General features: G+C 34.1%; 2 pseudogenes; both read left to right on the top strand.

Moving 5' to 3' along the window:
* The first annotated feature begins 37,807 nt into the window (after positions 1–37,807).
* On the top strand, positions 37,808–114,559 carry LOC149551805 (beta-fructofuranosidase, insoluble isoenzyme 1 pseudogene; annotated as a pseudogene).
* A 21-nt stretch (positions 114,560–114,580) lies between these two features.
* On the top strand, positions 114,581–115,097 carry LOC149551804 (uncharacterized; annotated as a pseudogene).
* Positions 115,098–144,179: the final 29,082 nt, after the last annotated feature.

The following is a 144,179-nucleotide window of genomic DNA, read 5'->3' as shown; positions in this document are numbered from 1 at the left end:
TTTATACTGAGGATGTCTCACTCTAATGGGTATTTGGGCCTAGATCTTCTGGGTACAAGATCTGGTTGATGTGCCTATCATGAACAAATCTAGGAAGGAATATAATATTGTTTAGGATATTAATAGAGTTCCCTTCATAAGTAGTTTGAGAACGATATAACAAAGAATAACAGGCTAATGTTCTATGCAGAACTTGGGATGGATTTTATTCATTTTTGGATGTTTGAAGCTATCATTCGTGTATGGGAATAGTGAGTTAATTTTATTGTGTAGTTAATTTTTGTCATTTGAAGCTCCTATACCTAGTACCATTTTTCAAATGATTTTGACAAGTGTTCACTACAAAACTAGAAGCAAGATTAAGTCATTTTCAATATTGTACCAACTTGGTGAATGACACCTTCGATGGATGACATATATGACTGAAAGCTTATTATTTATAGATGGTCAAAAATCCATATGTTCTCTTAGGCATCTCATTTTTTCAAGCATAGAATTGATGCACTTATACACCTATCCAAGGGTAGGTGCATCCCCATCCCCAAATCCGATGACCTAGAAAATTGGACATGATAATATAGATTAATTATTTTGCATCTCTCTTCACTATTTCCTCATCCTCCTCCTCTACTTTTTCTTGGCCTCATCCCACCAATTTAGTCTTGTGCCATATCCATGTGTTATAGTGGCTTTTTTCAACTCAAGCATTCTCTCCAAGAGAATGCAATAGAATGCATATATGGTTTTAACTAGTTTCTATGATTCCTTTGTGAAGCTCTTGACTATTGTATCTGAAGGTTGGTGGTTGCAAATAAACATTTTCACATCTCTTGCATTGTTGACCACTCATTAATCCAAGAATCTATAATCAGGAGTCTATGATATACCAACTAAAGGATGGTAAATATAGATGTGAAAAACCATTCCATTCATACTTCAGACTTAATGAAAACAATAGAATTTTTTCTATTTTCCTACTAATTCTTCACACACTTTTGTAAATATCATAGACTACTCCCCTAATCTATTTGATTCTAGTTATAATTTTCCTACATAATACATTTTATCTAGTTACATGTAGCAACATGATTTATCTACCTAAAGAAGAAATATTTTTTCACATCCCTTGGTACTAGTGGTGTGATGGACTAAAGAGTTGACAAAATGAATATTTTAGTAAAAAAAAGAAAAAGAAAAAATATGACATAATTTTCCATAGCTGCAACCTTAAAATAAAGTATATGCTAATAATAATAAAAAAGAAAGCATTGAACCTCAAACTTACAAATGCCATATAAGTGAGATCCATCCCAAGTGGCATTCACCAATAATAAAAATTCTAACACTAGCTTAGATTCTAGCTCCTTCCCTTGACCATGCTTGACCTTATTTAGATAGGGCCTGATCTCAGAAGCTCAACCTCCTCTACCTTGTACTCCCTCACCTCTCACTCCCTAACCTTAATGTGGATTGGATATGTAGTGTGTTCCTATGTTAGGTACATCATTTCCTTTGCATAGAGCATTGTGAAGATTTTGAGTGATAGCAAAGAGCAATTTAGAATGACACAAGATGTAGGAGAGTAATTTTAGGGGAAAACATTTCCCGTGAGAATGTCAAAATATATATTTTAAATTTTTGTGACTACAATACCATTTCTTTTTCTTATTTAAAACTTGGTCCTTTTCTATGAAAGTAAGTGTGGATTAAAATTGAAGTAAATAATTTTGTACATTAATGCTGAATTCTAGTGTTTATATAGAATAAGTAGTTAGATTATATTACTATTTCTAATTTTTTATTAAATTTAATTATTTTTAAATTAAAAAATAAGTAAAATAATCTAGATTGTGAGTCAAGTTAATAAGACTAGAGATCAAATAATATTGTTAAGCTCATGCAAGGAGAAAGTAGAAGAGATGAACATGTCCTTTATAGTAGTCACATATTGATTTATTGTTTTGAGTAGATACTTCATTTCTTGGCAATAAATGGTTCATACTTGATAGCTTATATCTATGATTTTTTGAACTAGTTTTTGGTTTGTCTAAGTGTCAATGTAATGTCTTCATTCAAGATTATCATGCAAAACATAGCTAATTTGTGAAACAAGATTGAAATAACAAGAATCCACTAAAATTACACTAAATGTTAAGAATAATTAGTTAAATTGGCTAATATATATCATTTTTCTACATCTTGGTACACCCAAGTTGAATTCATTATTAATTTCTCTAACAAGGTGAAAGTTTCAAAATATCTATCTACTCAAGGATTGTGCTTCATATTCCTGACATACTTTAATTTTCCCTTGTGATTTCATCTTGTAAACCCACTGTCTTGATTATTTGAATCCACATACACAAGAGTAGGCATAATATAGAAAAAATCGAAAGAAGCAAATTAACAAAAGTGAAAGCAACCAAAAATGATCAAAATCCAACTAACACTTTAAAAAGGCTAGATGATACATCTTCCATTAGCAAAATTGGTCCATCTTTGGAAATAGGGACTGGATTAAAAAATGAATTAAGGAGGATTAAACTTGCACTGGTATTTTTCATTAAATAATTGTAGGCAGCCACTAAAAAATATGAGCATGTTGGTCATTAGGCTAGAGGGATAGCAATCGATGGTGTTGATGTTGTTCTTACATTTTTTAAAGGGTATAATGATAAGATTTCCAATGATGCCCTAGACACCCTAAATCATCTAGCACAAATCCATCTAATTAGTATGCTCTCACCAATCCCACCAAATTGGTAGAAAATATGTGATTAAAATTAATAATCCACAAATTCCTTTTCTATTACATGAGGATCCATTATCCCTTATTATTCTTTTCTCTCATCGAACTCACCCTTCTTCCTTTCATAACAAAGAAAAATATCAAATAAGGATAAACCATTCTCTTCAAAATAGGATTTCACAAAGAAAACCTACACTTAACCAGAGGAAAAATGATTTAAACTTCTCCAACCTTTTTTATGCCAAAAATAAATTTCCTAAAACTCCCTCCAAATGAAAATACATGCATGCCTTCTTGAATTTTATAAAAAATATAATTTACACGTTATATATTAAATATATTTGTACCTAGTAATAAATTATCAATAATTTTTATAAATTAATAATTTATTTAATTAAGAATATTAAAATAAAAAATTGAGAATATAGTGAGTAATATAAATAGAAGAAAACAAAATTAAGTAAAAAATTATTAATCCACTCATTTATTGATATACCTCTTATAGGAAAACTAAATCAATTTGCAATATTGATCAAATAGTCCAAAATAATGAATAAAATCTCCTAAGCCATTTAACAAAGTGTCTTATATCCAAGAAGATGTAAAGTGAAACTATGATTACTATGTGAAAGATAACGTCCAAGAGGCATGAATGAATTATGGAAAATAAAATTAACCTATTCCATTAATAAAAAATCTTAGAGAAAGTGAAGAGAAAAATTACAAATGACTAATTATCCAATCACTTATTTAGCAATTTACTTGGTAGTTTATTTAGTCATTTTATTTGATTGATTTTCTGATTTTATCTAGTGATCAAATTAGTCACTTATTTAGTCACCTATACCTATAAATTACAAAGAAATATTAGAATGTGATCAATTTTAGTCACGTGACTAAAATTTTTAGTGGTATGCCTGAAAGTTTTAATCTCATAGTCACATATTTCCTAAAATGTACTAGTGGGAGGATCTACCTATAGAAGACAACCTTTCCCACGAGGACACCAAAATGGTTAATTTGAACCATATGAAGATACTTACAACATTAGTTCGGTTTGGAGGAACCATCACCTTAGTTAGGATTTCAAGTTGTATGATATTTTGTATGGGGAACCCTCCAAGGAGAAAGGGTCATGGTGATGCTCGATAGTGGAGCCACTCTAAACTTCATAAATTCATCTTTGGTGAAAAAAAGAGGTCTACCTATTGAGACATGATTTTAGGTCAAGGTTTCCGAGGTGACAATTTTTCCCTATATGCACCTTGTTCCCCAACTGAGTATCACCATGGCTAACCACACTACAATAGAAGATTTCTTTATAGTGGACTTGGATGATTTGGAAGTTATTCTAGGCATATAGTAGATGAACACGCTTGATGAATATATCTAGAGCTTCAAATAGATGGACTTCATTGTTATTGTCAATGGGAAGAAGGTTGTTCTTCATGGAATGGCCAATGATGGACCAAAGGAAGTTTTAGCACAATGGATGGAAGCTTTCTAGCATGATGACATTGCATGGGTTACACATTCTATCATTTTGATGGAACCTATACAAGTACAACAAACCCCTCACTGGGACGTTAACCTTCAAAATATTTTGAGGACCCATGATAATTTTTTTATTATAGAAATTCCTCCTAGCATACCCCCCCATCATGGGTTTAAACATACCATTGATTTGGAAGCCAATGCCAAACCATTAATTACCACACCTTATTGTCATCCCAAGAAATTTAAAGATGAGATTGAGAAGACAATTCAAGAACTTCTTGAGAAAGGATGGATTTGTCTTAACTCTAGCCCTTTTTCATCATCAGTGGTTTTGGTAAAAAAGAAGGATGGGATGATGCCCATGTGTGTGGACTATCATGCACTAATAAGAAGACAAAAAAAAAAGATACCCTATTCCTAGGATCAATAAATTTTTGGATGAGATGCATGCGGTGATTTATTTTTCTAAAATAGATCACTATTTTGGATACCATCAAATCTGCATGTAGGAAGATGTGGAGAAGATGAATTTCCATTGTCACTATGGGCATTATGATTTCCTAGTCATGTCATTTGGATTAATGAATGCATCATCTAATTTTTAGTCTTGCATGAATCATATCTTGAACAAATAATTGTGTAAGTACTTGTTGGTATTCTTTGATGATATCCTTATTTATTGTAAAACTTGGGAGAACACCTGAAACCCTTAAATGAAGTCTTAGGGATCATGAAGGCTCATTCCTTGTTTTCCAAGAAATCCAAGTGTGAATTCAAAATGATAGAAATATTATACCTAGGGCATGTTGTCAGAAAATATGGAGTGCAAGTCCAACAAGAGAAGATTCTAGCTATCCTAGATTGGTACCCACCAAAATTGCTTTCTAATTTGTGAGGGTTCTTAGGTATGTGTAGTTACTACTAGAGGTTTGTAAGTAGTTTCTCTAAGCTCAGCTCACTATTAGTTGAGCTAACTAAGAAAGGCTCCTTCCAATAGAATGAAAGAGTGCAATGCATCTTCGATAAGTTAAAAGAAGAAATGAGAACTTGTCTAGTTCTCACCTTACCTGATTTCACACAACCATTCATTCTAGAGAGTGATGCATCTGAAGAGGGAATTGGTGCTATGTTAATGCAAGATAGACACCCTATAGCCCATGAGAGTTGAAATATTACAAAAATGGAGTATCAATATTCCACTTATGACAAAGAGATGTTGGACATTGTGCATGCACTAACCAAATTTTGCTAGTATCTGGTAGGTGCCAAGTATATTGTTTATACCAATCATAATAGTTTGAGATATTTTCTAGAGAAATGGGATCTAAATGAAAGGAAACAAAAATGGGTAAGTAAGATTTAGTTTTTTCATTTTGATATTGAATATGTAAAGGGGAAGAATAATGTGGTTGTAGATGCTTTGTCAAGAAAACTTGCCATCTATTTACTATCTCAGATCTTAGCTAACTGAAAAACACACTTATTGGTGGAATATACCAAAAAAACATTGGAATGTAAGCTAATGGATGATGACACTCAGGATGTCCAATAAAAAGTAGTGTATGACATCAATTACTATAAGGATTAGATATACTTGGTGCTTAAATCCAAACTAAGGCAAAAAATCCTGAAGGAAATATAGGACTCACCCTTGGTTGGGCAACCATGATTTCTCAAAACCTATAGACATCTCATGAGAGTTTTTCATGGAAGGGACTTAAAGGAGATGTATTGTAGTATGTATGGGAATGTGGAGTCTACTAACAAAACAAATTTGAACACACCTTACCTGTCTAGTTACTATAGCCCTTACCTGTACTAGAATGGAAGTATGAAAGAATCTCTATGGACTTCATCATAGGACTTCCTAAAGTAAATGGGAAGAATTGTATCTTTATGGTTGTGGATAGGCTAATGAACTATTGCAACACTTTTTCACTATCCCCTTAGTCTTTCTTGCTATGAAGGTAGTAGACTTATTTTTAGAAAAGTTTTTCATCTACACTGATTACCACAAAACATTGTTAGTGATAGAGATGGGTGATTTATCAATATATTCTGGACATAATTGTTTTAGTTAGTAGGAAAAAAATTGTCACCAAGTATGAGCTACCACCCTCAAATAGATAGATAGATGAATATTTTGAATAAGTGTCTAGAATGTTATCTCCACAATTATGTTTCAGCACAACAATGGCATGGGTCAAATGGATGCATCTAGGGGAATACTATTACAATACCACTTATCACATGTCTGTCAGGATGACACCCTTTAAAGAACTATACAAGTATGAACCCCTTTCATTTATTAACATGGTGTTGGGTGATAGTTGCACACCAAGGGTCAGGGAATGACTTTAGAAAGGGAAAGACATCCTAAAATACTTTAAAGAGAACTTACAAAGGGCACAAAATCAACAAAAGATGTATGGAAACATACACTAGATCAAGAGAAGTTTCAAAGTGGGAGACTTGGTCTATCTCAAAATCCAACCATACATGTAGTCCTTGTTGAAGGAAAAATGGAAAGAAAAATTGAAGCCATGATTTTATGACCCTTATCGTATAGCTCACCAAATTGGTGAAGTTGCCTATGAGCTGGAACTTCTAGAAGGAAGCCACATTCATAACATTTTTCATGTCGCCTACCTAAAGAAAGATGTGGGATAGAACATCAATGTAACTGCATATGTAACACCCCACTGAGGAACCCAAAAGAAATTAACCTAAAGTTTAACTAAGTTTGTGTTTTCACAAAAGCTTGCAACCTTGCCTAAAGTTTTTACCTAAATGCAACCTTGTGAAACATGGAAACAATCTCCAAGCTATGGGACTTGAATTGTGAGATTGAGTCTTTGGAGAAGGTTGACTTCCTAACTATTAGGGTGAGCCTAACTACTCTTTGAGAGGAAAAGGGACAAGGAATGCATGGAAGAAAAACAAACTAATCTAATCTAAAGGGGGTGATACACCAAAATCGTTTGTTCAGTCATATCTCTACCTAACAATGCACTATTAATCAATATAACCTTAGAATACACTGATTCAACCTTTTTCTTAATCCAAAAATTACATACAGATCATAAGCCAAAATGAAATGCCACAATGAAGGAAATTTCACTCTATAACATTCAAAGGCAAGGATAGATATTGTTATGCAGATTGAAGAATGAAAACAAAACACCATTAGAGGCAAGAATGTTTTGCACTAGTATTAATGGGTGAATGAGGTAAAAAAGAGGGTTATATTCACTCACAGACAAAAGGAAATTACAATTTTAGAGTAGAATACTACTGCTATAGAATTAGAGAATAAATGACTAACCCTAAGAAGGGTTACAAAATCTACTTTTATAGTGCAAGCATAACTCAGATAGCTTCTACCCTAAGGCAAATCACAAAAACTACATTTAAGGTTACAAAGAACAATCACTAAAAATTTGGGAAAAGATTTGGTCATGGTACACATCCAAATGTAGGCAAACCATATTATTTACCAATTAGGACCTTGAGAAGACAAAAACAATGGCCATTATTGTTCTGACAGGGCATATGGATAACTAGGTAGTGATGGAGTATCCCTTACATTAAAGTGGCATGGGGAATGTTGAAGAGTGGTTGCAAGTGATCTAAAGATTGATCTACCATTAATGAGTTTCTTACTTCATGTTATCAACATGCCAAATTAAATAAATCAACAAGTCAATTAGATTTGACCACCTAACCTTGTCATGTGGCCCAATGTTGTTTGAATATTCTGCCACCTTTCCTAGTTTTATAACTCTATGCTGACTTGTTGATTTCCTATATGGCATGATCTCACCACCTTTTATCTTAATAAATTATTTACCTTGAAAAATCATGAACTTAACCACTACTACTTACTCACCACCTAGGCCCACTAAGATACGTGTCGACCTGTCTCTTTTTCATTATGATTAAAGTTCATGCATCTCTATAAAATGACATAGTGACGTCCCTCGATTACTCTTCAATCTGATAGTAGAGAAGAAACCATGTTATGATCTACAACAAGCCCACTAAGACACTATCCAATTGTCGGTATCTTACTATGACTATCGTTCATACAAATTTTTTTAGTGACAAAGTGACAACCACATATCCTTGAAATATCTGACGGTGCAAAAACATGCAATCACTTTACTATCTGTGTTAGCACTTTGACCAATTAGGACTTTTCCTTGAACTAGCTAAGCCTAACTCTAGACTACCACATCACCAAACTCATCCACATGGTGGCTTGTTGTAAATTCATACTCTTAACTCATGGTTTCACTTTAATCCTTGCAAACATGCAATGAGCCAGAAACCTAGTTGCTGATTGAACTTGGTCACTTGGTCATCACATAAAATGTTACATGCTAGAAGAAGTAGTGAACATGCAACAAGGTTAAAACTTAACTGCCACTGTCAATCACAACCTTGCCACTTAAAATGGGATGTTACATAAAATACTACAAAGCTGCACTAACTATGGAGGTAGTTGTTTTGCACCCTTGCAGTCAAATTGATGATTAAGTGCTAACTGCCTATGACCGAGCAATGAAAGGTAGTCACGTGGTTGCAACTTGAAATCTTAAATAATGAAACATTAAAAATGAGGTGCTAAAGACTTAGGAATATAATGGATAACCCAAGGTTTTAAACATATCCTTATAACATTGGACCATTTGAATATTTGAAAAGATGACTGTTGGACATGTTTGATAGAAAAAACTCAAGTTTTGGTGGGAGGGCGAATATGACTAATAATTCTACTAACTTAGATGGGATACTAGCCTATTAAGTATATGATCAGTGACTTTAAGCATCCATTGGGCTATGGAGTCATAAAGTGAAACCCTTCTTTGTGAAACCCTAACTCTGTCTTTGTCTTCTTTACAACCTCAAAAATTATGAAGTTGTGTTTCCTCTACAACCTCAAAATTTCAAAACCTGACTAGCTTACAGAGAGATAATCTATGCTCAAAACTTCTTGGAAAATTATATATATATATATATATATATATATATTTACATATATGAAAAGTTAAACAAACCCATTGAATGGTTTGTTAAAGTAGCTTCCCTTCCTCACCAGATTATTTCTTCTCCCATACATGAGGGTAGCTAAAAATGATAGAAAACATGACAAACCCACTGCTACATGAAATACCCCATTCCTAATGTTGAAAATAATGAAAATTCTCTCCAACGCTGGGAAACCTTGGCCTTGAGAAAAACATGCTTTCTCTTCCTTGTAGAATTCTCCCTCATACTCTAGAATGAGAATGACTAAGGGTAACTTGCATTGTTGTAGAGCTAGGTACTTTATAGGGCATCCTCTTGATGGTGCAGGGCCAAAGGAATCACCCTTGACCATATTGTGCTCTGCAATGAGGGTATCCAACTAGTTTGGAAGTGGCTCCTCCTCTTCTCATGAAGAAATAATCTCCACATCTTTCCCATGATACTCATGAGCCACCTCCTTGGGAGCTATTGATATGGTGTGGCTTTCCACTTGTTTCTACTACAACTCATGCTCTTCATATATGAGATGATGATTCAACATCTATGGAAGAGTAGAAAGCATCAAACTCATCCAAGATGTCATCTTTATCATTGATCACCTCCATTATAGTTATAATGAAATGCATAGATTGAGGGGCAACCTAATGCATGTTAGCATATTCCTCCTCAAGGATAGAGCCATCCTTGGGATTCTCTTCTCCATCCTCCACATTATAGAGGATAGTCTACTACAATGAATGATCTTCTTCCTCCTTAGCTTGCAGTGTATCCTCTTCTTTTGGTAAAGGCTCAAAAGCCATGAGAACGAAATTTTCTTCTTTTTTTCCTCACCAAAGGAGGGAAGCTCTTTAGATAACAAGATTGAATCATCTTCCTTCTTCTCAACTGCTACCTCTTTTGCGTCCTCAATAGGCTACAACTCCTCCGATGGTAGCTTTGTGGGCTTGTTTTCACTCTCCCAAAACTCCATATTTGGACCATCAAAAGTCCATATAATTGGTCCACCCTTAAAGAGTGAAAAGGTGACAAGTGTGGAAGGCTCATGACCCTATCATTTTTCTCACCAGGGAGTGGAGGGGTTACAAAAATAGGCTCTTGTAATGCAGGGGACTTCTTGAAGGTTGGGATGACATATTTTGTAGAAGAGGCTACCTTTGCTTCCTAGTTTAAAAATGATCTGATCGGAGCCTCATTTCCTCCTCTCTTACTATAGTAACTTTCCTTGTAAGATTATCCTCAAAATTTTTCTATCTGTCCCTCTCTTCTTCTTGTTCTTGGACATAGGCCTAGTATGCCATCTCCTGCTATTGTCTCTCTATCTCTTATTGCCTGGAAACCTCCTCAATCTACCTATCCTAGTCGAAAAACTTCTTATCTTGTTCATGAAACTTCAAATCCATATTCCTATGGAATTCAAATGTCATATCTTAAAGCTCCTTATATGAGGATGTTGGGACTAGGAGAGCAGGGGTAGGGGGGAAGTAATGATTTTAAGTAGGTTGACTATAAAAAACTTGGGGTGGAGATTAAAATTGGAAATTGAGGGTTGAGGAATAGTATTTTTGTGATATGGGGGGAAATAATATCTATTTATATGAAATGGGTCCATGGTTAGAGCTTCATAAAAGGTGCAATCTCATAGAAAACTTTAAAAGATCACACAAGATCAAAGTTGATCTTTACATACCAGCACTATTTCTATTTGAAACCAGTAGATTTACGCTTAGAGTTGCCATGGTGTTTGATGAAATGTCTCCAAAGGCTGATTTGATTGAGAATAACACCCAAATTCTTGATTAATGGACTTTACAATGACTTCTAATAGACTTGAGTAATTGAAATGTATGTCCCACTGGGTGTGCCAAAAATTGTTGTCACAAAATCTTGCACCCTTCTCTAATACATTTGACCTCATTTTTTGACCAAAATTTTTGACCATCTATTCATTTTTTTTAGATTGGTCGGAATATGGAAGGAAAAATATCTTTATTTTAAATCAACATGAGCTTAACATGTTAAAATAAAAAAGGGTTTCTAGTTATGTTTCACGAAGCACACGTGAGAGCTGCACTACAAGCATTCAATTTGGTTTTCATGGAGCACGGGATCATTTGTGAAAAATGACAAAAAACATTCTCAAAAAGGGGGAAAACATTCCTGTGAGAGCAGAGTGTTAGAGCCCAATTGTGAGGTTGATTGAGGAGATTTTGTAGATTTGTGGGTCTGATCATTGCTAACTAGTCTCTATAATGCTATTTATTCATCTTCAGGGACATTGCAGAGGTTTATAATTGGTTTGTGACACCATTTCTCGTGCTCCAGTCATCCATTTTAGAGTTCTTGGTGTAGATGGTTAGAGCTTTAAAACCCATTTTCTAGTTTTATTATTGCATGTATGTTAATTTATTTTTTAGTAACTAGGGATGTCAGGTAGATGATTTTAATTGGTTTTCACTGAGTATTTATAGTTTGATCCATGCATTGTATTTCCAAGTTTATTGTATATTATAAACATTCTCAAAGTAGCGACCAACACCCGCTCAATTAGATAGTTGCATGCTTAGTCCCTATTTCATGTTATTGTACTAAATGAGTTGGAGCAGACATCCTTCACTCATCAAGTTGTTTATCTTTAGGACTCAGGAGCATTGTATTTGTGAGTTTCATATTATTGCATTGATTGAGTTGGAGCAGATATTCCCCACTCAACCAGTTTTTTATCTTTTAAAATATTTGCATATGTGAGTTTAATTAGTGTGCATGAAATCTAAAGCTAACAATTAGTAGTAGATATATCTTGTTTCATTTATCATAAAGGCCAAAAATCAGGAGTGTTCATTACAATCATGGTAGTATAGAGTTGAATACAACTAGGAAATTGAAAGAAGAAACATTAATAGTGCAAAGCCTTCATTTCACAAGTTATATATGAGTAATGTAATGAAAGCTAACTAGAAGGAGGAACTAAGGTTTATTACACAAAAAAATCCTACATTTCCATATATAAAAATATTCAGTTATGCGTAACAAAACTAAAAACTACCAGATTTTGTGCCTAGCAATATACCAAAGGAAATAGAGACATTGACATATCTACTCTATTGTGGTGTACCCATTATTAGACTAATAACATCCAGATAATAAAGTACTTTTGTGGACAAGGAGTGCTAGTCCTTGACACCAATAGCACATTGATAGTTAAAATTAGATGTGTATATGTATTAGTAGAAGAATAAGATGTTTGGAAAATTGTGAAGTCTTATGAATGAGATGGTTTTACTAGTTTCATTGGAGAAATAATGATTAGCTCATAGTTGCATTAGAGGAATAAGGATTAGTCAAAGATTTTGATGACTTTTCCAAGAAAGTGGGCAACATTTCATTCATATCAAGTATGTATCTTCATTTTCATTGACATGTTCAAGACATCATCATGAATTTTATAGACTACAATTATGTAGATCAATTGATCAAAAATTGCAAAGGATAGTCAAAAGCAATGCATACTGATGATTCATCTGAATCCTACTAAGATTGATCATATAATTAATATTGTGAGGAAGCTAACCAATAGAGAAGGTCATTGAGCATAAAAAATAAGACACTAATAAGATTACAATGATCAATATCAATTAAAGATATCAATCAGATACCTATTGGAAACAAATACATTGTAGATTAGTGAGAAATATTGAAACCTCAGTTGCGACAAGTGTCAGAAATCACAAACAAGATTAAGGGAGTTGATAGAAGCATCAATCGTTGATGAGGAACAACAAACAATATCAAGGGTTGAAGAGTGAATGAAAATATCAATATATCTATTTAATTCCATAATAAATAAAAAATAAAAGAGAAAGAGAAAGATTAATAGATCGACTAAGAGGAGGATCCATGTTCACCATCAAAGAACATAATTAACAGAGATCATTTTCAAGAATCAATGATGGCCATTGGCAACTAGTATTGGCTAAGGCATGAACCAATCACATTAGAGGCTAATTTTTTTGAACATTAATGATTGAGTAACATCCATAATCAATATCATAAACAGTGATCGATAAAGTTAAAAAAGACTACCTTATCCATAATATGATAGTTTATGTTAATGTTAGCATTGAGTTGTTAACAAACTAATGTCATTATGCAAAGACAAAATGTTAATCCATTCTTGGAAATTACTAATCATGAATAGGTACCTTGACGATGGTAATCAAGCCCAATCTAGATTAAGATAGTGAATTATGAAATGTTTTGATAAGTAAAATTAATAATAGAAGCAGACGATTACAAGGTTGTGTTACAATTAGCTGTTATGAAAAGTGAGATTACAAAGAGACAAAGAGCATTCTTTATCCTACGTGACTTCTCACACAAAGTGCATGGTATAAAGGGACATTTGTTATCATTTATTTCAACATCAATTTGAAATAAAAATGTTATGTTGAATGACTACCTTTGGCATTATTGGTTGTACACATTTAAAGAAAGATCAAACATAGCACCCCTGTTGCAAGAATTATTCAATCATATCAGAAATAGTAGCATTTCCATAATTTCATAAGCCTATCAGCAAATCGAAAACATCAAATCTCACTTTCAACAATAATTATATTTGATTGAAAGCATTGAAGGATTACATTAGAAATAACATTAATACAATTGTATCACCATTAGCAATAAATAAGGATTAGATATTACATGCTATGAAAGTCATACTAGTGACAAAAATTTGCATTGGTAGAAGCAATGCCATTACATCTCCATTGCATATAGTTAATATTGACATAATTGACATAGCAAGGATCATTCCACTAAGTACAAGAAGTATCAATTCTTTTTAGCATATATATAATTGTATACATCAGAGATAGCAAGTGGAATTGTTCATTGTTATTTTCCACACAATTATATTCATAGCATCCATTACATAGTTTAATTGTGAACTCAAATATTCTAAGTTTAGGGATTGTAGTAATTATCCTATAATGAAATTAAATAGGGATTGCAATAATTATCTTATAATGAAATTAAATCTGCCAATTAATTATCATTGACATAAAAAAAATTAAATTGTTGAAATCACTTATAGAATATACTATGGTAAATGTTGTCTAATGACCCATAGCCATTTCTATCTTGGCCTTGATATTTCTTATCTGGACCACCTTCGTACCAGATACTAATCTTAGTTTGGGCATGGCCATGGTATACCTGGGGTACATCCCTGAGCCTGTGAATATGTCCTAAATGTCTCAATTCTTATTAAGAGTGCAAAGGGATGGTAGAAATAAATAATTATGATTAAATTAACATATTTTTAATTAAAAATTATTAAAAAGTGGAGACACAAGCTGATATATAGGCTTAATCTTAAGTGAAATCATAGTATTTGAAAACATTTGATAAAATAGTAAGATAAGTATACAAGAATATCGGAAACAAACATATACCAAAAAATAATAGTCATTTCAGCCTCAATGGTTTAATAATTTAATGAATACATTGTTCCTAATATATGTTTATTTTTTAATAGTAACATGAACCCAAAGCAGAAGTCCCTAACTACCATCAATCCTTTTACATAATACGACCCAAGGTGCTAACATGCATAACCAGTATCTTCACTTTTATAGGCCAATCAATTGCCCTAGAAATCCCTTAAAGACCATATCAAACCATAGTCATAAATCAAGCTAATAAATTATATGAATGAAATCACAACCATAGTAACCAAAAGGAAATAAAATGATATCTTCACCATATAGTGTACATGGTTTTTAGCATGTAGGATATTGCCATAAATGCCGAATGAATCATATAATCTAGATTCACAGTGAGCCTCTTTAGTGGTTGTTCCTATACCATGGTTGATGGGAATGATCCACAATGAAAAATTCTTGTTGTTGCCCAGATGTCAATGTTGCTGCATAATCATTCACACCAAGATCTAGATTTCTTCCTTAAGAAGTTGGAAAAGAGGGTCGATGTTGCTCAGACATTGATACTGCTGCATATCCATTGAAAACACAAATTTCAGGATTTCCTCCTTGTGAAGTTGGAAAATAGGGTTACTATTGCTCAAATGATGGTACTATTGCAAATCCATTCACATGAAGATCTAGATTTCTTCCTTGTGAAGTTGGAAAAGAAAGTTGTTGTTGTTCAGATGTTGATACTACTACATACTCATTCACATGAAGATTTGGATTTCCTCCTTATGTTTTTGGAAAAGAGGATTTCTATTGCTCATATGCATATCAGTTCACAATAGGATCTTAATTTCCTCCTTGAGGAGTTGGAAAACTTCCTTGTGTTGTTAGAAAAGAGGATTGTTGTTGCTCATATGCATACACATTCACAATAGGATCTTGATTTCCTATTTGAGTAGTTGGAAAAGTTCCTTGTGATATTAGAAAAGAGGATTTTTGTTGTTCATATGCATATCTATTCACAACAGGATCTTGATTTCCTCTTTGAGTAGTTGGAAAAGTGGACTCTCTTATTTGTGAATGGCTATTCCAAGAATCGTTACAAAGAGATGATCCTATCTATAGATTGTTGTTCCCATGGTAAGGAAGGGATGGATATGTCTCAATCTTTTGATAATTAGCATGAGATAGATATTCTTTCTGTTGTTGGTTCAAAAATAATGTAGGTCCTCCATTTTGGTTTGAATTTGATGTGGGTCCAACACCACCCACATTTTGGTTTGAATAAGTTAACAATGAAGATGGTCCACTAGCTTGAGCCAATGTTTGGACCTGTGATGGACTAGATAGGTCAGCATATGCCTGCACTCATCCTGGGATGGATAAATAATTCTGAGGTGCTACATATTGATTGCTACAAAGTGAAAAGAAAAAATCCAATTAGATTCTTAATTATACAAATTGAAAAGGAACACTCCATTAGTTTCTTATATAAAGAAATTGTGAGCTTTCATTTGAGTAACTAAAAAATTACATTATTGTGATATTATTTTTATGGTTCAATTGTGTTGTCCTTCAAGTCAAAATTCAAAAACCCATGTTTCATGAGCAGTAGTCTCAAAAATTTATTTGTCATGAAAATGAATGGATTCTTGAGAGATGAGTTCTTAAAATGAAAAAAATGAATGGATTCTTGAAATGGAAAGAATGAATAGATTCTAAAGAGACATGTTCTCTAAATGAGATGGGTTCTTGAAATAGGAACCTATTTCAAGAACCCATCTTTCAAGAATCTATTTATTTTTATGAGAAATTGGTAAAACCATAGACAATGAAATGTTTGATTACACTTAGTCTGTAGTCCTTAGGATAATGATAACTATCTCTTACTCTAGTCTCAAACTGTACAAACTTCTTAATAAATTGATGAAAATATGATGCCCCTATTGAATGATTTTCAAAAGGTAATGTCCATCTTCTACAAGCACACATAGATCACATCTAATTCATATTTCCTTTTATATCTTACTGAAGAGCATATATTTCCTTGAGAAAAACATTGCTATACATTAATATGTTTCAATCTTTTAGTCATATTCATTAGTTGATGTATTAATCACATTAGTCATTGCTATTAGGATTAGTCAAGGCATGTTGCTGATAGCACCTAAGTAACTTTCACCTTGTGACATCTCTTTGAGGTATTTTGCAAATAATCAAGATACTTTGTCTATAACTCCACATTTTGCAAACATCTAGGCCTTTTAGAAATTATAGGATCATTTTAGTTACATTTGAAAATATTAATCAATAATTTCCATATGTGTAGATATAAACATTAACTACAACATGTCCAATTTATTTGCAGATATATTTTCCTATGAAGAAAGACCATGCCTGATAATATGAACCTAGAACAAAATAATGAGATAATGGATGAATTCTAGTCTTAGTTCCAAAGAAAACCTGATAAATGTTATTGTCCTTGGAAAAAGTGTAAGGGCTTAAAGAATTGAAGAATTCTAATCACAATAGCCTAGAGTCATTGTAGGTAACTTGGTCATGTTGAAGGGGGCCATGATTTTCATCCATTACTGAATTGTATTTCCTATTGGAGGAACATGGAGGTGTGAATATCCAAGCTGAGGATAACACTCCCATTGAAGAAGATGATAATGTGCCAGAGGACATGATTGAAGAAGATGGTATTGGAGTAGTTTATTAAGAGGCTCACAATGATGGTACTAGTGAATCTGATAATGATGATAAGATGGTCTTGATATACCTTTACTTGAGAAGGCACATGAGCCCTTATACAAAGGCTCCCAAACAACTCTACTCTCAGCTATAGTGTTGTTGGTGAACTTAAAGGTTATGAATAGTTTATCCAATGTAGCAATGTCATGTATGCTAAGGTATGACATTTTTGTCATCTTCAATGTTAGCATACAATTACTATTCATTATATTAACAATGCATATTTATTGTTGTAGGTTAATAGGTGAGTTTTTGTTACCACCATCAAACATTTTGCCTCATTTGTATTGAGAATTATCTACCATTATGAATCAGATTGGAATGAAGTATTAGACAATACATGCATGTCCCAATGATCACATTCTATATCATAAATAACTTGAATTTGAAATAGAATGCCTTGATTGTCATATTAGTAGATATCAGTTAGATAAAATAACAAGAAAGGTACCTCACAAGGTTTTTTGGTACATTCCCATTATTCCATGCCTTCAACAATTATTTAGGTGCACTAGCTTGGCATAATTTATGGATTACCATGCATGCAATAGAAGTCAAGATGACATTTCACAAATTCCTACTGATGGTTCTACATTTAAAGAGATAGAAGAAACATGGTCACACTTTAAAGAAGAACCTCATAATTTGAAGCTCTCATTAGCAGTAGACGTGTCAATCCATATGGAGATATGAGATCTGTTTACTTAGTGTGGCCTATTTTTGTTATTAACAATAAAATTCCTCCTTGGATGTCCATAAAGAGGAGGCACATAATGTTGTCAATGATTGTGTTAGGTATTTTTTCATTTTATAGTTATCTAAATTAATTTATAAACAATGCATGAAAATGGTCATAATGATTATGTAATGTTTATGTTCATTCAATTACTAGGTAAGTACCAAGTTAAAGATATGAATGTGTATATTGAGCCCCTAATTGACAAGTTGTTGAAATTATGAAATGACATCACTATGTATGACATCTCTAGACCAATAGGACACTGACAATTTCAATTCCATGCAATGCTTATATGGACAATACATGATGCCCCTGGGCTAACTCAGTTTTGTGGTATGTTATATTGTTAAGATCACATATTTTTAGTCTGTTATAGTGCTTACACATTGCTATTGTATGCTTAAGTTGTGCATGATAATTGTAAATTATCCAATTGTACATGATCTTTTAGGTCTTCAAACAAAGGGAAAATTTTCATATCTAGTTTGTGGTCTGAAGATGAAATTTTGTCATTCGAGAAGTTTATGAAAGTAGGTGTTTGATGAGTTTAGGCACTTTCTCCACAATAATTATAGGTATTAAATTGCTGAAAAATATTTTTTCAATGGGAAAGAAGAGACATCATCAAGGCCACAAAGAATGACACCTCATCTATGAAAGTTGGAATACAATCGACTAAATCATTGAGGTAATGTCTAATTTATCGTCTGAAGTTTAAAATTTGTATTTTGACATTATCTTATATTTACTAATGCTATAATTGATGCTCGTGAAGATTGTCAAGGCATCAATGACCAAATTCCTAGAGGAATGAAAAATTATGCTACTCAATTTAGTAGGTTTCCATACTACAAGGATCTCTCAATCATGCATTTGTTTGATGCTATACATATTGGAAAGAATGTAATAGAGACACTATGGAAAATATTGGATGGAAGGTGTGATAGAGAACAAATTGTCAAAATTTGTACTGATATTCATGAATCCAATCATGCACTAAAAGATTTCATTGAATCAAATAGAAATGGAGACATCATAAATACAAGTGCCCTTCCTTGGTTATTAATGAAGCAACAAAGTGACACATTAAAAGAAGTCATAAAAAAAGAAAAATTTCCAATAGGATTTTCTGCAAATATAAGCACTCTTCTATCGAAGAAAGGTGATTTTGGGCCAGGGTTGAAAACACGTGATTGACATACCTTTGTCAAGGTAAGTCATATTCTCTATTTACAGTATATTTGTAAAATTGAATGTACTACGTATTGCATTATTTAATAATATATTGAAATGATCATCATTTTTTAATGATTTTAGTACATCCTACCTCTATCCCTTCCACACTAGTTTGACAAAAGTATTAAACAAGTTATATATGATCTTGGAAAATACATGAGGTTATAAGTGTTTTTTCTTAGAGTTGTAGCTTTTTTTCTAAAATCTATTGTATAATTTATTTGAAATCTTATTTATGTGTTTTTGCATGTTGAATCTCTTTTAGGTGGTTATCATCTAAAGAAATTGATAAAAAAAAATATAAAATATTGGAAGAGAAAATTTCCATAGCTTATGTGTGAAATGCAAAAGTGTTTACTTCCAACATTTTTTAATTCTCAAGAACACTACCTCATACATCAAGTTTAGGAGATTGAATTGTGTGGACCTATACAAACTAAGTCAATGTGGATGGTTGAGAGGCACTTGAAATTTATGAAGGGCTTGGTTCAAAAAAGAGCATGTCTAGAGGGTTCTATGGTAGAGAGATATATGGTATACCAGACCATGGTGTACATTAGTGAATATCTTCCAAAGTTTGCAGCAAATATCCATGTAGATCGCATTTGGGATCCCAACTCTAATGACAAATTTGAAGGGGTGTATTTGATGGGGAGAGGTAGATTGAGGAGAGTGAGAGGTAATTATAGTTTTTTTTTTATAGTCTAATAATTCTTATCCATCATCAATATATATATATATATATATATATATATATATATAAGTCATTTCTAACTAGTGTAATTGTATTAATTATAGTTGGTTGTGAGTGTGATGCACTACATTTGTATATTGCAAACAATATTGATTGGATGATGGTATGGATTGAATAGTCTTAAGAAAATGGTCGCTCATTAACATGGGATGGTGTTGCATCGTTGGTTAAAGAAGCTCATTGTAATGAAGATCCCAATGTTATGCCAATGGTACTTGATCTAGTATATGGCTTAAGAGATACAAAGGTACACATAAGATTACTAATCATGAGACATAAGTTTAATATCAACTCATAGATTGATGTAGATAATCTTGACATGTTTGAATAATTATAGGTCAAACACCACAAAGTTATGTACTACCATGGCTATACATTTTGCACAAAAAAGTTAGATGAAACAAAAAAAATGTGTGATTCTAGGATAAGTGTTGTCTTTGCAGTCACCAATATTTCATCTAGAATTGACATACATCCTCAAGAATCTAAAAATTAATACTATGGCATTTTGGATGATATACTTGAGTGCAACTTTAATTCATTCAAAATAGTTCTACTTGTCATCAAATGGTACAGGCTATGGCTGAATCAAAATGATCCTGATAGGACTGTTATTGAACATGATACTGGATTTACTATGATTAATATAAGGTCATTTGAGCCAATTAGAGATGAGCCCTATGTTCTTCCAAGCCAATGCAAGCAAGTGTTTTACTTTGGTGTTCTACACAAACTAGGTTGGTCATTTGTTGTTAGACATGACCCAAAAGGAAGGTCGGTAAAGTATAATATGATAGAAGAAGGAGATATTGAAGAAGCATAAGATGAAGTAAATGATTATTAGGAACGACAGTTACCTAGTGATGAAGAAGAAGAAGATGGTGATGATTTTGGTCATGCTGACGATAATGGTGATAATGATGATGATGATGCTAATGATGATGATGATCATGGTGATGAAGATGGTGATGATCATGGCAATGATGGTCATGATGATGATGGTGATGAAGATGATGATGATGGCAATGAAGATGATGGTGGTGATGATGATGATCAAAGTGAAAAGTACGATGATGGTGATGATGATGATGATGATGATGATGATGATGATGATGACATGGATGAAGATCATGATGATCAATGAAATGTCCATGTATGATCAATGTCAACTATGATGGGGTCATGTATGACCAAATTTTTCTTTCCAAACCATATGTGCAGATATAAACATTGAGTAGAATATGTCAAATATTTTTTTAGATATACACATTAGTTACACCAAATTTTTGGCTAACTTAAATGATTTACATATATAATCTACTTTATTATTAATATATTTTTTGGTAAGTCTATTACTTTAATTTTTTTGCTGATTTCTAAGGCTTACTAATCTTTTTCATAGAGCGACATGGATGCACCATCTCACACACCTTTGATGGAGGTAAACATTAATTATTGTAATTGTTAATGTTAATATAGAAATAAATGTCATATTATTATGTTCTTTTCTTAATGGCTTTGGAGTGATTTTGATGAAATTTTAATGATATTTGATGTCACAAATGATAGGAAAAATCTAAAATGATAGCTAATCAAATGTGATATAAAATATAGGAATCACTTCTACATGACATCACCCTTAGTGCTGACCCTATGTTCATGGCCTAGCCACTCAAACAAAGATACATTGATGAAATTTTTAACATTATCATCAAGGGTGACACAAGCGAGCATAAAGAGGCACTGAGAAAAGAATCAGACCGTAGGGTCCAATCTTTGAAGGTAAGCAGTAATTCAACTAAAGTAATAATAGAAATTCAATAGATGTTAATATTGTATAGTATCTTATGGATAATGATCTCTAATTTTATGTGTTCTTGTATAGAAATATGTGACAGTTGTGACATCACATGGTGAACATGGTGAGGGTTGTGGTGCACAACCTTCATGTAAGTAACTCTTTGTTTGTTTGCTTTCATCAACATTATAACACTTACCTTTTTTTTGTGGATGCTTCTAGCTAGTATCCCATTTGATCTTTATCCATTGCAAATGTCTTTTCTAAAAATATTGTATTCTTTAGCTCATGATGAAGTGTGGACACCTCCTTTGGTTGGCGGTCCAATATTGCCTTGTGCATTATCCAGAACAAGGTCCATGCAAACATCATCGTCTATGCTCACTACAACTAGTAAAACCTTATTTTTCTATATTTTTTAATATGCTAATCATGCATTTTTTTGGTAAAGTGTATGCCTAATGAGGTCAATTAACATTACAAGTATTTAACCCCATAATAAGTGGCTCATGTCCAATGATCTATCACAAACCTCTACTAAAAAAACAATCACAGAATCAGTTTGCCTTTACTTATGACAAAAACTATTATCACACACATAAAACAAAAGTTAAAAACAAAACGATTATATGTTACTATATGTGTAAACTAGACTATGTCAATATCAGATCTAGAATTGTTATACTGCATACATCCATCAATGTCAATCTATGATCAATAACAATTTTTATCAACTCTAGCTCTACCTATATCACTGTTCTGACCACTCATGCTAAAATATTCAATTCTATTGTAATGTTGCAAATAAAAACACAACTTAACTAATTGCTCCAAAGTTCAACTACCAACTAACATAAAAGCTCTTGACCAAGGGCTTTCCAAAGGAATTTACATGCTATGCTACCACAATGTGCAACTCAATGCTGACCACTCTAATAAAATAATAAAATTCAGTGAAGCCACATATTACATCATAAATAATCATAATTGCGTATTAATATGGAAAAAGTTAGTTTGTAAAAACCACAAAGCAGTGATTTTTGAATCATTGCCACCATAAAAATGAATTTGCAAACAACATACTCATTGGATAGCCCATGTCCAGCCTACATCCATATTTAGCTAGTCTTTTAACTTCCACTCACCTAGACTGTTAATAAAACATAGAGTTAAGCTAATTCATCAAGTTTCTCTGATCTCCTCATAGATTATATTATTCCACTATTGTAACTTTTTTTAATTCACAATACCAGTAATAAAAACTTTCTTTAATTCATAATACTATTAATGAACAGATAACTTGAGACTTGGATAAATTTTTAATTTCAAACTTAATTCACAAATTGGTCAATGATTTGTTTGTCTTGAAGGTTACTTGGCATTTGAAACTTACATTTGCTGGTCACATGTCATATTCCTTGCTGAACAACAATGTGAGGTAACTTTCCACTCAATGGAACATATTTTCAACATAATGAGGTTTGCTCCACTTCTACTCAAGAAATTTTTCTTTTCCATAATATATGTGTTGAGAATTAATAGCATTATTGTGTGTCAACACAAGGAGAATGAGTAGTGACAGGAAATATTAATCACCCTACAAATTTTACTTAACTAATTGGAGAAATTAAATGTCAAAACATAATAGAAGACTCATTAAACATTCCAACCTTTTGTTCATTTGGTTTGAGTAGCCTAGAAGGGGTGTTACATCAATATTAACACTTATTCACCACTACTGCTAAATAAGTTCACCAATGTTTATCTAAAATTCTAAGATGAGAGGATGTAGTGATACAACTTGCAAAAAGTTTCCCAAATTCTAATGAGCTAACTGGCAAGAGCAGCTATTAAATTACTGTAAAAAAAATTTAAAAGCTAGGGGCAAAAATGTCAATGCAGGTAAAATGTTGGTTAGAATGTGTTTTTCACATGTTGTTCTAGCTACAAAGCCATGCATTTTATCTTTTAAGATGTCATTTTAGCTACAAAACCATGTCATTCAATTCCACTTTAAGGGTCATTATATGTCAATGAAGTAAAATATTTTAAATTTTCAAACTTCTCATGAGGAATGGTAGTAAAAGAATAGTATTGTCTATAAATGTTTGTCCTAATTCATCAACGAATGTAACTAGTGATAAAAGTTATGTCAGATAGATCTTACTGTAGTCCTATTTTGTGCACTAATAGGTAGACCTTTAGTTGATAGAGCAATGGAGAGTAGTACTACTAAAGCTAATCCATTTCCTGGAGCAGTCCATGTGATTAATACTAGTTCATATGCAAGGACATTATTTGTGAACAAGAAAACTATGTTTTTATTAAAATTACAAAAGCTTCCAGGTGCCTTAAAATTGTTATTATTTAAAGTGTAAATTTAGTTTACTTTTACATTACTCATTTTGGATTGATAATCCCTTTATATTTTTGTAGGTAATAATGTTTTCTTTGATCATATTTTTGATATGACATTGAGACTATTTGGACCCACCATATATAAAAGGTATGTAGTTTCATATCATTGCTACATAAATTTTCTTTTCTTCTATTTATTGTACTATATTAAAGTTATTGATCTAACAATCTTTTTTTTTTTTAAAGGTGGAATTTACAAGCTATGGAATTAAAAAATCAGCTAATTACATCTTTTGAGGAGAAATTCGAAAAAAAACATTTTTGACACTGGCCTACTTTTGAAAAGAGCAACAAAGCATATAAAGACTGTGAGGGATCAATATAGAAGGGGTCTTAAGGAGAACCCAGAATATAACCATCCTCTATGATTCCATCGATGGAGTGGAATGAAATAATAAAAGATGCAAAGGAGAAAAGGCTATGTGAAAATAGAGTAAATGAAGTAGCACAAGGCATAAAAAGGTATGTCATGATAGTATTAAGTACATTGTAATCATGCACTAATTAGTGATATTTGTAAATATATAATCTAAGATGTTTGAAATTGTTCATAGATTGCAAGACACATCCGTGGCTACAAAAGAGAGACTACAAAAGGTTGGCCAACACAAACTTGGCTCTGGTGGCTATATGAATCTCTAGTCTCAACTTGTAAGTAAGAGCAATGAAATTTGATCTTTATTTTTTTATATAATGTTGCAAAAAAATTTGTTTAATGAAACCATACATGGAAAACTGACGATATTAAGAAAAAAATATAGGGCATAAAATTCAATGTGGAGCTCATAGATGAAGATAGAAAAATTGCTTTGAAGGAAGTCTATAAAGTCATGGTTGCACCTCTACAAGAAGAATTTGAAAGATTTTCCTAAGAATCCAGTGCACTAAATGATATCTCACAGGTAAATTAGTCAGATGAAAAGTAAATGAAATTAAATAGTCGAGAAGATTCTTTTTTGGTGTTAATTTTGAATGTAAATTGACTGCATAACATTTTACTACAGCCTTCATATCCTATCACAAAACCTACTCATGACGAAGGCCATGATGTGCATTATAGTGGTGGAGGAATTAATTTGCTATTGCAAATTAATTATGTAATTATGAATACAATTTAACATCTTCAATTACAATTTGATGTGTATCCTTCTTTTGAATATTTCAAAGCATGTTGAACATTATGGTGAAGGAGTGGAGCATGTTCCAAGTGTTCAACATGTTGACATGGTAGCGGATCAGAATGTTAATGTACATGATGTGGCATTTTCAGGTAAGAAAAATGGATGTTATGTTGTACTAGTACTTAATTACAAACTTGTAATAGTTAAAAAAAGAAAAAGACTATGCTAATTTATCCCATTTACTTGTTCTTGCAACAGAGCCCCCTTTAGTGCAGTAGCCTCCTACTCCTCCAAAGAGGAGCCATTGTAATTTGACATTACACATGCCAGAAGAGGAGGAGAATGAGGAAGATATGAATGCTCCTATGAGCATTTTTCTTAAGAGAGCTAAGAAAAACAAAAAGAAGAAATGATGTTTTAAAAATGCTCTTTGATAAACCTTGTTGGATAATGAAAGAACTTTGTTTTAAGTAATTATCTATGAATGATGCGTATTAATATTGATTTTTATTTCATGTTAATGAATATTTTTATGTGTTAAAGAAGTCTTGATTAGTATTGTGTATTAATGAATTTTATCTCATATTAATGAATGTTATGTGTTTGTATTGATTGAATGTTATAATTCATAAATGGATGAATGAATGAATGATGTAATTAGATGATAATGGGTAATTTAGATTGATTTTGGGGGTAGGGGGGTGAGGCCAGATGAGCTTCTACCTTCATGTGGTTGGCCTTGTTAAGTAGAGAATATTATAGTATTCTTGAAACCAAGTGAAGCTCAAACTAACATACCAAAGAATCGAAAAACCCAAATCCATCTACCTCTCATCTTCTCATCATAGTAAGTCATCTATTTTGCCACTTTTATTTGGAAGGGTCTAAAGCCTAATCAATTCATCATCTGCATATCCAGAAATCATAACACTCCAAAGAAAAGAATGATGTGCTTGAATAATGCACACTATTTCTTTCACCCACTTTATTTGGATGCCAATTTCTTCCATCACCAAGTTAAGGTAGTGTAACTTGTAAGGTGCCCAAAATATGTGCTCATATCTCATCTCAACTGATGCAAAGTCTATAGCCTTAATCTATTGAAATCTTCTTAAGTGCCTAGGAGCACCCAACCCACTGCAACATGCCAAGCAAGGTTACCAGCCTTTACCTAATGCTGACCTCTATCTCTCCAAGAGGACTCCACTTCTCTAAGGTCTTACCCTCTCTTTAGGGATCTTAGCAAGCTTGGGTAAAATTAAGGCTTTAGGGATGCTAGCCCTCAACTAGGCCAAATATAGAAAATTAGGCAAAATGCTTTCAAGGCTTCAAACAAAGACTAATTTTTTCATTCCTAGTCCTATATACCTTATTGAATACAAATACAAGAACTCCACAACTTAATCTTTGATTCAAACATGACCCCATTTTCCAAAAAGATTATTTAATATGAATCCTAAAATCTCTTCCCACGATAGTGGTTGGATTTGACATATTTTTGCTAAGTTCATTTTTGTGTATATAGGTTGGAATGGAGCATTGGGCTCACTGGGTTCATCAAAAATTCTGGCATGGTGCTCTCTAGAATATCCACAAGGTATGAAATTAATGCTATTGTAGTTTGAGCTAATGTGGATGAAAAAATAATCTTCAACCCTAAAATTCCACTATAAAAAAATTAAAGGTTTACTTAATCTATTCTAATCAAACATTCACTTGATTTTGTAGTCTCATCATAGGCCTAGCGATGGATCTTTTGAAATGAAAGATATATTTACCATCCTCAATTCCATCCCTGCCAATTTCTTACTAACATACACACTCTACTACAAAGGCATTGTGCCAAGTCTTTGTTTTGGTGCTGTATGGACTACCCCTTACCTTGCCTTCTATATTTTTATAAATTCAATCTTGGAAAATGGTACAATAATGTTAAGGATCCTAAGCTGATACAACATATGATCATATAGGCCAAGGATTACTAGCCACTTACTAGAAAGGCCTTTCAGCTTGCGTTCAGGAAAAGTAGTTTATTTGCCTCTTCCTTTGCACAGGTTACCTTAACTATTTACTAATTTATTTATAACCAATACATGAACTTGTCCTCATAGAAATTTCTTGAATGTTTTTCATATTCAAATTTGATCTACAATTTTCTTCTTGAATTTTGTTCCTAGTGAATTTGAAGAATACTTGGCTAGGGAGAACTCATATGCATATGAATATGTTTATAGTTTTAGAATCACTTTATAGCATAAGCTGTAGTAATTGCTTGTGATATTGTTTTTTTAAACCTTACCTTTTAGGAAGGACTTGTAGTTCCAAGTTTTGGGTACTGCCTTTTATTTTTGATATTATAATAGTTTAATCACTAGATATAATCAGTTCACCTAGATATATTGAGTAGAAAAGTATCAAAATTCTAGAAGTTGCTTCAGGAACTAGATACAATAAAGGAATACATCTTATTATATATCAAGAACTTATCCCATGGAAACAAATAGGAAGTGTTGGAAACGTAGATGGAGTAATTGAGAGGGGGGATGAATTAGTTACCACAAAAAAAATCCATAGATCCCTTAGATGTCTGATAAAACTAGTTACTGTTGTCACTCAGTAAACATACATAATTTGTTATAACTTGGTAAATGTAGTTTATGTTTTACTTATTACTTATCCTTAAATATTCATAGTGATTAACATGCAAGCATAAAAGAAACAAAATGAACACATGAGACACCAAAATCAATGTGGAAACCCAATATGGGAAAAACCACCAGGTAACTAGTCACTGATTTTCACTCTTCTAAAGTGAGTCATATTAAGAGCCAACTTGGTTAAAGGTTACAAAACACACTATTAGGTGTGACCTTGTTAGAGGATTTAATCACCCTGCTAGGAGTGGCCTTGCAAGAGGTCTTTAGAATAATTCAATAGAATTGTCACCTTGTTAGAGGATTTACAACTGGCTATTAAACCAACTCTACTAAGAGATTTTGGAATCACTGCTACAATGGTAAGAAAGTAACAATGAAATGACTTGAATGAGATGCAACTGAATTTTTTGATTATAGATCTCTATTTTGCTTCACACTAGATCCTTTTTGATCAAATATAACTTTGCTGCTCCTCAAGATTATTTGACCATCCTTCAAATTCACTCACACTTTCCTCCTTTAAATAATCAATACACTTACATACTTGCTTGTACACATTAGAATCTCAACTTGACCTTTCATATATACCATACAAATTATCAAGTCAGCCCAATTACAAGTTATAATTACCAATAATCATTACCTTAGCTAGCTAGAATCAATACATGAAATAATTAAACTCCATTCCTCAAATCAACAAAATCCTTCATTGGCTGACCTTGCTCGATAAACACTAATCTTGAAAAGATTTCTTGAGACAACCAACAAAAGCTTGGTTAACACTGCAAACCTACAAAAATCCTTTAGAAACTGAGTGAACTTAGTAAGTACTAACTTCTGACTAACGTTCCTTTGTTAACCATGAGAGCTCAATTAACATTGCTTTCTACCTCAATTTCCTTCGATGCCTAAGTTAGTTCGGTAGACACTGTCTACACAGAGTAATTTCCAGGAATGCTCAGTAGACACAAAAAAATTTCTTGCTAACCAACAGAGCTTGGTAAGCATTGTTTGCCAACTAATATGACATTTGTGTAACATCAAAGACAACACACAATTAGACAATTGTATCCAACAATATCCCTCTTTGACATTGATGGCAACACAACATGTCATGGCACAATGAAATTTGAAAACAAGTCTTTCTTTGACAAAATTTTTCTCCCTCTTAGATTTTATGTCACAAACTTCTCTAATGTAGTAATCTTCCTCTGTGAAGGAATTACATAGCTTCTTCTCCAAATAGTAAACTTTCCCTCAAACAAATTTTAGAAAGATATGGCAGTAAACTCTCCCTCTTTGACAACACATTCCAAAGACAACACATAACAAATGAGTATTAATGTACCTTGAGTACTGATTCATATGCAATATTCCATTTACTATGCTACATCAATTCATAGATCTTCAACTTGGTTCCTATTGATGCATCACTAAAAATTTATTTTAGTGAGCTTCAGATAGGGGAATGACCCCTAACTTACCTCTTAGATACAAGAATGCATCCTTAGGTAATGGCTTGGTGAATATATCCACAATCTATTCTTTTGTATGGACATATTCCAATCTAATTTCCTTTCCCTGCACCAATTCTCTGACAAAGTGGTATTTTATAGCAATGTGCTTGGTTTTGGAATGCATCACTGAATACTTTGATATGTTAATTACACTTGTATTATCACAAAACATGTCAACTAGTTCTTTGATCTCAACCTTCATGCCTTCCACCAACTTTTTAAACCAAAAAATATTAGAATAGTTCCCTACTACTGCAACATACTCTACTTCTACTGTAGATTGGGATGTGCAATTTTGATTTTTGCTTGTCCAAGATACCAACCTTTTTCCAAGAAAGAATGCTCAACCACTTGTACTCTTTCTATCATCAATGTTTCTTGCCCAATCATCATTAGTAAACACTTTTAAGTCTAGATTTCCTCCAAGTTTATACCATAAGCCATAATCTTTAGTACCTTTCAAGTATCTCAAGATTCTTTTGATTGCTATCATATGATTTTCTCTGGGTTTTTTCAAGAATCTTGCCACTATACCAAATACAAGAGCAATATCAAGCCTTGTATGAACTACATACTATAATTTTCCAATCATTGATCTATATAAAATCTTATCTACCTCTTTTGAGTCATCGTCTTGGTGAGTTTTAGTCCAGTACACATGGGTCTTCCAACTAGTTTTGAATCTTCCATACCAAACTTCTTGAGTATCTCCTTGATATACTTAGATTGAGTGATGTAGATACCATTCTTGCTCTGCTAAATTTGAAGACCAACAAAGAACTTAATCTCACCAAACATAGACATTTCAAATTCTTTGTTGATTTTCTCTGAAAATTCTTTGCATTGATCATCATTCCCTGTAAAAAAAGTATCATCCAAAAATATTTTTACCAAGACAATATTGTTATCTAGTCCTTTGATGTACAAACTACTATTATCATTAGTTCTCTGGAAACCAATCTGAATAAGGTAGTTATTGAATCTCTCATACCATACTCTAGGGGCTTTTTTAAGACCATACAATGCTTTGTGTAATTTGTAGACCATGTCTTTTTTGTCTAGATCAACAAAATCTTTAGGTTGTTCAATGTAGACTTCTTCATCAAGAATACCAGTGAGAAATGTAGATGTAACATCCATCTGATATACCTCAAATTCTTTATGTGTTGCATATGCAAGGTCCTGACACCTTCCAATCTTATAACAGGAGCAAAAGTCTCACTATAATCTATGGCTTCTTCTTGAGAATATCCTTACACACCAATATAGTTTTTTTCTTGATACCTTACCATCTTCATTCAACTAATTCCTAAATACCCATTTTGTTCCGATCACATTTTTATCTTTAGGTCTAGGTAGAAGAGTCTAGGTTTTGTTCTTCTTAATTTTCTCTATCACTTTATTCATAGCCTCAATCCAAATTTCATTTTCTAATGCATCTTTGACATTTCTAGGTTCAAATTTAGCAAGTAAACATGTACCTTTTGACTTACTTCTTGTCATAGTACCTTTTGATTTATCTCCAATAATCTGATCTGGTGCATGATGCCTTCTGAAATACTTGGCCAATACAAGTTCCTTGCCTTATGAATGAATTGAATTGTCATCCTCTTGAATTTCAACTTCAAGTTTTGGTTGCTCAAACTCAGTTGGCATTGGCTCGCTAGCTTTAAAATGTGACTTAGGTCCTTGTGACTCGGTTTGAACTTTTTGCACCTTGGTAACTGAGGAAGACTTGAGAGTAGAAATCTCTTGATTGATAGAAGTATCTGGAAATGTATCAGGTTCAATGTAAATAAATCTCCTATAATCTTCTAGTTCCTTTTTGCTTTCTTCTTCAGTCCTTTCTGCAAACTCATCAACTTTCACATGTGCATTTTCTATGATTTTGTGAGTAGACAAATTCAAACATCTATATGCCTTACTCTTGCAAAAATATCCTAAAAATATACCTTCATCACCTTTCACATCAAAATTTCCTTTTTTAGACTCTTTCAAGATGTAACATTTACTTCCAAATACTTTCAGGTAACTTACATTGGGTTTATAGCCATACTATAACTAATAGCGGGTTATGAATGAGTCCTTCTTCAACTGTACTCTATTTAAGGTATGAACTATAGTGCTAATAGCTTCCTTCTAGTATTTGATAGCAATGTTTTTTTCAATAATTAGAGGCCTTGCACAATCCATGATAGATCTATTCCTTCTTTCAGCAATTCCATTCTGCTTGGGAGTTATAGGGGTTGATACTTGTCTTTTGATTCCTCTTTCACTGTAAAAGTTATTGAATTCATTGGAGATGAATTCACCACCTCTATCTAACCTTAAGAATTTCAATCTTTTCCCTATTCCCTTCTCCACTCTTTCCAAATACCATTTGAATTTCTCAAATTCTTTTGACTTCTCTCTTAGATACATAATAGTCATCATTCTAGAGTAGTCATCAACAAAAAGAATAAAGAACTTTTATCTAGTATAGCTCTCAATTCCAATAGGTCAACAAAAATTAGTATGCACAATTTCCAAAATATCTTTAGACTGATAGTTTTTACTTTTAAAGCTATTCTTTCTCATTTTACCAATCTGACAATTCTTGCATAGACTAACATTAGGTTTCTTCAAACTAGGAATGCCTCTTACTTTCCTAAATTTTCTTATTTTCACCATGTTATCAAAATTCACATGACATAACCTTCAATGCCATAACCAAATTTCTTCAACTTGAGCAATAAAACATGAGCACTCTCCAAGATAAAGATAAAACAAGTTACCTTTTGTTTGTTTGCCTGATCCAATCAATTTTCCTTTGTCATCCAGTAGCCTTTCCTTGCCATGCATGAATTCCACCTTGAATCCAATGTTGATTAGTTGTGCCACACTCAATAAATTATGTTTTAGTCCTTCAACCCAATAGACATTATCACATAAAAGTTCTTTGGTTAATGAGATTCAACCTCTTCCTTTTATGCAACAAGGTTCATTGTTTCCAAACCTTACACTGCCACCATCATAGTCTTCAAAGTGTTCAAACTTTGTTTTGTCACCAGTCATATGATGAGAACATCCACTATCTATGATCCATGTATCATACTCACATGAGAGATAAGTGCCATCTTATCTTCTTCATCATTATCAGATTCATCTTTCATAGCAATGTAAACTATTTCATCTTCACTATTATCAGAATCCTTAGAGTCTTTAGCAATAAAATATGTCTTCTTACCTTTGTCCTTGAATAATTTGAAGTCCTTCTTTCCATTTTACTTGTGACATTTCTTCTCATCCTTTCTTAGTTTTTTTGGGCACCTACTTGCAATATGACCAATTTCTTCACATGAAAAATAGATTAGGGCAACTTTACCTTTGTATTTTCCTCTACCTCTAGAATATTTCCTTGCAAGTAGAGCTTCAACAACCTCAAGATTACCGTTAAAACTTTCCTTTGATTCTTCTTCACTTTCTGACTAAGTGTCCTTTATTTTATTGCCTTTTTCCTTAAGTAAAAGCTTGGCCTCAAATGCTGATTCAATGTTCTTGGAAGCTAGAACATAATTGTCATAGTTATCTAGCTCAAAGGCTATCAATCTTCCTACTAGGGTACCCAAAGTTATCTTATGATTTGTCTCACATCTTCTTTCTTGAATTTTAGATACTCTAATTGCATAAATGGGAAGCAATGTTCTAAGAACTTTACTTACAACTATTTCCTCCTTGATCTCTCCTCTAGAAGCTTTGATTAGACTAACACTTGCTTTGATCCTTTCAACATATTTGGCAATGTTTTCATCCTCTCTTATTCTCATCTAATCAAACTATTCTCTAAGACTTTTTTCTTTGGCTCTCCTCACATTGTCATCACCACCATAGATATCCTTCAGCTTGTTCCAAATAGAAAAGACAATTTTGTAGTCCTTGATATCATCAAAATCCTTATAGCTTAGATAAGATGCAATATCTATCATCATGGTGTTATGAGGCTTCTTCTCAACAATGTCATTAACAAATAGTGTACTAGAAGGAGTTTTGTATTCTTCGTCAAGGTATTTCAATCTTGAATCACCAATTGAAGCCAGATGAAGTCTCATGAGACCCTGCCATGTTGAAAAGTTATCTTTGTTAAGCCTTGGAATTTCTCTCTTGTAAAACATCCTAATCTTTAGCTTAAGTCCTTGACACCTTTCCTACAAGCACCAAAAGTCTGATGCCAATTGTTGGAAATATAGATGGAGTAACTGAGAGGGGGGGTGAATCAATTACCACAAAAACAAATCAACAGATCCCTTAGATGTCTGATAAAACTTGTTACTGCTGTCACTCAGTAAACATACCAAATTTGTTGTAACTTAGTAAATGCAATGTATGTTATACTTATTAATGATCCTTAAATATTCACACTGATTAACATGCAGACATAAAAGAAACAAAATGAACACATGAGACACCAAAATTAACATGGAAACCCAATATGGGAAAAACCACCAAGTAACTAGCTACTGATTTTCACTCTTCTGAAGTGAGCCCTATTAGGAGCCAACCTAGTTAAAGGTTACAAAACACATTGTTAGGTGTGACCTTGTTAAAGGATTTGATCACCTTGTTAGGAGTGGCCTTGCAAGAGGTCTTTAAAAAAATTCAATAGAAGTGTCACCTTATTAGAGGATTTACAACTAGCTGTTAAACCAACTTTGCTAAGAGGTTTTGGAATCACTGCTACAATGGTAAGAAAGTAACAATGAAATGACCTAAATGAGATGCAACTAAATTTGCTGATTATAGATGTCTATTCTGCTTCACATTAGATCCTTCATGATCAAATATAACTTTTTTGCTCCTCAAGGATATTTGACCATCCTTCAAAGTCACTCACACTTTCTTCTTCAAAAAATCAATACACTTGCATACTTGCTCATACACATTAGAATCTCAACATGACCTTTCATATATACCATACAAATTATCAAGTTGGCCCAATTACAAGTTACAATTACTAATAATCATTACCTCAGTCTGCTAGAATCAATATATGAAATAATTAAACTTCATTCCTCAAATCAACAAAATCCTTCATTGGCTGACCCTACTTGGTAAACACTGATTCTAAAAAAATTTCTTGTGTTAACCAACAGAAGCTCAGTTAACACTATGAACTTGCAAAAATCCTTTGGAAATTGAGTGAACTCAGTAAGCACTAACTTTTAACTAACTTTCCTTTGTTAACCATGAGAGCTTGGTTAACACTGCTTTATGCCTCAATTTCCTTTGACGCCTGAGTTAGCTCGATAGACACTGTCTATACAGAGTAATTTATGGGAATGCTCAGTAGAAACAAAAAATTGCATTGCTAACTAACTAAGCTCAATAAGCATTTCCTACCAACTGATATGAAATTTGTGTAACATCAAAGACAACACAAATTGTATCCAATAGGAAGTATATATAGCATTAGGAGTTAGGAAAAATAGTATAATTATCAGAGCACATCAAAACTTGATAGTACCAAACTTGATAAAGAAGTAACTAACATCCTTCATGAGGGCCCCAACCATCATTACTTTCTAGAGACTCTAGAAAGTCTATAGCAAATAGTTCATCATTCTAGCCTACCGGGACATATTCCTTTGGTGCATTATAATCAAGGCCCATGAAATTTTAATGTGCATTCTTATCAGGGGTAGAGTTCTAGGTGTCATTGGAAATATTTAGATCTTTGATAATCTTATCTAGTTGATTTAGTTCAGTAGGATCCACCATATCTTTGTATTGATTTAGATGGTGGATAGCTTTGACATCTTCCTTGTGAATGAGAAGCATTCCATCTTGAACTAGCATCATAAACTAAGCCATAGAAATCTCCAAAAATGTATGAGTTTACTTGTAAGCCTAGTATGTCTTCTAGAGTACTTGGCCCAGGAGAACTCATATGCATGTGTGCATGCTTATAATTTTAGAAAGGCTTTATAGCATAAGCTATAGCAACTATTTGTGATATTGTTGTTTTAAACCTTACCTTTTAGGAAGGAATTTTAGTTCCATGCTTTGTTGACTGCCTTTTATTTTTGCACTATATACCATATATTAAATATCTGCTCCACTTACAATGTTTTAATAATTTGTTTTTCTCATAGATGAAGGATTGATAGCTTCACTGATATTTCTTTCCAGTTATGTCAGCTATGCAATCTAAAATATGAAATAGTAATGGATTGAATAACATTGACAAGGTGATAAAGCAACAAGACCTTCAGTGTATCAATACAACCTTGCTATTTTCATGGCATTGAAGCATTGGATGAATAAGGCTAGGTTTCAATTGCAAATTCTGATTTGCTTGGCAACATTTAATTAAACCCTATTAAGATGAAGACAACAACTTTCATTTCAGCTAGAGAAATCACAAGTATTAACCAAATGAATAGGGCATAATTTGTCACCATCAAGCATGGTTAAAGGCTCCAATAATATTAAAACACTTTAAAACAAATTCTTTTCTCTAGACGTCCAATGTCTAGTGTTGAAAATGTCCAAGTTTCAAGAAATCCAGTTTAAGGTATTCAAGGTTCAAGACCTTAAAGATCAATGCTCAAATAAAAATGTAGGAGGAATAATGTAATTTGAAAATCCAAGAGTCAGGTAGTTCTTGTCAAGAAATTCCAAAACAACAAATCATTAACTAGGGAGTCCAATCACTAAGTGGAGGTGATGATGACTCTTCAAGCTATCGAAATGGCAAAGAACATGGGTATTTCTAATCTTTGACTAGAAGGTGACTCAAAAAATATTATAAATTTCTTAAAGGGGATATCAAAACCTTCACCAACTACTAATTATATAATTCAAGAAACTAAATGCATCCTTAGGACTATGGAGAATTATTTTTTATCTCATGTCTACTGTGAGTCCAACAAGACTACTGACTGTATTGCTAACATGTTAGTGAAACTCAATCAAAAGATGAGTTGGCAAGGTGATATGTTGCTCCCTAATCATTATTGCTAACATGTTAGTGAAACTCAATCAAATTAATTATATTTTTCAGAGCATCTTTTGAATAAACATATCGCCTTTGTCATTCTTGAATTTAATTTTTTGAGAAAATATTTAACCCCTTTTAGTCAAATAGAGGAGTAGGGTTCCTATAATTCTATCATGGTATACTTCAATTTTGTTTGCCCTTGATTGTAGTTTTTTCTTGTTTACTAAACCTATTTTTACTTATTGCTAATATAAATGTTTTGTGTTTTGTTTGTATAGATCTCTACTTTGGTGGTGATTTGCTTTAGCAGGAGCAGTTTTGGGTGGAGCTTTGTATGCTCTTAGTGGCTTTGATGGTCGGCAGTACTTGAAGTAAGTTTACATTTTCAATTTTTAAGTTGCGTGTATGTGCATCCAAATAAGGTGATTTTGTAATCAATTCACATATCTTTGATGTGTTAATGTTATTATATTTAGTCTAGCTATTTACTTTAGCTATTAAATTGGAGGGAAACAATAATAAATTGTACATAATAAATGAAAGATTATTGGGCTTCAAATATACACCCCATAGGAAGTACATTTGTGTTTCATAGTAGACTAGTAGTGTAGGGAAAATGTAGGGTACTTGTCGAGGTGCAAATCTTCAGTTGTTTAGCCAGTGCCCTCAGCTGGTGCCAAAACATCAAATTTGGACCATGGCATGGATTTAGACAAGAGTATAAAATAAAATGGATATATATCTAATATTTTAGTTGCAAGTGCCTTGATGGACTTGTACGCAAAGTGTGGAAGTATACAATAGGCACAAGAATTATTTGATAAATCACCCAACCAAGATGTGGTTTCATTCACTACCATGATCACACAATATGTACAAAATGGTTTTGTTGATGAGCTTTTAGGGCTTTTTAAAGAGATGCCTAAATTGAATTTGATATCATGAAATGTAATCATTGCTAGACATACTCAAAATGGTCTTCTGGAAGAGGCTCTAATGTTATTTAACAGAATGCCTCAACCAAACATGGTTTCATGGAATGCAATTATTCTGGATACACACAATGTAGTGTTGTTGGGAATTCTTTTGAGATTTTTTTGGAAAATTCTATGTGCAGGTGTTCAATCGAATTGGATCACATTTTCTAGTATTCTCCCAGCATGTTCTAGAATGGGAGATTTGAAACATGACATCTATATCCATTAGACCACAATTAAAAAGGATTTTTTTCCAAATGTTATAATCAAGAGTGCCCTAGTGGATATGTATGAAAAATGCAGAAGGTTGCAGAGGGCACACAAATTATTTGATAGTAAGCTTGAATGAGAAGTGGTTCCATGGAATTTAGTGATTGTGGGATATGCACAAAATGGTAGTTTTGGTGATGCTTTACTTATTTTTAGAGATATACCTCAACCAAATGTGGGATCATGGAATGCAATCATTTTTTGATGTCATCAAAATGTGGTTGTGGAAAAATTCTTGGATGCTTTTAGTTAAATGCAACAAATTGGTAACAAACCAAATCAATTCACTACTTCTATCATCCTCTCAACTTGTGATAAAATTGAAGATTTAAAAAAGGGCATGAATATCAATCTAAACATAATAAAAAATGGAATTTTTTCTAATATCATTGTTGGGAATTCCTTGATTAACATGAATGCAAAATATGGAAGTATAGGGAAGGCATGTGCATTGTTTGATAGAATGCCTCAGTGTAACATGGTCTCCAACAATGAAAATATTGTAGGGTATGGACAAAATGGTGATCTCACTAAGGTATTAAGACTTTTCAAATAATGGCCTCAACCAAAAGTGATCTCATGGAATGCAATAATATCTAGATATGCACAATATGGACTTATTGAAAAATCTATGGAGCTTTTTGAACAAGTAAAATAAACTAATATCTAACTCAATTAGTTAAACCTCATTAGCATCCCCCCAATTTGTGCTAAAATGAGAGCTTTGAAAAAGGACATGGACATCCATGAAAGCATAGTTGAATGTAGATTTTCATCAAATACTGGAATTGGGAATAGGATAATAGCAATGTATGTGAAATGTGGTAAAATACAAAAAGCACATAAAATGTTTGACAAAATGTGTCAACCTAACATGGTCACATAGATTACAATCATTGTAGGATATGCACACAGTGAGTTTTTTTGAAAGGGATTTGGAGCTTCTTAAAAAAGTACAACTGTAAGGTACAAAGTGCAATTCTGTAACCTTTTCTAGCATCATCCCTATCTTAATGCTGCATCCAAATAATGGAGCACATTATGTCTTTGTGCAAAAATGGAGAGATCTAGTAATTTTCAAAAGGTAAGAGGATTGATAAAAGATAGAGGCATAAAAGAGCTACCTAGATGTAGCTAGATTGAAATCTGTAAAATGGTCCATTATTTTGATATAGGATTAAGATTGCCCAAAAAAATATGAGAGTATGCAAAGTTGGAAATTTGTCTTACAACATGAAGACAATGGATATATTAATCTTTTAGCTATTCATTAATTTTTTGGTTGGTTAAAAAAATTAGAAATATTTTACTTTTCTTTTAGTTCCTCAAATTATTTTGCTAATGAGCTAAATAACTCTGAAGTTCAATCTTTTATATATTTAGTGTTTTAGGTGTTTTAATCTAATTGTTTTTCTCTGCTTGATCTTTTCAATGTTGGTCATTGGATTGTAAACTACAAACAGATCCAAATGGTGAGTTCATTTGTTCATCTTCATTGGTTTGGTAATTTCATTTTGAAGTTTTGATTTGTGTAAATGGCTCATATGAAATTGAAAAGAGAATGATTATAACATCCAATGTGTTTTATAGGGCCCATGTTCTACAAAGGTTTGTACCATTGTTTTAACTAGTACAATCCTTAGGGGGCAGTATGGGGCAACATTTTGTGGGGGCATGGTGTGTCAGAGGATCTAATTAGTTGGAAGCCATTATACTTCCCAATCATTCCAAGTGAATGCTATGACATAAAAGGTTATTGGTCTAGCTCTACTACACTTTTTCCTAGAGAAAATCCAATGATTCTTTACATAGGATGGGACAACTCCTTTAGATAGGTTCAAAACATCATTGTTCCTAAAGACCCATCTAATCCCTACTTAAAAGAATGGGTGAAGATCCCTGAAAATACCATCATTGTTCTAGAGAAAGGATTCAATGGGAGCTCTTTCAAAGATCCAACCAATGGATGGCTTGGAAAATATGGAAGGTGGAAAATTGTTGTGGGAACCAAGGAAGATCGACATCTTACTAGAAAGGCCCTTCTTTATGCAAGCAAAGATTTTTTTCACTAGACCAAAAAGAAGTGCCCTCTCCATTCCTCTAAGAAGATAGGAATGTGGGAGTGCCCTAATTTTTATCCTATTTCTCCATTGGGAAAACATGGCCTTGATACTCCTATTATTAGGCCTAAGATCAAACATTTCTTGAAGGCATCCCTCGATGAAACAAGATTTGAGTATTATACAATTGGGACTTACTTCACAGATATTGATAGGTATGTTCTAGACAATAAAAGTGCTGACAAAAAATATGGACTGAGATATGACTATGGAAAATTATATGCATAGAATTTTTTTTGATAGTCATAAGAATAGATAGGTCTTGTGGGGATGGAATAATGAGTCGGATAACATTTAGGATGATATTGCAAAGGGGTGGTCTATTGTTCAGGTAAGGTTTGACCTAAACTTTCACTTCTATATATTTATGTAGTCCTATTACCTAGAAACTAATTCTATTGAATGTGTTTTGATGACTTTTAGTCTTTTAGCTATTCATTGTTATTTGGTTGGAATATACTATGTACATGTAAATTTGTTTAGTTGTCATTTGGTTGATTCTCTATTTTTTTGTGTTGGTTCATTTTTATTTAAAACTAATGAAAGATTATAGTAATGCAAAAATGAATACTATTCCTCATCTTATAATATTTTCACATTAATAACATGTGGAGATTATATTTTTTTGGACTATACAAGGTTCTCATAAGTGACCCAATATTTGATTATTTTGCAAGAAGAAGTGACAGTGATTCAGAAGAATTTCTGAAGATGAAAGTGACAAGGATGTGAATCAAAAGACACTCATGGTATGATGATGGATTGGAAGGTTTCCATTTGGGAAGGTTTTATTCTATTTTTTTATTCTAGCTTATAGCTCATTTAAGACCTTCTTGATGAAAGGTTGAGACTGCTAGCAAGAAGAGGACTTTGTTGGAGTCATCTACAAAACCTAAAATTATTGTTGATAAAAAGGAAAAGAAAATAGTAGTTGGTGAAGCACAAAATTCAAGTCAGTGCTTAAATACTTTCTCATTAACAATTTTTTGATATTTTGAAAATTAATTTGATATTCAAAACGTGTCTTAAATTATGAAATTGGTAACATGACTAGAGGGAAGTTTCAATTATTTGAAAGAAAATGGCTTACACTCAATTAGTAATAAATCTAAGTGAAGATGAAGTTATTTTAGACTAAATTCTAGTTGATATGGGTGATCAACCTTATTTTTGTGTACTTGGTTACCTTCTACATCACTATTCTCTAGTAGATTTCATTTTCATGGAGCATTTAAGAAATTTTTTAGGTTTCTCCAATGTTAATGATTAAGTAAGTAGTTATAATTCTAGTTGAATTATATTATAGGTTTTAGCATTTGTAAAAAATCTTATGTATTCCATGTGGGTGATGACTTTTCCTTTGTGCTTGGTTAAAACATGGGGAATAAACTAGTGGCTTTTCTGTCTATAATTGATATGAAATAGAAAAACAACAAGGATTTGTGTGTTTATTGTTGTTCCTATTATGTTTAGTTTTTATGATGACAAAGAATTTCAAACAAGGAGGGACCCATAGTGGATACATTTACATCTTTGTCTGCCTTAGTCACTAATTAATTATTTTTAAACATATATGCACTTGAAGTACACATATTTTCAACCAAGAAAGAGAAATATGGAAGAAAATAATAAAGCTTTAACACTACCACATTGTTAAGTAATTAAAATTCATGAAGGCATCTACTAAGCTTGCTTCTATTCACAAATTTGTCTCCAAAGATTCAAGGGAATGATGGGATGTCATATCTTTTTTGGTCTAAACTAGTTGCAACACAAGACAAATGGCAATCTATCTAAGGATTTCACTTTGGCTTTATTAAATCATTTTGCTAAGCTTACTACACTAAACTAAGGATATTCAAATGAACTCAAAATCTTTTTTGTTGTCATATGTCCGAATGTAATGTATTATATATATATAGTTTTCTTCTGGTGCTTGAGATTGTCTCCACTAATACATACATTTGGTAAACAATTATTTTCTACATTTGTACGCTAATTAGTTGAAATTGTAGAAGCTACTATAAACTTGGGAATATTTGGTTGAGCTTAGTCTTTATTGTAGTCATATCCTTCTAGGCCAGAAGAATTAGCCAACAACCTATCTTCTCCTAGGGTTGTACATGTAATAGTTAAAGAGGATTCAATGCTACCCCTAATTGCCAGATATTGAAGAATTACCCAGTCCATAGCCCTTAAATAAGCAATGTTGACCAAGTTGAGATTAGAAACATTATTCAACATGCTTTCACTTATTTTTTCAGCTTTAGCTTCTACATTAGCACTGACATAGGGGATAGGAGCCCACAACAAAGATGATGATTATCAGTCTATGGTGCAAGTTAATTAGTGAGGAGGAGTTCTTAAACCATATTGTGCGATCAACAAATATGAAGTGCTTCACACCCTTGTAAGTATTTCAATATTCTTAGCTTCTTTGAGGCATTTTATAAAATAGTTCACATACCTTACCTATGATTTGACATTTTGTATGCATCCTACACTCTCTCATCTGGCTGATGATGGATTATAGAGAGTGATTTGAAAGGATGATGCTAAAGAACACACACAATCAAATCCAAAATGAACTTGCATTACAATTGGGTTGTGGAAATCCAATATTGTTAATTTTGCATTCATGTCTACCAGGACAATCACAACTTAAACATATTATAATAAGTTTAACTTGTGATTGTCCTAGTAGACATGCATGAAAAATTAACAATATCAAATTTCCACAACCCAATTGTAATGCAAGTTCATTTTGGATTTGATTGTGTGTGTTTTTTAGCATCATCTTTTCATATCACTCTTTGTAATCCATCATCAGGATGAGAGAGTGCAGGATGCATGCAAAATGTCAAAACATAGGTAAGGCATGTGAACTATTTTATAGAATGCCTCAAAAAATAATTTGACCAATGCTTGGGTGTTTTTACAAACATTGGTCAAAATTTTGACCAATGTTTGGTAGAAAACTGTCAAGCATTGGTCAAAATTTTGACCAATACTTGGTAGAAACCACACCAAGAATTCTGAAAGTTTCAATCAATATATTGGTTGAAAGTTTGACCAATGCCTAATATTTTTCTACCAAGCATTGGTCAAAACCTCAACCAACACTTGGTAGAAATCACACCAAGAATTTTGAAAGTTTTGATCAATGCCTGGCAGTTTTCTACCAAGCATTGGTTGAAATTTTGACCACTACTTGGTAGAAATTATAGCAAGAATATTAAAAGTTTTTGACCAACATATTGGTCAAAATTTCTATGAGAATTTTTTTAACCAACTAGTTGGTCAAAACTTTGACCAATATTCATCGAAAAATAAGGTCAAATGTGCTAGTGCTTGCCTAAAGTTTTTACCTAAATGCAACCTTGTGAAACATGAAAACAATCTCGAAGCTGTGGGACTTGAATTATAAGATTGAGTCTTTGGAGAAGGTCAACTTCCTTACTATCAGGGTACACCTAAATACTCTTTGAGAGTAAAAGGGAGAAGGAATGCATGAAAGAAAAATAACCTAATCTAATCTAAAAGGGGTGACACACAAAAATAGTTTGTCCAGTCATATCTCTACCTAGCAATGCATGTTCATCAATATGAACTCAGAATACATTGATTCAACCTTTGTCTTAATCCAACAATTACATATAGATCATAAACCAAAATGAAATGCCACAAGGAAGGAAACTTCACTCTATAAGATTGAAAGGTAAGGGTAGATACTGTTATGTAGATTGAAGAATGAAAACAAAACACCAATAGAGTTAAGAAGGTTTTTCATTAATATTGATGGGAGAGAGAGAGGTAAAGCAGAGGGTTACATTCACTCATATAAAAAAGGAAATTATAGTAATAGAGTAGAATAATACTACTATAAAATCAAAAAAGAAATGACTGACCCTAAGAAGGGTTAGAAAATCTACTTTGATAGTGCAAGCATAACTCAGATAGCTTCTACCCTAAGGCAAAGCATGAAAATTGCATTTAAGGTTACAACAAACAATCACTACAAATATAGGAAAAGATCTAGTCATGGTACACATCTAGATGTAAGAAAACCATATTATTTACCAAATAGGACCTTAAGAAGATAGAAACAATGGCTATTATCATTCTGATTTCCTAGATGGATAACCAGGTGCTGATGGAGTGTCCCTTACATTAAAGTGGCATGGGGAACATTGAAGATTGGTTATAAGTGATATAAAGATTGATTCACCAAGAGATGCTTACTCTATTTTATCAATGTGCTAAATTAAATAAATTAGCAAGTCAATTAGATTTAACTGCCTAACCCTGCCATGTGGCCCAATGCAGTTTGAATATTTTGCCACCTTTCCTAGCTTTATAACTCTACACTAACTTGTTGACTACTTACATGGCATGACCTCACCACCTTTTATCTTAACTAACTATTTACCTTGCATAACCGCAAACTTAACTACCTCTACTTACTCACCACCTAGGCTCACTGAGACACATGTTGACCTATCACTTTGTCATTATGATTAAAGTTCATGCATTTCTATAAAATGACATAGAAATGACCTTCAATTATTCTTCAATATGATGGCAAAGAAGAAACAATGTTATGAACTACAATGGGCCCACTAGGACATATGTCCAATTGTCAGTATCGTGCTATTGTTGATCACATATTGGTATTGACAAGTGAATGTCAACACACCTAATCCAATTACTCAATTCATGCCGAACTAGTAATACATGCCAAGCATAATATGTAAATATTAGACTATGCCAAGTTGCAATGAGTGTCGAGTCACTCAAGTGCTGAGAAGATAGACCATGCCAAGTGATTAAAGAGATGAGTAAACAATGGATGCCAATCAATGTAGGTGCTAAGCCATAGTACAAAGATTAGTGCATATCAAGTATCAGAGACTTCATATGCCAAGTGACATAGTCTTGACATATTTTTTTGTAATGGCACAAACAACTATTAAATTATTTTTGAGCCAACTTAAGATTATATTTTGATATTTTGGAGATAAAGATGAATCTCTATTTAGGTTCCCTATGTAATTAGATATAGTCAATCATAAAATGGGAAGGATTAAGTGGAAAAATGGATGAATCTTAGCCATAGATTCATACCTAACCCTAAGCCACCAAAGTCTTCTTAAGGAGGATGAAGCCCTAAACTCTTTAAGGATAGTGGAGAGAATGGTATGTAATGTTTAAATAATTAAAGGAGAAAACAAGATAGTTTTCATGTAGAGCATTCAAGATGATTTAGAAGTTAAGAAGAAAGAGTGAATTGCAGAATCAGTTAGAGAAGAATAGAGGATAGAGAAAAGGATACAACATTGAGACATCTAATCATGAAGGATCAAGAAGACATTGTTTAAAGGTGATCTATTATCAAGTAAGAAAGTGCCAACCATAGGATCTATGCTGAGACATTTTAAAAGGTGATTTCAATCAAATCTCTTAATAAAGTAGTCCCAACAAGCTGTATGAAATCCTTTAATAGGGTGCTTACTTAGTTGTAAGTTGAAGTCCTCTAAAAAGGAACACTTCTAATAGTGTTGAAATCCTCTAACAAGGTGAGACCTAACAGTCTTTGTAAGCCTTTAATAGGGCATACCTTTTTGAGGGTAGATCATGTTTCATGGTCAAAACATTGTAACCTTCATTGGATAAACTTTATTACTATAGTAGTGAATATTTTTGGGTCTCATCCCCCCCCGCCCCCCAATTTTTACCTTCTCAATTGGAGGATTTTTGGCTAATCATATCTAGTGTTATGTGTGTGAATGCTTACATGGTGATATGATTTAGATGTATATGCTTTACATGTTAATCTAGTTTACTTATTGAATGCATGTGATGAATGTATGGTGAAAATTTTATGGGTCCAAGTTTAAACTACTAATTCACTCCCCCCCCCCCCCCCCCAAATCTTACTTTTCCTCTTGTAATTTCAACAATTGGTATCAGAGCTTTGTTCTCTAAAAGAGAAGCTTTCCAGCTTTGAGGAAAGATCTTGAAATAGAAGTCTACAAGTTGGGAAAGACTATTGAAAACTAGGAGATTGAAATACATCTTGTACTACATCAATTGAATGAAGTATGAGAGGAAATAAATAAATCCTTGAAGAGAAGGAAAGAGACTACTATTGAAAAGAATGACACCCTACACAAAGATTTAGACACTATAAAGCTATTTGTAGATGGACACTCCAATGAATTTGATGCAATAGTTGCAAATCTAATGGAAAATAATAGAGTCCAAGCTGAGGAAATTAAAAATCTCAAGATAGAAAAAGAATCACAAACTATACTACTATGTGAGGTGATTGAACAAAAGAAGAAAACTATGGAATATAAAGCCATGATTGAAGAAGACAAAAAAATTCTTGCCAATAGATTGGAAGAGAAGTCAATAGAGCTAACCAAGATTTCCAACATGCAATTAGATACTTTAAGTCATAGGATGAATGCTAACTATGAATTAAATGTCAAAGATATTGAGATACCTACATCAAAGTTGTAGAATGAAAAATTGAAGAGTGACCTAACGAGAGAAAAGGAATTTTCTAAAAGTTTCAACAAGCCAAATGAAGTCATCAAATACTTTGAGCAATTATTGAGATCTCCTAGATCCAAAAATGATACATTAGGACTAGGCTACACAAGCACTGAAGAAGGAGAATTGTCCAAAGATGTAGAAGAAAGGAACACCAAAGGTAAGAACTCCAAACCTACTTGTCACAATTGTGGTAAGAAAGGATATACTACTAATGTGTGCAAAAGCAAGTTTACAAATCAGAATGTCAAGCCTAAGAACGTGACTCGTTGTCATAAGTGCAACAAGCAAGGTCATTAGGCACATGAATGTAGAACCAGGACCATGCATAAACAAATAATTGAAGGACATTGCTACAATTGTTAGAAGTATGAACATAGAGCTTTTGAATGCAAATCCAAATCCATGTGGTCATCAAACAAGCTAACAAAGGTAAGAAACAATGACAACTCTTATAATTGGGATTATAATACAAGATATAGCTATCATTATTGTCAAGAATATGGACAGGTTCCTGAGAATTGTATTAGGACACACTTCAGTGGTAATTATAAAAGGTGGTTAAGTTAAACTACATGTATTAGGTCACATCAATAAATATTGTCCAACTAGGTCAAAGGCACCAAGTTGTGAATTTGATAAAGGTAAAGGTAAGGCAGATGTTGAACACATCAGAGATGAGATGAACAAGATATAAACAAAGAAATATGTTTGTAGCATATCAAATGGAGAAGGGATCACTTCACCCAATGGGTCAGGTGATCACACCTCATCAAACTAAGAAAACAAGAGGTATGTGGGATTGATATTTAAAGGTTATATCATGCATCATTTCCAACAAGAGATAGTACTAAAAAGAATACATTAGCATGAATAAAGATGCAAGATTTTATTAGAAATTCAAGAAAAATCTTAAGTTTTTCATGTTATTGCCAAGTATGAAAAGTTTCCTATATGTGCCAAGTGAAATATTAGTTGATGCCGAGTTGTCAGACTAGGTAGTTGATGTTGAGCTTGTAGTAGCTACCAAGTGATGGAAATATTAATAGATGTTGAGTGAACTTGAAATTGGTTATTGCCAAGCTTACAATTGTGTAAGCATTTAGCATTAAATGCAAGGTTTTCAAAGGGTATATGATCAATTTGAGCTCATTTTTCATCATTTCAAAATTGAGAAAGAGCAAGAAGAGCTAGAAGCAACCTAGAAATTCCTCAAAAGTGATTGCAAAAGATTTTTGTAGTGATTTATTACCAATTCGTTAGATTTTCTAAGGTATTTAATAAGAGCCGAGCTACACAATTTAAATTTTCATAAACCCTAGCATGACAAAAATGGCATCTAGTTTGAAAAATATTGAAGGAAAGGATGTTTTAGATGTTTATCTAGTTCCTAATGAATTTAAGCATCCTATATTTAAAGTCATTATTGACATTGCTTATAAACAAGATGCTTATGCACATTGTCTATGATCCTGCCAAATGTGATAATGGTGCAAGATGTGAGGAAATGCTACAATCGCAAGATAGGAAGAATTGGTGATATGGAAATAAGAGGTGCAAACAATAGGTTGTGTGAAAATGGTGTTTTGAAAAAAGAATTTAAAATTGTTGAGAAAAAGGGTTTAACACGAGCCCTACATTTTCCTTATGTATTTAAAAGGGAGTGGATAAAAATTGTGCTAAGCTGAATTCATAATGGTTCCTTGTGGCTGGAAGGAGGACCAATTAAAATAACTAAGAGAATAATTCATGGGGTTAATAGCTACCCAACCCTAGATTGGCCCAAGACACTCAAGAGTGACTCCAAGGAAATAATTGAGAAGAATATTGGAGTAGTCTAGAATAAGAGAGGTATGACTATAGATACACTCACAAATCCTCTTATCAATTTTTTTGTAAGGGTAGTCTCACATAAACTCTATCAATCTAGTAGATTGAATAGTGTACCCTCCATAGTTGTGGATGTTGGTTATAATTTTTTAAAGAAAGGTCATACATATGATCTAGCAAAACTTCAATTACAACAATTACTAGAGAACCTTGGAGCAATAAGGAAAACCAAGAGTGCACAATGAAAGTTTGGTTCTATATTGGTTTGTATATTCTTTTATGTACAGAACACAGTTCCCTCATTTGGAATAGTAGGATGGAAGATTAATAGATCAGTTGTAGTACAGATAGGTGAATTTTTCTTATTGATGCTAACTATAGATTTGTGCAAGCTGACACACCAAGGGTAAGATGGTTGAGACCCTTAGGGTATGAGGTCAATGTGGATGAAGCCTCAGCAACCATAACAACTATACTTGTAGAAGAAGTAGATAAGACTACAATTTTTTTTGGAAACTATGAGATGGTAGAATCCAAAATTACCATGGATTTGAAGACTACCTTTTCCATGAAGAAAAAGGAAAAGATAATACAGAAATTGAAAGAAAAACTTGGAGAGGGTGCTAAGAAGGAAGAGGAAGAAGAAGAGGAGGATGAAGAGGAAGAACAAAAGAACCTCTAGAATTAACATAAGGCATGGGAGAAGATAAGGAAGAGGAGGAGATTGAAGGTTCTAAGGGAGAAGAAGTCAAGGAAGCACCTACTCCCACTAAGAAAAAGAAAAGAAAGGCAAAGGCACAGCTAGTGGAAAGGAGAAAGAAACTTGTCAAACTAAGTTAGCCAAAGCCCACTACACCTACAACTAGAGCCAACACATGTACTACATTACAAAAGTTTAAACTAGATAGAGCAAGGAGGTCATGAATAGAAAAGGTAGAGAAGGAAGTATGTGGCTCAACTAGATTTAGATGAAGAGAAGACAAAATTAGATGACAACAGCCAATTCAAGGTGGTGAGTCACAATCCTCTCTCAACTCTTGAGAATCTATGTGAAAATGTTAAAAAAATTGTAGATTTATTAGGTTTTAGTCATGTTGATTTTGATAAATTGGGTAAAGAAGAGAAAATTCAAGTGGAAGAGGCATTATATGCCATGATGTCAAAGTTCAGGAACACACCACTAGAATTTGCCAACTAAGTACCAAAAAGTCTATATGACATAGTTGAGCAAAAATGACATTATTATCTAAATTTGGAAAGACAAATCAAGAAAACAACACTAGCCCAAGTAATGCCTAAGTTGAAAAAGGCACAAATTTCTAAGGCAGTCAAGAAATATGTAGTTAGGTTCACACCTAAATATATAGCCTTTAGCATTCTCCAAAATAATATTGAAGATGTTGTTAAGAAATAAACACAAATATGGAAACTCATTTATGGGTTAACCACTATGAATAAAGGAGAAGCTAACTCTTCAAAGGGTAAATATGATGACAAGGAAGATGATGATAAGGAATATGATGAAAAAGATAACATAGTTGGAGGAGAGACAGAAAAGCAAGAAGATGGTAAGGCAACAGTTGAGCAGCAACAAGAAGAACAAAGTGTGCATGACACACAATTTCCAAGTATTAGTCCTCCCCATGGCACAACCAAAACTACTAAAATTATAATTTTCAAGGATGTCTCTAATCCATTAGCTCAAAACATCAATCCTAGATCAATCTACATTACAAGCCAAACTATGTGGCAATCTAGTTTTGGTTAGTATAGAAGAACTACAAAAGGTAGTAACTAATGTCACAAGGGAAAAGGTGAATCCACAAGAACCACCTTCCATCATCCCTTTATTTACTCACGTAAATGAAAGTAGATACATCTACCAAAGTTGATACAATTGAGAAGTAAATAGTAGAAGAGAAAGACACCACTGTGGGACAATAGAAGGAAACAAGATAGATAGATTCATCTATACCTACAACACAAGAACAAGGTGCAAGCCAATTCATAGTGATAGACCGGGGAAAACTTGAAGAGATAGAACCAAAGGTGAAGGAACAAGTGGCCATCCAAGCATTGGTAGCTTTATCAACATTTGTCACTCCTCCTACACAAACTCTTCAGAAGCTAAGCAGAGATGCTACTCCATTACAGATCTTAGTGCCAAGCCCAAGCTTGTCAAAGGATGAAAAGGTAATAAACTATGGAGATATAAGCCTTGATGAATAAATTTGTATTCCAAAGTATGATTATGATACTATGACATTGGAACAAACAAGCATTTTACAACAAGCCTTAGAAAGGAAAAAGCATCAAGAAATGATTAGGAGAGAACATAGGTAGAAACAAGCACTTGAAGATATTAAGGACATATTTCTAGATGCATTTAGTCTTCCAAATCCTAAAGATACCAAGCCAATAATAGAACAATTGATAGATATAGTGGAGAAGGTTAGTAATGAAGATCTTGATACAAATGAAAAACTCATAGAATGGTCAAAAAAGAAGTTTCAAAGCAAGGTAAATGAGAAAATATCTAGTGAGATAACACTACAAAAAGTTGCATTGATAACTAAGGTTGAGTATGTGAAGAAGGTACTTGAGAATATATTCTCATTATACACAAAACTATGCAATCCTACACTCTTCACCAAAGAGACCATAAGTCACATTCTAAGTTTGGAAAGTCAAATATCTATATTAGGTGCAAGATTGCCAATAAATCTAGCTCAGAATGATAAGAATTTTAGGACATTGCTTTAGACATAGAGTTAGTTAGTTGTCTTAATAGTAGATGAGGCTAACATTAGAGCCAAATTGACAAACATACAAGCTACCCTCACCCCACATATGAAGATGTTTCACAATGAGCTAGGCTATGTTAAAACTCTATTGAATAAAGACCCCAATATTTCTACTTTAGATGGTCTAGTACACCTTTTTTTCAAGCTTGTAATCCAAATTAAGTCATTGGATGTTGCATGGGATGCAACCCTTAAGATAATAATGGATTTTGATAAATCTTTTCTGGGCAAACACACCATAGGTGTATAGCCCATTTGACATAAGTGTCAAAAGTGGGGAGAAAGATAAGATAGGGGGAGCATAGTAGTAGGGACAATAAAACAAAGGGGGAAATATATGATTGGGGAAATATTCATTTTAGGGGAGAAAGTAGCAAAACATGAGAAATATCAACTAAGGGAGAGCATATCAGATGAAAGAGTATCAGTAAAATAGTGTATTGAAGTCAAAAGTGTACCAGTAGAGACACATTTACTCAAAGGAAGCATATAATTTTGGATACAACAGAGACATATTAACTCAGGGGGAGTTATCAAATTTTGAGGTAGACAAGTTATTGCAAAATTTTGAGATTTTGAAATTTTGTATATAACTTGAGTCATGGATATGTTATGCTCAAGAGATTAAGGATAATATTGTATATTCAACTTTTTTTGACACTCATGTCAAATGGGGAGATTTTTTTATATCTTAGATTGGTTTTGACAAGTGAGTGCCAACACACTTAAGCCATTTACTTAGTTCATCATACATGTCGAGAACATGTAAATATTAGACTATGCGGAGTTGCAATGAGCATCGAGTCTCTCATTACTGAGTCACTCAAGTGCCAAGTAGATAGACCATGTCAAGTGATTCAAGAGCCGAGTAAGTATTGGATGTCAAGCAATGCAGGTGTCAAGTCATAATATAAAGATCAGTGCATGTCGAGCATTAAAGACTTCATATGCCAACTAACACAGTTTTGACATATTTTTTTGAAATGGCACAAACAAAAATGTAAACCATTTTTCAGCTGAGTTAAGATTATATTTTAATATTTTGGAGATAAGGATGAATCTCTATTTGGATTCCCTATGTAGTTACATGCAGCCAATCAGAAAATGGGAAGGATTAAGTAGAAAAATGGATGAATTTTAGCCATAGATTCATACCTAACCTTGAGCCCCCAAAGTCTTCTTAAGGAGGATGAAGCTCTAAACTCTTTATAGATAAAGGAGAGAATGGTATGAAATGTTTAAAGAATTGGAGCGAACAAGATAGTTTTCATGCAAAGCATTCAAGGTGATTTAGAAGTTAAGAAGAAAGAGTAAATTATAGAATCAGATAGAGAATAATAGAGGATAGAGAAAAGGATACAACATTGAGACATCTGATCATGAAGGATCAAGAAGGCATTATTTAGAGGTGATTTTTTATTAGGAAACCAAGTGCCAACCACATGATCTATGCTAAGGCATTTTAATAGGTTATTTCAGTCAAATCTCTTAATAGAGTAGTTCTAATAGGCTATATGAAATCCTTTAATAGGGTGCTTACTTAATTGTAAGTTGAAGTCCTCTAACAAGGCACACTTCTAACAAGGTGTTGAAATCATCTAAGAAGGTGAGACCTAACAGTCTTTGTAAGGCTTTTACAAGGAAGACCTTTCATAGGGTAGATCATGTTTCATGGTCAAAACATTGTAACCTTCATTGGATACATTTTATTACTACGGTAGTGAAGATTTGTGGGTGTCATCCCCACCCCAATTTTACCTTCCCATTTGCAAGATTTTTTGATAATCATATCTGGTGTTATGTGTATGAATTCTTACATGGTTATATGATTTAGATGTATATGCTTTACATGTTAATTCAATTTACTTATTGAATGCATGTGATGAATGTATGGTGAAATTTTTATGGGTCCAAGTTTAAACTACTGATTCACCCCTCCCCTCTCAAAAGTTTATTTTTCCTCTTGTAATTCTAATATCTATGACTATCCTTCATGCAACTTGTGACAATTCAACAACCACTGATCCTTGAAAGATCTAATGGCCTAGAAACATGTAATCACTTTACTATCTATGTCAGCACTTTGACCAATCAAGACTTATCATTGAACTAGCTCACCTTGACACTAGACTGCCACATCACTAAGCTCATCCACATGGAGGATCTTCGCACATCCATACTCTTAACTCATGGTTTCACTTTAATCCTTGTAAACATGAGATGAGATAGAAATCTAACTATTGATTAACCTTGATCACCTGGTTGTGACATAAAATGTTACATCCCAGAAGAAGTAGCGACCATGTGAGAAGATTAAAACCTAACTGCACCATCAATCACAACCTCACCACTTAGAATGGGATGTTACATAAAATACTACAAAGTTGCACCAATTTTGGAGACAATTATTTTGCACCCTCATAGTCAAATTGATGATTAAGTGCTAACTATCTGTGATCAAGTGATGAAAGGTAGCCGCATGGTCGCTACTTGAAATATTAAAGCATGAATCATTAAACATGAGGGGCTGAAGACTTAGGAATATAATGGATAACCCAAGGTTTTAAACATATTCTCATAACATTGGACCATTTGAATATTTGAAAAGATGACCATTGGACATGTTTGACAGACAAAACTCAAATTTTGGTAGGAGGGAAAATATGACTAACCATTTGTGAAACATTTTTTTTTAAAGATAATAAATAACAATAGATAATACAATGGAAGTAATAATAACAAGAGATAAAATAACAAAAGCAATAACTCACATACATACAACCATCATAAAGATATTAACTCTCTTAGGATTTTGTGATGTTGAATCAAATTTAAGTTTAATTATATTATATCTAACACATAACCAAAATACACATCATAGAATTATTACAAGTATGAATCCATTTAAACAATATATGATTATATAAGATGCCACTTGGAAATAATTAGAAATGCTTAATTATTTTTTGTACAAGTCATAGAGTATGATAAGATCAAATAATATACATCATCAATAATATACATCTCATAAGATCTCTAATAATCAAAATACATATAACAATATATAACCATCCAACAAGATTAGATAGAAATGAAAAACTACACAAAGACATCTAGCAATGACATCTAACAGTCAAATCTCAATGGTATAAGAAAAATGCACTACCACCCAACCTCATGGAACCTAAATGGTCCACTTCCACCATAATTAAGAGATAAAATCAAGTCCCATATGAATATCAAAACACAAGTCATAACCAACATCTAGGTCAAGGAAGCACCTAAAAGAAAACTATCTCAAAGGGTACCAAGACACAAGTATCAACTAATCCCAGAGGCAACACAAAAATGTAGGAAATGGGCAAGTATCATCAAATGAGCCAACTCTAATGTTACCTTGGCAACCTTGCTGGACTCTAGCCCCCTAGTGTCTCTATGCGGCATCAATATCCTTTCATACAAATAAGGCATACTAATGAGTCAACTCTAAGGTTACCTTGGTAGTCTCTCACAACTCTAGCCCCCTAGTAATTTTATGTGGCACAAATATCTTATTAATTCATTTTAAACCCATTTAATGAAATGTTATCACTTATTAAAACAACCTACAATGGGTTACCCAAGCGGCCTCTATAGGGATCCAAGCTCCATTGCAAGCCACTTCCCAACATGACATACATATAACCTACCCTAAGTTACACAAAATCAGAAGATCTCCTCAAATCATAAAATACATATCAATTCTTAAACAAGCAACTAGAAAGCACTGAAATATCATTGATCAAAATCATGGATTTCACCAGTATAATCATCCTAAAAAGACTAATCCAAAATCAAGTACACATATACCAATCCATGACATCACATGAAATCACATAAAATAAATCACATAATCAAATCAGTACTAAACAAGCAACTAGAAAGAAGTTCAAAGATAACTAATTAAAGACTCAAATGTTACACTAGAAAAGTCACAGCATTCACTTCAGTTCTACACAAGAGAAACTGGAAAGCAATAACAACCAAATGATCAAACTCATCAAAGAAGACATGTGACTACATCATAATGATCAAGTATAAAAGATCAAATACATAACATCATCACATAACATAACTCCCAAGCCTCTGGTAATGCAACCTAATTGGTCAAACACTAAGTGAACCCAAACCCAACATCAATAAACCACTCATCACATACAATACATACAAAGGTAACTTTCATAAATCATTAGGTTTTGAAAACATAAAAGTTTAATCTTTACTATTGGTTTTCAAGGTTTCATTTTTCAAAAATTAATTAGAATTGATAAAGGTTTCATATGTTGCATTGATCAATTACGAGTCTTACATTCATACTTACAAATTTACTATACTTCTCAAATAGATATATCTTAAATTTAGTGATCCAGTGCAAGGCAGGAGAGTCCCCAAAGGAGATGTACTAGCCCCTTGCTATAAAACCATGCAGTGGAAACAAACCAACAAGAAGCAACAATGCAAGATCTGATACCAAATAATAATAATATATTCATAAAATATAACTGATTACATGCAATGTGCCAGGTTGTAAGGCCTTCTTGGTTACGGCTAGATACAAAGCAAGTAATAGTTTTGCAACATCCCTCAAGATCCAAACCCAAACCCTAGCTAGTCTAGATCCACACTCTAGTAGAAACCCACAAGGAAGATCTCAACTTGTGCTTGCAAGCTCACCAAGCTATCTCCTTATTTTCCAAGCCACAGCTACTAGCCCTGCTCCAACTTCATCCAAGTGTAAACTGCCTCACATTCGGCGCTATGTTCACAGACTCTGAGAAAACTCACTCTTTAGCTACTTCCCACACCCACTCCTCTTCTGAGTGAATGAATCATGACTAAAGACTTCCCCACAACCCTTAATTATACCAATATAAGCCACAAGTCAGCCCAAAACACAAATTAAATGCAAATACATAAATTAAATGCCAAAGTCGGCCTCCTACAACAATTAAATTCCCAAAATTGATGTCTTAGTAAAATTGCAATATCTTTTAGCTCCAAATGAATTAGAACTCAAACTTTGAACCATAGGTAGAAGTCTAGGCCCTCTTAAATCTCTAAAAGTTTGATCCTTGAAATCATAATGAAAAATTAGTTATATACTCTAAAATAGACACCAAATTCTCAGACCATGTTGAGCAACCAAATACCATTTCAAGCTCCATAGACCATGCTGAGAAACCAAGGACCATGTCGAGCTCCAAAGACCATGCCAAGATCCATAGACCATGCTAAGCTCCCTAGACCATGTCAAGATCCAAGACCATGCTAAGCTCCAAAGACCATATCGAGCTCCATAGACCATGCCATGTTCCAATCCTTCTTTGACTGAGTACCAGTCCAAACACCCTCCAAAGCAACTACTAAGCCTCCTCCCATGAACTCCAAAGTAGTCACCAAGTAAATCCAAGATGCTCCTGCATCAAACTCCCCAAGTAAATAGAAAAATGTGTCCCACACTTTGATTCCCAAATAAAGAGAAACAATCAACTTCATCTTCACCAAAGGCTTCCACTCTAATAGGGATAACAAAACCAATCTGCACATCATCCACATCCACATCATTCTGTCAAACAACAGAATCTCATCCAACCAATCATCATGCTCACTCCTAGGAACAAACTGAACATAATGCTTCCTCAACAAACCCCCATCCATATCAACAACTAGTGAATCCATACTAGCAGCAACCAACTCCACGTTAGTGACAATGTGAAGATCTCCATCAACACATGCCAAACTCTCAACACCAACCATCTCATTGCTCACAACAAGATGCTCTGTGACACACAACTCACCATCAACAACAACTAGATCATCCATGACCAAACACTCTACAATTTCCATGTTAGACTCAACCAACTAATCATGAAAACCAACCTCTATCCTAGCATCAACAAAATTAGGAATATCTTTAGCAACAACTTCCAGCTATTCTATAGGTTCTATATCAGACTCCACAAATTGATCAACAAAACCAAACTCTTCCACCTTGACCTTGTTATGCCATCTTCTCTCACAAAAAAGTCTCTTAACTGGCCAAACAACTCTCTTCTATATTGGTAGACTCCAACTCCACAAATATCTATATAATTCCTTCCTTACCCCATCCTTAACATGATATGCCAAGCTAGCTTCAAATTGAGCAGTCATCTTAGAAAACCTCCTCTCCACTACATCAAACCTCCTCTCCACCACATCACAGAGATTTGCAAGCATCTCAGGGTCCAGTCCTCTTAGAGCCATCTCCCAAGATCTTCAAAAACACTTTGCAACAAATCCTTCCCACACTCCTTGTGACAACCTTGAATTGTTTGCAAGTTAGATCACAACTTGCCACCTTGCATGAACAATCAGGAACCACATCACAAGTTTAGGACCATAGATCCCATAATCCAAAAACTCTTTATGATCATGCCTCAACAAGATCAAACTTCCATTTTTGCATCCATCAATCAATTTGCATGTCCTCCCAAGGTCCTGGTGTAAACTGCCTTAGCTTCAACGATCTATGTACACACTCAAGAAAAACCTTCACTCTAATACCACCTAATGTAGTGCAAGGTAGGGGAGTCCCCAAAGGAGATATCCTAGCCCCTTGTTATAAAACCATGCAATGGAAACACAACAACAAGAAGTAACAATGCAAGATCTGATACCAAATAATAATAATATATTCATAAAATATAACTGATTACATGCAATGTGCCAAGCTGTAAGGCCTTCTCGATTATGGCTAGATACAAAGCAAGGAATAGTTCTGCAAGATCCCTCAAGATCCAAACCCAAACCCTAGATAGTCCAGATCCACACTCTGGTAGAAACCCACAAGGAAGATCTCAACTTGTGCTCACAGGCCCACCAAGCTATCTCCTTATTTTCCAAGCCACAACTTCTAGCCTTGCTCCAACTTAATCAAAGTGTAAACTACCTCACATTCAGCACTCTATTCATAGACTCAAGAAAACTCACTCTTCAACTACTTCCCACACCCACTCCTCTTTTGAGTGAATAAATCATGACTAAATAATTCCCCACAACCCTTACTTATACCAATCTAAGCCACAAGTTGGCCCAAAACACAAGTTAAATGCAAATACATAAATTAAATGCCAAAATCAACCTCCTACAACAATTAAATTCCCAAAATCGATGTCTTGGTAAAATTGCGATATCTCCTAGGTTCAGATGAATTAGAAGTTGAGCTTTGAACCATAGGTAGAAGTCTAGGTTCTCTTCAATATTTGAAAGTTTCATCCTTTAACTCATTTTGGAAAATTAGTTATATAGCCTAAAATAGACACTAAATTCTCAGACCATGTCGAGCAACCAAAGACCATGCCAAGCTCCATAGACCATGCCAAGTTCCAAAGACCATGCCAAGCTCCAAAGATCATGATGAGCTCCAAAGACCATGCTGAGCTCCCTAGACCATGTCGAGCTCCATAGACCATGCTGAGCTCCAAAGACTATGTCGAGCTCCAAGACCATGTCGAGCTCCAAAGACCATGCTGAGCTCTTAGACCATGCAGAGCTCCATAGACCATGCCGAGTTCCGATCCTTATTTGACCGAGTACTAGTACAAACAACCACCAAAGAAAATATTGAGCCTCCTCCCATGAACTCCAAAGTAGTCACCAAGTAAATCCAAGATGCTCCTATATCATTTAGTCAAATGATAACCTTTATGGGATAAATATCTTGGTTTAAAAAATCATATCCCTAAAAGTCCATTTACTCTGATTGTACAAGTTCTCCCCCTATAGATAAATGATCTTTGATTAAATCAACAATAGATTTAAAAAAAATAAACAAATCAAATAAAACATTGTGGATTTAAAACTCAATCCCCTAAAATTGTTCCAATTTAATAAAACTAATAAAACTATAAAATTTAACCATTTTAAATTATATATAAGAATAACTAAACTAAACTAATATATAAATATATATTAATTAATTTACTTATATATATAATATCATTTATTATTTATTTATTTTTTAAAAGAAAAAAACATAAAAAAAACTTTATACAATATAATATTTTGACATCCCTAACTAAGGGCTAGCTGTCACTGAGAACCTTTGAGTCTACTACAAAAGCTCTTAGTGTTGTCCACAACAACTCTTGGGCTACTCGCGGTATCACAAGTGTTGATAGCAATAGTTCAAACTGTCGACTGTGATGAGGTAGGAAGGGGAGAAGGGAGGTGGTTGCCTCCATCTCCCAAGAATTTTTTTTTAAATTACTTTTTCATAAAAACACCAGTGAAAACAATGATCCCTATACCAAATAAAAATGCATAAATTGATTCTTGTTTCCCCTTTTTTGGTTTAAAAATTAAAAACTTACACAACTCTCCATATAATATTAAATTATTTTCATTGATAAATTTTGTTTTATATTAAAACAACAAAATACAATGCCCTCTCAATAACTTTGTAATTTCAAATTATAAATATATATTTAAAAATAAAATAAAAACTAGCATAGATTTGATAGAAAAATAAATAGGAATTGTCAAACTGTAGAGTTTAAATCCTATTATTGCTTTTTATTCAAACCCTAGTTCAAATTCAACCTACCAAAAATGAATTCTCAAGATTCATTGAATAAGGGTTTCAATCATCAATTTGTATACAGACATTTTCAAAAAGAAAAGCAATAGAATCACAAGGGTTTCAGATTTTCAATTCATTAACAAGGATTCAATAATGGAAATCATTTGTTTTTTAAACAAGGTTTTCAACCTAAAGGAATTCTAAAAGAGAAATACAACTGACATAGAGAAGATAGGTATTTTCAATGCAAGAACTGTTGCACAAAACTCATCAGATCCTAGCTGGATCTAATGCTAAATAATAAACACACTAACCATGCAAAATTTCCTTCTCTTGCAAAAACCATCTTCTCAAAAATCGACGACTCCAAACCTATCTTAGGAGAAATGAGCTCTGATTTCCTAATAAAGAGTTTTTCCCTAAATCAGGGCTCCAATTATGCAATCATGCGAAAAGCCATTTTCTTTTATTATTATTTTAATTTAATGCACAAGCTTTATGCAATTTAATTAAAATAAACTTTATTAAATTAATGCTCTCTCTCTTATTAAATCATGAAATGCTTTTTAATTTAACTAATAATATTATTTAGAGTTTATTTCTAAAATAAAACTCCTTGTTGAAATATGATTGAAAAGATCATTATTGAAGAATGGAGATTGTTGACAAAGAGTGTTTTCAATCATTGTTTTTTCACTGATATCAAACTTGCTATTTGCTGGAATGACAATTTGTTATAAGATGTACTATCACTTAGTTGATTGATAAAGAGGATTTAATCAATAAGATGTAACAAAAACACCTAAGAAAAAGGTTGAGTTATGGTTTTTTAATGAAGTACAAGGATCAATTAAGACAATGGTAAAATGATGTATTGATAATACACTTGAAGATATAGAGGCTGGCTACACTTAGAAGAATAAGTTGTAACAAAATTGTTTGCAAAGCTTGACTAAATTCATTAGTGGGTGCCGAGCAAGTTAGTTCATGCCAAGTAGATTATCAGTAAGTGCCAAGCAAATGCAAAATCTAGTGTGAGCCGAGTGAAATAGAAGGTGATGAGCAAGTTCAAGTGCCAAGCTAGACAAAAATGTAGCAGGTGCTGAGCATCAGTAAAACTTAGTTGATGTGGAGTGAATCCATAATAGGTGTCAAGTAACACAATATGTGCCAAGCATTAAAAATTCAATAGTGTCAAGCTACTGCATTATTTGAAAAGTCAAAGATTTGCTAGATTTGAGCCAACAAGTTTGTTACCTTGAATTTTGTGAACTAGATGGAAGATAAGAATGATGAGTCAGTGGCAAAGAATTTTAGGTTAACCATTTTTAGGTGAATACAGGTGGATTCTACATGATGTTTCTAGAAGAAACAATATAATGGGTAGATACATCTTATCTTACCTAATCCATTCAAACCAAAAATAAGAGCAAAAAAAGTATTCTAGACTTCTATTTAAGGAGTTATAGGTCAAGAAGCAAGAGTAGTTGGAGTGAGAGAATGGTGTTAAGGAGAAGGCATTGAGAGGGAAGAATAGAGTACATAGACTTTGCTTCAATAGGTGACCACAGAGGTGATTGCATTAGCACAATGAGCATGGAGACTCAAGGAGACAAAGCTTGGAAGGAGGACAAGCTATTAGAGCTACAAAGAATAAAAGCTACGCAAATTTGTGAACTAAATTGAGATCTAAAATTTGCAAGTTATGCTGTGAGTTTTATTAGATCAAAAGCCCTTATTGTTACTCTCTAGCAATTGTATTAGTTAGGGAACAATCCTATGGACTTAGGTTGGTTTAACAACCATTTTGTAAATTGTTTAACAAGGTAACATTCCAAGTGAATGTTCTAAAGTCCTTTAACCAAGCCCACTTCTAATAGGGTGGTTGAAATCCTTTAACCAGGTCACATTTAACAATGTGTTTTGTAGCCTTTAATAGGGTAGGCCTTTGATAGTGCATCACTTCAGAAGAGTGAAAAAGGAGTAGCATGTTATTGGTGGCTTTTTCCAAATTGTGTTTCCAAATAAATTATTGTGTTATGTGTTGATCTTTCATATCATATTCTTGGATGTTGATTTATCAGTAACTTGCTAAGAAAAATGTTTAGCTTGGATGCATGGTTAGTTTAAATGGGCTCACTATACTTAGTGCAAAAGTTTTATTAGGATATTTGGAGCTTGAATAATTGATTCATCCCCTTTCCCTCTTAGTTATTCTAAAAAAATTCTAACAATTGGTATAAGAGCTATTTGTTGATTTGGTTAAAGGTATTAGAAGCAGAAAGATCAATATGTCCAAGAGAGAAGTTCCCAAGCTCAATAGAGATAAATTCGCTGCATAGCAAAGTTTAATGAAGCTACACCTTGGATCAATAGGTGATCATGCACAAACCTCAATCAAAGTGGAACATGTCAATCTAGTTTGTGTCCCTCCTGCATAAGATATGAAGAAAAAGAAGGATCACAATCAAGCAATGTTGGAGATTGCCTTTGCCCTCAACTATGTTGAATTTGATGACATCAAGGGATGTACCTTTGGATTCAAGATGTGGAAAACCTTGTCAAATATTTATTAAGGAGATAAAAATTTCCAAAGAGAAAAAAGAGAAAGCCTTAGAGGAAAGTTTGATGACATGACAATGGAGGAAGGTGAGAACATTGCTCAATATGCCTCTAGAATAAAGGAAGTAGTAAGTGTAATAAGAAGTTTGGGTGGTCATTTAGATGATGAAACTATTAATAGAAAGTTCTTAATAACCTTGCTCCCCATCTATGCTATTAGAGTATCAGCCATCCAAGAGTTGAGATGCATACTAGGAAATAAGCTGACTCTTGAACGTATAGTGGGAAGACTTACTGCATTTGAGGTATCCAACTTTGATAACTACAAACTTGAGAATCTTGAATCTACTTTCAAGGCCAAGTTGTTGTTGAAAGAAACTAAAGAGGTGAAATCAAAGAAAAAGAAAAGAAAGATAAAATATGCATCCAGTGATAGCAGCACAAATGAAGAAGATGTGGAACAATTGGAAGCATTGTTGGCCAAAAGATTTCACAGAGGCAAAGCTAAATTCAAAGGTAAGCTGCCTATCATTTGTTTTAATTGCAATGAAGTAGGACATATTGCTACAAGGTGTACATAAGAAAAGAACTACAAAGAAGCTAACAAGCACAAGAACAAAAGAGAAGATGATGGTAGAGATTACAAAGACAAAGGAAAAAAGTGCTACATTTTTGAAGAAGAGGATTCTAATGAAAATAATGATGAGGTAGTCTATGTAGTCGTGAAGGATGAGTCAGATGAAGATGAGGCAACCTCACTGGTAACCTATGTAAACAAGAATGACAAATAGATCATAGACAATGGATGCCAACATCACATGATAGTAGAGAAAAGTAAGTTTATTACTTTAACTCAGTATGATAGAAATAGTGATAGATTTGGAAATGATGCTCCATGTCTAATCAAAGGAAAAGGTTCCATTAAGCTTACAGAGAAAATTTCATGTGACAATGCATATTATGTTGAAGGATTGAACTACAATCTATTGAGTGTGTCATAATTAGGCAATGTAGGATGCAAAGCAGAATTTAGAAACAAAACTACCAAAATCTATGACACTGATGGAAATCTGATAGGAAAAGGAGACCAAACTAGGAGTAATCTATTTTACCTAGAAATAGAGGATGTTGCCTAATTTATTGTGAGATTTGATGATGTGTGGCTATGACATAAAAGGCTATGTCATGTCAACTTTGATAATCTGATTAGTATCAGCAAAATGAAGAAAGTTAGAGGATTGCCTAAACTAAAGAAGCCTAACAATACAATGTGTAAACTATGTTAGCTAGGAAAGATGACTGAATCAAGTTTAAAGAGAAAAACCCATACTTCCAAAGAAAATCTAGAGTTAGTCCATACTAATTTATGTGGCCCAATAGAAGTACAAAGTTATAAAGAAGATAGATATACAATGTTGTTTTTTGATGACTACTCTAGGATGATGACTGTCATATTCTTTAAGCAAAAATTTGATGCATTTTAAATGTTTAAGTGGTATTTGGCTAGGGTTTAGAAAGAAATAGGGAAGAATATAAAGTTCCTAAGATCAGACAGAGGAGGAGAGTTCACATCAAAAAAAATTTGAGACATTTTGCAATGATAAAGGAATTAAGAGACAAACATTAGTACCTAAAACTCCCCTATAGAATGGAATTGCAGAAAAGAGAAATAGATTAGTGATAGACTGTGCCAGAACATTAATGATGGAGAAGAATGTTGCTCTAAACTACTGGAGATAAGTTGTAAGTACAACTATCTACACCCTAAATTGAGCACAAATCAAGAAAGGTACAAATGCAACACCTTTTGAATTATGGTATGGTCACTCACCCAATGTAAAATATTTCAAAGTGTTTGGTTGTAAGTGTTATGTTCTTAAAGATTCTATAAATGGAAAGTTTGATGCAAAGAGTGATGAAGGCATATTCCTTGGATACTCCACTAGAAGTAAAGCATATAAGTGTTTAAATACTAACACTGAAAAAATTGTGGAGAGTGCCAATGTAAACTTTGATGAGCATGCAGAAGAATCCATCAAGAAGCTAGAAGAGTATAGATCCTTTGTATACTTCTATAAAGGAATTCCTATAAAGAAGAAGTTGCCAATCAAGTCGGGAATCAGCAACAAGTTTTAGTATTAGTTGAGTGACAACTAGTGAATGTTGAGCTATATTCAGAATCTAAGTTGTAGAATGAAGATAGTGCTCATTCTAATTCTGAAATCAGTACACATGAAAGAGATGTTGAGCTACCTGAAAGAGATGTGCACAGTGACTCTAATTCTGAAAGACCAAACATGGAAAGAAGGACATAACCAAGGCTATCCAAGTATGTGAGAAGACATCACCCTGTTGAACAAATCATTGGTGACAAGGAAGCTAGACCAATGACAAGGAATAGACTAAGAAATGAATCATGTCCACTAAGCAAGATTGAACCCAAAATAGTGAAGGATGCATTACAAGATGATGATTGGTGTAAAGCTATGGAAGAGGAGATTGAGTAGATAGAGAAGAACACAAATTGGACTTTAGTTCCAAGACTAGCTAATAAGAATGTGATTGGTACCAAGTGGGTATTTAGGAACAAGCTAGATGAGAATGGTGAGATCACAAGAAATAAGGCTAGACTAGTCTATAAAGGTTATGCACAAGAAGAAGGACTGGACTATGGGGAAACATTTTCCCCTATTGCAAGGATGGAAGGAGTAAGAACTCTACTAGCATATGCTACCTACAAAGGTCTTATAAGTCTACCAAATGAATGTAAAGTGTTCTTTTCTGAATGGTATACTGGAAGAGGAAGTCTACATTGAACAACTAGAGGGATTTGTTGATGACAACAACAAATATATGGCTTACAAAGTGCATAAAACACTCTATGGTTTGAAACAAGTGCCTAGAGCTTGGTATGAGAGACTTCACAAATATCTTGTGAAGATAGGATTTGAGAGAATAGATGACAAAAGAAACCTATATATCAAGATAGAAAAAGGTAAAGACATTCTAATATTTGAAATCTTTGTTGATCATATAATATTTGGAGGAAAAGATGCACTATGCAAAGATTTTTCTGATTAGATGAAATATGAGTTTGAGATGTCAATTTTTGGGGAAATCAAATTCTTTGTTGGATTGCAAGTACATCAATTGAAACATGGCATAGTTGTGACCCAATCAAAATATATCAAGGAGATACTCAAAACATTTGGCTTAGAGGATTAAAAACTAGTCAATACACCAATGGTAACAAGACATAAGTTATCCAAGAATGATGAGTCAGCTAAAGTAAATCAAATAAAGTATAAATCAATGATTAAAAGTTTCAGTATGTTGTACATAGTAGACTAGACATTGCATTATTTGTAGGAATAGTGGCAAGATTTTCTACAAACCCAAGAGAAAATCATCTTATGACAGTAAAAAGAATAATGACATACCTAAAAGGAACATATGACTTTGGTTTACACTACAAGAGGACTGAAAAGTTTGAGTTGAATGCCTACACTAATGCAGATTGGGGAGGTAATATTGATGACAAAAAAAACACCAATGAAGGAGCACTTTTCTTAGGTAAAATATTAGTCACTTGGAATAGCAAAAATAAAAGTTGTACCTCAAAGTCCATAGTTGAAGTTGAATATTTTGTTGCTGCCATCAACTACACCAATATTGTATGGATCAAGCACCTGTTGAAAGGTATGAAGGAAGAGATAACTGAACATGTGATACTCTATTGTGATAGCACAAGTTCCATCAACATATCAAAGAATTCTATGATACATGCCAAAAAAAAGCACATTGCAATTAAGTATCACTATGTAAGAGAACTAGTGGAAGAAAAAAAAGTGAAGATGGAATATGTCAACTCAAAAAAAAATTGCTGACATCTTCAAAAAACCATTACCTAAAGATGCATTTGAGTATCTTAGAGGTAAGTTAGGGGTAATACCCCTATCCAAGGCTGCTTGAGTAATAGAAAGATTGCCCTACATCAAATGAGTTAATTTCTAAAATGTTATAAATTGATGTAGAGGATACTTACTTTAGGTTTTGCTTGAAGTAATTAAAATATTGAAATTTCAAATTAGTCACAAGCAAGGTGATAGAGGGATAAATTGGAGTTCCTACAAACGCTACACTTGCATGATAAGATGCTAAACTAATATGTCTTTGGCATTGTTTTCAAAGAGGGAGAAACAATAGAAAGGAAAGAGAAAAGGAAATAGTAGCTAAGAGGGAGAAAACAAAATAGACAAGAATTAATTAAGATGACAAGATCAGAGAAGGAGTAGAACAAAAAGAGAAGACAGTGTATCAACAAAAGAAAAATCCCTAATACTTTGAAAGAGGGAGTTACAAAATTTAGAGGGAGTCATAAGAAATTTGAATTTTTTGATAGAATAAATAAATTTGTAAACAAAGTTTTCTTTTTGGCATTTGACTTACTATTTTAATCTAGTTAGCATTTTGATAACTTAGTTGATTAGTTTGGTTTGACATTAGTGACAAAACAATGATTGAAAACATTGATAGAAGGAGATTGTTGATAAAGAGTGTTTTCAATCATTATTTTGTCACTGATGTCAAACCTGCTATTTTACTGGAATGACAATTGCTTATAAGATCCAAGTACTATCACTTAGTTAATTGATGAAGAGAATTTAATCAATAAGATGTAACAAAAGCACCTAAGGGAAATTTTGAGTTATGGTTTTATAATGAAATACAAGGATCAGTTAAGACAATGGTAAAATGATGTATTGATAATACACTTGAAGATTCAAAGGTTGGCTACACTTAGAAGAATAAGTTGTAACAAAGTTGTCTACAAAGCTTTACTAAATTCATTAGTGGGTGCTGAGCAAGTTAGTTCATGCCGAGAAGATTATCAATAAGTGCCAAGAAAATGCAAAATCTAGTGTGAGCCAAGTGAAATAGAAGGTGCCAAGCAAGTTTAGGTGTTAGTAATCAAGTATAAGCCAAGTGAGCATTAGTAAAACTTAGTTGATGCTAAGTGAATCCACAATAGGTGATGAGTAACATAGTATGTGCCAAGCATTAGAAAGTCAGTAGTGCTGGGCTGCTACATTAATTGAAAAATCAAAGATTCACCATATCTAAGCTAACATGTTTGTTACCTTGAATTTTGTGAACCAGATGGAAGATAAGAATGATGAGCTAGTGGCACAAAATTCTAGGTTAACCATTTTTAGGTGAATATAGGTGGATTATATGTTTCTAGAAGAAACAAGATAAGAGGTAGATACATCATATCTTACCTAATCCATTCAAACCAAAAAAAAGAGTAGGAAAAGTATTCTAGACTTCTATTTAAGGAGTTATAGGTCAAGAAGCAAGAGTGGTTGGAGAGAGTGTGTGGTGTCAAGGAGGAGGCATCAAGAAGGAAGAATAAAGTATAGACACTCTGCTTTGATACGTGACCACAGAGGTGATTTCATAGAAAAATGAACATGAAGACTTAGGGAGACAAAGCTTGAAAGGGGGGAAAGTTGTTAGAGCTAAAGAGACTAAAAGCCAGGAAAATTTGTGGATTGAATTGAAATCTAAAATCTGCAAATTATGTTGTGTGTTGTATCAGATCAAAAGCCCTTATTGTTACTCTCTAGTAATTGTATTAGTTAGGAAAAAATCCTATGGACTTAGGTTGGATTAACAACCATTTTTAAAATTCTTTAATAGGGTGAAATTCCAAGTGAATGTTCTAAATTCCTTTAACCAGGCCCACTTCTAATAGGGTGGTTGAAATCATCTAACTAGGTCACATTTAACAATGTGTTTTGTAGCCTTTAATAGGTTGGGCCTTTCACAAGGTATCACTTTAGAAGAGTGAAAAAGGAGTAGCATGTTACTGATGGTTTTTCCCAAATTGAGTTTCCATGTAAATCACTATGTTATGTGTCGATCTTTCATGTCTTATTCTTGCATGTTGATTTATTAGTAACTTGCTAAGAATAATGTTTAGCTTGGATGCATGGTTAGTTTAAATGGGCTCACTATACTTAGTGAAAAAGTTTTATTAGGACATTTGGACCTTGAATAACTAATTCACTACCCCCCCCCCCCCCTCCTTAGTTATTGTAAAGAATTTCTAACACTCCTAAATAAATTATTATTAAATTAGATAATTATTAAATGCCAAAACTTTAATAAAATTTTCTAATTTTTTTTAATTTAATTAATTTCCTAATTAATTAAATATTTAATTTCCTTTATAAAATTTTCATTAAATTCAATCATTAAATACTCTTTTAATTTGATTTAATTACAAATAAAAATCATACCAAACCCACAAGACTAAAAATGATAACTCAACTGAAGACAAAGAACAAAATCAAACTCTAGGGTCAAAGTCATTAATTCATGTCACTTGACAAATTTAGATGAGTAAAAAAATTAGATACTTATCCTATTTTGAAGGACAATTGGCTTAGGTTAGGATTTGGACTTAAGAATTATCTCCCCACTTATACCATTGAGATACTATGATAAGGTACGCTCATCTTGGCAATTCAAGGAAGTTGATAATCAGTACCTGTAATCTGCATAAAATCCACTCATGTACATACACATATATTCTAAACTAAATAGGAAATGGTAGGGAGTGGTACATCGTGTAGATCCTAACTAGTAGGTGATGATGACTTTCTCCCTTAACCACATCAAGAATGTCAATCATAAAATAAAACATACATGTACACCATACACATGCAAGTATGGGGTAAGTATACATAAAACTACATATAAATCATTCATCTAACATCATGCAATAATTGAAATAAATATATGAACACACACACACACACACACACATATATGTATGTATGTATGTATGTATATGTGTGTGTATATATATGAATATATATATATATCATTATCATCATCATCATAGAAATAATCTTGAACACATGAACTTAGTAACTCATTACATATATAGATTGAGTAAGAAATGCATCTAATCAAACCTAGTAACCAAGTACTGCTAATAAAAAATTTTAATCATAAAGCTGGCCTAAAAGAATATAACAATATAACAAGAAAAGACAACTAGGGGTAGGCATTACAACATATATTTTTCCATTGAATGAATAAGAGAAGCTCATATTGGAATCGATTGAGATCATTGATGTATGTGAGAAGACCCTATACTATTATACTTTGAAAGAATACTTGGTACATTGGAAACACATCCTACAACATCCGCTTGGGATGAGAAGACATGAATGTTCCCGTCATAAAAAAACCAAACCTTGTTAATGGGCTGATTGATTTCGTATATCTTAGACCCATGTTTATTTAATTTTATCTATAGGTAGGTCTGGCCATTAGCTATCTTTGTATACCCTTAGAAGGTTTCCCCAATGGATATTTGAGCATGACTTGTAGGTAGTAGTTGGTATGCAATTTAGGCTATTTCTTTGTATTGCAAATTCCTATCAAGATGCTCTATTGTTTACCATTTCAGAAGTGAAAGGTCTTCCCTACTTGAATTTTCTAGTTTCGGTAGGATTCAAACCTCACCCTATTCTATCTTTGTATTACTTGCTCAAATCTAAAAAATTTGTGCACCATATTGTTTGCAGATTCACACACACACACACACACACACACACACACATATGGAGATTGGATTGACAAATTTGTTCTAGTGCTAACTAGCATCTTTGGTGAATGTGTTGTTCTAGCATCCAATCATTGTTCAAATTGCATACACCACACACAACTCATTGTAAGACATGTGGCCTAAACTAAATATCATACAGTTACACTATATGGCCTATTCCTCACCCTAACCGCACGACTAACCCACACCCCATATGACCATATCCGTACATCTCCAACTCCATCATAGATACATCAATCTGTCCCCCACAAACACCATAAGACTCAAAAACACTACCATATGAGCACTCCATACTGACCATACTACCTCCAAATAGTTATTGCATGATCTCCAAGTAGTCTATACATCACTCTTACCCAATTGTACATCCTATTCAAGCTACTCTATACGACTATTATGATCCAGTGCATGCTTTTTTTGGAGTTTATTATGGTGTTTTCTAGGCTCACACATGGGACATAGAGTTCCTAAAGGTTAATTAGACAACAAAATATTACAAAAATCAATTCCTTCTTGCTATGAATATCATTTACAAACCAATCATTCTTTTCAATATGTTTTAATTCCTCTTTCATAGCTTTAATCCAATAGTCATCTTTACAAGCTTCATAAGAACTCTTAGGCTCAACTCAATAAATTAAACATAATTCTTCACTAACCTTGTTCTTTGTCAGAACTCTTTTGTTCACACTTATAATGATTTTTTCAATAGGGTGATTCTTTGCCATATTTTTGTTATGTGTCACTTGTTCAATCCTAATTTCTATTCTAGGTCCAAATCTTGATTCTTGTTCATCTCTTTGTAGTTCAATCTACAAATCAGTGTCAGTTTCATAAAATGATTGTTGCTCAACATTATTATCATTAGTTCTGTGATTAGTCTCTCCATCAGAATCATAGTCAAGTATTTTTTTGTATTCTAAGTGTCTGATAATCAACTTTTACATTAGTACTTTCAATAATAGCCTTTGATCTTTGATTCACACATCTGCATGCTTTTATTTTTAATGAATATCCAAGAAACATTCTTTCATCACTTCTAGAATCAAACTTCCAATATTATCATCTCTTTTAAAGTAGCATTTACTTCCAAAGATTCTAAAGTATTTTACAATAGGGGCATATCCAAACCAAAGTTAATAAGGTGTCTTTTCAATGCCTTTTCTAATTTGTACTATATTTGTAGTGTATACTATTGTGTTTACTTCTTCTCACCAAAATATATGTGATGCATTATTCTCAAACATCATTCCTCTAGCTTCTTATGGCACTGCTCTATTCCTTCTTTCTGCTATCCATTATGCTATAGAGTTTTAGGGGCTGAAAGATGTCTCCTTATACCATTATCCTCACAAAAATTGTTCAACTCATTTGAAATAAATTCTCCTCCTCTATCAAATCTTGATTCATTCTCAAATCCATTCTTATATATCTTGAATTTCTCAAAAGCTTCAAAATTTTCTCTAAGAAATGCAACCCACATCATTCTAGTGAAATTATCAATAAGAAGCATGAAATTCCTTTCACCATAGAAAGCTCTTATTCTTCTAGGACCACTCAGATCTGTACGCACAATTTCCAACTTTATTGAAGTAGTAAATATCTTTCTTGGAAATGAAATTTTATTTGCTTTTCCAACACACATTCTTTGCACATCATGTTAGTAGGTTTCACAATCTTATGAAAATCTCTAACTGCAAATATAGTATTGAACTTTGCAATGTTATCAAAGTGGATATGACAAAATTTATTATTCCATAGCCAACTATCATCCACTTTAGCAACTAAACATGTCATTTTAGTAGGGTTAAACTAAAATAATTACCTCTTTTCCATGTACCAATACATATCAATGTACCATTCATATCTTTTATATTACAAGTGTTTTCTATAAATTGTAATTGATATCCCTTGTCAACAAGTTATCAAACAATCAAAAGATAATATTTCAAACCATCCAAAAAGTAATTATCCTCGATGTTAGTCTTCCATCAAGTGCAATAGATCATTTTGCTTTTATGTGTCATTTTGCATTATTTCCAACTCTAACCACTCCTCCATCATAACTATTGAATTCAAAAAGTTGATTCACATCTCCAATCATATGATGAGAAAAACTACTATCTATAAACCAATTAGACTTTTTCTTCTTAATTTATGATACTAAAGTTTTTCCTTCTTTTATTTCTTCTTTCTCAAGGATTTCTTCCTTAATAGAAACAAATCCAATTTTATCATCCTTATTATCACCATCATCTAGGAAATTGACCATCTTAAAATCAACTTCACCATCCTCATCAACATAGAAGTGATTCTTAGATATTATTGATTTGTAAGTCTTACTAGGTTTAAACTTCTTTTTAGTTTAGGACATTTACAAGAATAATGACCAAGTTCTTTACATGTCTAACACACAAGAATTTTGTTATGTTTAGGTTCTCTCTTCATAAGTAGGGCAATTCCTTCTTCAATATTCTTCTCTTATACTTATTTTTCTTAGCTGCTACTAGCATAATCTCCACTTGTACTCGTACTCCTTGTGAATACAAGTCTATCCTTCTGTATGCTAAAAGTTGTTTCCATTTTTTTGGCTCCTAAATTAACAACTTTTGAATGACCCAATGATGGGAACAAATACATCTAGGGGAAGCTAAAACCCATGTTCAACATACCATTTCAGACATCGGAGCCAACTATAAGGCTATACTCCTTCTTCTTCTTTAGGCTCTGTAAAACCTAGGAGGGTGAACCTTAGATTCATTTATATGGTACTAGTTTCAAAAGAATACAATAAAAAACTTATAAAGTAGAAAAAAAAAACTCTTATTTCACCTATACTCATGTAATGAAAAAAATATGCAGTAGCAAATTGAAAAACATATGAAATCCACAAGTTAAGTGAGGATATCCTTTCAACTCTTTAATGGAAAGGGAAAAGGATAATTTATTAAAGTTTGATGTCAGCAAAACTCAAATATGCAACAACAAGAACATGTTGATCTTGTAGCTTATCAGTGCCCTATCTATTGGGTAGTTTCATAAATCACAAACATACATCCATGATACCAGTGACATATTCGATACACCAAGCTATCAAATCTATCCTATCACTTTGTGAATTAGACATCAATGTTCATAAAGACCACATACTCATGAAATATCCTTCTCATTTAATGTGCAACCCTGTCAAATATATCAAGCATTTACATGGCTCTTTGTTCACACAACAAAATATATTTAGACATACAACCTTAAGGAGATGCAATGATGCAAGAGCATCTAGTGGTGTAAGGGCAATCCTGTATCACCCAAAAATATGCTTAGTGTTAGTTTTTATTTAATCTATTTTTATTTTTGGATACCCTTTTGGTCAAATAGAGATTTTAACTCTCATAGTTCCACTATTGGTTTTCTAGAATAGAGTTTTTGAGCACCTTGGGATACATATCAATGCAAAAGAAAAGGCTATTTTGTAATTGAGGCATAATTATTATGAGTTAGAGGGTGTAAGTTGGAGGGATGATTATAATTTTAATTTAAAGAACTTTAGAAAAAGAATCAAGTCAAAAGGCTTTATGGTTTGAAAGTTATTATAGTTTTAAATTTCCTAGAGACCCATTAAGAGTACTTCAAAGTCAGATTTGAGGCACTAAATGGCCTTATACAGGATCAAAAAATGGGGGACAAGAAAATTTGGTTCATAAGGCTATAGAGAACTTGGAGAGCTATCCAAAAATGTAAATTGTTTGTCAATCAAAGTCCCAGATCAAAAGTTATGCCTCCCGAAAGTTGGACTACCATTTCTGGATTCTTCTAATTCTACATTGACTTATGACGAGTTTTTTAGAACCTTCTATTTTGGCAGTGGATGCCAAATGGAATATTATAAAATGTATTCCTAACCCTAAACCTGATTTGGGTTACTTAAGGACATTTATTGCATTGTCAAGGTAGTTTTTGGTGGAGTTTGGGAGAAGCTACTATGAGAAGGGTTTTCTCTAGAATTTGATAACATTGTAAGCCCATAGGGCATGGTGTAGAGTCTATTTTTGTTGTACTTTATGTAATAGCATATCACTTCTAATAATAATATTCCCTTTTTTTTGTGTTCATTTTGTCTTGGGTTGTGCCCTCATTAGGCGGTATCAGAGTGGGCTTTCCTGAGTGTGTAGACGGAGCATCGACTATGAGGCAGTTTGCACTAGGACTATGTGGTTGAAAAATTTGATATAGAAAGAAGATGCCTCCATGAAGAGAGCATGATGGAAGGACCAAAGTTGTTCCTCTTGAGGTTAGGGCCCTCCAAAGACAATTAGAGGCATTGCAAGAGGAGATTTGTAGAGGGATGAATATTGCCATCGATGATGGAAGTGAGGAGGAAAATGAAGAAGAAGGAAATATTGAGAAGGAAGGGGAAGGAGATGAAGAATCCCTAAATCAGGTAGAGGATAAGCTTTTTAGGGCCATTTATAAGATGGGAAAAAGACCTAAAATTGATGTCGACATGTTTTTAGGAAATCTAAACCTGGATGAGTTGATTGACTATATCAATGAGCTAGAGGAATATTTTTAGTATGAGGATACTGGAGACCTTGATAGGTTAAGTTTGTGAAGGAAAAAATGAAAGGCCATGCCAAAATTTGGTGGCAATAGATTCAGTTGGAAAGAAATAGAAGAGGAAAGGAGAAAATCATAAGATGCAATCGCATGGTGGACAGACTAAAGAAGCCATTCATTCCTGTTGATTTCGAGTTTGATTTGTTCAATAAGATGCAAGTGTTAAAGCAAGCAAGAAAATCTATTCAAGAGTGCACAAAGGACTTTTATCAAGTCCTTTTTAGGATGGGTATTGTAGAATAAAACAAAGAGAAGGTTGCCCATTACCTTAATGGGTTAAGACCTAGCATTCAAGAGGAGTTAAGTCTAGTTAGAATGACTACCATTGAAGAGGCATACTATTTTTCCTTGTGAGTTGAGGAGAAGCTAAAAAAATAGTTTTATGGGAGGAAAAGAGGGCATAGTCAAGGAGGAAGGAGTAGTGGCAAGCCATTTGGAGGTTGAAATGAGAACTAGAACAAAAATGAAGATGTGGGTACTAGCTGAAACTAGAGGAACAAGGGTGTCAACTGCTCCTATGATAAAAAATTTGGAGATCAGAGAGGAAAAGGAAGAGGACATGGACAAGGTTCAAGAAGAGGAGGCTTCCATGGTACCTATTTTCATTGTAACATAGAAATTCATTATGCCTATGAATTCCCTCAATGTCAAGGAAGGATACATAGGAGAGTTGATGGTCAAGCAAGGGTTGCTCATTTGTATGATGATGCACAATCATCACATTCAAAGGATGTAGAAAGAGGAGAGGTTCTAGTAAATGAAAGGGTCTTACTAAGTAGTGAGACTAAACCTAGACAAAGGAGGATTTTTCTTCATACCAAATGCAAGTGCAAGGGTAAATTTTGTGATATGATTGTTGATGGTGGAAGCACTAACAACTTGGTGTCTGAGGAGATGGCCTCAAAGCTAAAGCTCAAGATAAAGAAACACCCCCAACCCTATCGGATTGCTTGAGTGTAGGATGATCATAAGGTCTAAAGTTCAAGATTAGGAGTTACCATGATGAGGCTCTCTATGACATCATCCCAATGGATGTCTACCATTTATTATTGGGAAGGTCATAGTAGTTTGATAGACATGCTATACATGATGGTTATGAAAATACATACTCTTTGAGAAAAAGGATGGAGTTCACCACAAATTGAAGCCTTTGATAAAGCAGGGTGAAAAGCTATGCAGTAGTGTTAGGGTATGTCTTGTTGATGGAAGAAATTTTTTGGATGGCATGAAGCATCAGCATGTGTTATGCTTTAATTTCTAGAAATGATAAGGAAGGTAGTAGTAAAATTCCACTTGAAGTTTTAGGTCTATAAGTGAGTATAGAGATTTCATCTGTGATAATGTGCTAGAAGGGTTGGTACCAATAAGGTAAATCAGTCATCAAATAGATTTAGTCCTTGGAGCTAGTTTTCCTAACAACATTGCTCATAGGATGACTCCTACTAATACTGAGGAGATAAACATACAAGTTTAGGAGCTGTTCAGGAAAGATTTAATTTGAGAGAGCCTAAGTCCATGTGTAGTACCTGTAGTGCTGGCACTAAAGAAGGATGGAGAGTGGAGAATGTGTACAGACTCTTGGTTTATAAATAAAATAACCATCAAGTACCAATTTCCTTTGCCAAGGATGCATGATTTCACGGATTGCTTGAGTGGAGCTTAGTACTTCACAAAGATAGATCTCAAGAGTGGTTATCACTAGATACAAATACAAGAGGGAGATAAGTGGAAGAGTGCATTCAAGACTAAGGAGGGCATATATGAGTGGTTACTCATGCCCTTTGGACTAACCAATGCACCAAGCACCTTCATGTGGCTTATGAATGAGGTGCTAAAGAAATTTTTGGGAAAATCCATTATTTTCTATCTGGATGATATTTTGGTTTTCAGTAAGTCTTTGGATGAAAATTTATTGCACATTTGTAGTTTCCTTGAAAGGTTGAGGGAAGAGAAATTTTTGATTAATTTGAAGAATTGTAGCTTTTTCAAAAGGGATTTAGTCTGTTTGGGGTTTGTTGTATCAGCTAAAGGTCTCAAAATGGACCTAGAGAAGGTGAAGGTCAACTTGGAATTTTCCTACTCCAAGGTCTACCACTGAGGTGAGGTCATTCCATGGTCTAGCCATTTTTTATAGGAAGTTTATTAGGAATTTTAGTAGTATATGTGCACCTCTAATTGAAACAATGAGGGTGGATAGAAAAGAGTTCAAGTGGACTACAGGAGCTACTAGGAGTTTTGAATTGTTGAAGAAGAAGGTGATAAAGAAACTTGTGTTGGCACTTACTAATTTCAAAAAAGTGTTCCAAGTGGATTGTGATGATAGTGGCAGTGCTATTGGGGTTGTGTTGAGCCAAGAAGGTAAGCCTTTTGCCTATTTCAGTGAAAAATTGAATGATGCAAAGAAGAAGTATTTTTTTTATGATCAAGAGTTCTATGCAATCATTCAAGCCTTAAAGAAATGGAGGTATTATCTGTTGCCAAAAAAATTCATTTTGTATACTGATCACTAGGCATTGTAGTACCTAAATAGCCAAGGTAAATTGAATCAAAGAAATTTGAAATGGGTAGAGTTCATGCAAAGCTATACATTTGTATTGAAACATAGAAGTGGAATGTCTAATAGGGTTGTAGATGCATTAAGTAGGAGACAATTGTTGATGACAGTAAAGTAGGTTGAAGTGGTTGGGTTTGATGAACTCAAGAATTTGTACCCAAAGGATCCTGACTTTGCGAAGGCTTGGAAGGCTTGTACAGAACTTGTTACTCTAGACAGGACCAAGTGGCTAGATTACATGATTTAGGATGGTATGTTGTTCAAGGAAAGTCAATTGTGTATTCCAAGGGGTTCCATGAAGGAGAACTTGATCAAGCAGAAGAATAGTGAAGGGATGGCAGAACACTTTGATCAAGATAAGACCATTGCCATTATTAGGGAACAATAATTTTGGCCTAAATTGTCACAAGATGTGAAGAAGTTTATGCATAGTTTTCAAGTATGTCAAATAGCCAAAGGATTTAGTCAAAATATTGGACTCTATCAGCCATTCCCTAGTTCCATCGAAGCCTTGGGAGGACATAAGTATGGATTTTGTTTTTGGATTTCCAAGGATACGAAGGGGTAATGACTCAAAATTTATGGTGGTTAATAGGTTCTCCAAGACGGCACATTTCATTCCATGCCACAAGACTCATGATGTAGTGCATATTGCATATTTGTTTTTCAGAGAGGTGGTTAGGTTACGTGGTCTCCCAAAAATTATTATTTCTTGTTGAGAATGAATTGAAGAAGCTAATAAAAAAGGGAGATTGTTGAGAACATACAAGTATGACCAATATGCTTCAATCATTTTTTTGTCACTAATGTCAAACCTATTATTTGCTAGTAAGGCAACTGCTTATAAGACTTAAGTACTATCACTTAGATGATTGATGAAGAAGATTTGATCAAAACATGTAACAATAGCACCTAGAGGAAAGTTTTGAGTATGACTAAGTAAAGAAGTACAAGAATTAGTTAAGATAGTGATGACATGATGTATTGATAATATACTTAAGGTTACAAAGGATGGTTACACTAAGAAGGTTTAGAAGAACAAGTTACACAAAGTTGGTCTACCAAGCTTGACCAAGTGGATAGTAGATGTCGAGAAAAGACAGTACAAGTCAAGTAGAAAATTAGTTGGAGCCAAGTAAAAGTTCATTCTAGTGTATGCCAAGCAAAACTATGGATGTCGAGTAAATTTTAGTTGATGCTGAGCACTAGTAAACTTTAGTTCATGCCGAGTAATTTCATAGTGGATGCCAAACAATGTAGTATGTGTTGAGCATCAAAAGCAAGATAATGTTGAGCTACCACATTGTTTAATAGATTGTGAATTCGATGAATTTGAGCTAGAAAGTTTGTTTTCTTCAATTATGTGAACCAGGTGGAAGATAAGGATGATGAGCTAGTGGCACAAACTTCAAGGTAAACCATTTTAAGGTGAATTCAAAGAGGATTCTAGGAGAAGTTTCTAGAAGAGATATGAGATAAATTTTATCCTACCTAATCCATCCTAACCATAAATTAGATGATGGAGAATGAGTGGCAAAATATCTAAATTTCCTATTTTTAGGAATGGTTGGTTAGAATCAAATGGGGTTAATTGCAAAAAAGGGTTTTGCTTCATCAAGTGACCTAAGAGAAGAATCTACACTACCATGATAAGAAAGAAGTCGTAAGGAGATGGATACTTGAAGGGTGAACAAGCTATCAGAGCTACAAAGTATAAAGGCCAAGCAAAATTGAGGATTGAATAATGATTTGTAATCTACAAATGAAGTTGTAAGTTGTATCAGATCAAGCCTTACTATTACTCTCTAATAATTGTATCAATCTAGGGTAAATACTTTGGATTAAGGTTGACCTAACAGTCATTTATAAATCCTTTAACTAGGTGACATTCCAGGTAAATGGTCTAAGTTCCTCTAACAAGGCTCACTCCTAATAGGGTGATTGAAATCCTTTAATAGGGTCACATTTAATAGTGTCTATTGTAACCTTTAATAGGGTTGGTCTTTCACATGGTATCACTTTAGAAAAGTGAAAAAGGAGTAGCATGTTACTGGTGGTTTTCCCCATATTGGGTTTCCACATAAAAAATAGTGTCAAGTGTGTTGATGAATATGTTATGTTTCATGTTTACATTTTTGCAAGTTGATTTGACAGTAACCTACAACTTTTAAGTGTTTGAATATGATGAAGATAAAAGTTTTATGGGTTCACTAAGCTGTTAAAAGTTTTATTTATACATCTGGACCTTGGATAATAGATTCACCCACTACACTCTCAATTATTCTAAAAGTATTCCAACAATTGGTATCAGAGTTGTCTACTTAAGAGGACTACTTTGAAGGTACAAGAAGCACAAAGATGAAGATATCAAAAAGAGAAGTACCAAAGCTCAACAAATATAAATTTCTTGCATGGAAAAGTTTGATGAAGCTACAACTTGGAGGACTTGGATATCATGCACAATCTACCATTACCATTAAGCATGCACCAAATGCTGAGGATATGAGAAAGGAGAAAGAACACAACCAGGAAATGTTAGAGATGCCTCTACCCTAAGTTATTCTAAATTTGATGATATCAAAAGTCTTGATAGTGCAAAAAAAATGTGGGATGCCCTAGCTACCATCTATGGAGGAGACACCAATGTTCTTAGAGCCAAAGCTGAAATTCTTAGAGGTAAGTTTGATGAAATGAGAATGGAAGAAGGTGAAAATATTGCTCAATATGTTGCAAGGATAAAAGAAGTAGTTAATGCAATAAGAGGAGCTAATGGAAAATTATATGATGATTTTTTTTAAGAAAATTTTTAAGAACACTACAACCTATATATACTATTAGAGTCTCTACAATTCAAGAACTAAGATGCATACCAGGGAATGATCTGTCACTTGAAAGAATGGTAGGTAGACTTACTATTTTTGAGCTATCTAACTTTGATAATTACAAACCTAAGAGTATTGAATCTTCTTTCAAAGCCAAAGTTTCATTGAAGGAATCTAATGAGAAGAAGAAGAAGAAAAAGGGGAAATATGTATCCAGTGATAGTGATACAGATGAGGATGATGTTGAATAGCTTGAAGCACTACTAGTAAGAAGATTCCATAAAGGTAAAGGAAAGTTCAAAGTTAAATTAGCTATTATTTGTTTTAATTGCAATAAAGTTGGTCATATTACTGCTAGATGTCCAAAAAGAAAAATTATAGAGGTGGTGATAGATACAAATGTAGAAGAGATGAAGATAGCAAGGACTACATGGAGAAAGGCAAAAATTCATGCTACATTGCTAAAGAGGAAACATCTAGTGAATGATGAAGTAGTATATGTTGCAATGAAGGATGAATCTGATAAAGATGAGGCAATTGTACTTGTGACTTGTGTGAACAAGAATGATAGATGGATCATTGATTGTGGATGTTCACATCACATGACTAGAGACAAAAGTAAGTTCATTACCCTGAATTACTATGATGGAAATAGTGTAGAATTTGGTAATGATGCACCATGTTTGATAAAAGGAAAAGGTTCTATCAAGCTCACAGATAAGATGTTATGTGACAATGCTTACTATGTTGAAGGACTTAACTATAATTTTTTGAGTGTATCACAACTGAATAATTTGGGATGTAAGGTTAAATTTGAAAATAAGGTTGCTAAGATATATGACACAAATGAGAAGCTAATTGGAAAGGGTGATCAAACTAGAAGTAACCTATTCTATCTTGACATAGAGGATGCTACTTTTTGTGTTGTAAATTATGATGATGTATGGCTATGGCACAAGAGGTTATGTCATGTTAATTTTGATAACTTGGTTAGTATCAGTAACATGAAGAAAGTTAGAGGTTTTCCTAAGTTGAAGAAGCCTGATAACATAATGTGCAAACAATGTCTGTTAGGAAAAATGACAAAGTCAAGTTTTAAGAGCAAAACTTACACCTCTAAAAAAATACTAGAGATTGTTTATACTAACTTGTGTGGACCAATTGATGTACAAAGGTACAAAGGAGATAAGTATCTTATGTTGATTATTGATGATTGCTCTAGGATGATGACAGTTATGTTTCTAAAGTAGAAAACTGATGCTTTTCAAAATTTTAAGTGTTATTTAGCAAGAGTTGAGAAGGAAATAGGTCAAAGTTTGAAGTGTTTGAGATCTAAGAGGGGAGGAGAATTCACATCAAATGAATTTGAGATGTTCTATAATGATAGAGGAATCAAAAGACAAACATATGCCCCTAGAACCCCTCCATAAAATGGGATTGTTGAAAGGAGGAACAAATCTATAATGGATTGTGCTAGAACACTCATGATGGAGAAGAATGTTGCTTTGAAATACTAGAGAGAAGTTGTAAGTGCAACTGTGTATACCTTGAACCGTGTACAAGTCAATAAAGGTACTCATTCAACACCTTTTGAATTATGGTATGGATACTCACCCAATGTAAAATACTCTAAGGTATTTGGAAGAAAATGTTACATTCTTAAGGATTTTAGGTATGGTAAACTTGATGCAAAAAGTGAAGATGGTATATTCCTAGGCTATTCAAAAAGAAGTAAATCTTATAAGTCTTTGAGTACTAACACTAACAAAGTTGTAGAAAGTGAAAATGTAAATTTTGATGAATATACAGAAGTATATGAGGCTTAACCTATGAAAGAACTAGAAGAATACAAATCATTTCTATACTCTTATGAAGGTATGCCTACTAAAGAAGATGCTACAAACCAATAGCAAGTTTTAGTGACTGCCAAGTCACATATTATGAATGTCAAGATACATTCAGGAACCAAGCCACATTTAGATGTTGAGTTACAGAATGAAGTTGAAGCACATTCTGATTCTAAGATTGGTGGAAATACTAAGTTTCTTGATAAAGATACACATAGTGATTCTAAATCTGAAAGACAAAGTGAATAAATCAAAGCTAAACCAAGATTTTCCAAATATGTGAAGAGACATCATCTTGTTGCACAAATCATTAGAGCTAAAGATGCTTGACCAATGACAAGAAACTATGTTTTTTTGAGAATGAAGGAACCCAAATTAGTGAGAGATGCATTAGAAGATATATATTGGAGTAAGGACATGGAAGAAGAGATTGGACAATTTGAGAAAAGAAAAATATGGAGTCTAGTTCCTAGACCAAAAGACAAAAATGTGATTGGCACCAAGTGGGTATTCAAAAACAAGCTAGATAAAAATGGTGAAGTTGCCAAGAACAAAGAAAGACTAGTTTGCAAGGTATATGCACAAGAAGAAGGAATTGGCTATGGAGAGATATTTACCCCTATTGCTAAATTGGAAGGAGTAAGAACTTTACTTGCTTATTCTACATACAAAGATTTCAAAGTTTATCAAATGGATGTTAAATTTGCATTTTTGAATGGTATATTAGAGGAAGAATTTTTTTTGATGTTAATAATAACAACATGGTATGTAAATTACACAGAGCTCTATATGGTTTGAAACAAGCACCAAGAGCATGGTATGAGAGACTTCATAAGTATCTTGTGAAGATTCGATTTGAAAAAATTGATGATAACAACAATTTGTACATAAAGATAGAGAAAGGAAAAGGTATTTTGTTATCTAAAATTTTTGTTGATGATATCATATTTGGAGGTCAAGATGCTTTATGAAAGGATTTTGCAAATCAAATGAAGCAAGAATTTGAAATGTCTATGTTTGGAGAGATCAAATTCTTTGTGGGTTTGCAAGTATATTAGATGAAATATGGTATATACATCACTCAATCAAAATATGTCAAAGAAATACTAAAAAATTTTGGATTGGAGGATTCAAAACCAGTTAGTACACTTATGGTGGCAGGACTCAAGCTGTCAAAGAATGATGATTCAACTAAAGTAAATCAAACACTATACAGGTCTATGATTGGAAAATTACAATATGTGGTACATAGAAGACCTAATATTGCATTATCTATAGGGATACTTGAAAATTCTCTTCTAACCCTAGAGAGAATCATTTAATGGCTATAAAGAGAATAATGAGATATCTAAAAGGAAAAAAAGAGTTTGGTCTATACTATAGAAAGAATGATAAATTTAAATTAAGAGCCTACACTGATGCTAATTGGGCTAGAAACATTGATGACAGAAAGAGCACCAGTGGAGGAGCATTTTTCTTAGGCAAGAGCTAGTTACATGGACTAGCAAGAAATAAAATTGCACTTCACAATCTACTATTGAAGTTGGATATGTTGTTGGTATTGTAAATTTCACAAACATTGTATGGATCAAATAGCTACTCAAAGAAATGAAGGAAGAGATCATAGAACCAGTGATACTTTATTGTGATAATACAAGTGCTATCAATATATCAAAGAATCCAGTGATGCACACAAAGACTAAGCACATTGAAATCAAGTATCATTATTTGAGGGAATTAGTTCAAGATAAAGAAGTGAAGATGGAATATTTTAACACAAAAGAGAAAATTGTTGATATCTTCACAAAAGCATTACCTAACAATTCTCATGAATATCTAAGAGGTAAATTAGGGGTGATACCCCTATCAAAAAGGCTATCTAATTAATAAGAGGAGTGCCCTACACCAAACAAGTTGAATTTCATATGTTACACATTGGTGCAGAGGATCTTACTTTAGGAGCTACCTGAACTAATCAAAGAGCTAAAACTTCAAATTAGTCACAAGCAAAGGTGATAGAGGGAGAAACTGAAGAAACTAAAAAGTTTATATTTTCATGATTAAAGATCATAAGTCTTTGGCATTGTTGTCAAAGAGGGAGATAATATCATTGATCAATAATATGATCACTAATCAAGAGAGATAATTACTGAGGGAGAATCAATAGTATGATCACTAATCAAGAGAGATAATTGTTGATATTGTTGTTAAGAAGAGAACACAAGTATGATGAGGGAGATAGAGAACTACAAGAAAGAGGGAGAAATCCTAATATCTACCTAGTAAGAGGTAGATATAATAAAAGGGAGATATAAGATGAAACTCAAAGAGAGTTATAAAGAGTTTTGTAACCTATTTAGAAGATGGAAGTTGCTGATAGAGGGAGAGATTTCAATACAAGGAATTATTTTCTTTTTGATATTGGTATTGTCTTACTATTTTAACCTAGTTAATTTGGTTGAATAATGTGTTTACCATTTGGTTGATTTGATTGATCAATTTGGCTTGACATCAATGCCAAAGAGGGGGATTGTTGAGAATGAATTTAAGAAGCTAATCAAAAAGAGAGATTGTAAAGGGAGATTGTTGATAACATACAAGTATGACCAATATGCTTCAATCATTGTTTTGTCACTAATGTCAAACCTATTATTTGTTGGTAAGACAACTACTAATTAGACTTAAGTACTATCACTTAGAAGATTGATGAAGAGGATTTGATCAGAATATGTAACAATAGCACATAGAGGAAAGGTTAAGTTATGATTATATAAAGAAGTATAGGAATAAGTTAACTTAAGGTTACAAAGGCTGGTTACACTAAGAAAGTTTAGAAGAACAAGTTACACAAAGTTTTTTTACCAAGCTTGATTGAGTGGATAGTAGGTGCCATAAAAAGTTAGTGCAAGCTAAGTAGAAAATTAGTTGGATCCAAGTAAAATTTCATTCTAGTGTATGCCAAGCAAAACTGTGGATGTCGAGTAAATTTTAGTTGATGTCAAGCACCTATAAGATTTAGTTCATGCTAAGTAATGTTACAGTGGATGTCGAGCAATGCAATATGTGTCGAGCATCAGAAGAAAGATAATGTTGGATGAGTGCATTGTTTAATAGATTGTGAATTTGATGAATCTAAGCCAACAAGTTTATTTTCTCAGATTATGTGAACCAGGTGGAAGATAAGGATGATGAGCTAGTGGCATAGACTTCAAGGTAAATTGTTTTTAGAAAAATTCAAAGAGGATTCTAGGAGAGGTTTCTAGAAGAGATAAAGAATGTGGGATAGATACATTGTATCCTACCTAATTCCATCCTAACCCTAAACTGCACAATGGAGAATGAGCAACAAAATATCTTAATTTCCTATTTATAGGAATGTCTGGTCAGAAGCAAATGGGGTTAAGTGCAAAAAAGGGTTTTGCTTCATCAAGTGACCTAAGCGAAGAATCTACATTGGCATGATAAGTAAGAAGGCTTAAGGACATGAATGCATGAAGGGTGGACAAGCTATCAAAGCTATAAAGTATAAAGGCCAAGCAAAATTAAGGACTAAAAAGTGATCTATAATTTGAAAATGAAATTATAAATTGTATCAAATCAAGCCTTATTGTTACTCTCTAAAAATTGTATTAGTCTAGGGTAAATCCTTTTTATTAATGTTGACCTAATAGTCTCTTGTAAATCCTTTAACTGGGTGAAATTCCAAGTGAATGGTCTAAAGTCCTCTAACAAGGCTCACTCCTAACAAGGTGATTGAAATCCTTTAACAATGTCACATTTAGAAATGTGTATTGTAACCTTTATCAGGGTGGGCCTTTCATTGGGCACCACTTCAAAAGAGTTAAAAAGGAGTAGCAGATTACTAGTAGTTTTTCTCATTTTGGGTTTCCATATAAATCATTGTGTCAAGTGTGTTAATGAATCTATTATGTTTCATGTTTACATTTTTGCAAGTTGATTTGATAGTAACCTAAAAGTTTTAAATGATTGAATAATCTTATGGAGGCATGCATGATGAAGGTAAAAGTTTTATGGGCTCACTAAGCTGTGAAAAGTTTTAGTTATACATCTGGACCTTGGATAACTGATTCAACCCCCTGCCCCCTATTAGTTATTCTAAAAGTATTCCAACAGTTTCTGATAGAGATACTAAATTTGTTGGGTATTTCTGGAGGACTTTGTGGAAGAAGTTGAAGATAGAATTGAAGTTCACTTCTACACATCATCCACAGACTGATGGACAAACAAAAGTAATAAATAGAAGTCTGGACAATTTGCTAAGGTTTTTAGTAGGAGATAAGCTCAAAAGATGGGATTTGATTCTACCACAAGAAAAATTTGCTTACAATAATTCTATGAAGAGGAGTACTAGTAAATCACCATTCGAATTGTCTATGGGAGTAGTCCAAGGACTACACTAGAGCTGGGGAAGATGGAGCAAGGGGAGAGGACAAGTGTTGAGGTAGAAGACTTTGTTGAACATGTCAAGAACCTACATGAGGAGATACATACACATATTACCAAGATGAACCTATAGTATAAGGCTAGAGTAGATCAAAAGAGGATACATAAGGAGTTCCAAGTTTGGGATCTAGTTATGGTATACTTGAGGAAGGAACAATTTCCAGTGGGTATCTACAACAAGCTAAAGGTGAAGAAAATTGGCCCCTACAAAATTTTGAAGGAACATGACTCAAGAAATGCATATTAGGTGGAGTTGCCAGATGGGACTCACATTTTTCCTATTTTCAATATTGCAGACTTAACAAAATGTCATGATGATGGTGAAAATGAGGAGTTGATGTTGGAGCCATGTCCAATTCCTACTTTTGAAAAGGAAAAGATTGAAGAAATTCTAGATAGTTGTGTGGCCCGAAATACTAGAAACAGGCAGTATGAAGAATACCTGGTGAAGTGGAAAGGACAACCAGTAGAAGATTCAACTTGGATATCCATAGCAAAGGTTGCCCATTTGGGTTTTCCTCTACCAGCTATAAAGTGAAAAGGTCACTTTTCAATCTGCCCTAGGTGTCTGATGCAAGAGCATCTAATGGTGTAAGGGCAATCCTGTATCACCCAAAAATGTGCCTATTTTTAGTTTCTATTTTATGTATTTTTATTTCTAGATACCCATTTGGGTCAAATAGAGATTCCAACTCTCATAGTTCTACTATTGGTTTTTTGGGTTAGATTTTTTGAGCACCTTGTGATATGTGCCAATGTAGAAAATAGGTTATTTTGTAATTGAGCCACAATTATGATGAGTTAGAGGATGTAAGTTGGAGGGATAATTATAATTGTAATTTAGAGCACTCTAGAAAAAGAATTAGGTTAAAAGACTTTACGTTTTGAAAGTTATTATAGCTTTAAGTTGCCTGGAGACCCCCTAAGAGCACTTCAAAGTCAGATTTGAGGCACTAAATAGCCTCGTATGAGCCTAAAAAATGGGGGATGAAAAAACTAGGTCCATAAGGCTATAGGGTGGTTTGAGAGATTTTTAGAAATGTAAATGGTTCATCAATTGAAATCTTGGATCAAAAGTTATGCCTCTCAAAAGTTGGACTACCATTTCTATATTCTTCTAATTTTACACCGACTTCTAACTAGTTTTCTAGAACCTTCTATTTTGGCAGTAGATTCCAAATGGAATATTATAAAATGTATTCCTAACCCTAAACATCATTTAGGTTACTTAAGGACATTTTTGGCATTGTAAAGGCAATTTTTGGTGGAGTTTGGGAGAAGGTACTGTGAGAAGGGTTTCCTCCAGAATCTGATAACATTGTAAGCCCATAAGACATGTAATGGAGTATATATTTGTTGTACTAAATGTAATAGTATATCACTTCTGATAATAATATTTTTCTTTTCCTATTGTGTTCATTTTGTCTTGTGTTGTGCCCTTATCATGTAAATAGATTTAATTTCTTTTCTCTCAAACCACAAAATATTACAAATAACAGAGATAGAAGACGAGAATCAGAATGAAACTAAGAAGTTTTTTGTTCCTTGTATTCATTTCTTTGAAACTATACATTCAAGATGTATTTAAATAACACATAAAGTTATTGAATAGACCATAATTATCTATATTTACTTTATTATTATTGTTCATATAAGGGAGAAGTGTTGAATAATGGTGGAAACCTAGTTGAGAGCTTTTCTCAAAAAACTTGGGAACCAACCCTAGAGAAAGAAATAAAAGAGAGATATAGGAGAGGAAAAAAATTGTGGATCTAATATAGAAGTGACACATGTCCACTTGAATCTCCATCCCTACTACTAAAAAGCATCTCTCTTCTCTCTACAACCAAATTTGAATGGGATCTCATCATTGTGTTTCAACAAACTCAAAATATCTTCTCCAAGAGATAAGAAAACCTCATTATGATAAAAACATCAAGTATGCATCTAGAAGGCTAATAAAATCTTCACAAAACTGATTTAGAGATGAAGAAACATCACCAACTACATCTCCACTAACTTTGGTGTATACCTATTTCATCATTTTACCAAAAACCAAGTCTACACTACCCTACCAGAATATAGTTGAAAAAAAGTATCTAGGACAAAACCCTAAATATCTCAAATATGTTGCTTCCTATGCAAAAATAACCTAAAAATCTAGAAATATCATTTTGAAAGCTTTATGTTAGTATATGATAGTCCTATATCCATTTATCAGAAATGCCTAGGAGGTCCATTTAAAAATTAGGTTCAGAAATACATAATAGGCCCATAAAAATTGCAAAAATTTAGCTCTTCTCTAAAGTTAAAACTTTATGTTATAATCATGTTGATTTAAAAATTTCTACATGTACTTACCCAAAAAATAAAGTAAAAAATTAATATTTTTTAAACCTTGGTTTTCCCTCCAGATTTCCATCTGGGTCAAACTTGTTTGACTGGGCATTGGCACATGTCATCACATGATTGGTCTATCCCAGCTCTATCACCTATCCTGTCAGCACCTTCACCACCTAGGTTCCACATGGCACCAATTGATTGATTCTTAGAATGCCACATCTAAATAGGCCTACTACTATGTGGCAGCTTCTAATTGTGTTTCCATCCTTAACTAGTGTGCATCTTTCTTTAACGACATATAACAATCATTGATTTGTGCCACGTGGCACAATCAGATGCATCTGTCCTACAATTGCTACCTTAGCATCGATTGCCACATCATCATGTCATAGAAACATCACGATATGTGGCACCTTGATCCACATCACCTGCCTTTTCATCTGTGCTACATCACCAATTCCACCTCATCACCCCTACCACATGGCAACTAGCCAATATGTCACCATCCAAGTTAGCCATCGCCATGTCACTAGAGACCTAGCAATGCTTTGACACACGTCCATATTGTCACATCATCACCTCAAGAATGCACCAAGCCTAGAATGTGTGCCACATGTCACTCTATGAATTTTTATCACATCACCATGTGTCATCATCTAGTAGGTCCACTTAGATCCACATCATCAACCTCATCATCTTCTAGGTTTATGTGTCTGGTCCAAAATTTGTTTATCTTTCCAACAGCCTTGGGCCCCATGTGAGCTAATGATCTTGTGTCTAAAAGTGCCATAACTTAAGAAACATTGAGTGGGAGTTATTCTAAATAAATACACATAAGAATTACACCTCTTACTCAATGTGGGACTGAACTTCTATTACAAACTTTTGAAAAAACTTGTGGGCATCATTCCAAACCATATCCTACTCTTTGTTCAAAAACATAGCAGCACCCCTCACACTGGAAAACTTTAGGCAAGCCAAGGAAAATGGAAAGTTCCCTACCACTTCTCTCACACCTAAGACTCTTCATCTTAACAACTATTCCTCATGCTATACTTAAGTTCCTCCCACCCCAAGGAAAACATGCCAAACTGAGGAAACATTCTTTAATATGAAGAATGGGCCTGCCCACACCTTGGAGTTGTGCCTTCTTGTACTCCTATGCATAGCCAATACATAGTCTACCCCTTCTCTTCATGAACAAAACCCTTTGCTTCATCCTATAATCTTCTAAAATGTGTTGCTTTAACAATACTAGAAAGACTTTCTTCTTCACTATTGCGAGCTCTCTCCCTATCACTGCCATGTTATATTTTTCTTCATATTGATGCTTGCTTGATTGGTCCACAAATCACTTCTTGTGGTCAAAAGGTCACACCTTAGAGGTAGATGCCATGGAATTGTATTTCATTGAAGGGTGTCAATGAAAGGTAGAAACCTAATCAAAGAAAAAAGAGAAGAAAAGAAGCTTCAAGAGGATGGTGGAGGCATGAAAGATGAAGATGGTGTCACTTCAACAAAATTTGCAAGCTCCCTCTCTAGTCTATGCAATCAAAATTCCCCTACTCTTCATGTTTTACATAGTAATCCACTACATTGACCCCATGGTGATTTGCATAAGTCCTATGATGCGTAAGGAATCAAACTTCAGACTCTCGTTGAAATAAGAACTGACTATGACTGGGCATCACATTTTGAAATACATTCTTCAATGGCAAGATGAAAAAATCAACCAACAACAACCATATCTCTCTTTCAATGTAGACTGGAAGAAAAATTGAATGATGGAGAATTAATTTCTTCCATATGAAAGTCATAGCTCAATTCAATTTCTTTTACATTGCTCCCAGATTGGCTCACTAAATTTTGATGGATCAGGACCTCATATATTTAGACTCCCCATCTGACACAGAAATTCACTCATTTGTCCCATTGAAACATGCATTTTATTTCATTTAAGTATTCATGCATATCCATGCCATAATAATGGAAAAATTTTCTTTGAGATCGATTTTGTAGCATGGATTTATAACATTCAGAATGTCACACTCTCATTTTAATCAACGTTACTCCTTTTTTGTTTTCCTAATTAATTCCAACCTCAAGATTTTAAATAGTAATGAGATTTTTAGAAGCTTCAATCCTATTATCCTTGTTAGTCTACTGAAATAGTTAGGCCTTGAAGTGGGTCTAGCTAAACTTTTTTGAACTAAAATGATTGACTCCCAGGATTGATTCAATGAACATCTAACATTGATTATAACAAAATTCAACCATTGATTGATCATTTAAAATTGAGTTTACCTTATTTTTATAATTATAACTTTATGATAGGAAGGCTCTAAAACTTTCTTTAAAAACTGACTGAAATAAATAAATGAGCATTGACAACTAACATGTTGATACTTTGTTCTACATTCTTGCACCTTGTCAAATTTTGTCTCACTACGATATCTAGGTCAAAAGATATTGACCATTAAAGTTGCTCAATCAAAACTAGTTACAAACAAACATGTCAAGAAACCATAAAATACATTTCATTTTGGTTCTGAAAATAGGTCAAATGGATACTTAGGGGCCTGAAAGCTAGCGCATTAGTTCACTTTCATGAGGAGAGTATAAATCTATGATTTGGGCTCACGATGAATAACTAGGTACATTTGGAAAGCATACGAAGTGGGGTACTTAGAATTTCAAAATTGGGAACATCTATAGAATGGTGATTTTCACAATATTGATTTAGAGTTATGACATCTCGAACAAGGGTATTGATCAATCTATATTTTTTGACACTAGTAAAACTTCACAAATTGCATTTGGAATTGTGTTTGAAAATTAGTCAAATGGATTCATCATAGACTCAAATTTGGAACATATCAAGTGTTTGACCCCTAGAATGAAATGCAAATGAAATTCCTCATTTTGGTCAATTGGGTCAAAGTTATAATTGATCAAACAAGGCTTCCCAAATTTTTGAGAAAAATGCATCAGCATGACAACAATAAACAACTTTGAGGGATTCAAAACCTAGTCAAAATATATCAAAATGACTTGAAAACTGAAACATACACTCTCCAATATGCATACTAAACAAAAATTAGTGATTTGTGAAACTTAACTGGGTGCAAGATATTCAATTGCAAACTAGGCCTCTTGTCATTGTTTGACAGTTAGGCAAAAATGTAGATTTGAACATTGCTGAAAATGAAACTTTACGAGATGACTCAAAATGGTAATTTATCATCATAGGACACATGGACATGCTAAATCCAATGTGTTAGAAAAATTCAACACTCCATAGGCCTCAAAAGGATAGCTCAGTACATATGTATTTAAAGCGCTTATAGGGCTCAAATTTTAGAATGTTACTCAAAATCAGGGATGCAATTTTGACCCCAAACAGTGGCTTTGTCTAGGGATGCATGTCCCTTTTGGGCATGACAAGGATTCATATCTCTAGAGGAAGAAGACCACTCCAACAAATTCCTTGAAAAATTACTCCTAAACTATACAAATGTTTGGTCCTAGGCCACTGAAACTCAACAAAACTTCTTACCTCTATCATATATCTGATTTTCATCTCTATTTTCATGAGGTAAGCTAAAAAATATCTTTCTCATTAGTTTCACCAATCAGATTAGTATTCTCAAAAAAATAATTGGTAAAACAAACTTACTATTATCACTTTCATGGTGCATTTACCAATCAAGATTTACTTCTAAATCATGCTCATTGTGAGAAAGTGAATCAACATGCTCACTATGAGAAAGTGAATCAATAGGCTCATAAAAATGACAATCAGACTGAAAATATTCATCTACATATGAATGATGCATGCTATCAAGTGGAAACATGAAGGCTTCATATTCTACCTCAATCAAAGGGTTTCATGTGTCAAAAACATGCAAATCACCTTGTGCAATCGGGTGTGAAGAATATATAAAATTTGGGTTCTCCACTCTTGTAGTTATGTTACTCATCCAATCAAATTTGTCACATGCTAAAACTTCTTCACACTCAAACAATGGATTAATCACAAAGTTTGAAAAACTTTCATGAAAGTTTTCACATAAAATACTTTGATTATAATTGTCATCAAACAACTTGTTAGAGTGAACTTTGAACTCATCATTACAAGATTCATCAGCACATAAGGAAAACTCAAAATCAAATTTACTATCTCCAACCTTTTCCTCTTGGTCATGTAAACAATAAAAACCAAATTTAGTACCATCAACATGATAGATAAGGATCTAAAACAATATATGATTTCTCCCTAATGGTGTTCTCCACATAAGACAAGTTTTCATGTGTATTGACACTTAAACCATTATCACATACACCTCCAAAATTTGACCAAGAATGTTATGATTCTATATCACTTTCAACATCAAACTTTGGGGAAAGGACTTTGTTTTGATAAGAAACATAACAAGGGACATCATGACCACCTGGAGAAATGTTTGCATACCTTTCAAGATCATGAGCTAGTAGTTCTGAAATTTCATCAACACTCAGCAAGACTTCATCACAAGTATGTTCTTCCTGGCTTTGATCATAATCTAACTGATCTGAAAAACTTATAGTAGCAATATCATTAGTATAACAATCTAAAAAATTAGAATCATTACTACAATACATTACCTCTTCTTTGTACAATACCTCTTCACTAGATGCTTCATTTTCATTTTCATTACAAGAAGAGTTATCCATACTATTGTTAGAACTTTCCTCATTCTCATACATACTATTAACTGATTCATTTGTAGTCATGTATCCATCTTTATCTTGCTGACTAAAATCATCTGATTCAGTAGATCTAGAATCCATCTCTTCATACTCAGAAGGCAAATTATTATTATCTATGGATTCACTAAATTCACTATTACTTTCAGCACATTCACTTTTGTTATTAGAGGATTTAGTATAGAAATCATTACTACTTAAATCACTCTCAAATTTCTTGAAAATATTTTCAACTTGTAAAATCTTTTGTATTCCCAAATGTTTTGGTCAGTTAATTGAATTAGGCATAAACATATCTAGTAAAACAATGGGCCATGAAGATTCCTTAAGTCTTAAAGACAAATGCAACTCCATGACTGTTGATTTGAACTTTATATAAATTTGATCATGTCTTAGACCTTGAATATTGCCTATTGTATTCCTTATGAAACTAACAATATTATTATGGATTTCCTTTTTCAATATAGCAATATTTTCATCCACACTTTCATAACTTGGTAGAATAACTTTAGATCTAAGATCTTATTCCAGTATTGAAATGAAAACTTCGCCTCTTTCTACACTAAATAGAGGTATTGATTTCTAACACTTGACTTCCATTAAAAGATAACACATGAAAAATCAAAATACCTTAAGTGTTGATGTTGAAACTTCATCTATTGATTTGGCATAGGTGCAAAATTCACTTCTTCACACCATTTATCAAAACCATGTAGAGAGTCACCACCTCCTTGAAGAGGAAAAATGAGATCACTGTATTGATTGACTTTGTAACATTCAAATTCTTAGAACAACAAATATACATAACAATAATACTTATCGATCAAGAACAAATAACTTCTAATCCAAGAACTACTATTAAGAGCTTCATATCTATGCACACAACTTGAAAGTCCTTCAAAATCAAAAATATGAAATAAAGTAGTAATTCATATAGAGATTTAGAGTCACCACTCACACTTGTGAGAAATAAAACATAATTTATCACTTGACAAATTTGGACCAAGCTTTTAGTTTATGGAAATTATGCAAACCATCAAGCCAGTCTTGGAGATTTACGAACTTGAAAAAGAGAGAACAAATATTATTGTTCATTCTTGGCTCTAAACTTTTACAACAACACTTTGAAACAAAACCTGGCCGAATTGATTGAAGATGAACTCTCTTAGTAAGAAAATAATTTATACTCAGCCCTCAAATCTATCGTGGAAATTGAATAAAGTAGTACTGGGATGCATGATTTTGAATAAGAGACTAGAAAAAACATCATAAAACTTACTATTGCAACTTTTTCCATGCACTTCTTTCTATTTTATTGAATTTCCTTTTTTCAAATTCTTAAGGTTTGTCTATCATACAGATTCAATACAATGATCCCCAAGAAAGTCACCATTTTGTTGGCTCCTGAATCAACAACTTTTGAATAACCCAAAGATAGGAACAAATACATCTAGGGGAAGCTAATCCCATGTTTAACATACCAATTCAAACATCAAGGCCAACTATAAGGCTATACTCCTTCTTCTTCAAGCCCTGCATAACCTAGGAGGGTGAACCTTAGATTCTTTTATATGGTGCCAATTTCAAAAGCATACAATTTGAATCTAATAAAGTGGATAAAAACCCTTATTTCTCTTATACTCATGCAATGACAAAAATATGTAGTAACAATTTGCAAAACCTATGAAATCCACAAGCTAAGTGAGGGCATCCTTTCAAATCTTAAATGAAAAGGGAAAAGGATAATTGATTAAAGTTTGATATTAGAAAAATCCAAATATGCAACAACAAGAACATGTTGATCTTGTAGCTGATTGGTTCCTTATCTATTGGGCAGTTTCATAAATCACAAACATACATCCATGATACTAGTGACATATTCCATACATCGAGATATCATATCTATCTTATCACTTTGTGAATTAGACATTAGTGTTCATAAAGACCTCATACTCATGAAACATCCTTCTCATGTAACCTGAAACCATGTCAAATATATCAAGCATTTACTTGGCTCTTTGTTCCAACAACAAAACATATTTAGACATACAACCTTAAGGATTTGTAAATGGGTTTAAGAACTTTTCTCTCAAAACACAATATATTGCATATAAAAGAGATAGAAAATGAGAATCAAAATGAAACTAAGAAGTTTTTTGTTCCATGTATTCATTTCTTTGAAAATATATTTTCAAAGAAATGAATACATGGATATATTTTCAAAGAAATGAATACATGGAACAACAAAATTCTTAGTTTCATTCTGATTCTCATCTTCTATCTCTTTTATTTGCAATATTTTGTGGTTTGAGAGCAAAGATCTTAAACCCATTTACAAATCTTTAAGGTTGTATGTCTATGTAATGGGACCCCAGGAATGCCCAAAAGCTGAACCAAGGCTGAAATTATATTAATGTTGAGAATGCTGCAATCAATTACAAAGAGATGTATTCTAAAGGCCAAACCTTAAGGGAGTGATGTCTAGAATGTTACAACAGAGAATGAACGTCCTCTATTGCCAAAATAAGGGAGTGTGATTCACACATCCAAGCTCTTATCAAATGCAAGTCATAATCATCTGATGATCAACAATATGACTTTTAGCCCTATTTATCCTTTTCTTCATCCTTCTGGAAGGAACTAAAACATTAATTAATTGCAAGAGCTAGAAGCTTCCTCCTTCCAATAATTAATGCATTACCAAGAAATTCCTCCCTGGCAATAATTAATTAAATCACAAGAGGCTTTCGTCCTTGCAATAATTAATACATACCCTAGAAGCTACTCCCTTGTAATTAATAATTAAATTAATTAAATAAAAATTCACCTTTTAATTTTTAATTGAATGACTTTATAAGAAATTAATTTGATTTCTTCTTATCCTCCACTTAGACTTTGGAGAACATGAAGGCCAAAAGATGGGATCATTAAAAATCTGCCCTCCTTGAAATTGCTTGTCCTCAAGCAATTAAGTAACATAATGGACTCCAACCTCCACCTGGATCCCAATATGTGTTATCCATATGGAAGTTAAACCAATTGCAAACCCGCATCATCAAGACCAACCCCTATACCCTAACATTCAAAACTTGTGCTGATGAAGTCAGAATGTCACCATAAGGCAACTCCATAGAAGATTTATGAAACGTCTTCTTCCTTGTATCCATCCACATAATATATATATTGGACTGGAATGCATATTATCACCATCATGCATTGAAAAAGATGTAGTTGTAGGTGAACCATATGTACTCATGCTAACTGTATCAACAATAGGTGTTGCCGCATCGAAATATATGGACATAGGAACAACATTAACTACTACAACAAAAAATTGAATTGAATTTGTAGTTGATGAAAACTCATAATCATCAACATGTGTGGCTTCATTAGAAAATACATCAACCATTGCATTTATACCATTAAACTCCTCATTGGATGGTTCAACCGACACAAAAGTGGCTGCTGATATGATAGTATCATCATATTCTCCTAATCCCACTATTACTGCAGCACCATCTCTCAAAAAAGCTTCATATATGGCCTCCTGAATTTGCACACATGTTTCTATTGATTCTGCTGAAACACCCATATCACCAACATCATAGATGGGTGGCTCTATACATGTCTCAATCCCACCTAAGGAAGCAACTGCCTCCTGCACTGGAGCAACATACAAATTTTCAATATTGATGCCCATCTGTCTAGCCATAAGTTGCAACATCATATCCATTTGCATATCCATTCACCTATTATGTTCATGTTGCATCCATTTCCTCTCCTCTAATGAACTTAGTAACCTAAACATTGCATTTTATTGATCTAGACTAGTACTCCTATCATCTCAATCATCCATTTTTTTGTCTTGTTCAAAGAATGTCTCCTCTGTGTTTGTATGACTGGATTGTATGTCCCTCTACATGGATGAACTATCTCATTCATTATGTGAGTTAGAACTCCTACTTTTTCTTTCTCTGGTATTGCAAAAATTATAAAGCCCTTGTTGCATGCTCAAACATAGATGTTGAAGATCTCCGCATGATGGTAGGACTTATAGCTCTAATACCACTGTAATGGGACCCCCAGGAATGCCCAAAAGCTGAACCAAGGCTGAAATTATATTAATGCTAAGAATGTTGCATTCAATTACAAAGAGATGTATTCCAAAGGCCAAACCCTAAGGGAATGACTTCTAGAATGTTACAACAGAGAATGAACGTCCTCTATTGCCAAAAGAAGGGAGTGTGATTCACACATCCAAGCTCTTATCAAATGCAAGTCATAATCATCTGATGATCAGCAATATGACTTTCAGCCCTATTTATCCTTTTCTTCATCCTTCTAGAAGGAACTAAAACATTAATTAATTGCACGAGCTAGAAGCTTCCTCCTTCCAATAATTAATGCATTCTCTAGAAATTCCTCCCTAACAATAATTAATTAAATCATGAGAGGGTTCTGTCCTTCCAATAATTAATACATACCCTAGAAGCTACTCCCTTGTAATTAATAATTAAATTAATTAAATACAAAGTCACCTTTTAATTTTTAATTGAATGACTTTATAAGAAATTAATTTGATTTCTTCTTATCCTCCACTTAGACTTTGGAGAACGTGAAGGCAAAAAGATGGGATCATTACAGTCTAAATATGTTTTGTTGTTGGAAAAAAGAGCCAAGTAAATGCTTGATATATTTGACATGGTTTTAGGTTACATGAGAAGGATGTTTCATGAGTATGAGGTCTTTATGAACACTGATGTCTAATTCACAAAGTGATAAGATAGATATGATATCTTGATGTTTGTTGTTCCATGTATTCATTTCTTTGAAAATATACATTCAAGATGTACATAAATAACCTATAAAACTACTAAATAGACTAGAACTATCTGTATTTACTTTATTACTATTGTTCATACAAGGGAGAAGTGTTGAAGAATGGTAGAAACCTAGTAGAGAGCTTGCTCAGAAAACTTGGGAACCTAAAGAAAGAAAGAAAAGAGAAAGATATAGGAGAGGAAAGAAATCTTGGATCTGATCTAGAAGTGACACATTTCCACTTGAATCTCCATCCCTTACTACTACAAAGCATCTCTCTTCTCTCTAGAACAAAAATATAAATGGAATCTCATCATTATATTTCAACAAACTCAAAATATCTGCTCCAAGTGATAAGAAAACTTCATTCTGATAAAAACATCAGGTATGCATTTTAAATGCTAATATAATCTTCTCTAAATAGATTTAGAGTTGAAAAAAATCACCAATTGCATGTCTACTAACTTTGGCACACACCTAGTTCACCGTTTTACCAAAAACCAAGTCTGAACTACCTTACTAGAATGTAGTTGAAAAATAAGCACTGGGAAAAAAACCCTAAATACCTCAAATATACTACTTCCTATGAAAAAATAAACTACAAATCTAGAAAGTTCATTCTAAGAGCTTTTCATCAAAATATGATAGTCGTTTACCCACTTATTAGAAATGCCCAAAAGGTCCATTTGAAATTCAAGTTTAGAAATGCATGACAAGCCCATAAAAATTGTAAAACTTTATCTCTTCTCTAAAGCTAAAACTTCATGTAATAATCCTATTGATTTAAAAAGCAGAAACAAAAAATTGACATTTTTTGAACCTTGGTTTTACTCTCCAAATTTCCATCCAGGTCAAACCTGTTTGACTAGTCTTTCCCATGTGTCATCAAGTGAATGGTTTGACCCTCCTCTATCAATTGTCTTGTCAGCACCTTCACCACCTAAGCACCATGTGGCACCACCTGATTGGTTCTTAGATAACCATAATTGATTGGGCCCACTACCATGCGATGGCCTTTGATTATGTCACCATGTCACCATCCTTAACTAGTGTGCATCTTTCCTTGGTGACATAGCAACTACCACCTTAGAATTGACTACCACAAGTCACTCTATAACTATGTCACTATCCTTGGCATCATCCTACCATGTCATTGTGACATAGCAACATCGCAACATGTGGCATCTCAATCCACATCACCTGTTTTGTCTTTTACACCATGTCACCAATTCCACCTCATCACCCCTACCACATGGTGGCATGTTGATATGTCTCTATCCTAGTTAGGAACCACCATGTCACTAGTGACATAGCAATATTTTGACACATGTTCATTTCACCACATCATCACCTCAAGAAGCATGCCAAGCCCAAAATGTCTGCCACATGTCACTCTGTGAATTGTTGCCATGTCGTCACATGTCATCATCTAGTCAGTCCACTTGGATCCATGTCATCAAGCTCATCATCATCTGGGCTTACGTGTCTAGTCTAATTTTTTAAATCTTTCCAACAACCATGAACCCCACTTGAGCTAATGATCTTGTGTCTAAAAGATTCTTTGCTTGAGACACATTGAGTGGGATTCATTCTAAATAAATGCACATAATAATTACACCTCCTACTCAATGTGGGACTAAACATCCATTACAAACTTTTGAAAAAACTTGTGGGCATCATTCCATTCCATATCCCACTCTTTGTTCAAAAACATAACATTACCCTCACACTAGAAAACTTCAAGCAAGCCAAGGAAAATTAAAAATTCCCTACCACTTCCCTCGCACATGAGACTCTTCATCTTAACACGTGTTCCTCATGCTATACTGAAGTTCCTCCCACCCCAAGGAAAACATGCGAGGCTGATGAAATGTTCTTTAATTTGAAGAATAGTCTTACTCACACCTTGGAGTTGTGCCTTCATGCACTTCAATGCATAGCCAATACAAACTTTGTCCCTTCTCTTCATGAACAAAACCCTCTACTTCATTCTATAATCTTCTAAAATGTGTTACTTTAACAATACTTGAAAGACTTTCTTCTTCCCTATTGCAAGCTCTCTCCCTATTAGTGCCATGCCATATTTTTTCTTCAAATTAATGCTTGTGTGATTGGTCAAAAAATTTCTTTTTGTGGTAAAAAGGCCATACCTTAGAGGTAGATTCCATGGAATTGGCTTCCATAAAAGGACATCAATGAAAGGTAGAAACCCAATCAAAGCAGAAAGAAAAGAAAAGAAGCTTTGAGAGGATAGTGGAGACATGGAAGATGAAGATGGTGCCACTTTAAAAAAAATATTGTAGGCTCCCTCTCTAGTCTACACAATTAGCATGTCACTGCTCTTCATGTTTTACATACTAATATGCTTCATTGACCCCATGGTTATTTGCATAAGTCCTATGATGTGCAAGGCATCAAACTTTAGATTAACATTGAAATAAGCACTAAGTATGGTTGGGCATCATATTTTGAAATATGTTCTTCATTGGAAAGATGAAAAACTCAACCATCAGCAACCATATCTCTCTTTCAACATAGACTGGAAGAAAATTTGAATGATGGACAATCAATTTCTTCCATATGATATTCATGGCTCGATTCATTTCTTTGACATTTCTCACACTGTGGCTCACTAAATTTTGATGGATCAAGCACTCATATATTTAGATTCCACATTTGACCCATCCATTCACTCATTTTTCCCATTGAAACATGCATTTCATTTTATTTAAGTATACATGCATAGCCATCCCATAATAATGGAAAACTTTTCTTTGAGCTCAATTTTTAGTATGGAATTTTAACATTCAAAATGTCACACTCTTATTTTAATCAATATTACTCCTTTTTTGTTTTCCTGCTTAATTCCAACCTCAAGATTTTACATAGTAATGAGATTTTGTGAAACTTTAATCCTCTTATCCTTGTCAATCCATTGAAAGAGTCATGCCTCGAAGTGGGTCTAGCTAAATTTTTTTTGAACTCAAATGAATAACTCCCAAGATTGATTCAATGAAAATTTGGCATTGATTATAACTCAATTCAACCACTAATTGATCATTTAAAACTAATTTTATATTTTTTTAAATTACAACTTTCTGACAGGAAGGCTCTGAAACTAGCTTTAAAAACTGAGTGAAGCAGATAACTGAGCTCTGAAAACTAACATGGTAATACTTTATTCAACATTCTTTCACCCTATCAAATTTTGTCTCATGATGATATCTAAGTCAAAAGATATTGATCGTGAAAGTTGCTCAGTTGAAACTGCCTGAAAACAAACATTTTAAAAAACCATAAAATGCATTTGGTTTCAATTTTGAAAATAGGTCAAACAAACACTTAGGGGCTTGAAAGCTGGGGCATTAGTTCACTTTCACAATGAGAGTATAAATCTATTATTTGGTCTCATGATGAATAACTAGGTGCATTTGGAAATCATGCAAAGTGGGTTACTTAAAATTGTAAAACTGGGAACATTGACAAAACAATGATTTTCACAAATGGTAAGGACTAAGGAAAGTGTGCAGACAGATTTGTCAAGACTTAAAAGTTAGCACATTAAAGTATATTTAGATTAGAACACAGTGGTACAATCCATTTGGTCTCATCTATCATAGATTCAGAGTTATGACATCCCAAAGGGGAGTACTGATCAATCTACATTTTTAGACACTAGTAAAACTTCACAAATTGCATTTGGAATCACGTTTGAAAATTAGTCAAATAGATTTTTCAAAAATAGAAAGTGTCTGACCCCTAGAATGCAATGCAAAATGAATTTTCTCACTTTGGTCAATTGGGTCAAAGTTATAACTGGTCAAATGGGGCTTCCTAGATTTTTGAGAAAAATGCATTAGCATGACAACAATAAACAACTAACTTTGAGGAATTCAAAACCTAGTCAAAAAATATTGAAATGACTTGAAAATTGAAACATAGGTTCTCTAATATGCATACTAAACACTACCAAAGTGGCGAGTCATGAAACTTAACCAAGTGCAAGATATTCAATTGCAAACTAGGCCTCATGTCATTGTTTGACACTTAGGCAAAAATGCAGATTTGAACATTGCTCAAAATGAAACTTCACAAGATGACTCGGAATGGAAATCTATCATCATAGGATGTATGGAAATTCTAAATGCAAAGTGTTAGAAATATTAAACACCTTGTAGGCCTCAAAAGGATAGTTGGGTACACATGAATTTATAGTGCTTATAGGGCTCAAATTTTAGAATGGCACTCAAAATTAGGGATGCAATTTTGAGTCCCAACACATTCTAGGAAGTTCTTTATTCTATTTCATCCATAGTTTAGATAACTTCAATCTTTCAAGAAGAGTTTCCTTTGTAAAGCTAGATGTACAAGGAATAACTTATTCAATCATTTGTGCTCTCTAATAAAAAGTAGGTGTCAAAGTTTTTAGCATTTCCACACAATCTCATATTTTGTCTTTTATATCAACCACAACTTCTAATTCCAACAACATTTTCTGATATTCTAGTGAAATAACCTTTTAAAGTTTCATCTTCATGCATCTTGAAACATGTGTATCCAAATTTGTAATCTAGCCTTACCAACATGTTCATCACCTTCAAATCTTTTATGTAAAACATTCCAAATTTCATATGCAAATCTTAAAGATTTTACCTCGTCATATTCTATTTCAAGAAGACATGATAATAATGTTTCTCTAGCAAGCATATTCAACAGGAATAGATCTTTTCCACTATCTTCACAAGACTCAATCTTATCTTCTTTAGTCACCTTCTTTGCATTTGATGCAACTAGCCAATACTATGGATCCATACACAATAAGTGAGTATTCATCTTTTCCTTCCAGCTATCATAATTGGTTCCATCAAACTGTTGAAAATAATTGATTAATTATATATTGTCTTTAAAGTTACACAAAATGTCATATCTTTGATAGTCAATGTCTGTCGATATCACTCAGGAAATGAAGATAGATTCATGTGCCTATTGAGCTTTCTACTATTTACCAAGTTTAGAAGACAGTGTCTATCGAGTTCACTCAGGCACCTATGAGAAGTTCATAGAAGTTCAATGTTAACTAAGCTCACTCAGTTAACAAAGGAAATTTGGATGGAACCAGTGTTAACTGAGCTCACTTGGTTACCAAAGGAAGTTTACAAATTTTTAGTGTTAACCGAGTTCACTTGGTTAACACAAGAAAATCATTTCATATTTAGTGTCTACCAAGTTAGGTTGGCTGATAAAGGATTTTCTTGTTTTGCAATATTAATTTTAATGGATTTGTTTATTGGTTCTAGCTTATTGAAGAGATGAAGAATTATTTTTATAAGTTGTATACAAGCTTACTTGAAAATGTGTATGATATAAGTATAAGGTCAAGTTGAGGATTGAAAAAGTGAGAATGTGTGGAAGATATGAAGATGCTTAGTCAAGGAAGCAAATTCAAAGGATAAACAAAATATCCTTGTTCGACTACAAACATAAAATTTGATCAGGAAGGATCAAGTATTCGAGCTAGAATTAAAGTTTGAAATGAATATTATGATTGCATCAGCAATTAGTTCATTTTATTGTTACTCTCTAACCATTGTAGCATTGTATCAAATCTCTTAACAGAGTTAGCCTAACAACTATTTGTAAATCCTCTAACAAGGTGGCATTTCTAAATGTAAGTATCTAAAGACCTCTAACAAGATGACTCCTAATAGGGTGATTAAATCCTCTAATAGGGTCACACCTAATAGTGTTCTTTGTAACCTTTAATAGGGTTAGCCCTTAACAGGGCTTACTTCAGATGAGTGAAAAATAGTAACTAGTTACAATTGGTAGTTTTTCCCAAATTGAGTTTTCACGTTAAATCTTAGTGTCACTTGTGTTAATTCTATTTCTTTTATGTGTATGGAACTAAGTTAATTAAGATTAATCATAGTTAACATCTTAAGATTTGCATGTTCTATATTTGCTGAGCAATAGATGATATTTGTGTACTTGCCAAGTTACAACATATTGATAGTGTTAACCGAGTTCTTGTGTGTTAACCAAGTGACAACAATTTTAGTAGAGTTTATATTTTGTATTGACATCTAAGGGATTTGAGATTTATTATTGTAGTAATTGATTCATTCCTCCCCTCTCACTTACCTCTCTCAAATTTCCAACAATTTGTATCTGAAATTTTGGTGCTTGCAGAGAAGGTTTTAAAGACCTAAGCTAAAGATCAAGATGTCTTATAGAAGAGAGATTCCCAAGTTGAACAAAGATAACTTCAAGACATGGTAGGAAATTAGGAAACTACATATGGAAAACATTAGGGATTCAGGTTTGAAATATTTGAATACCCAATATAAAGCTCCTATTGGAAAATTAATTATGGAGGAGATTGTTGAAAAGAAGAATCATAACATTATGATGAATATATTGCATCTACTCTTAACTATGTTGAATTTGATGAAGTCAAAGGGTGTGCTACTTCTCATGAGATGTTGAAAAAGCTAAAATTTATCTATGGAGGTGATGATAATGTGAGAATAGCCAAGGAAGAAAGCTTAAGAGGTTAGTTTGATTAGATGAAGATGAGGGAAGATGAAAACATTGCAAAACATGTTGAGAGAATCAAAGCTAGTGTAAGTGCAAGCAAAGCCTCTGGAGGGAAAATTGATGATGTGATAGTTGTAAGCAAGATACTCAAAACCATTCTCATATTTATGCAATTAGAAACTATTCAAGAGATGAGATGTGATTCCAATAATAAGATAAATTTGGTTGCTCTAGTGGGAAGGTTAATAACATTTGAGCTAGATAACTACGATAATTATGTTCCTAGTTCTAGCAATCTTGAATATGCATTTGAAGCTAAGTTGTTACTCAAGAAGAAAGCTACAAAGTCTAAAGGAAAAAAATCTAGAAGTGAAGAGGGAGACAGTTCTAATGGTTATCTTGAAGCCATTAAAGCCCTACTTACAAGAAGATAACTTAAGGGCAAAGGGAAGTACAAAGGGAAAATTCCTTTAATCTATTTTTCTTATGAAGAAGTTGGTCACATTGTTGCAAGGTGTCCAAATAGAGAAGACAAAGAAGAAAAGAGTAGAAAGTACAAAGGCAAGAAGGATTTCAAAAACTACAAGGATTACAAGGATAAGGTAAGAAGTCAATTTATCATGGCTAAAGATTCTGATAATAGTGATGACGATGAAATAGTTTACATTTTTGTAAAAGATGAATTAGATAATGAAGATGATAAGATGACACGTATTTCTCACGTTAGCAAAAATAATACATGGATTATTGATAGTGTTTGTTCTCATCATATGATTGGTGATAAAACAAAGTTTGAACATATGGAACACTATGATGGTGGAAGTGTAAGGTTTGGAAATAATGAACCATGTTACATAAAAGGAAAACGTTGTATTTCTCTAACCAATGAACTCAAATGTGACAATTATTATTGGGTTGAAGGACTAGAACATAATCTACTAAGTGTGGCACAATTGAATAACTTTGGATTCAAGGTAGAATTCATGAATGGGAAGGCCAAGTTGCCAGATGGAAATGTAAATCTAGTTGGGTCTGACAATAAAACTAAAGGTAACTTATTCTACCTAGATCTGAGAGAAAGTTCATGTTTCATTGCTCAAGTAGAGGAAAGCTATTTATGACATAAAAGATTGTGTCATGTGAACTATTATAACCTAACCAAGATAAGAAAAAATAAGAGTCTGAGGTACTCCTAGTTTGAGGAAACTTGACATGGGCATGTGCAAGAATTGTCAAATTGGTAAGATGGGCAAGACAAGTTTCAAAAGAAAGAACTATCATTCTGAAGAAGTCTTGGAGTTGGTTCATATAGACCTTTGTGGACCTATTGGCATAGAGAGCTATAGTGGAGATAATTATTTCAATTTTCTTGTTGATGGTTATTCTAAGATGATGGAAATAATGTATCTAAAAGATAAATCTGAATCTTTTCAAAAATTCAAGTGGTATCTAGCTAGAGTTGAGAATGAGATAAGAAAGAAACTTAAGTGTTTAAGGTCATATAGAGGAGGTGAATTATTTTTAATGAATTCAAAGAATTCTACACTAAGAAAGGAATCAAAAGACAAGTATCAACCCCTAGTACACCTTAGTAGAATGGTATAGTAGAAAGAAGGAACATATCAATCATGGATTGTGCAAGAACATTGATGATAGAAAAGAATGTTGCAATCAAATACTAGAAGGAAGTAATCAGTACAACAAATCATACATGTTGAGTTTTCATTTTGTATGATGCTTGATGAGCCTCTAAAAGGCCATATTTTGAGAACTTTTTATCTTGTTTTTAACAGTTATCTTGCAAGAAATAGTTTATGAATCTATGGTTAAAGAAAAAGAACTTATGTTTTATGGATATGTTATCTATATGTTAAGACATGAAGATTGAAGTATAGATTGATCATTTATATTGTGTTTTCTTGAATCTATGGTTTTTATGGTTTAATGAAGGATATTACATGTTGATAAATATTTCCTCATCCATGCTATGTTTGGGTAGGTTCCTTCCTACAACCGTAGGATTTGCAAGAGTGATACTCTAAACATTATACTTTTTCTAACATTGATGATGAAATAAATACATGTATGTAGAAGTTGTTTCATTTAATGCTTTGCAGGTGTTGTCATGCATATTGAAGATAACATTTCAGTGTTGATTCAAAGCCTACCAAATGATTGATGAATCACTGCATAAGCAGATCATGGTACGAATTCTATTATGGCAGCACACAAAGATAGCTTCCTCAACCTATGATATTCTTGGGGGAGTTAAAACATAGTTAATAAGTATTTACATTGTAAACTTTATGATCTACAATGATCCTCATTGATGGAGTGATCATAGGAGTAGGAAGTTATTAAAGCTTTCCTTTAAATAATTTCCAATGTAACCTTGAAAGGGGATTTTGGATCTTTTCCTAATTTTGACCAGAAGGAAATACAGTAGATTGTTCTATTCAGAAGAGTAGAATCATGTTTTCAAATGTGATTTTGTATTATGAATGAATACAATATAGAGTTAAAGTTTCCACCTTTAGACTTGATTGTTTTATGTTCACTCATCTAAGGGGGCCCACTTGGTGAGCAAACTACTTTGTTAGAATAGATTTCCTTCTTAGTTTTTTTCCTTGCAAAGTAAACTTATGTTGTTCCTGTAGCCATTGATAATAGAATTATTGAATTTTTCCTAGAACATAGGTGTTTAAGTATATTTATTGTTTGTAGCATTACTCTAAGCTTTAAGGCAAATTTTGTTTCAATTCCTAGCTTAGTTTCCTTTAGCATTTCTTTCATGTTGTAGTTGTAATGACTTAAAGAGGAATTAAGGCATATACTTTACAACCACCCTCTCAAGCTTACACTCTTGGGTTGACAAATAAAATGAAGTTAGTATGCTATTCTTAGGAAAATACATGATTCTATCTAGTCATGGAGTCAATGTAGCCTGAAGTCATTATGTTAGATTAGATTTTGCATCTTTGCGTGCATAGAAGGAGAGATCCCTTTAGGAGATTTCTTCCCTACAATATTTAGGAAGATATTTTGAACCTTGAACTTGAAGAACCCCATAGTGAGAATGAAGAAGAACCTTTTGAAAATCCATTCATTTCTGCTTAAGAATGAATACCCTCTAATGAGTCCTTGCATCTAAATTGTCTCTTTGTTGAACTTGAATACCAAGATAATCCACTTGCTCTTGTCATATATCAAGCACCATTAATAGTACCTCCTCAAGAAATGGCTCAGCCTCATCCTCAACCAACATTTCCCTTTCCTATTCCTCTTCAATAAGGTAACCAAAATTTGAAATATGTACCTATTTTTGCACTTCCTAAGTTTTATGGCTTGATCACTAAAGACCTTGAAACCTTTCTCTTTGAGTTTGGCATACTATGTAGAAGCTATGACTATACAACTGATGCCCACAAATTGAAGTTGTTTCCTTCTACCCTCAAATAAGCTGCTCTAAGATGGCTCATGGGGTTGGGTGACAATGCTATGGTATATTGGCCTACAATGAGCAACCTATTTCTCACAAAGTATAAGGAATACTGTAGGGGTCAAGATTTAAAGGGGGATGACATTTTCAAAATGTCCCAAAAGGATGATGAAACATTGGAAGACTATGTTTCTCAGTTTATGTTCAACCTGCAATGTAACACATAGCATCAATTGAATGAGGAGTCAAAGAAACATCTTTTTTGAGAGGTGTAAATAAATGAAGCATTGAAGCTCTAGACCTTATGGTGGGTGGGGATGTTAATCAAAAGACTTGGATTGAGATACAAAGTATATGCCTAAACTATTCCAGAGCTATTGTGAAGAAAGCTAAGGGACTTAGAGACCTATCACATAAGTCCAATGGTAGTTCAAGAGTATCCAAGATGGAGTTATCTAATTTGTATCAGACTTCAAGAAAGACATCATTAATGATGTAGCCACTTAGCTAGACACCATGCAACCCCAAAGAAAGAAAGATGAATTTGATGCCATGTTGACTAAATATTGTCCACACTGTAGAGAGAAGAAAAAGCATTGTAGATGTAAGTCTGTTGCAAGTATGGAGACACAACCAATGCCAATTGAGTTCAAAGCCATTGATGAAAATGAAGAGGTAATCTATATCACTCAAAGAAGGCCATGGGTTCAAAGACAAGGTATGCCACCAAATCCTCTTCAAAGTTATCATAATAATAATCAATGGAAAAAATTTCAAAATACTGGTTTTAGTCGAAATCATAGTTGGCAACAACCCTAGTAGGGTTGGCAGCAACCTCAACAGGGTTGGTAGCAACCTTAGCATTGGAATCCCCAATCTAGTCAACCAACCCTGTTGCCACCAACTCAACAGCAAGCTCTAATGCATCCTCCTATAACCACTAATACTCCTTCCAAGTAGACTCGACTACTAGTTCAACCTAACCCAAATATGAATAATACTAAACAACAGACCCAATAGCAAAGTTATGTCATCTCATTGAATGATATTCACTTAAGATCAGGGACCACTCTTCTTGCACCCCAAGAAGCTATAATGACTAAATTTGGGAATCTTTTGATTAAGCATACAGATGAATCAAATTAGCATACCTCTCTTATAGCCAAATAACATCCATTTCCCCATAGGTTGATATAACAAGGCCAATCCAAAGAAAACCATTTGATTCACTTAATTAGCTGAAATAGATGACAATAAAAATACCATTGTTGGATGCTATTAAAGAATTCCTTGCTTATACTAAATCTATTAAGGAAGCATGAAGTAAGCCACAAGGAAGGAAGAGGAAAGATCCAAAAACCATTCATGTCCTAGGATAGTTGTTTGACTTAATGGTGGAGAAGTTAGTTGTACCCAAATACTCTGACCCTAGGAGTCCTATAGTTATAGTTACCATTCATGGCATCTAAGTTCAAAATACTTTGGTTGACCTAGGAGCATCTATTAATATCTCGACAAAGGAGGTATTATCTCAGTTGCATATTGTTAGCCTCAAAGAGACACCCACCATCCTTCAACTTGCTGATAGCTCTACCATTAAACTAGATGGGATGATAGAAGATGTTATAGTCACCCTAAATTCCTGGGAATATCTAGTTGATTTTGTTGTTCTCTCCCCAAAAGCTAACATGGGAGGCTATCCTTTAATCTTAGGGAGGCCATGGTTAGCCACTGTAGATGCTTATATAGCTTTCTGATTTGAGAAGATGAAAATATCCAATGGAGTTCATACCAAGAACCTGACTTTATACTTCCCTACTCAACCATTGTTACTAGATGACTAAGTAGTTTGGCTAAACTTGAGTGATGATGATCTAGAAGCCAATTCCATCCATCAGTTGATGATGATAGGAAGAGAATAATCCATAGCTGATCGAGAAGAAGATGAAATAATTTCATCCATTATTATGGATGAATATAGAACACAATCTCCAATTTGTCCTCAAGTTGAATGCATCTTAGAAACCATTGTACCACCTTTAAATTCACTCAATCATTCAGAAGCTTCACAATTTCTCCATTCATTATTACCTCATGAGATGGATTCTTCTCCTATTGCTCAATTATTCATGGTAGATAAGGTTATTAAGATGGAAATTGGTCTAGGTAAGCAACTAAATGTAAACAATGCCTTATCAGACTCCTAACAAGAAGTTATGTTGCAGTTATTGTAGGAAAATTAGAATGCATTTTCTTGGGATTACATGGACATGAAAGGATTAGATCCTATGCTTTGCACTCACAAGATTTCTATCAACCTTGACTTCAAACCTATTAGACAGCCTCAGAGGAGAGTTAATCCTATCTTAAAAGATATTGTTAAGAATGAATTGTGTAAACTATTAAGTATTGGTTTTATATACCCCATCTCTGATAGTCAGTGGGGCTCACCCATGTTCAAAGTACCCAAGAAGGGAGGAAAATGGAAATTTTGTGTAGATTATAGGGAGCTTAATTCAGCCATTAAGAAGTACCATTTTCCATTACCATTTGTTGACCAAGTCCTTGACAACCTAGCTGGTAAAAAGTATTTTTCTTTTTTGGATGGTTTCAGTGGTTACAATCAAATTCAAATAGCCTCAGAAGATCAAGAGAAAATAAATTTTACCTACCCATCGGGAACATTTTCTTATTCAGTAATACCTTTTGGTTTGTGTAATGCCCCAGCCACATTTCAACAAGATATCATCAGCATTTTTTTAGATTTTTTTTTGATTGTATAGAGATTTATATGGATGATTTCATTGTTTATGGTATTACTTTTGAAGAAGCAAAAGAAAAATTAGAAACATTAATAAAAAGATGTCAAGATTGTAACCTATCTTTAAACAATGATAAATGTTTTATGATGATGGAGAAAGGGGTAGTCCTAGGCCATTTTATTTCATCAAAAGGCATCCAAGTATATCCAACAAAGATTGAAGTTATCAGTAACTTGCCAACACCAGAGAAGCAAAAGGATGTATGAAGTTTTTTGGGACATGCTGCATATTATAGAAGATTTATTAAAAACTTCAGTCAACTTGCAACACCTCTCTACAACCTACTCAAAAAGGACTCTGGCTGTGCAACATCCTTCCTATAGATTAAGGAAGATTGTACCACAACACCTATTTTGAGAGGACCCAGTTGGGGCTTACATTTTCACATTCATATGGATGCCTCAAACTATGCTATCAATGATGTGTTGGGACAACAAGTAGACTCTATTGAACATGTTATCTATTTCACTAGTAAAAATTTGCAAGGTATAAAATTTAAATACATATTCACTGAAAATAATTTCTTACATTCATTTATGCTCTCACTAAATTTAGGCATTACATCCTTGGATATGAGATATTTGTTCACATTGACCATTCTACTACAAAATATTTGGTGAAAAAAATTGTAATTTCTAGAAGATTGGCTCGATCGTTGTTGCTCATGCAAGAATTTGACATCACCAAAGTTGATAGACTTGGTAAGGCCAATGTGGTAGCTTAATTTCTCTCTTAGTTGCATCTCCTTGATGATCCTACAACCATTGATGATAGTTTTCTAGATGAGCACCTTTTTCTATTGGCCACACAAAACCCTTGGTATGTAGATATTCCTAATCACCTCACCACTAGAAAAATTCCAGTATACTTCCCTACCCAAGCTTGAAAGCTACTAGTCGAGAAGAGCTTTAATTCTTCATGGATTGTTGGGTTTATGTTCTATATTGGTCCTAATCAAGTCATGCATAGGAGTCTAAAATAAGTTGAAACATATGATGTCTATGATGAACCCTATGGAGGTTACTTTACAGCCAAAAGAATAGCCTTCAAAATCTTAACAACTAGGTATTATTGGCCAAGCCTGCACAAAGATGAAGCCAGATATACAAAGAAATGTGACAAGTGTCAATGAATGGAAGACCCACTAAGTCAAATGAAATGCCCCTGTAGCCTCAAGTAGTGGTCACACCCTTTGACAATTGGGGGATTGACTTTTTAGGCCCCATTGAGCCTACTTCACAAGATAAATCCTACATTCTAGTGTGCATTGACTATGTCACTAGATGGGTGGAAGCTAAACCCATGAAACACCCAAGGGATATCAACATGGAATTTTTTTTATATGAATCCATTTTTCCATGGTTTGGTGTTCCTAGGCAATTGACATTTGATCAAGGGACTCTATTTACATCAAATTTGATAATTGCTCTTATGAAGGAGTATACTATTAGGCATGATAAATCATCATCTTACCATCCTTAGGCTAATGGTCAAGTTGAAGTTACTAATAGGGAGTTGGAATCTTTTCTCACCAAGACTATAGCACTTCATAAGAAGGATTGGGAAACACACCTTCTTGAAGCTCTCTAGGCTTACAAAACCACCTAGAAGTCCGCAATTGGTTTTACTTCATTTGAACTTCTTTATGGTAAGTCAGCCATGATACCTATTGAATTTGAATACAAAACATTGAAGACTACCTTGGAGCTTGGGATAGAACTCAATATTGCCCAACTAGACAGAATCCTAAGTTTAAACAATCTTGATGAATGGAGGAAATCTGCATTAAACAATATTGAGCTCATTCAACACCAAAGGAAAAAGTGGCATGATAAGTTTATAAAAAAAAAATGTTTACTATATGTTGGCGCTCAAAATTGTAGCCTGAATTTTGAGCACTATTGAGAAAATCAAGCCCTATGAATTCTTTTAAATGCCTATTATACCCGGTTGTACCTTTGAAAGCCCCTGAGGTGTTTAATATTTCTAAGACCTTCCATTTAGCCCGTCCACTTTTTCCATGATGATAAACTATCGTTCTGAGTCATTTGGCGAAGACCTGTTTTGAGCAAATGTCAATTCTACATTCTTACCCAAAGTGTCAAATAGTGACAGGAGGTCTTGTTTTCATCTAAACATCTCACACCTAGAAATGTTTCATGATCCGCCGCTTTGTAAATATCTAGTGTCCATACCTGAGAATCTAGGTTTCATATTTTGAGTCATTTTGAGTTCGTTTGATTAGGTTTTGAATCCCTCAAAGTTGGTCAGTTATTGTTTCATACTTTTGTGTAATTGTGCAAATTTATGGGAAGCCCTATTTGACATCTTATAATTTTGACCCAATTGATCAAAATGTTAAAATTCCTTTTGTGTTGCATTGTAGATGTCAAGGACTTGTTATGTTTCAAGATTCAACTTATGATGAATCCATTTGATCAGTTTTCAAACGCGATTCCAAATGCAATTTCTAAAGTTTTACTGGTGTCAGCAAGTGCAAATTTTTTGAAAGCCCTGTTCGTGATGTTATATCTTGAGATCCGTGATTGGTAAGATTGAATGTATTGTATCATTGTGTTGTCCTCTAAAAATACTTTAAGTATGCCAATTTTTAGGTCATGATGAATCCATTTGCACACTTTCTAGGTCATTTCCATTTGCAAAAAACACTTTTCTAACATTGTTTCTAATCTACAAATGTAAGTAACCTACTTTGACGGCTCACCATTTGCGCCTAGTTATTCGTCATGAGCCCAAATCACATATTTATACTCACCTCATGACAGTGAATCAACACCCTAGTTTTCATTTTCCCAAGTGTCCATTTGTCCAATTTTTAAAGCCAAATCCAAACCCAATTTAGTATTTTCTAAAGTGTTTTCTTGCAAGCAATTCTAAGAAGCTAACTTTGACAGTGAATATCTTTTGACCTCGAATTCGTCATGAGACGAGATTCAAAAGGGTAAAAGTGTGTGGAACAGAGAATCAGTGTGTTTGATTCTAGAGCCTGGTCAGAGGTTCAGATCAATTTTTAACGCCAGTCAAAGGACCTCCTGATGCAAAATTGACAGTTTGCAAAAAGATGTAAAATGAGCTTCAAATTGATTGTTCATCAGTTGAATTTTTTTCCAATCAGTATCAGATGATCGATGGATCAGTGTTGCAGTTTAGTTGTTCGGAAATGAAATTTTTTTTAGTCGGACCCACTTTGGTAGGCCTGACTAATTTGCATCAGATTGATAGAATCCTGAGAAGTGAAAATATTTTTAAAAGGGGATTACACAAGTTCGGATCGTCTCATACAAGAGCTTAATAATTTTGATATAGGAGATCTTGTTCAGAAGGAAAATTTGATGATGGCGTTAAAAGCCTTCTCTCAGGAGATGTCATCTATTAACAAGCACCACCATGGAATTTTTCAGGGAATGGACAAAAAGCCATCAATCAATGATGATTCCTATGAAGGAATGCTTATAGATGACAAAACTGGAAAATGAACAAAGCAATATGATGAACCCATGGACTATTTTACGTATAATCTTATTTCTCTTCCTTTAAGAAAGTCACACTCTGGAAAATCTGAGATGCTAGATGAAGAATAATTTGGGGAAGGATCAACTAACACATTTGATGAGGATACCATAGTCTTGGTAGAAGAGTTTGACTTATGGAACCAGACCACTAATGACAGCATTTTCTTTTTCCTTGCTTTCAAGTTCACTATCATTAGGTAGGTTACGTATTGTCAAGGCCAAGAATGCTACTAAAACTAGCACTAGTGTAAATAGTAAAGATATTAGCCAGTAAGATGATGAGTCACCTAGTAGCCCTGGTGTTTCAAGTACTAGTGATGAAGAAATTTTTATGCTTGAAAGGCTTCCACTAAGATTCATGGGGAAACTACTTGTATATGAGAGTAGTGCAAGAAAGTTGAAGCTTGGTGATATACTGTTAGATGTTGTACCTGGATCTAAGAGTTTTTTTTCTCAAGATGTTGTTGCAATCAATCACTTTAGCATTTCAGTGGGTAGATAGCCATAAATACTAGTAGCCACTATGTTTCTTGTCGTTGTCACTTGTTCATCATAAGGAAAAACCAAAGGTATTCACAAGAGGAGAAGCCACAGGCAATAAAGGAAGAAGAGAGCCAGTTCAAAAGGGAGGTGCCATGTATAAAAGGAGGGAATCTTCATAATTACTTGTGATTTTTTGCTAAGGAAATCGATGAATCATTGAGGACTGTCGTCCCTTACTATGGCAGCATTGAAGCATAACTAAGGTTCCATTCAGCATTGCAGGGGTAGTAAGGCATTTGCATACACCCTGTCACCTATAGAAGGTTTGTTTCTAATTGCTAGTAGCTGGAATTATAAATCTTGGTTTCCATAATCAGATGGTGGGTTTGAAAACTCATAATTATGGCCTGCGATCATCATTGCAAAAGGCACTCCACGCCAGAAGAGAAGACCTACGACAGGTTGTGTAAAGAAAAAGTTCCCATGCCTATTAGACGAAACTTGCATGCATCAAGAGGAATTCATGCTCAGAGAAATGAAAGGAGCACGAGCCATAAAAGGCAAATCCAAGGAAGGCAAATAAAGAATATGCAGGGCATGATTAAAAAATAAAACAAGAATTGTGTCATCTATCACACCTAGAAATTTGCACATCGCTCCAAATTCCTCACTCTGTAAATTGACCATAAAAAGTGCTCCAACTATCTAAATTACCCTTTCATTAAGTGGGAATTAGTTTTCAGGATGAACCATCCCATAGTTTTGGCCCTTGGCACATATGCCTAAATAATTCTTCACCTTCGCAAGCTAACATTGTCATGGGATGTGCCTCCCTCGGGTCAAAAGGAATCGTCCTGTGTGGTGTTTCTTGCTCCATTAAAAAGGTAGGCAATTATTTTTAGTTTCTTGATGATTAATCATGAAGATTGATGGTCCTCTTGATTTGAGGGTGTCTGGGTCTCTCATCAAGTTCACAGGGGAGTGGAAATAGTGATACTTCCATTATCGCACATTGGCTGGGAAATGGGAGTTTAAAATATTTAAATACAAATCATTGCAAATTCTTAGTGTCTTAAAGCATGAGGATTTTGGAAGACATGGAGTACGTGTGAAGCCCATGTAGCTGACCTGGAGGTGATGTCAGCATGATGCCAGTCAAAATTTTAAACATAAATGTGAGATCGCTGACATGGCACCCAAAATCTAGATGTAACGAGATGATGCCACGTGTCTGATCAAATGGTAGGGGCATACCCACAAAACCAAGATGCATGCTGGATAGGCAATGCGGGTAAGAAGATTGTCGCCATGTGGTAGCAGGTCCCACTCAGTGATGAGGTGGTTCCAAATTAGTAGGTCAAGACTAGAGGTTTAAGATTGCGCCATGTGGACAGATCAACAGACCGTGCATCCTCGCAAGACAAAAGTGCTCAATCGTTAAGCAAAGCGGAAAAGTAGGCAAGTGCCATGTGGTAGCAGGTCCCAGCCTATGATAATGTGGTGCCAAGGGTTGACCAATCATGAAGTACCACATGGTGCTTGGTCAACAGAGGGTTGACCCAAAGTCAGAGGGTATGGAGAAATTCGAAAAAATAATAAAAAATAATCTTTTTTATTATTTCTCACAATGCATGTCAGGTTTTAAAAAAATTTCAAAAGGGTATTTCTTTTCTAAAGTTTGAACTTTAGATAATTTCAATTTTTTGAAAATTTAAATCATAAAGGTTGCAAACTTGAGTTTTATACCAAGAGAGTGATTTTCAAATAGACTTTTAGGGGGTTTCTGAAAGGCTAGTATAGCGATATTATATATCATCAAAATTGGGAGAAGACGAACTCTCCAATTCTGAGGTTAGTTTTTGCACAGAATGCCACTAGTTCAAGCTACAGGAGGCTTCTTCCAGATTCATATCTTGCAACCGAATTCAAGCATCAAAATTCAAAAGTGATTTCTGGTAAGATAATAACCTAAATATGATTAAAAGGCTGTAAAAATGTAACTTGGGTAAAATTCTAATCAGATTCACTTAGTGAAAATCAATTTCACTAGCATTTTCATGAAGTTATTAGATATTTTGATAACTCAAGAGTTTTCATCATTCAGAAAAGGATATTTGCAAATCAATAACAAAAAATGGATGAAACCAAATCAAATCAAAATGGGAGAAGGAAGAGAGAGGTTATTCAGTTGCAGAAGATTGAATTCCAAGTGGACACATGTCAGGCATAGATCAGATCCAAGAATTCATCTTCTTCCTATATCTTTCTTTCTTTCTTTCATTATAAGGGTTGGCCGTTTTCTCTGGGTAATACCAGCAGGGTTCCAGTGTTTACTATGAAACCATTCTTTCAGCACTTTCTCTCTTGTATGAACAATATTAGGAAGGATAATATAGATAGTTTAGATCTATTAGGTGTTTTATGTGTTTTCATTTCATGCACATGAATGTATAATTTCAAGGAAATTAATACAAAGAAAAGCAGATGGTTGAGTTTCATCTTGAATCTTGTCTCTTTCATCAGTGATCTTCAATGTTTTATAATCTTTTACATAGAGCTTAGGTTGTAGTTGCAGTCCCTTAAGGCTGTATATTATTTCATTGTTTCCTGTGACTCAAAGGGTTACGTAAATGTTTCAGGGAAATCAATAGGGTTGTGAGGTTACTGATGGGGATATCATGTAAGAATGAGGTTTAAATTGAACATTGATGTCTATTTACAAGTTGAATAGATAGATCAGATATCAAAAGATACAAATAGGTATCAAATATCCATATGTGTGTTTTTTATTCATAGATTTTCCCAATGGTTAAGGCACTGATCAGTTTACAGGATCATTAGGTCTTACTACTGCATATCTGAGGTTTTTTTGAATTCAACATTATTAATCAAACATTCTTTCCCTTTCATGTTGAAGGACCTAAATGTTTAACCCTCACTCAGCTTGTGCATTTCATAAGAGTTGTAATTTGCTACTGCACTTCTTTGTTACTGCATAAGTCATTAGGAGATTAAGGGGTTTTCATCTGCATTAATAGGTTTAGATTTATGTTTTAAATGCACTAGTACCATTCATTATAACCTCAAGGTTAACCTGCCTAGGTCTAGCAGAGCCTGAAGTGAAGCAGGAGTTATGCCTTATAGTTGGCCTAGGACTACAGTTAGGAGCATTTGTCATAGGAAGCTGCTAGCATTAGATGCATCTGTCTAGTTTCTTGGTCATTTTCAAAACTATTAAACCAGGAGCCAACATTGTAGGCAATTGTTACTCCTTCATGACTCAAGATACTAGCATAATCCAAGAAAGCTCCAAACACACTGGCTAGGACCCTCTAAGATTGTTGTCATATTTCCAAATGGTGTCATCTAGTTATCTACCAGTGATCCTGTTCACTTCAAGCTACTTGTCAATGGGCATCACCTCAAGCTTTACCATAAACCAACCAGCCATGAAGAGTTCTTGCAACAATTCTAGCACAATGAGGATATTGTTGTTCCTATTGCTACTAAGTCTCAGTCTTCTACCCTGACTCTTGCTAGTTCTTGACTCTAATCAAGACATTCATAATAAACACTTCTTTTTCAATTACTTTCTTTGCATCCATTCCAATTCGACTTTTCTGTCTTCCATCTTACCATTTCAACCCATCACTCTATCAATTTTGACGATCATTTTAGAACATCTTTCCTGTAGTAGTTGCTAAATACCTTCCACATAAATTTGCATGCATTTTATTTTATTCATGATTTGTTATGATTTGGTATTGTTTATATTTGTTCATTCTTGCTTAGCCTAGTCTGGTGGGACCCATGCCTTCATGTAGTTGCAGGGTAGGAAATATTTAAATAGATTTTGATTGTCTTTTTAAAGCATTTTTCAAATTGCATGTTTCAAATTGCATGTACCTTCAAAGTGCATTAAGATGACTAGAAATAAGTGCATAATTAATATCACATGTTGGTGACTTGTCCTTCTGCAATTACATCATTATACAATTAAGGATATTAAAAGTGGTTATTTAACTTTTAATGATGATTTGGAATGTGTTCAGGTGACAAACCTATACATGCATGAAAAACATGAAACTTGATATGATGCATTTAACTTCTCTAGTACACACCATTTTTTTGAAGCCATTTTTCTAAAAAGCCAGAGCCAGCATTGTAAGCCTTGATTTATTATGCCTTGAACATCAAAGTTTTTTTTCTACAATTTAGTTGTAATTGACCATGGGTGAAGGTATACAGAGGAATCAGCCTCTTGATCATCGAGTTCTTTTGGGAGATGCAGCCAGCTGTGAAATGTTTAGGAGAAGGGGATAGTTGGATTATTGCCTTAGTCTAAATGGATTTAATGAAGTAGTCCTTCAACTTATGACCACCTTAAGAGATGGAGTTGCAATGGTTAAAGGTCTATGAATTAAGTTCTCAGAGAAAGTGATAGTTGAAGTCACTAGGTTTCTCTGGGAGGGCAAAAATTAGGACAAAGAGTTTGACTTAAGGATAGCTAGGGCACAATTCAGCATACACTAAGACCCACCATTGGACATTGATAAGAAACAAGGAACTTCAAGGCTATCCTTCCCAGTGGAGTTTATTCAACCTGTTGCATTTATCATTCAATATTTCACATGTGAGGGACATTACAAATATATGCATGCCTTTCATTTCAAGTTGTTGGCTCACCTACGACATGATTACAGATAGGTAAACCTTCCCAACTTCTTGTTCAATGTTATGAAGAAGTAAGCTTCTCTAGTTCAATCAAGAAGTGATCAATCAGTCTCTCACCATGGTTTGATAAAATTAATTGTAGAAAGAGAATTAAGCAAGCAAGAAATTGGGTCATGGGAGGAATTCTTGTAGTTAAAAGAATTAGAACCTAAGTTGGTCATCCCTAGAGGCTAGGGTGTAGGATAAAGAGAAAGAATGTCCACAAGATTTTGTAAATTTGTCCCTAGAGCTGAAAATACTCCAAAACCTCTCCCTCTATTCTTAAGCCAACTAAGAAATAGATTGATAAGGCTAAACCTTCCATTATTAGCAAGAAGAAAAGAAAAGAGTTAGAAATTGCTAGTGCTCCTAAAGCCTCGTCGTCTATTAAAAATAGATCCTCCAATGAGAAGGACAAAGGTAAAATTTGGAATCTAAAGTAGAAGGGCTAGGACAATAAGATGAGAAGAGTAAACCTAATGAACCCTTGCACTCTCAAGAGGAGGAAGACCTACAAAAACCTCTTGAAGCACCTTTGGTAGAAACACAAATAAGCAGGCGAAAACAAAAGAGTTTTTTGTGCCTGTCAACATCACCCACAAGGTGAAGTACAAGACTCTTTGGGAGTAGGGTTATAGAAGCCTTTGTTCCCATAATTACCTCTAAAGTATCTGAAAGTGAAAAGGAGCCCTCTTTGAGGAAAAAACTGCCACAAACTGAAGTTAGTGAAAATGAGAGAAAAACTCAGAATACGCCACCTGAAGTAGAGTGTAGTATTAATTATGTGCTTATCAATAGTGACAAGGAATCTAATGAGACTAAAATTTCTAAGGAATTTGAAGAAAACCCTACTATACAAGACATTAGTAAAATTTCTATAGAACTCCCTTCAAATAATTATCCAAACTTTAGACCTAAAATTGTTAAACAAGCATTGGAAAAATTAGATCAAGAAAGGTTGGATACATTAGTTGCAGCAACCACATAATCCAGTAAGGAGGGAAAAGAGGAAATAACTGTCATCGCAAGAAAAAGTGGGTGCTCCACACCACAAAATAACAACAAAATTTATCAATTAGCACCTAAATGGATAGACCTCTTTCATCATGAGCCATTGCCACCATCAGATTTATCCACACCTTTATCTGCAAGAATTAATTTGTTTCAACAACTATTATGGGAAAGAGCTCAATGAAACTTGGAAGAAAAGAAATTAGAGCATGTTATTAATGAATAGAGCTACCAATTGAAACAAAGTTCAAATCAAAATGAAGTTCTGAAGAGAAGAATTGAGCAGATTACAGGATTGATTCCCAAGTTAATGGAATGTAGGTCGCCCTCACCAATATATTCTCTATTTCTGAAAGAATAATTTGAAAATTATAAGTTAACTAGAATTATAGAAGGTCTTAACCCCTTTGTCTCTACCCCACATGAATTTTATGATCCATTTCGATCTATTCCTATGGCCTTGAAAAATTTACTGTGTAAATTGTATCTTCACAATCTGGTGGTGCCTAATGACACTAAATGGAACCCAATCCTGTATGTAGGGGATGTACAGTTAAGGGTAGCAATGCCATGGATGCAAAATGAAATAAGTAGAGAACATCAAGCTGCACCCTACAAGGAAAGTGAGATGACAACACCCTTATTCATTGATGCAGGAGCATCCAGAGGTATAAGGGCAATCCTGTGTCACCCAAAAAAAATATACTTAGACTTAGTTTTTGTTTCATGTATTTTCATTTTTGGATACCCATTTGGGTCAAAATAAAGGTTCCAACTCTCACAGTTCCACTATCAGTGTTTGTGTAAATCCCAAAAAAATAGGAGTATGTAATTGAGCCATCATTTTGGTGAACTAGGAGGTTTAAATTGGCTAGATGAATGTAATTGTAATTTAGAGCATTCCAAAAAAAGAATCACATCAAAAGGCCCCACGGTTTGAAAGTTATTGTAGTTTTTCAGGTTTTGGAGATCTCCTAAGAATGCTTCAAAGTTAGGTTAGGGGCATTAAATGACCTCAAAAAGGGCCAAAAAATGGGGGATGAGTAGAGCTGGTCCATAGGGCTATAGAGCGCTTTGAGAGCTTTTTGGAAATGTAAACAGTTTGTGAATCGGAGCTACAGTTCAAAAGTTATGCCTCCCGAAAGTTCAGTTACCTTTTTTGGATTCTTCTAGATTTGCGCCGACTTCTAACGCAACTTCTGTAGCCTTCTATTTGGTTGGTGGATGCCTACTAGCACTTTCTAGAATGTATTCCTAGTCCTTAACCCTCCAGGGTCTATTTAAGGAGATTCTTGGCATTGTAGAAGGTAGTTCGGAGTGGAGTTTGAGAGGAGGTACTGAAAAGAGAAATTATCTCCACATTAATGCTATTGTAAGCCCTTAGGGCATGTTTCCAAGTTTATTTTCTCTGTACTGAATGTACTAGCTTATTTCTTAGTTAATATAATTTCCCCTTTTCTATTGTGTCCATTCTGTGCTTGGGTTGTGTCCCCATCAAGTGGTATCAGAGCTGGTTTTCCTGAGTGTGTAGACAGAGCGCCGACTGTGAGGCAATTTGCACTAGGACTATGTGGTTGTGGGTTTGAGTTAAAAAGATGCCTCCATAAAGAGAGTGTGGCAGAAGGGCTAGAGCTATTAATCTTGAGGAGGTTAGAGCCCTCCAAAGGTAGGTACAAGCATTGCAGAAGGAACTCTGTAGAGGAACAACTGTGGCCGCAGGTGATGAAAGTGAAGATGACAACGAGGAAGACAAAATTGGACCAGAAGGGGAATTTGACGGGGAAGTTCTGAATCATGTAGAGGAAAGGCTTTTTAGGGCCATTACTAAGTTTGGGAAAAGACCTACAATTGAAGTGGGTGTATTTTTAGGAAATCTGAAACCAGATGAGTTGATCGATTGGATCAATGAACTGGAAGAATACTTTGAGTATGAGGATATTAGGGACCTAGATAGGGTTAAGTTTGCAAAGGCCAAACTGAAAGGCCATGCCAAAATCTGGTGGCAAGAGGTCCAATTGGAAAGAAATAGAAGAGGAAAGGAGAAGATCACAAGGTGGGATCGCATGGTGGAAAAAATTGAAGAAGCAGTTCATTCCTGTGAACTACGAGCTTGATTTGTTTAAGAAGATGCATGCGTTAAAGAATATATAGAGGAGTTTTATCGACTCTTGATTAGAGCAGGGCATGCAAAAGCAAATAAGGAGAAGGTTTCTCATTATATCAGTGGGTTGCGACCTAGCATCTAGGAAGAATTAAGTCTGGTAAGAATGACCAGCATTGAAGAGGCATACCAGTTTGCCCTACGAGTTGAAGAGAAGTTGAATAAAAGGTTTGAAGGAAGACAAAGAGGGCGCGGTCAAGGAGGAAGGGGAAGCGGTAGGTCATCTGGAGGCCACAATGAAACCCAAAATAAAAATGAAGATGAGGGTACTAGCAAGAACCAGAGGAATGAGGGTTTCAATCGCTCCTGTGACCAAGACTTTGGAAATTAGAGAGGAAATGGTAGAGGATGTGGACAAGGAAGAGGAGGCTTCCATGGTACCTATTTCCATTGCAATGAAGAAGGTCATCATGCCTTTGAATGCCCTCAATGACAAGGAAGGACAGATAGGAGAGCTGAGGGCCAAGCTAGGGTTGCTCATGTGGATTAACATGCACAATCATCACTTTCAGAGGATGCAGAAAAAGGAGAGACCTTAGTAAATGAAAGAGTCCTACTAAGTGGTGAGATTGAACCTGGACAATGGAGGAGTTTGTTCTGTACCAGATGCAAGTGTGAGGATAAATGTTGTGACGTGATCATTGATGGTGGTAGCACTGATAACTTCATATCAGAAGAGATGGTCTCTAAGCTGAAGCTCAAGAGGGAGAAACATCCCCAACCCTATCAGATTGCTTGGCTAAAAGATGATCATAAGGTCCTGGTAAGTGAACAATGTTAGTGAAATTCAAAATTGGGAGTTACAATGATGAAGTTCTCTATGATGTTATTTCGATGGATGTTTGCCATCTATTGTTGGGTAGACCATGGCAGTTTGATAGATATGCAGTACATGATGGACATGAAACACATACTCTCTGACAAAGGATGGAGTTTGTCACAAATTGAAGCCCATGAAAAAGGAAGGTTAAAAGGTATGTAGCAATGCTAGGATTTTTCTTGTTGATGAAAGGAAGTTTTTAGATAGCATGAAACATCAGCATATGTGCTATGCTTTGATTCATAGGAGAGATAAAGAAGGTAGTAGTGAAATACCACTTGAAGTTTCAGATTTACTAGGGGAGTTTGGAGATATTATCTCTAATAATGTTCCATATGGATTGCCACCAGTAAGGAAAATCAGTCATCAGATAGATCTGATTCCAAGAGCTAGTTTGCCTAACAAGGCTACTCACAGGATGACTCCTACTGAAACAGAGGAGCTAAATAGATAGGTTCAAGAGCTATTGAGGAAGGGCTTGATTCGAGAGAGCCTGAGTCCATGTGCAGTACTTGCAGTAATCGCACCAAAGAAGGATGGAGAGTGGAGGATGTGTATAGATTCTTGAGCTATAAATAGGATAACCATCAAGTACCGGTTTCCTTTGCCAAGGATGGATGATCTTATGGACTGCTTGAGTGGAGCTCAGTACTTCACAAAGATAGATCTCAAGAGTGATTATCACCAGATATGGATTCGAGAAGGAGATGAGTGGAAAATAGCCTTCAAGACCAAGGAGGGTCTTTATGAGTGGTTAGTCATGCCCTTTGGATTGCACCTTCATGCGGCTCATGAATGAGGTACTTAAGAAGTTCTTGGGAAAATTTGTTATTGTCTATTTGGATGATATTTTAATTTTCAGCAAGACTTTGGAAGAACATTTACTACATATTCGTAGTGTCCTTGAAAGGCTAAGGGAAGAGAAAATGTTAATTAATCTGAAGAAGTGTATCTTTGCAAAAAGGGAGTTAGTCTATTTGGGGTTTGTTATATCACCCGAAGGTCTCAAAATGGATCCAAAGAAGGTAAAAGCCATCTTGGAATGGCCTACTCCAAGGTCTGCTACTGAGGTAAGATCATTTCATGGTCTGGTTAGTTTTTACAGGAAGTTTATTAAGAATTTTAGTGGCATATGTGCACCCCTAACTGATACAATAAGAGGGGATAGAAAAGAGTTCAAATGGACTGCAACAGCTGCGAGAAGTTTTGAATTGCTAAAGAAGAAGATAACAGAACAACCTATGTTGGCACTTCCAGATTTTAGAAAGGTTTTCCAGGTGGATTGTGTTGCCAGTGGCAGTGCTATTGGGGTTGTATTAAGCCAAGAAGGTAAGCCTATTGCATATTTTAGTGAAAAATTGAATGATGCAAAGAAGAAGTATTATGTTTATGATCAAGAGTTCTATGCAATAGTTCAGGCCTTAAAGAAATGGAGGCATTATTTATTGCCAAAGGAATTTTTTTTCTATACTGATCATCAGGCATTACAGTACCTAAATAGCCAAGGTAAATTGAATCAAAGGCATATGAAGTGGGTAGAGTTCTTGCAGAGTTATACATTTGTGTTGAAGCATAGAAGTGGAAAATCTAACAGGGTTGCAGATGCACTAAGTAGGAGACAGTTGTTGCTTACAGTAATGCAGGTTGAAGTAGTTGGGTTTGATGAACTCAAGAATTTGTACCTCGAGGATCCTGATTTTGTTGAAGCATGGAAAGCTTGTAAAGAACCTGTTGTTGTAGATAGAACCAAGTGGTTAGACTATTTGATTCAGGATGGCATGTTGTTCAAAGGTAGTCAATTGTGCATTCCAAGGAGTTCCATGAGGGAAAATCTAATTAAGGAGAAACATAGTGGAGGGATGGCAGGACATTTTGGTTGAGATAAGACCATTGTCATTCTTAGAGAACATTATTTTTGGCCTCAAATTTCACAGGATGTGAAGAAGTTTGTACAAAGTCGCCAGGTTTTTCAAGTTGCCAAGGGGTTTAGTCACAATACTGGCCTATATCATCCATTGACTGTTCCATCAAGGCCATGGGAGGACATAAGTATGGATTTTGTTCTTGGATTGCCAAGGACACAAAGGGGTAATGACTCAGTATTCATGGTGGTTGCTAGGTTCTCCAAAATGGCACATTTCATTCCATGCCACAAAACTCATGATGATGTCCATATTGCAGACTTATTTTTCAAAGAGGTGGTAAGACTACATGGTCTTCCAAGGAGCATAGTTTCTAACAGAGATATTAAATTTGTGGGGTATTTCTGGAGAAAATTGTGGAAAAATTTAAGAACCGATGTGAAATTTAGTTCCACGCATCACCCACAAACTGATGGCCAAACAGAAGTGGTAAACAGAAGTCTGGGCAATTTACTGAGATGTTTAGTTGGGGATAAGCCCAAGGGATGGGATTTGATTATGCCACAAGCAGAGTTTGCTTACAATAACTCTGTAAATAGGAGTACTGGAAAATTACCATTCCAAATTGTATATGGGAATAGCCCAAGGACTACACCAGAATTGAGGAAGATAGAGTAAGGGGAGAGGACAAGTGTTGAAGTGGAAGAATTTGTTGAACATATCAAGCGTCTACATGAGGAGGTTCAGGCACACATTACCAAGATGAATCAAGAGTATAAAGCTAGGGCCGATCAAAGGAGAAGACATAAGGAATTCCAAGTAGGGGATCTAGTCATGGTGCACTTACGAAAAGAAAGATTTCCAGCCGGTACTTACAACAAGCTGAAAAAGAAGAAATTTGGCCCCTGCAAAGTTTTGAAGAAACATGACTCAGGAAATGCATATGAGGTGGAGCTACCAGATGGTATTCACATTTCTCCCATTTTCAACATTGTAGATTTAACAAAGTATCATGATGATGGTGCAGATGAGGAGTTGGTGTTAGAGCCATGTCCGAATCCTGCTTCTAGGAAGGAGGAGATAGAAGACATTCTAGATCATTGTGTGGATAGGAGTACCAGAAATAGGTAGTATGAAGAGTATTTGGTCAAATGGAAAGGACAACTGATCGAGGACTTAACTTGGATTTCAGCAGCTGAGGTTTCCCATTTGGGATTTCCTCTACCATTCATAAAGTGACAAGGTCACTTTTCAATCTACCCTAGGTGTCTGATGCAGAAGCATCCAGAGGTATAAGGGCAATCCTGTGTCACCCAAAAAAAATATACTTAGACTTAGTTTCTATTTCATGTGTTTTCATTTTTGGATACCCATTTGGGTCAAATAAAGGTTCCAACTCTCACAGTTCCATTATCAGTGTTCGTGTAAATCTTGAAAAAATAGGAGTATGTAATTGAGCCATCATTTTGATGAACTAGGAGGTGTAAATTGGCTAGATGAATGTAATTGTAATTTAGAACATTCCAGAAAAAGAATCAGGTCAAAAGGCCCCACGGTTTGAAAGTTATTGCAGTTTTTCGGGTTTTGGAGACCTCTTAAGAATGCTTCAAAGTTAGTTAGGGGCATTAAATGACCTTGAAAAGGGCCAAAAAATGGGGGACGAGTGGAGCTGGTCCATAGGGCTATAGAGAACTTCAAGATTTTTCCGAAAATGTAAACGGTTCGTCAATTGGAGCTACGGTTCAAAAGTTATGCCTCCCGAAAGTTCGGTTACCTTTTTTGGATTCTTCTAGATTTGCGCTGACTTCTAACACAGCTTCTAGAGCCTTCTATTTGGTTGGTGGATGCCTACTAGAACTTTTTAGAATGTATTCCTAGTCCTTAACCCTCCAGGGTCTATTTAAGGAGATTCCTAGCATTGTAGAAGGCAATTCGGAGTGGAGTTTGAGAGGAGGTACTGAAAAGAGAAATTATCTCCACATTTATGCTATTGTAAGCCCTTAGGGCATGTTTTCAAGTTTATTTTCTCTGTACTGAATGTACTAGCTTATTTCTCAATTAATATAATTTCCCCTTTTCTGTTGTGTCCATTATGTGCTTAGGTTGTGTCCCCATTATTCATGAGGTCAAAATTCTAACATTCTAGATGAACATATCTGGATTGGATCTCTATTTTGGGCAATCCTGTAGGACTTGGTAAGGTGAGTATAGTCAGAGAGTGGGCTTTTATAGACTGGGAATAATATTTATCTTAAAATGTTGAAATAGCAATAGTTGCCTCAAGGAAGCGATGGGTTAGAATGCTACATGATTTGAAATAAGAGAACCCCATTTTCCACATAATCTAACTCTTGTTGCAATAAGGATTCCTTGGTATATTGATTTGGGGAGAATTTAGTGCAAACATTGGTTACCATTAAGGTATCGACCCCCAATTCTCCTATAGCCATTGCTAGTAGTAAATGACAATGCAAAAGATCATGACATAATTGCTGAAGTTTGGTGCTAGAAAAGGCTCAAGTCAAATTATGGTTATTTTGACTACATGAGGAATGAGCCAAGTGAAAGGACACCTAGTGACTGGAGAGTTTAGGCCAATATTTTGAACTTCATGATTGCTAGAGACTAGCAATAGTTTAGTTGGGGGCAATAATGAGCCTCTAAAAGGCCATTATTTTGAGAACTTTTTATCTTGTTTTTAACAGTTATCTTGGAAGAAATGGTTTTTGACTCTATGGTTTAAGCAAAAGAACTTATGTTTTATAGGTATGCCATCTATATGTTAAGACATGAAGATTGAAGTATAGATTGATTAGTTATGTTATGTTTGCTTGAATCTATGGTTTTTATGGTTTAATAAAGGATACTACATGTTGATAAATATTTCCTCATCCATGCTATATTTGGATAGGTTCCTTCCTATAGCTAGAGTGATAATCTGAACATTATACCTTTTCTAACATTGATGATGAAATAAGTTGTTGTGTTTAATGCTTTGCAGGTGTTATGAAATATATTGAAGACAACATTTCAATGTTGAGTCAAAGCCGACCAAATGATTGATAAATCACTGCATAAGCAGATCATGGTGTGAATTCTATTATGGCAGCACACAAAGATAGCTTCCTCAACTTGCTTTATTCCTGGGGGAGTTAAAACATAGTTAACAAGTGTTTCTATTGTAAAATTTATGATCTATAATTGAACCTCATTGATGGAGTGATCATAGGAGTAGGAAGTTGTTAAAGTTTTCCTTTAAATAATTTCTATTGTAACCTTGAAAGGGGATTTTGGATCTTATCTTGGTTTTGACCAGAACGAAATAGAGTAGATTGTTATGTTTAGCAAAGTAGAATCTTGTTTCCAAATGCAATTTCTTATTATGAATGAATAAAATACAGAGTTCAATTTTCCACCTTCATACTTGATTGTTTTGTGTTCACTCATCCAAGGGGGGCCACTTGGTGAGTGAACTGCTTTGTTAGAATAGATTTCATTTCTTAGTTTGTTTCCTTACAAAGTAGACTTTTGGTGTTCCTACAACCATTAATAACAAAATCATTGAATTTTTCCTACAGCATAGGTGTTTAAGTAGATTTACTATTTGTAGCATTACTCTAAGCTTTAAGGAAAATGTTATTTTAGTTCCTAGCTTAGTTTCCTTCAGTATTTCTTTCCTACTGTGGTTGTAATGACTTAAAGAGGAATCAGAGCATATACTTTGCAGCCACCCTCTCAAGCTTACACTCTTGAGTTGACAAGTAAAATGAATTCAGTATGTTATTCTTAGGAAAATACATGATTTTGTCTAGTCATGGAGTCAATGTAGAAGGATGTCCAATCATTTATTACTAAGGTAAATAGTTGACCAGCCAATGCTTAATGATAGGAATACTTTCAAACTCCTCTCTTGAAAATTTGATCTAGGATCAACTCTAAGGTTCCAGACAATCTTGCGACCTACTGGAATCTGCTCAATTGAAGATAAATATCTTTATTCACAAAGAGGCCTTTGCTGGTTCGAGCCAATTTCAAATAAGATGATCAATCTACTTGTTGTTTCAAAATTAACTGAAAAAAATAATGTTTTTGGTATTTTATGTCTTTAAATGAATGCAATCTAACAATGCAACTATATGAATTCCTAATTTAAACAAGGGTTAGCAAAGAAAATAAAAAAGATAACATGATGAGAGATGAAAATAAATAGCATAAAAGGAAAATTCCTAACAAACATAAACCATGGTAACAACACATCTGCAAGTTAAACCATTGAAAAGATTGGGTAGGAAACCAATGAAAATAGGAGCAGTGCTTCCTCAAATCCATTGATGCAATTGTTGATGGAAACTTGGTAAAACGGAAAGATGTTTCACTTCTTATCAAATCACAAGGTCAAGAAAAGTGTGCTCATGCGAGATGGGAAACTATGTAGAAACAATAGGGTGATCTCTTCTCCAACTCTGTATGTCAACGAAATTCATCAACACACAATAAACAACAAAACTAAAAATATCACATGATCAGATCAACCCAACAAAATTATTGGCTCCATTATTATCATGAACAAGAATCCACAAAAATAACACAGTCTGGCAAGAATAACTACACTTAGAATGAGAGCACCAAAAGCATATATTATTGCATCAAAATAGCGGCCTGGAATACATGTTACATTCCTCAATTTATAAGAAATCATCTCCTTAATTTGTGTTGAGAGTGAGAGATCTCTCCATGCAAATATATGTTTAAAACTTAATAAAACAAATCTAATTATGTACAAATTGACTCTCTAAATGGTGCTAAAATAGGACTCCACCCTTCTTTATATCAATTAATGGGTTCATGAGTCTTTACATGTCTTAAAACAAAGAAATAAGTAGTGGATAAGAAGAAGGAAGTTGTAAGAGGATCTAGGAGTCACTAGAAGCTCTAAAATGGAAGCTTGACCTTCTTTGAACATTTCTAGGAGTTAAACTATCATCAGAATGTGTTTCCGATGCATGGAAAGATCTAAATTTGGAACTAGAAATTAACTGTTGGCACATCTCTAACTTCTTCAAAAAAATTGGTACACTTTTGGAATAGCACACCTACAAAGTACATTCAATCAATCCAAAATTTTCCCAAGTGTCAAAACTAAATTTCTAACTTCTAGGTTTTCTTCCCCTTTATACTAAAGCAATGTCTAGATGTTTGCTCTTGAATTTCTCTGTAATCTCCATCACTTTGGAAGCTTCTGATAAATCTAATGCCTCATATTTATGCCTAATTGTTTGTCGACAGTTACTGATATCCATTCTAGTTTCTACAAAATCATCAAGTCTACCATCAAGTCTCAACAATACCTCTTTGGCCTTGAATGCTTGCCTAATATCTTCATCAGATGAAGCATCCTTGAAAGCTCTTCAAAATTGTTCAACCACTACTTGTACTGACTTGAGATTCGTCTTCAACTCATCTTCAAAAATCTCAAGAGAAATAGAATCATAATACATATCTACATCCAAAATTTTCTCTTGAGATTGGCCTTTTAACTTCTAAATATCTTCATGAAGTTCTTCCATGACCTTATTTCTGGCAGTTATCTTCTTAATCCAATCCTCAAGTTGATCAATCTCATCTATTATATACACTTTTTTGAGTGTATGATACCTTTGACCATTTATTTTTTGGAGTGCTTGAAGGTCTTTTCCCTAGGTATGTACCTCATCCATAAGCCCAAAATCTTGGTATACTATATTTACCAATTTCTTCACATTAGAATGAACATTATGCAATAGGTTCAAATTAGCCTATATTATCTCTACACCCTTCTACTCAAAATCATCATTCCATTGTTGACATGCTCCCAAAAAATGAATCAACTTGGATACTCCCCTTATCTCTCCTTTCTAATGACACAACAAGAGTAACCTTTGGGTGGTCTTGATCTAATGGACCTACAATTCCATGCAGATATCCTCTTAATAGTTTGTTTTCTTTGTGCATCTTTATCAATTCATTCTCATTATCATCAAAATGCCTAAACACCTCCCTAAAGCCTATAGTGATCATTACCTTGGTTGTATCTATTGTGGGGCTTGCCAATAGGACTTCTATAATCTGATAGTCCTTAGGAGTCAAATCTTTGGTCTCAACATATTGAGGAGAAATGGCTAAGTGAGCAAGTAGGTCCTAATCTCTATTCTTCATTATGAAGGTCAATTGTTGCACATCACCTATAGGTGGCTTAGGCCTCTTGATGGCTTCTACTAGCACATCCATACTCTCCTCTTCATTCAAGTTCAACTATCACTTTTCTCATACCATAACTTCCCTCTTCAACCAAGCTAGTGAAGTGCCCATTGCAGACACCTAAATTTGATTACACCGCTTTGGTAATCCTATTTAGCTATCTCTAAAAGGCATCATTAATTAAATTCCTATTTAATTAATCCTTTTCCATCTCCTAGCTGATTAATTTAATTAATCATCTATAGTCCTAATTGATAAATCAAATAACCTATTATTTATCAATTAAATCCTATTCTTCTATCTAATTCCAAGTTCCAAATTTATTAAGATCACTTTAATAAATAAAACCCTCAAATTTAATAACCCCTAAAGCCTATCTTAAATCCTCCATTTAGCCTAATCCACCCCATCCACCCATACTAACTAAGCTCAGCCACTAACTCACCCACCCTCATAAATGCCATCCACTTGCACATCTCTAACATCCCTAATCTAATCCTAACCCAAGCCTAACCCATCCCCTAATCATTTTCACATTCCTAAGCAAGATTAAAACTTTCCTAAACCAAGCCAAAGTCTCCCCTCAAAATATCCCAACCACTAAGCCATGAATGCTCTTATAAAGCCATAAATGGCTCTTACATCCTCACTCATGAATCTTACATACTCACCCACCCTCATCAAGCCTTCGACCAACCCTTATCCTATCCTCTCATGCTCCCCCTCATTGTGACTAGTGTCACCTCCCCATTGGTGCTAAACTAGAACAATCCATGTGCTCCCATTTGAGTGCATCTTAGCCCTCCCTCACCATCTTTCCATCCTTGCATCTTGGCCCTCCATCCCTCAAGCCCTTAGCCTATAAATTGGATCCCCTCCCAATCCATTTAATCACAATCCATCAAGTAAAGTTACCATGTTAGTTTGAGAAGCCAAATCCATACTTTTACATATACCCACACCAAAAATCCCAAATCCATCTCCATTGAAGAATTTTGAAGCTTGAGCATACATCCCAAATCCATATCAAAGGACACCTCTACAAATCAAGTGATCATCCTCATTGAGAGAGCCTATCCATGGCTCATATTCTCATTTGAGGACCTCACTTTGTCTCATCTAAATTTTATATTGATTTTGTTGGTTAATGCTTTGTTTTTTAAATAGATTAGTGTTTCTTGCTAACATATTAGTGTATACACCCATAAGAGACAAGTATTTGGTTGAAGAGGAGGTTTTCCCAGCAGACCCTTTTCTCTTATCACTCCTTTCTAAAGTCTTCTCCTCCTATGAGAGATATAATCAAAAGTCCTAGCCTTTGTATCTTGAGAAGTTTGCTAAGGTTCTTTAGGTATCCATCCTTCCTTAGATACTTCATTGATTGGTCTCTATTTAGGCTCTTCTTCCATCATTTCTCTCTCTTCTTCAATGACTAAAGGGAAAGGAGTGGTTGATCCTTTGTCCAAATATGAAAAATCTTGAAATGATGGTGGTGCAGTACCCAAAGATCCTTGTGGGAGAGGTGGCATTTGATTCCATTCCTCTCCCAAAGGTTAGTTTGTGAGTATATCTTGTATTTTATCACCCACCATTTTAATCCCTACTGGAATAAATTCAAAATTAGATATGTTGAAAATATATGTTCCCTGCTCTTCTTGTTAATCTATCCACTATTGTTGCTCATCTTCTGAAGTTGTAACCTCAGTAGGTTGCCTAGGAATAGATGGTAGCATGATGGTGGAGCTCCTCCTTCTCTCTTCCTTGAAAGCTCTTGCCAAGCATGTCCTTTGACTCAACAAGAGATTATATTCTTCATCCTCTTCAAGGATGGTTTTTGGGACTAGAGGAATAGGTATAACCTTTCTTTGTATCTTCTTCATTCTAGTCCTTTTGATTGTACATCCAACTCTAACTCTCTTAGCAAGTGAAGGAGAGGCTTGTTCCTCTTGTGTAGGCAAGGATACCTCCTATGCTTCCTATTCTAGCACTTGTTCCTATTCTTGTTTTGGTGGAGGCACTTGTGGAATATCCTGAGTTTGAGCTTCCTCTTCATTTTGAGGCTCTTGGTTCTTAGGTGTTGGAGCTTCCTCTTGAGCTTGAGTCGCCTCTTCTTGTTGAGGTTCTTTAGCTTTGGGTTTAGCTTGCTTTGGAGAAGCTCTTTTCCTCTTTTTCTTCCATTTGTCTACCCTGAAGTAACCAACTTCCTTGTCATGCTTATATACCATTTTCGGTCTAACTGGAGATTGTGCAAGGAAAGTTGGTACTATTATTTTTGCACCTTTTCCCTTAACTAGGCATGTTGTGGCCTAAAAGATCATAGTCTGAGGAACTGGGTCCAGATTAAAGGGCTTCTTGATCCAGTCCTTTGTCAATTGGATTATATGTCTCACCCTGTGACTAATATCTGCATTCTCTTCCCTGTTAACCTCTGCATTCATGATTGGTCTATCAAATATCTTGTCATGATTGTACAAGGTATCCAAGACCTCTTGAGTGTCTTGTTGGACAACCTTAAGTGGGATCTTTATCTTCAAGGTGCTTCTTGCCAGATATAGATTCATCCTACAATAATCCCTAATTTGGATATCATAATCATCTATCGTATTCATCCAATGATCTTCTATTGCATCTTCATGAATGAATTGTTTTCCTGCAAAAGTTGAACTCTGTTAATATAATCAAAAAATAGATGAGGAGAATTTTAATCTTTCAAGGGATATTGATCACATTCTACATCAAAGGTCATGATATCATGCTTCCTCTCAACTTCAAATGGACCTATAGTGATGGGCCATACCCAAGTCTTCTTATGTTGTTTCCTCACTTTGTCATATACAAATGTGAGTTGTCTTGCAATCTTCAATAAAATGAGCCTATCTGATGGATATCTTAGGAGTTTCTTCGGATTCACCATCATTCTCGCTACCCTTAGGTAGGTGAATGTCTTGAACTAAATGTAATAGGAACCCATCTCTGCAATCCTTGTTGCTGACTCTACCAACATCCTCTTGGAATAATCACCCTCAATGAACTAGATGATTGCAAAAATGAAAGCATCATTGAATATTTTGTATTATTTTCTCTAAGATGAGAGCTTCTTCTTTACCAGTTGGCGATATACCACATAAGGCCAAGCATTAGCATCTTGCATGCTTCCCTTCTTATATAATCTTGGATAGTCAGGTTTCTTTTCTGCCAGTAAATACACAAGTATGATGTCATGTAAAACTTGTGGTTGGTTTTGACTCCTACCAACTACTCATCTAAGTTTTCACTTAGTATTTTGGCCAATCAATTGGCATTTTAGTTGTCTTAATGATCTTGATGAAATGTACCATCCAAATATTTAGGTACCTAGCTAGCTACCAGTAAATCCATAACCCTGCTCAAAAGCACAATGGAGTATCTGATACCATCCTTCATGTATCCTCTAGTCATATCTACCGTGCTTTCTCTCCTTCCCACTAGTGTTCTCTCAATCAAGAATGATGATTATATGTTCCCTTTAGCTTCCTTTTAATTTTCCCTATACCATCTTTTGGCTTGATGGTAAGTAATTTTCACATATTGATTTGCTCTCAAAAGATAGGGAACTTTCTCAATGTTTCTCAATTTTAAATCTAGGACTATCTCCCCTATTATACTCTTCACAACGCTTTCTTCTGACACATAATTCTTTGCCAAGGCCATGACAAGCTCTGAAGATTGCACTAATGTGGGATGTGAGGCCACATTAATCAAGCCTAATCTTAAAAGTGTTGAGACCACTAGAGACCTCTCCTTAGGCATGGAATGTATTCCAGTCTATATGTCCCAATTATGTATCTTTGATCTTTGAATGTGCATCTTGAAAGCATGATTTCTTAGGTGCTCCTTAAAACTTGAAAATAACTAGTTTTGGAGCCATCTTTTCTACAAGTGAGGATAACAAGAAAGTCATTTTATCTACACAAAACATATACACATTAGTCCAGAGGGGTAAAACTTAAACCCTAATTGCTAAAAAACTAGACTTAGAACTGTAAAACCCTCACAAAACTAGTCAAATCCCCTTTTAACTCTATTTATGTAGTTTAGGGCATCTTGTGCACCTTGATATGTGCGCTAGGTGTGCTAAATAACCTTTACAAGGTTATTAAGTGCTCATTGACACACCTATGCAAGTATGCACCCTTGTGGAGCGCGCACATGCACATGTGCTACTACACACATTGCTATGTGCAATGTGAGGGATTGTGAAGAGTTTGCGAGGTTAAGGGTGCGCACATTTGCACCTTGGATAGGTGCGCATGTGTGCACCTTTCTCTCAGGAATGTTAATATTTTTTAAGTTTTTTAATAGATGCAAATAAAGGTGCACAGTTGCACACCTTTATAATGCCTTGACCAAGTGTTTTTTTGTGGGGGAGGAGTATAGTGCACCTCTAATGGTGTGGAGGTGTGCTCTTAGAGACTCTAAAGGAGAAAATGAATAAGGGGAGTGGGGTGGTCCTGAGTATTTATAGACCTGGGATAATGTGCACCTTATGAATGTGCGCACCTCACTTGCGCACCCATGATAGGTGCACATGTGTGTCGGGTGTGCTAGTGTGCACCTTAACCTCTTAATCACCTTTCTAGTCCAAATATCTCAAATCTAAAAATTGGGTCTTTCAAGCAAGGTATCAGGAAAGACATAAACTCTAGGTAGAGCCCTAGAAAAGACTCAGACCCAAGACTACAAGTTTGAAAAGGAAAAAAAATTACTAGGGGGTCCCCATTTTTGGAAGAAATGGGGTGTGCATTGTGAAACTAAAACAATACCTTAAACAGAGCATAGCTAAAGAAAGACTCAAATTAGACTCCTTATGGACTATGGTATGGCTACAAACCTAATGTAAGTTCAAAGTATTTGGTAGCAAATGTTATACTTTGAAGGAGACTAGGAAAGGTAAATTTGATGTCAAAAGTGATGAAGGTATATTCCTAGGATACTCTAGTAGAGGTAAAGCTTACAATTGTATGAATATAACTACTTATAAGATCACATAAAGTGCACATGTGAGAATTAATGAGTTTTTAGAAAAGAGTGAAGAAGAAAGTAGCAAAGAACTTGAAGACTATAGAAAGTTTATTTACTTTGAACCTAATACTGCCTAATCCAATTGGAATTTAGAAGACTTCACCTCTAGAGTCCCCAAAATCTCCAGAAGCACCCTAGTTGCAGCCAGTGCAACCCTAGTTGCAGTCTGAAGGACCCGAATCATACTCAGAAGATACTAAGTTGCAACTAGTGCAACCCAAGTCTAAGTCTGAAGGACCTGAATCATAGACAGTGGGACATGAGCATGATGTAGAAGATCATGGTGAGGCAAGTGGAAAAAGCTCTAAATCCAAAGTACCTATACTTGCAAGATATGTCAGAAGGCACCATGCAACTGAGAAAATCATTGGAGACAAATCAAATGGTACAATGACAAGGAAAAATTAAAAGGCACATGTTTTCTTATTGACTGTCAACCTAGAACAATTAAAGATTCCTTAGATAATGAAAGTTGGATTGAAGCAATCAATGAAGAGATAGAACAAATAAAAATGAATAAGACCTGGACTCTTATTCCTAGACCTAAGGATAAGAATGTAATTAGCACTAAGTGGGTGTTCAAAAATAAGTTGAATGAAGATGGAGAAGTTTCAAGAAACAAGGCAAGGCTAGTTTGCAAGGATTATTTTCAAGAGGAAGGTATTGATTATGGTGAAACGTTTTCTCCTATTGCAAGATTAGAAGGTGTTAGGACTCTACTTTCTTATGGTGCACATAAAAGGATATAAAGTGTATCAGATGGATGTGAAATCTGCATTCTTGAATGGAATTCTAGAAGAAGAAGTCTACATTGAGCAACCTGAAGGTTTTGTAGATCCTAGCAAAAAGGATATGGTTTGTAAATTTCTCAAAGCATTATATGGTCTCAAAGAAGCTCCTAGATCTTGGTATGAAAGACTTCATAATTATTTGACAAAGATTGGTTTTCAAAGGACAAATGATAACAATAGCCTATACATCAAAAAGGACCAGATAAGAAGATTGTGTTGGTAGGAATCTTTGTGGATGATACATTGTTTAACGGAAATAATGATTTGTGCAAATCTTTTTCAGAGGAAATGAGTAAGGAATTCGAGATGTCAATGTTTGGAGAAATCAAATTCTTTGTTGACTTGCAAATTCAACAGAAGAAAGATGGTATCTACATTACTCAATCTAAGTATATAAAGGAGATACTGAAGAAGTTTGGAATGGAGGATTCAAGACCAGTTGGAACACCTATGTCTACTACACATTCTAAGTATATCAAGGAGATACTAAAGAAGCTTGGAATGGAGGATTCAAGACTAGTTGGAACACCTATGTCTACTAGACATAAGCTTTCCCAAAATAATGATTCCAAGGAGGTAGATCAGACCATGTATAGATCTATGATTGGAAAACTTCAGTATGTAGTACATACTAGGCTTGATATAGCTCTTGCAGTTGGTATGGTGGCAAGATTTTCAGCTAATCCTAAAGAGGATCATCTGATGGCAATAAAGAGAATCATGAGGTATCTAAAGGTTACTAAGGATTATGGATTATGGTACAAAAAAATAGGCAACTTAGATTTGAAAGCCTTCACTGATGCAAATTGGGCAGGAAGTGTTGATGACAAGAAGAGCACCAGTGGTGAAGCATTCTTTCTTGGTAAGAGACTAGTTTCTTGGACAAGTAAGAAGCAAAATCGCATCTCTCAATCTATAGTAGAGGCAGAGTATGTTGTAGCAACAATCAATTGCTCCAATATTGTTTAGTTCAAACAACTGTTGGCAGGTATAAAAGTAGAAATCAAGGATCTAGTGGTTATCTTTTGTAATAGTACCAGTGCAATCAATATATCAAAGAATCCTATGATGCATACCAAGACCAAGAACAGTGCAATAAAATGTCATTTTCTGAGAGAATTAGTGCAAGACAAAGAGGTGAGATTGGAATATGTGAATACTAAAGAACAAATTGTAGACATATTCACCAAGTCATTACCTAAGGATGCAATTTTGTATCTAAGAGGTAAGCTAGAGGTTATTCCCCTATCCGAAGCTCACTAAACAAAATTTAGTGATGCATCAACTAGGTATTCTTGAAGATCAGTCAAATTGATGCAGTAATCAAAGAACAAATTGCACATGAATCTTTAAATTGGGTACATTTAAACTCACTTTCTATTGTCTTTGGCATAAGATGTCAAAGAGGGAGAATTTGATGTCATATCATAGAAATTTTGTAAAAGGGATAGTTTTCTACATCAAAGAAATTTTATGAATGTCTGAAGATGTCAAAGAAGATTTTGATGAAGAAGAAACTTGCAAAGTTTGCTGACAGAAGGAGAAACTAAAATTAGAGGGAGAGATTGATGTTAGAGGGAGTTCACACTGATAGAGGGAATTCTCATGGATGAGAATTAGAATGAAACTAAGGATATTATCCTTACTTTATTTTTCTCTAAAATTTCATTGTATTATGACATGTTATTTTTTCATCAATGCCAAAGAGGGAGATTAGTGAAAATAATTGATTAATTGTATATTGTGTTTGATGTTACACAAAATGTCATATCTTTGCTAGTCAGTGTCTGTCACGCTCACTCAGGCGATAAAGACAGTTTCCTATGTTTGTTGAGAATTCTAGTGTTTACCAAGTTTAGAAGACAGTGTCTACCAAGTTCACTTGGGCACCTAAGTGAAGTTTGCAGAAGTTCAGTGTTAACCAAGCTCATTTGGTTAACAAAGGAAAGTTGGATGGAACCAGTGTTAACCAAGCTCACTCGATTACCAAAGGAAGTTCAAAAAGTTATAGTGCTAACCGAGTTCACTTAGTTAAAATAGAAAAATCATTTCAGAGTTAGTGTCTACCGAGTTGGGTTGGCTAACAAAAGATTTTCTTGTTTTGACATATTGAGTATAATGGATTTGTTTGTTGGTTCTAATTGACTAAAAAGATAAAGAATTATTTTTATTAGTATTCATGCTAACTTAACACTATATATGATATAAGTATAAGGTCAAGGATTGAACAAGTAAGAATATGTGGAAGATAAGAAGATGCTTAGAGGAAGCAAATTGGAAGGATATGAAGAATATCCTTGTTGGGCTGCAAAGATTAATCTAATTGGGAAGGATCAAGTATTCAAGCCAAAATTGAGATTTGAAATCACCAGTACAGTTGCATTAGAAATCAGGTCATTCCATTGTTAGTCTCTAACCATTGTAGCAGTGTATCAAATCTCTTAACAGAGTTAGCCTAACAACTATTTGTAAATCCTCTAACAAGGTGGCATTTCTAGATTGAAGTGTCTAAAAACCTCTAACAAGGCCACTCCTAATAGGATGATTAAATCCTCTAATAGGATCACACCTAACAGTGTGTTTTGTAACCTTTAACAAGCTTGGCCCCTAACAAGGCTCACTTCAAAAGAGTGAAAAATAGTAACTAATTGCAATTGGTGGTTTTTCCCAAATTGGGTTTCCACGTTGAATCTTGGTGTCACTTGTGTTCATCTTATTTCTTTTATGCATATGTAACTAAGTTAATTAAGGTTAATCATAGTTAACATCTTCATATTTGCATGTTCAGTATTTGCCAAGTAATAGTTGTTATTTTAGTACTTGTCGAGTTACAACATATTGATAGTGTTAACCGAGTGCCTGTGTGTCAATCGAGTGATAGGAGTTTTAGAAAAGTTTATGTTTTATATTGACATCTAAGGGATCCAGGATTTATTTTTGTAGTAATTGATTCACCCCTCCCCTCTCAGTTACTCCTCTTATATTTCCAACACAAACTTCATACATTCTTCTCTAAAATAAAAAGCATATCTTTACTATCTTCTCGATAAGCATATCCAAGATCTTTGAAATGACTAAACAACAGCTCATTTTCCTTTATAGTTCCTTTGAAGCTCACATTATATATCCTCAACATCAATCTCTACTCTTGATCAAATACAATTTCACATCCAAGTTCGCCTAACCAAAAAAATGATCTCATTAATGATTACATCCAAAGAAACAATCTTTCCTTTATACCAAGTCCTAAAGAAATATTGAGTCGATCTTGAGGCTTTCCCAATTGACAATAATAATATAGGACATCCTTAAGATATTACATTACACATTACATTATAATTATATTATTTTTACAATGATCTTTACAACAGTCGGCTCATAGAAAATAATACTCTAAGCAGTCTTCAGTAAGTCGGCTCAAACTGCATATCCATTTTTTGCCATCTCAACCATATCATCTTCAACATGTCTCTAATCTTCCTCTAAGCTCAATCAACTAGATTACATGTCTATTACAAGATATAATCAATTTACCAATAACCACTATCCAACAACTCTCTTTGAAAGGGAGCCTCAGAAAATATTGCATAACTTTCTCATATTTCCATATTTATGTCTGCACAGTTAGTTGTAGCATCTACAAGCATTTAAAAATATATCGTTAAGTGTGCACAACCTAACTCATAATCATTTGATTGTGTTGAATGCATCTGTCTCTACAACTCTGGAAATCTTCACAAAATAAGGTATATATTGTCATCAATGAAAAACTCTGTCATTTATATAACACATAAGCATTGAATTGAGTCTCCAAAACTCCTATGATACTCCCCTGTGGATATATCATCAACATTCATGCTAATAAATTTTGTTCTTTTTACTAGTTCTTGGGGACCTGGACAAAGGAAATCATGAGGAGATTGATGAGGAGTTTTAAGCCTTTTTAAAGCCTTGTTTTATCCATGATGTTCATCAGTAGTACCAAGCGATGGGGTTGGGAAGAAAGGGGCACTGTGGACAGAAATGATTCTAGGTGGACAAAGGATAGTGGAAGTTATACAAATGAAGCATAAGGAATTATTGCAATATAATGAATTTCTTGCATTGGTTCTTACACTCCCTAACATCCTTAACAATGAACTCAAGAGAGTGGAGTAGATAAAATAGAAGAAAATCAAATCATGGTGGTGGAAGTGATTAAAAAAAGGAAAGCAATAGTAATAATAAACACCAAAATGCCCTTCTCGGGTAATGTACTTCATAATGATGGTACACACCTAATCCCAAGCTTCTAGGAGCTCCTCCTTATTGAGTCCTCCACACATTTTAACTGATTCTCCCCCTAGCAAAAGAAGTGATTCATAGCCTCTTCAAAGGCTCTATTGGTCTTTTTCCATGTCTTCCCTTCCATAGATATTCCAATAGCATGGGCTATGACCTCCTCATTAACTTCAAAAGTAATGTCGACCATGATTGCTTTCATTTCATCCCAACTTTTCACAATTTTAAAAGAGGCTTTCTTAAAACCTATCATAGTCAACATGAATGAGAATATACCACCTTCATTGATAGTCATCCACACCCTAAGGTTAGTGCAAATAGATTCCTCAATTTTATCTTGGTTTCATCCAGATTCTATCACTATCCATATCCAAATTCTCTAGAGTATTAACCACAGAAATGCCTTCAAATATGAATTGATAGGGATTGTAGAGCCAAATGACCTTGCAACAATAGGTGAAAACATCAATAAACTTTCTCATTAAATGTCACAAGGGGCATAATCATTGCCTATAGTGGCCTTCCCAAGGCAAGTATGATCCAACTCCACAATACATGTGGAAGGTCATTCCTTTTTATTTCAACCTTATCAAGTTCGTCCATGTGATAAACAAACCATTTTTATTTTTTTACCACCACTTCCTAGGTTATGATGGGATTAAAATAACCATGTCTTAAAATAACCATATTTATTTAACTACAGTATTCTATAATCTGCATTCTCATTAATTACCCTTTAATATAAATTAAATAATTTTTTCAAAGAAGAAGCCTTCGTATATAAATTTGAAAAGATTCAATTTATTTTAAATAATTAAATAATAGAAACATCATTGAATTAATAATTGAATGTAAAGAAAAGAAATAGATAGAAATACAAAATATATTACTTGCTAATATTTGTAATATTAAAAATAAGGTAAAAATATTTTTTTAAATTGATTTAAAAAAATCAATCTTATCTATAAAAAAAATTCTAATTTTGTCCCTTAAATCTTCGTCTTTTTTTAGAATCTTCATGACAACATCAAAGACATAATCATATCTATTATATTGAATTAGGGGTAAAACATTCACCATTTTACACCAGGGCCCAATGTTCTATCTTCAATATTTTCATTTGGCATGTGTCCTCCTCGTCAAATTATTGTTGAAGAAGTGCCACATTCCTCCTCCTCGACCTCTTGAAGCCCTTCCAACACCCTTGACACTAGTCATAATGCAAATACCCCTAGCACTAGTGGCATTTCCAAACACCCTAATCTTAAAATCAAGTATGAATACCCTATAGATGACCCCAAGGGGGATGTAGGAAAAAAAGGCAAAATGTGTTTGTCCCCTCCCAAAAAAACCAAAAACCTTGAAAGAGTCAAAATGGCGGACTTTGATGTGGAAATTATTGAAGAAACCAATACCCCTCACAGCTCTAAATGCCTTAAAGGCGTTGAGATATAAAAATTTGAGAAAGAGGCCTTTGACACAAAGAATGTGTATTCTAAGGAGTCAGGCGAGGAGGAAGTCTCTAACACAACCTCTAAAAATAGATCCACCCATGTGTTGACCAGTATTAAGTCCTAACCTTGCAGAGCCTAACCATGGTATGGCGATTTCAAAGTGGCTTGTTGCACTGATACCAAATGTAAAGACCTTATTACTAAGTGACCTATGATGAGAACCCACCTTTGGATGATGTTGAGGCCCCAAAGAAACATCTTGAGGTGGTGAAGGCTAAGATTGGGATTTTGGATGGGAAGCTTGAAGAGTTGGATGTTAAATTGTACAAGGCTTGTAAAATTTCCATAAAAGTGATGCGTGTCCTGACTTCTACTCTCTATTTGATGCAAACTATCAATGAAAAGAACTCTAAGGATGTGAAGGAGAGCAATAACCTATTTGATTTCCTCAGGGACCCTTATGTTGACTTCCAAACGGAAGAAAATGGAGATTTAAAGCCCAACCCTTTTTCATGTCCTTTCTTTTTTGTTTTCATGGTTCTCATGGCCTTGTGATGATTAATTTTACTTTACTATCATTGATACTATGATAAACTCTCTAATTTTTTAGTTGGTTTACGATAAATTAACTACTATTTTGGTTTACTTGTTTTCTATCAATTGTAGCTAGTAGGTTATGTTTTTTATAGTAGTACTTTAGAAAATAACAA

The sequence above is a fragment of the Cupressus sempervirens genome, chromosome 6 (assembly GCF_028749045.1).
Source record: "Cupressus sempervirens isolate cs-2001-9-10 chromosome 6, ASM2874904v1, whole genome shotgun sequence".
In the NCBI taxonomy this organism is placed as follows: domain Eukaryota; kingdom Viridiplantae; phylum Streptophyta; class Pinopsida; order Cupressales; family Cupressaceae; genus Cupressus; species Cupressus sempervirens.
Note: the sequence above shows the minus strand (reverse complement) of the source record. Positions and strands in the feature narration are given on the sequence as shown.